General features: G+C 36.6%; 4 protein-coding genes, 3 long non-coding RNA genes and 1 pseudogene across 7 annotated transcripts; 4 read left to right on the top strand and 4 right to left on the bottom strand.

The window, feature by feature from the left end:
- The first annotated feature begins 14826 nt into the window (after window positions 1-14826).
- Window positions 14827-91935, top strand: LOC105226102 (saccharopine dehydrogenase-like oxidoreductase). Its single transcript, XM_049448807.1, has 8 exons — window positions 14827-15011; window positions 53678-53802; window positions 53890-54015; window positions 63211-63445; window positions 89979-90147; window positions 90203-90349; window positions 91298-91651; window positions 91723-91935. The coding sequence occupies exons 1-8, from the start codon at window positions 14933-14935 to the stop codon at window positions 91826-91828; spliced, it is 1341 nt and encodes a 446-aa protein (XP_049304764.1). The 5' UTR covers window positions 14827-14932; the 3' UTR covers window positions 91829-91935.
- On the top strand, window positions 33858-36768 carry LOC125776498 (uncharacterized; annotated as a pseudogene).
- LOC105228843 (nucleotide exchange factor Sil1) lies at window positions 36949-38646 on the bottom strand. Its single transcript, XM_011208832.4, has 2 exons — window positions 38408-38646; window positions 36949-38344 (listed from the first exon to the last, which is right to left on the bottom strand). The coding sequence occupies exons 1-2, from the start codon at window positions 38520-38522 to the stop codon at window positions 37116-37118; spliced, it is 1344 nt and encodes a 447-aa protein (XP_011207134.2). The 5' UTR covers window positions 38523-38646; the 3' UTR covers window positions 36949-37115.
- On the top strand, window positions 38774-40991 carry LOC125776502 (uncharacterized). The gene is made up of 2 exons (XR_007421766.1): window positions 38774-39275; window positions 39326-40991. It is a non-coding gene; the product is annotated as an uncharacterized LOC125776502 (long non-coding RNA).
- On the bottom strand, window positions 52022-52595 carry LOC125776503 (uncharacterized). The gene is made up of 4 exons (XR_007421767.1): window positions 52474-52595; window positions 52341-52408; window positions 52228-52259; window positions 52022-52173 (listed from the first exon to the last, which is right to left on the bottom strand). It is a non-coding gene; the product is annotated as an uncharacterized LOC125776503 (long non-coding RNA).
- Window positions 91936-94676: 2741 nt separating the features above from the next.
- LOC105226087 (iron-sulfur cluster assembly scaffold protein IscU) lies at window positions 94677-96533 on the top strand. Its single transcript, XM_011204856.4, has 3 exons — window positions 94677-94890; window positions 95021-95479; window positions 96289-96533. The coding sequence occupies exons 1-2, from the start codon at window positions 94807-94809 to the stop codon at window positions 95390-95392; spliced, it is 456 nt and encodes a 151-aa protein (XP_011203158.1). The 5' UTR covers window positions 94677-94806; the 3' UTR covers window positions 95393-95479; window positions 96289-96533.
- LOC105226079 (uncharacterized) lies at window positions 96487-113094 on the bottom strand. The gene is made up of 3 exons (XM_011204845.4): window positions 112936-113094; window positions 96702-96884; window positions 96487-96638 (listed from the first exon to the last, which is right to left on the bottom strand). Exons 1-3 carry the CDS (start codon window positions 112961-112963, stop codon window positions 96580-96582), a joined length of 270 nt encoding a protein of 89 aa, XP_011203147.1. The 5' UTR covers window positions 112964-113094; the 3' UTR covers window positions 96487-96579.
- LOC125776506 (uncharacterized) lies at window positions 99716-112633 on the bottom strand. Its single transcript, XR_007421770.1, has 2 exons — window positions 102806-112633; window positions 99716-102741 (listed from the first exon to the last, which is right to left on the bottom strand). It is a non-coding gene; the product is annotated as an uncharacterized LOC125776506 (long non-coding RNA).
- Window positions 113095-114614: the final 1520 nt, after the last annotated feature.

Here is a 114614-nt window from a genome sequence, read left to right as displayed (position 1 = left end):
TTTCTCAACAAGTTTTAACTAATCATTAATTGCTAATTAATAAAGGTATGAGAACTCATGCATTAGTTTGGACGTCAAATTAAGAATAAGAAAAGATCGTTTCATTATGGAAAATTACACACAATTTATAACACAACACCGTATTATCGATTTTAAATATGAAGACGAAGTAGAAGTGCGAGTATTTAAACTCGAATTTAGCTATAAGCTACATAGAAAGTACATTACCAGAATCACTGAAGCAGTGGAGGATCATTTTATCAGTAATATATTTCGCCTATTAGTTTTATATTTCGGGATTTGACAACCCTGGTGTTGCAATTTGGCAACTTACAACTTTTTTGTAATGTTTGGCATTTTTGATGTTATAAATACTCAGAATTTGTGTTGCTTATACATAGTTACTTAAAATGTTCATATTGGCATTAGTGGGACTAGCATACATTCATTTTTTCTAGTGGGATCCCACACAATATCTTTATTGCTCAAAAATGGCTCGTATCGATTGGGAGAGAGAAATGTTAAAAAAATGTTTCAGAATCTGTCTATGGCAACGTACTAATTCAGATTATGGTTAAGAAAACATGACAACTTAATTTCATTAAAATATCGCCTTTATTGACTTTATACCGCATATATGTATCAGCCAATATTTAAGTTATCCCAATGAAAATAAGAGAGCATGTTTTACTCATAACAGTATATCTTTGTGCCAAAAATAGATAAATTCGAGCGAAAATTGGCTGATTAGTTTTTTAGTGAGTGATATGTTAATACTATGTGGTATTGGGAAGAATAAATAAAACCCCAACTTCCACATACTACACATAACGGTTTTCGTTTTTCTAACAAACCCTATGTGTCTGTCAGTACAGGAGTTATATATAACTAGTATATGTATATATAAAATTGCTTGGATTTCGATCCTCAGGTTGACGTTTTACACCATAAAGAATTTCCCTGGCTTTGATTCTTGTAAGTTGCTAGAGTATGAAATGTTCAGTTGCACACGAACTTAGCCATTCCTTACTTGTCTCTTTTGTTATTATGCAGGATTTGTATTTTAATAGTTTTATTCAGGAACTAATGAATATTCATTTAGTTTTTCTAGATATCTCTCATTTTGACCGATATTTTTGTTATAAAGTCAGTTATTGGTAATGAGGGTCATATTAACATTTAGGTACCACTTTTTTGCAAAGTTTAGTGCTTCTGACATTCTTCTTTAAGGAGTTAACGCAGCTTTTGTGTAAAGTTCAAAATAACTTGTATGCAAGGGCTCGATGTGATGTTTTTTTGTTTTATAATACAAAAATACACTCAAGTTTTAGTTATCTGCACTGATTGAAATAGAACACGATTGAGTAAAACAGGTATTCCCCAAAATGTTTTCAGTAACACTGAAAAATGCATAGTATTTTTATTACTGAATGACAATGTGTGATGACATTGCTTGATGTTTAAAATATCATTGTCATTAAGCCGACCAAAATGTCAATATAACAACTTGTGGAGAAATATGAGAACAAATCACTTAACGACAATGGTACACATATAAACGTATATACCGTGTTTAGGCCTTATATAACTGGATACGTGTTTGTATATGTCCATTGTGGTCTGCCGTATCAATTTTCGGCAGTGTATTAAAAACACGGATGCGGTTTAAAGTTTCGGAAACTGTTTTCCTACGAAAAGGAACTTAGCACACGCGAAATACAAGATGTATGGAAAACAATGATCCATTTTGGAAACAGTTATACGCCCATCTTCTAGACAGAGTCATTTGTGTATGCAAAGGTTTGCTGAATTGGGTGTGGTGGCGATGGATTAGGTGCAGATGGATGAGCTATCAAATACCTTGTTTCCATAATGGCATGCGCGTCATTGGTAGTTTAAAGCCTAACAATTTCAATATAGAGGATTAGTGTATTTCTATGACATCATATACAAATATAGCTCTGCATTGTATGGAACCTCAGTTCTGATTCATAAAATCAGCTGCACGATCTAACGTGCTCCTCTTCTACACAGAATTGAAATAATATTTTGGGTAGTGAGTTGCATGACGTTAACTGGAATAAAGAATTAATCCACCCTTAACTTTGTATTCGCTAACTTTGAATGGGTTTGGTAGTACTTCAACACCTCACCATGGCATGCATATTTGAAAAGTCATTGTTTGAAAAGGGTATTCCGTCCGTCATTTTCGCAGGTGCCAAACCACGAAAACAACTGCATTTTCACTCAATTTCGCAAAACTTTTCAGTTTTTCAGTAAATACATAATTGAAACACTTCTAAAAATCATCTATCAATTTTATAACAATTCGCCACGAAATTTTGCAAGATGTTTTATTTTCACTTTCATCCTTTTAAAATCAGTACCATTGTTCATACCCTTGAATTTGTGATACGTGCACATGTATGTGTATGTGTGAAAATGTGTAGGAGCTTCTCTTTACATCTTTTCAGCTGTCAGCGATTCTACTGAATTCATTGAGTTTCATTGATGCATCCATTCATAAAACCAGATACATTATATTATATATGTACATACATATGTATGTAAATATTGTTAATAGTATATACGAATAAAGTTTAAGAGCATGGCACATAGATCACCGTCCGGTGTTACCTGTGACCTCATTCAGCGGTAAATGAAAAAAAATTCTGTTATTCTCTTGGTAAGTGTTTAGCGTTGACCAAATTACAGGCACACGCTATATATCTATCTCACAAGCTGTGATGTATTGGAGCACAATTAAGGACATCTTCGAATCCATACAAAGTTATCGTTTTTTTCTTGTTTTCATTATACTTCTATTGTACATCACTGTTTTTGTCAGCAAATTTAGTTATTGTCTTTTTAATAATAAGCTGAATTCTAAATAAAAGTGATATTTCACAAAAATAAATAAAAATACAAATATTTGCTACAAACATAATACTATTCATTTCAGTTTTTCCTGCAGATGAAGCAACTGATTATAAGCTAAGTACTATACTTTGCAACTAGTAGGTACCACAAGCAAGTGTGGGAGTTGATTAGTGCTAACAAAATAAAAACGTTAGCTTCGGCTACGCCCTTCATAGGAAAATTTTTTATAGCATAAAATTGTATAGATTTCGATTTTGATCGCTGTGTTTATATGGCAGCTATATGCTATGTGATCGCTTTTTGTTGAATTGTTGAAAATTTCGAGCCTACATTTTCCTTACATAACGTTCAAGTGCCAATAAGTCAAAGAACCGCTAGAAGTACAAATAAAAATATTGCTGCCAAGTGTTGCTGAAGACCGCAATTTGTCGATACCAAGACGCTTTCAAGAATTGGGACTGTATCAAACCACAACCTGGCGGATGAAAATCCATATCTCAAAACCTGCCATTTATTACAAAATTGAGAAATCAGACTAAAGCACGCCTTTAACACAACTTGAAAATCTATTTGATTATTTCACTTTCCACAGTGTATCCGGATAAAACTTTGTACAAATAGAGCCCTCACAGTATTTCACCTTAAGCCCAAAAATTGTTTGAAATAGAACTATACATAACTTTTCAATAACCCAGACGGTACATACATATGTGCACCCCAATGCGTTTGGCTGACTTTTTGCCGAAATATCAGTCAATCTGTGAGATACCTTACTGAAATTCAAGGAAAATACAAATTTTCGACCTTCCATTTGATTTTATATCACTCTATATCACAAATATCGGCCAATGCGCTAGGTTAATATAAAGTTTTGATAAAATCTATTTATAAGTATTTCGCCTGCTTTGCTCGCAAGTTACAAGAGTATAAAATGTTCGGTTAGAACTAATTAGTATATGTGAAATACATTTATTATCAAGGTGTTAAAGTGTACCTTGGAGTATGCTCATTTTTTACATTTTTACTCTTTCACAAGTGTAAAGGGTGATTTTTTAAGAGCTTGATAACTTTAAAAAAAAAAAAAAACGCATAAAATTTGCAAAATCTCATCGGTTCTTTATTTGAAACGTTAGATTGGTTCATGACATTTACTTTTTGAAGATAATTTCATTTAAATGTTGACCGCGGCTGCGTCTTAGGTGGTCCATTCGGAAAGTCCAATTTTGGGCAACTTTTTCGAGCATTTCGGCCGGAATAGCCCGAATTTCTTCGGAAATGTTGTCTTCCAAAGCTGGAATAGTTGCTGGCTTATTTCTGTAGACTTTAGACTTGACGTAGCCCCACAAAAAATAGTCTAAAGGCGTTAAATCGCATGATCTTGGTGGCCAACTTACGGGTCCATTTCTTGAGATGAATTGTTGTCCGAAGTTTTCCCTCAAAATGGCCATAGAATCGCGAGCTGTGTGGCATGTAGCGCCATCTTGTTGAAACCACATGTCAACCAAGTTCAGTTCTTCCATTTTTGGCAACAAAAAGTTTGTTAGCATCGAACGATAGCGATCGCCATTCACCGTAACGTTGCGTCCAACAGCATCTGTGAAAAAAATACGGTCCAATGATTCCACCAGCGTACAAACCACACCAAACAGTGCATTTTTCGGGATGCATGGGCAGTTCTTGAACGGCTTCTGGTTGCTCTTCACCCCAAATGCGGCAATTTTGCTTATTTACGTAGCCATTCAACCAGAAATGAGCCTCATCGCTGAACAAAATTTGTCGATAAAAAAGCGGATTTTCACATTTCGAACCGAACACTGATTTTGGTAATAAAATTCAATGATTTGCAAGCGTTGCTCGTTAGTAAGTCTATTCATGATGAAATGTCAAAGCATACTGAGCATCTTTCTCTTTGACACCATGTCTGAAATCCCACGTGATCTGTCAAATACTAATGCATGAAAATCCTAACCTCAAAAAAATCACCCGTTATAATTGGAAGAGCATAACCTCATATTGATAAATAACACATAAAATGCGTACACATGCGTAAATATGTATTGACATATACGTACATATAAACTATTATTGCCTAAAAGATTTAAAATGAAATTAAATCCCATTTCACACCCTTTCATAATCCAATGTTGTTGAGTGGTTGCTTGCGTGTTTATTTATATAAAAATGTCAGCAGTTCATTGGTCGGCTGCTTCATGGATATCCACCGCAACGACTATAGATACAAACATACATATGTATATATACATCTATGAGCATGCAGACTTTCGTACAAATGTGCTACCAGGTATACTTCCCTACGAACAAATTCAGTAATTTTTTACATTTCATCATTATGATTTTTTTGTACACAACCCTTACTTGTTGCGCAACAAACAAAAGAGCATGCGAGGCATTAGAAGCCAACAAAAAGTGGAGAGGGGATTGCCCTCGTCATATCAATTACGCCGAGCAAGCGAGTGTCAAATTAACCACCAATAAAAAGGCGTACAAAATAAAAAATAACAACTTCCGTTTTTTCTAACGCGGGACACACGCATCCGACCTTCCGGACCTATTAAGTACATAAAAAATGGCATGAGGTAAATTAGATTGTAATCATATAAATAATGAAAACAGCCCTTATTTTGATTTTAAGCACCACTTAAACAAATTTTTTTAAGTGGCGCTATCACGAGGCCATTTCACATGTGGTTTTGTCTATTTTTTATACTAATAACATGTGTAAATGTTACAATAATTTGGAGGGGAGTTTTTTATGTACATAACAAATCGAATAAGATTGAGCAAATGTAAATATGATAATTTAATTGCCCACATAACCTCACTTGATCCAGGAGCATGTAACTTTTTGACGTGGGCTCTTAATTATGCATAATGATATATGTATGTATGTACGTAGATCGCCTTTGACATTTCGGGCTCCGAGAACAAAAACAAATTTTAATTATGGAAAATCGCTTTATTGTTTTTCAAAATATTCTCCATTAAGATCGGGTGTCAAAAAAAGTTAACCGCTTAGTTTTTTTCCGTACGGGAATAAAAAGAAGTCATTCGGTGAACAATTTTTTTACAGTTAAATGTTCATGCAATATTGAATGTATGCTAGTCCCATTAATTCAATTTCACGATATGTCACATGACGATCTTGCAAATTCAATTTGCCACAGCATCAATAGTTTCCGGAACAATAACTGATTTTGTACGACCTTCCCAAAATTCGTCTTGGAGTGATCTACGATTTTGATTGAATTCACCGTACCATCGATACACACTGATCCTTGATGGAACTTGAGTAAAATTTAAGATATCTTATTAAAACTTGGTACACGTGCTCCTTGGCAAAACAGTGAGAAACAGTTCGTAGATAAACGTAATCGGACCAATGCTACGCCAACAAAACGTCATTAAGGGGTCAGTAGGGAAATCTTTTTTCGAATTTTTGTTTTTGCATTTTCTGTTCCCTTATACACCCTTAGAATTAATGTAGAAACCCACTTTACTATTGAAAGGTTTCGAAAAAGACCCAAAAATAATAATACCGTTCGACGTTCGGAGCGCTCGGAGTGCACGCCTCAAACTTTAAAAGCGTTTTACTCAAAACACATTTTTTTAAACCGGCGGACATTATTCCGGTCGAACTACTCAACTGATTTGCTTAATTTTTTTTTAATGTTCACAAAACGCCTGTCTATTGTCCCTATATTTATTTATAATTTATTGACAATGTTATGACAAAACTTATGTAAAAAACATGGGGAAAAATTAAAAAAAAAAAACGTTAATTACTTTTTTATTTATCAATAAAGTTCTATTGTAGAATAAAAATTTCTATAAAAAAATGTCAAAAAGCAGGCCAGATTACCCTACCGACCCCTGAAATGAAAATTTATAAAATGACATAACTCTGCCTAATTAAGATATAACACTTTTATTTGACACAGAGAATCATGGAAACAGCGGCCTCTAAGGGGTTTAACGACATACGCATCTCTTAAACCATTTAAGATAAATTATCCATTTGGATATAAAATAAATATTAAAATCCAAAAAATCCTCAGTATACATTCTTTACTTTCCAGTATACATACATATCAAGCACCAATGAATTTGTTAAGATACAACTTTTACTTTATTTTTTAAGAAAAAATATGAATGTAGATGATTTTGACGCTCTATAGTCCCTTATGCTAATAAAGTTAAGAGGTTATATACACTTGTGTGAGTTGTAAAAATCGATAGTTTTTATTGCATTTTCTTAAATTATATCCTTTTAAGATTATTTCTTCCACATTTCATAGAGATCTGAGCACTAGAAACAAAGTTACAGCTGTCAACAGCGCGCTTCTCCCATGCCGACCGTTCGTCACGCTTATCTCAAAATGGTGCTTTTTAAAAATTACCGTTACGTTGAGTAAAGTTTCTCAATAACCATATGACCTATCGAAGTAATTTTTTTACTGGCTACTTGAAAACTACAATATCTCATACTTGAATGAAGGATTTTTTATTTGAAACAAACGTTTTTATTTTAGGGAATGAAAAAACTGAATTTTTAGACCCACAAAAATCGATCGAAAAATGTTTATTTCGCCAAATCCTTCGCTCAAATATGGCGTTATGATATAAACTAAAGAAAACTGTGCTTTTATTTAATTACCATCACCATCAACTACTTATCATGCTCACCTCAAAGCGTGTAAGCAAAAAAGGTATGGTGTAGTGCCAACAAATGGGAACATTTTTCACTGAAAAATGAAATTTTACAACTTTAAACATATGTTAACGTAACAACAGTATTCAATTATTAAAAGTAAAATCCCGTCTTTGTAAAAAAATCTTAAAAAAATGTATTTTTTCAGAAAATAGTTGTATTTAACCCCTTAAACTGGACATTAGACAAACTGAATGGGATTATAAAACCAAAAATAGATTCACTAATGTGGAGTTGATATGTTAGTTATTATGTTAAAAAAGATACAGATGAAAAGGTTCTATATACTACCAGTGGAAAACGGTCATTATTAAGTAGACTTTTGCTCAAAGTCTGATTCTTTTATTATTTTTGAAACATTAAATTACATAAATTTATAATTTTTGCACTTTTTTCACGATTTTCGGTTAAGTTCTTCGAATGAATGGGCGAATCGGTAACACAGGCTTTTTTTGCAATCTTAAAAGTAATAGTCATGCATTACAGTATGTACACACCAAACTCTCTTTTTGCAACAGCCCCTCACAAATATTTACACGTATACATATGTACATACATACATAAATATATACTCGCCATAATACGTGTATTGAAAGTCACTCTCACTGATCAGTCATTGTTGGGCACTGATAAGCGTGACATTTTTCTTTGGTTGGCGATTTTGATTGTCAACATTGGATAGCAATTTGGTTTTTATTGTCTGGTTTCTGTGCACTTTGGATAATATACATATACACAAGAGCCTCAAGAGCCTCCGCTGCAAAGTATTTCCTTCCTTACTAACAAGCGCATACATTTTAAACATTCGCAATGTGGCATATCACCTTGAACTCACGCCAATCACACGCTGACAAGATTAGAAACTAATAATGTTTTTTATATGATCAGTTGTTGGGTCATGAATTACAATACAAGTAGACATTTCTTTTGGGTTTTACAATTCGAGCGTAAGTTTGATCTTTGGTGGATATGAAGTCATATTTCCTTGTGATTTTAATCCTGACAAGCGATAAATAGCATCTGGCAAAAAATTATCCTTATACCTATCTATGTTAATCGAGCGTATAATTATTTTTATTTTGCGGCTAGTCACAATCCGCAGCAAAGCGAAGTTCTTCAACATACCGTTGATTTGAGCCCACGCCGCGATTGAAGAGAAGGGCGATGTGACCAAAGGTACCTTCTATGCCGCCACGTCATGATGTCAAAATTGTGCTAGGCGACTTACACGCCAGGATGGCAAAGAAGGTATTTTTGGCACAAAAATCGGCAAATTTAGTGTCCATGAGGAAACATCCCCAAATGGGTTACGGTTGCTCGAAATCGCCGGGGACCGAAATATGGTTATATGTGGTACTAGATTCCAATAGGAAAAGCAAGCTACCCGGCTGTCTCCGGATCGAAAAGCAACCAACCAGATCGATCATGTTGTCCTACACGGAAGACACGTCTCCAGTGTTTTAGGCGTGCGTATGCTCCGATATCCTAACATCCACTTGGACCACTATCTTGTTGCAGCCCAAAAATCCACGTCAGCAAACAAAAGGAACTACTAGACTTGCACTCCTGCTCTCTGAGAGCACTCATCAGCAACTCGATATATGTAAGGTAACTGTGGGACAGCACTTCAAACTCCTGGATGGGCAGGATGGGTTCGAAACCGAGAATTGAAGACTAACAGAAGGTTAAAGTGTGAAAATGGGCGAAATCGGACTACAACCACGCTTACACAACGTTAAATTCCACTTGAATCGCTTACTTTCCAGTACACAAATCAAGAAGCACTTAAAATATCGGAATACAACTTTGCACGAATAATATCTTAAGTGTATGCCACCTTATGTCTTAATATTGTTCAAATCCAACTGGTCAAGCCCCAAGGTACCGAATATGTGGACCTCAGAATCCGTAGTTGACTTCTGACCGAAAAAACAGTCAATGCGTGTAATGTGCAATTGAAATTCAGAGAGAATCTTTTTCAGACAACAGTAATTCTGTCAATCGGGTCAGTACTTTCCTGAGCCCCCTTTAAATAAATATAAACTTTTTCGAACTTCCAGGTGATTTTATATTGCATATATCGGTCAATATTTGAGATATCTCAATGAAAATAAAAGAACGTGGTATACTCATAACAGTGTATCTTTGTGCTTAAAATAGATAAAATGGGGCGAAAGTTTGACCTATTGCCCATACAACTATTATCAGGATTTTCGAACATCAGTCTGACTATACTTCATATGATTGGTGTTTGTATGTGAGGTACCCTAATAAAACCCTGGGTACATTAGTATTGGGTCGATACTACCCCAACTCCCATGTACATACTACGTATAATGATGTTCGTTTTTATATCCTGAACAGGGTATATTAAGTTTGTCACGAAGTTTGTAACACCCAGAAGGAAGCGTCGGAGACCCTATAATGTATATATATAAATGTTGAGCTGAGTCGATTTAGCCATGTCCGTCTGTCTGTCTGTCCGTCCGAACTAGTCCCTCAGTTTTTAAGATATCATTTTGAAATTTTGCAAACGTAATTTTCTCTTGAAGAAGCTGCTCATTTGTCGGAACTGCCGATATCGGACCACTATAACAAATAGTTGCCATATAAACCGAACGATCGGAATCAAGGGCTTGTATGAAAAACTTTCGCATTTGACGTAGTATCTTCACGAAATTTGACATGGATTACTCCGAAAAAATTGTTCAGATCGGATTACTATAGCATATAGCTTCCATATAAACTGAACACATAGTTACTAAAGGAAATGCATCTGTGAAGGGTATATTAGCTTCGGTGCAGCCGAAGTTAACGTTTTTTCTTTTTCTAACAAATCTTATGCCGAATTTGTCGGTCAGTGTATGAGTTATATATGTATACATAAAATTGCTTAGATTCTGATCCTCTGGTTGACGTTTTCCATCTTTAGCTTTGAGTCTTGCAAATTGTAAGAGTATAAAATGTTCAGTTGCAGCCGAGCTTTGTCCTATCTTACTTGTTTTTTTTTTTGTTGTTAATGAACTTTTTATATACTGCTCATTTCTTCGGTCAAAAATTAAAAAAATTTTAAATAAACATTAAGAATTTACTAACACTTCTGTGGATTAAGAAACGAATTTTTTTCTTAGCACAGGTTCATAAATTCCCTGAATCCCAAGCTCTCCACAAAAAGACGATTCTCAAGATTGGCCCAGCAACCGCCATTTAAACTATATGCTCAATAATGCTAACTACATTTCTGCCAAATACATCGAAGTTGGTAAAGTTCTTGGATAGTCATTTGCTATCATGAAATAATCATTCTCGATGTGTCGGTTAGGTATGCACGAGCTGATATAGCGCATTTTGAGTTCCTGAACCGTTAAATTTTCTTTCCCGATTTTTAAGGAGAGCGGTTTAAAGTTTTCAATTGTCTCTTATTTAGCAATTAAAAAAAACCCTAAGTTTATTGAATAAGCTAATAGCACGTATTATATTAAATAAAATGCTGAGCATAAGTAGAGCATAATGAGAAAACAATTAATTAAAAATTATAACTTCTGTCACAAAACAAAATAATACAACTCACAAAAATATTAGTCTTATCATAGCCCTTCTTCCTGAAAAAGAAAAACAAACTTCACTCTGGTACAACTGAGAGTGTGTAAAAAATAATACGACATAACTAATGGAATGACTCGACTACGCATCAGAATGCAATTTTTACTCAATATGGACAATGACATTGCGCACATTTCTACATACCCAACTTAAAAATCGTGTCTTTTGAGTTATGACACTATTCACGTAAATGAGGGTTAGGATTTATTGGAAAAATAAGATTTCAAATCTTAAGTCTTAAATAATTGTTGCATAAAATTTATTTAACAATTGAATAATTAAATATGAGCAATGATATTAACAATTATCATTAAAAATACATACATATACATACATATGTATTTAATTGCTTTTGTCCATATTTTGTCTAAATTAGGCCTTGAATGTTACTTTGCTAAATTTAAGTTAACGCAACAACACAAAAAACTCGGGGATTTGCATATAACCACCAAATAACAGTTCATTGCCAGCAATGTATGGCATAAAATATCTTTAGACATAAATTCCTAAACATTAACAATGTGCAGTTTTCATTGGCAATATTGTTAGCAATACAGATTTTTAGGAATCTTAACTTGCCTGTCGAGATTCGCCGTTATTTAAGAATAAATTGTCAGTTAGGTCTTTTTGGAGAGTTTTAAATGGTCATAACCGTAGTAATTGTAATTGTTTTAGAAGAAATGTGCTCCCCAACAGGTCAAGTTAATGCCAACAAATCACGTCTTACCTAACAAAACCTATTTAAAAAGTAAGGAAGGCCTAAATTCGGGTGTAACCGAACATTTTATGCTCTTCTTACTTGCAAAAATCAAATACCGGGAAATTCCTTCTGGTGCTGGCAAGACTTCAGTTTAGTTTCAACCAGATTTTATCTATTTTTGGCAATACCACATACTAAAATAATGTTCCCTGGGTTTTTTAAAGTACCTCACTAACAATAACAAATAATATGGAGTAAAGTCACACAAACATACTACAATCAGGAAAGAATTCTCTGTGAATTATAATTATAAATCTGACACATTGACCAATATTTTCGAACAGTTCTTGAACAGCTTTTGTTGGATGTGGATAATTTTTGGCCATAAGGTGGCATATTCTAAAGGCATTATTCGTCCAAGGTTCTATCCCGGTATATTAATTGCTTCTTCATTTGAATCAGATAGAATTCATATTTCCCCAATTTTCATACTGTAACATAAGAATGACAGAGAAATGTCTCAAGATATGTGTTTTCACCTAAAAGTGGGCGAGTCACGCCCGTCGTCCAATTTACACCTCTGTTGTATAAAGTTCTCTCAAACCCCCTTGGAGGTAATGTCTTAGTTATTGATTTATCGCGTTTTTAGTAGCTTTTAACAGTATCGTTATATGGGGAGTGTGCGGGATTACTATCCGATTTCATTTATTTTCACACTGTAGGTAAAAATTCTTATTATATTTGCGCTAGGCGAATTTGGTTATTGTCGCTTAAGTTTACATATATTAACCTTATTAGAACTTTTTACTAAATTTTTTGCCCATAGGTGCCCCTTGCTACTGCGATCCACCGGGCTAAATTAGAGTTTTATATCTGAAGTTAGTGCTTAGTTATGTTACTTTATAGGTTTTCTGTTAATAGCGGTTGCGTGGCAAAGGTCCGATACGCCCATCTACGAACTCGTAATATTTTTTTGCCAAAAAACGCGCATACCAAGATTCATCACTTTTTACTGAAGTCAGCTTGTCGAACAGACAGTCAGTCACCCGGATTTCAACTCATATCGTCATTCTGAACATAACTATACATACATATGTATATCTTCTAACCCTATATCTGTATCGATTAGTTTTAAGTGATACGCATAACCGTAACTATTATACTCTTTAGCAACATGTTACAAGAGTAAAAAAATATAAAATGTTTAATCGCATGCGATACACGCGTCTCAGTTAATATGTCTGTATGTATATGCCATGTGCCGTAATGTGACATAAATGGGATCACAAAAGTTCAACGCAATGTCAGAAGTTATGAACTGTAAACATAAGTGAGAGGAAGTAGACGCACAAAAAGGCAAAAGGCGAAGCAGCCGGCGAAAGGTGCTGAAACCAAAATAGACACCAGTCCTTAATAATACGTGCTCCCGTTCCTAATATTTACACAATCCAACTTAAGTCCACTCAATATACATATGTATGTATAAATGCATACACAAATGTATTTACATATATCTGTGTGTGTGTGAGGTATGCGCGCATGAAAGATGTTGTTTGTCAAGGGTCCTGTAACGATCCGAAAATACGATGCTTCAAATTTCCTAAGAAGCCTGCTTCTTCCTGTCATTATGCACTCCTATGCGGCATTTTCGTACTCGCATATTTGTCATGGAATACATGACTTAGGGGTGAGCGGTTCAGAAGTAAAGATGGGGACAACAAACATTTTTGGAGGTAGCATGGGATACTGATCAATCCGCTGGGATATTGATTTCTAATGAATTGCTTATGCATATTGGCACCCTCCCTCCCTCGTAGCAGTTTAACACTATACATAAAATAATATGTTAATTTTTATTTGTGTATGTGTGTGTGTGCATGTTATTCAAGTGTGCCAGTGGCGCGATCCTTAAAACAGTCTTTTAACGATCTCCGTGATAATATATGTATATGCGTGGACGAATGTAACACGCTTTCGAACTGTGTGCATATGTATCTAAAGTAGTGTGTACTTGCGCAACAAAACACCGGTTGACTACCGCGATCAACCATATCAATTTGTGAAAACTCGTGTCAAACGGCGTGGCCGCACGCGACTACTAAATTATGTAGTTTACATATTTTTTTTTAACTTACTGCGGGGTTGAATTAACATTTTTAAATATGTATGTAAGGATGTGTTTTGTTAATAGGTACAGACTTATCCACCATTAGCAATAGAAGTCTTTTGGTGAATATGGTGTAACGAGAACACTGATTTAAAAACTTTTAAAATTTGTATAATATCTGCTTTCTTTTCTTGGTTGTGTGATGTTTCACAATTCACAATTAAAGTAAGTGAAAGGCAAAAATCAAAGTAATCACCTTCTTTTTTCAATTTCGACAAAAGTCATATAAACTGTGGTAAGACGCGAACCCCGCTGCTTTTAGGACGAATGCAAATTTAAATTAGAGTAAAGTGATATCACGTGCAAAGTATGTTAACCATCTTCTTCAGTACTACCGTGTTTATATTGTCGAACATATAGACTATCTTATGGTCTGTATTCACATTATTATTATTATTATTAGATAATATACAACAAGTACTTCCTTCTATTCTTAACTATACATTGTTAAAACATTGTGGTAACGAACTCTTCGAAATATTCTGCCAAAAAAAAATGAATTAAAAAATTAATAAATGTAATGGAAAATAAAACATTTTTCACAATTTTTTTTTGTGAAATGCATAAAATGTCTTATTTTATGACAGGTTTTTAGGGAGACTTTAACCAAATCGGATTTTGACGATGAAAATGCATTAACCTTGCAATATTTGAAATAATATTACTTATTTATTACTGCTCACTTTGAATATGTGGCAGCGCTAAGAAATATGAATTGTATATGAATAATAAGATACGAATTGTTATTGAATTTTGAAGTTTAAATTTTTTTATTTTGTGTTTAGACTATTTATTCTAATAAAAATATTTTTTCAGAAAAAAACGCAAACAAATATCTTTACTCATACTTTACATGAGTTTCGTATCAGGAGGGTATTGCTCTGGGTCGACAAGTGAGGAGAGCAATATTCAGAAACATCATCGATGGAGAGGTATGTTTCATGTGCAAGAGAATGTTAGTATTTATAATCCAGCTAATATTTTTTTAACTGTAATTCGCGAAAAAGCGGTAAAGGATTCGAATCACAAAAGTCTGCAGGCATCAATAGAAATTAATAAATTATATTAAGCAAAAGTGAATAATTTATAAAATTCCCTTGTGTGTACGCCTATGACCTTGGGTACCAATAAATATTTTCAACTGCAATTAAAAGACCTTAAAGACACCAAACGTGTAGCTACAATAATCACATTTTTAAAAATATCAATGAACAAAGTCCTTAAAAAACCAATTTCTGATATTACGCCGTTTTAACGGTTTTTTAGACGTATGGTTTTCAATGAGGCAATACTTTTTTCGGAGATTATTTTACGGATTGATTTCATAAAAACCAGACTTACTTCGGAACAACGTTTTTAAATCGTGACAATTTATTAACAAAATAACATATACGGTGAATATTTTCCGCGTTGTGTCACATACTTTTCTGTTTTTTTTTATTTTTTTTTTCAATTGTTTAACAAAAAATTAGGGTTAATACTACTATTTAAACATTTTAACCGTGAAAAAATATTTATAATATAGCACGGACATTTTTCTTTGGGTTCACAAATTTCATCGATTTACCTTCAGTAGTTTAAGAGAAAATAATTTTACAATTTTACCGTTTTACCAATTTTTCAAAATTTCAACGTTCAATAACTTTAACAAAAAAAGTAATTTTGACGAAATATTTATATGACGGGGTATGCGTCCAGTCCTCTTCCTAATGAACTGCTAATTTTCAAAATCGGAGATTTTTCGAATTTTTCATGGCCCACTTGACGTGGTTTGACCTTGGAGTTAACAATACAGTAAAGATTTTGCTTACATAGCACTATTACTCATCATACTTAGTGCCTAAACAATTAACATCATAATTTAATATATTATTCTGATTCTAGGAAATATTTTAATATATATCGTGCAGCTATATATTACTTTATCGTGAAAATTTAATGAAGAAATATTTTTAAAATGTAACTTGTTTTCTCCATCTTCTTCTATTTTCGCATCAAATTCTTTTTGATATTTATTTGGTATTAGTACAATTTTTCTTAATTTGACTTGTATAAATTTGTTTGGTATTTTTATTTCAAGTTTAAAAACGTTTTATTAAAAGTTGTTGTGCCTAATTGCAAATATTCAAAGTATCACAATTTATATTATATTTAGTTATTTCATGATTTGGCATAATGCTTGGGTTAACAATCATGTCTTGATACAGTTACAGACAGTAAAATCTTTTTTTTACATAATTTTGAAATAACACGGTTCGTCAAGAAGAAATTTAATTTTTTTACGCGTTATTTTTGATTTAAGACGAATTCCTAACAATTTTTAATTTTTTACATGATTTTCTGAAGTGTTGGATATCATCCAAATGGTAACTCTACTTCACGTCTTGTTTACTTCAAGGGAAATACATTTTTTATTTAACATATCAGTTTCCAGATGACGCATTATATAATTTCAATAAAGTTTTTAAAGTTAAAGTTTAAGCTAGTTATCTATATAAATAAAAATGAATTGTTGTTCGTTAGTCTGAATAAAACTCGAGAACGGCTGAGTCGATTGCGCTGATTTTGGTCTTAAAATGTTTGTCGTAGTTCAGGGTAGGTCTAAACGGTGAGCAAATAAGGAAAAATTGCGAGTAAGATAGAGTAAGACGACAATTCCATTTTCCCATATATTATAAAAGTTGACCAAACTGTATGTACGCTCATAACTTTCATACGACTGAACCAAACTTAGTAATTTTTTAAAAATGTTCGTTGAGGTTCAAGGATGGTTTCTACGGAGAGAAACATTCAAATAATTGCCGGAAAACCACTAAAAACAGCCCTTTTCTTTTTCTCATACAAACGATGAATGTTTGTTCGTTAGTAACGCTAAGAGAACGGCTGAACCAATATTGATGATTATACTTTTCATGAAAAGTCGGAAAATTGGAAAATTCCAAAAAGTAACTTTTTTCCATACAATTTTTTTTTTCATTTTTTATTTGTTTTGTTTTTCAATATTTTGATTTGTAAATTACACCGGTCAACAAAAAAAATATTTTTTTTTGGTTTCTGTTCTCATGTTTGAATTCTGATCTAGACATTGAAAAACACTTAAATATTAATCTTTAGTTCTTTAAGTTTGCTTTGGGCTGATCTACATCGATAAGAATATTTTAATTTATTTCACAAATCAAAGATGGCAGCACTTTGATTAACCCGAAAGTAAACAGTATTATTATTTGTAAGAGGCGCAGTAGTGAATGTTAACCTGTTTATTATAGCTGTACCAACAATATTAGTGTATTACTCAGTTAAAAAATGGCATCAAGTCAATGTAAAAATGATGCTGATTTATTCTGTTTTATTTGCGGTGAATTTATTAAAGCTAGAAGTAAAAAATTTGCTTTACCAACAAATTTGAAACTTTGCGAAGCCTATGAAGCCTATTTTAACCTAAAAGTCAGTAATCAAAATGAAAATTGGGTACCTCACTTCGCCTGCGTTAATTGTAAAAATACTTAGAACGTAAGAAAAAAATCGAAAAATTGCTCTAATTTCTACGAAAGATAACTTTAACCGAAAAAAAAAAAACTTTTTTTTTGTCATAGGAGAAACTAAAATTTAACATGTAGATGTCAGATCGGTGTTATTTGAATAGTTCAATTTCGGTCGCTTGCTATTTTATTCCGGCTATTCAAAAGAAAAATTATTGAAAATTAATTCAGTGAAAACTTTACGTGTGTTTCACACAAAGAGGTCAATTGTAGATTGAAATTTGTTACGAAGCCACCAAGAGGTCGCCCTAATATCGGTCGGTGTTCTTTTTGCCATCAAAGTATGGCAGCCTAAGGCAAGGCAAGCCAAGAAGTATTCCCAAGATGCGGTGACATACGTGCGGAATTATGGATCGCGGTAAATCAGCAAGCGATCGTCACGATGTCACAGCACGACTTTTCAAAAAACAGTTACGATGTTTGATTGACTTTATCTTGAAGCAACGTACATGTGGTGCTGTTGGATGCCAGATGTACTGTTTTGAGTGGCAAAATTGAGGTCTTCCGCACGCACACATTCTTCTTTTGATGATGGTTACACCAGATCAAATTGATGAAATCATTTCTCCGGAAATTCATGATGTAGAGAAATAATATGAAGTGGTGGAAACCAATATGGTTCATGAACCTTGCGGACACCACAATCCTTTTTTGGTTTGTATGTCTGACAATAAATGAACGAAACACTATCCACGTGCTTTTCTTTCGGAAACACAAACTGGAAATGATGGATATCAACTCTATCGGCGTCGCTTACCAGATAACAGAACATTCAGCATTTAACTTAGAAGAGTGAATATCGAAGTTGACAACATATGGATCGTACTATATTCACCACTATTGTCTAATTCATATTCAAAACTCATATCAATTTTTAGTATTGCAGTTTGGTGATATCGATAAAATACGTAAAGGAAGTAACATGGCAATAAAGCGCTTTATTGGATATTTACTTTTGCAATTTATGAACGTTTTCCGACTGTTGTGCGTCTCGTAGTTAATTTGGAGATTGGCCAAAGAGTGTATTTCACCCCAGCGAATACAGTACAGCCAGTAGAATCATCGCCAGCAACAAAATTATGTAACATTGACGAGTTTTTTCTCAACTTTCATCAGTGATCCGTTTGTGAGAACATTGCTCTATTCGGAAATACCTTGATATTAGGGGTGTTGAGACCGAAGCCTGTTAATTTGGTAATTCATTAGTTAATACTTCGTTAAAAGGCTTAACTGTGAACATATTTTTTGCTCTACCTTGGTAATATGGTAAATTTTATTCCGAAACAGCTGATTCGATTTTATTAAAGAGTAAAAATGCCTCAACAAAGTGCAAAATCAAAAATCGTCAGTCTTTTAATTGAAAATTATGTAGAGAAGATCAAATTTATTACTGGTAAGTACTTTAAATTGATGTACAGAGGAACAGGAGAACAGCTGATGTGATATTACCGAGTAACGAAACAATTATCAAGCTTGCCAGATGGATAGTTCGTTACTCGGTAGAACGATAGTCTGTTAATTTTACAAAAACAAAATACATGTAAAAAACTACCGAACAACGACTGACGAATTAACAAGGCTGGTCTGAATACTCGTATTATACATGGAATGCATCGCCGAAGAAATAGTTACGTAGAAAGCAAGGCCAACCAGTATATTGACATCCAGGTGTCTTATCAACTAACGCATTAGGACGAATTTACACAATCCACCCGAAAAACGACGATTGTTTCTACCTTTGGTTGCAATTGATTAATGTACGCGGTTCAACTTTATTTGAGTCATTGCTTACTGTGAATGGTTCGATGTGTGCAAGTTTTGAAGAAGTAAGCCAGCAATTACAATTGCTGGAACACGTTAATCACTGGAATGAAAATGAAGTTCGCATACTTTTCGATATAAACATCGACATTGCCAAAGACATTTTACATCGTCTTCATTTCGGTTGATACTTCCGGTGGTTCGGTATCAATTCCATCTTCCCTTTAACAATTCGCGAAAGATGAACCCATCAGAAATGTTCGGACATTGGCCAAATTATCGTAACTACGATTCCTTAAGTGCAACGTTAGCTGCCAAAAATACCGATGTTGTTGACTTAAACTGGAAGATTCAAAGTCAAATTCCGGGAGATTTGTGCTCATACAAATCGATCGATCGTCTTGACAATGAAGACGACGCCGTGAATTATCCAGTGGTATTTCTAAATTCTTTGGACAGGCTTGGTATGCCACCGCATCATTTGCGTCTCAAAGTAGGATCCGTAGTTATTATGTTTCGCAATCTTCATGCGCCGAAAGTATCTAATGGAACCCGACTGATTGTGACGCACCTATCGAATACAAGGGGGAGAATGCTTGATTCTACGAATTCCTTTGAGGTCTAACGATTTCCCATTTCAGTTCAAACGTATTCCGTTTCCAGCGAAAACTGCATTTGGGATGTCAATCAACAGGACCTAAAGATAGTCGCATAGTGTGATGCATAAATTTGGAAATGCTATGTTTTTCACACGGCCGTGGCGTGCTCACTATTTGGAAAACCATCTTTTGGGTACACCGGAACAGAAACCAAAAAATGTTGTTTATAAAGCTGAGTTACATTGAAAAAAAAATGAAATGATAAATTCAACTTTCTTTTCATTTCAAAATACATAATTTCACACAGGACAACGGGTGCTGGGTCAGCTAGTTTTTAATAAATTGATGAAATCTTCAAATTACATTATCGGAATTGTGAATAACTTTTCAAAAGGTAAAATTGTGTTAGATTGTTTTCTTATAAAATTGCAATAAGGAATTTTACTTTATTTTTAGACTAACAATTTCATTAAAAACGAAAATAAAAATTCTAGGCTATTTTAGAAGTTGTGAAGGTTCAACATCTCTTAGCAGAGCTTTTGTTTTAAACGAAAGTGAGAGTTCCATTCGACTACCAGTAATTTCTGGGTCAGCACTTAGTTAAAAAAACGTCTTATAGTCGAAATTCTTCTTTGGAGAAGACTGAAAAACATATGGCGTTATGGATTGAAGATTTACAGGAAAAAAAATCTGTATATGAGAATATTATTAAAGAGAAAGCACTTAGAATATACTTGTACAAACAACTTCAGGAGTTAGGACCATAAAATTGCTTTCAACGAAAGTCATAAATGGCTGAAAGGTTTTCTGAAAATACACCATTTTTACAATGTAAAAATTCAAGGCGAATTGGCATTATCAGACGAAAATGCTGCAAAAAACTATCCGGATTAACTAGCAAAAAAAAAAAATTCAACAGGGCAGATAAACTCCATATCAAATATTTAATGCCGACGAAACGGCATTGCTTTGGTAGCAAATGCCAAAACGAACATTCATAGCAAAATCGCAAAAGACAGCTGGTGTCTTTAAAGCAGTCAAAGATCGGATGACTCTCTTGATTTGCAGTAACGCATCTGGCGATAAAATGTTGAAAGCACTCTTAGCGTGTGATTCCGTACTGTGATAAGTGTTTAAATTTGAGATTTTAAGTTAGAGACAATTTTTGTGACTTGAGACGATTTTGCTATTCTGTAAGTGTCAGTCACAAAATCTATTAATTTCCTTTAACATAGACAACAAAATATTATTACCAATAAAAATAAAAATATATGTTGACTTTGTTTCATAAGGGGTATTCTCTTGCTCTTGTAAAACCCGGTGCACGGTGCAAGAATTGCAGATTTACAACGGCACAACAACAAACATACGCAGAAAAATATTTGCAAGGGCTGTAAAATATGTCAGACCAAAACCCATGTATATTTGCGTGCAATGTCACGCAAAAATAAAATTGCATATTTGCATATCTATTTAAATTATAAAGATTTGTTACAGTTTTTTTTTTTTTGTTAAAAATGTAAGCAGAAGGTGCGCCAATTCACAATAGCCATGCACAATAGTCATTTACAATAAATTTAACGAATTAGCCGTTCATATATCACTAGATTCTGCAATGGGTGCTCTCGTGCCCTTGTATATTTCGGTATAGTATTTTTGCAATCTGCAATCTTGCAAGAGCAAGAGAATACCCCTATAATCTTTACGAAATTTATGTAAAATTTAATTATTTTTAAACTTTTCGTGTTTGAAGCAACTCAAACAAAATATAAAAAAACGACAATCGATTAATATCTACAATTATCTCTATTCAGTATATTCAAAATGGCAAACAAGAATTCTGTTTAATTTTGTGACCTAATAACTAACAGGCCTCAAATTTGAGTCAATATTTTGAGACTAACGTTAGAGACTGTTTAGTGAATAGTAACTACTTTCAAATTGAGACTTTACCTCAAAATGTCTCAAATAGTGACTGGAGACTGATTACAGAATTTCACTATTAATCAACAAATCCCTTATGCCAAGAGCTTTAAAAGTTAAGGACATTAAACAACTTCCAGTTCATGTTAAAGATTGGTTTAATAACTGTATTTGTTCCTAAAGTCTAGAAATATAAGACACAAAAAGGTTTAGAATTCACAATACTTCTGCTTGTAATGCACCTAGCCACCCAGTGCCGCATACATACATACATATGTATGTAGTTGCTATTTTTGCCGCCAAACACCACTTCTCCGATTAAGCCACTCGATCAGGGTATTATAGCAGAATTTAAAAAGTACCACATCAAGTAAACGTTAAGATATATTTTAGATTCAGTGGAAGAAAACAATTTGAATGTTATGGAAGCATAGAAAAAAATTAATATTTTGGATTGCATTACACATGTTTCCTTTGCCATCCAACAGTTGCGGCAATCAACTTTAAATGTTTGTTGGAAAAACATTTTACAAAGTGGAACTTCAGTGGTGCAAAGATAAAAATTTGTTCTAAGGTTATAAGTCTTTTAAATAATATAGGAGGCGATGGGTTTGAAAACATCCAAACGGCTGACATCGATGAATTAATGCAAGAAGGTCTTATTGATGATGACGACTTAATTGAAATTATGGCTATCAATGAGAATAAAGATGTCGATATCGATGAGGACAAAGGTGAAGGTCAGGTTTTAACGGCTAATTTAGTTCGGGAGGACTTGAAATATTAGGATTTTTCTTCATTCAGTTGAATTATCTGTCTGTCACCATATAGCAGGACGGGAATTATGAGCGACTTATAGAGTTTGGTTTTTGTTCGTTGAGAGAGAACTTTGCTTCTCAATTGTCCGAAGTAGCACCTGTTGGCAAGAGTTATCCTGCGTTCTATTTCCAGGCTGACGTTGTTGGTGGTGTTAATACTGGTTCCTAAATAGACGAAATTATCTACAACTTCAAAGTTATGACTGTCAACAGTGACGTGGGTGCCAAGTCGCGAGTGCGACGACTGTTTGTTTGATGACAGGAGATATTTCGTCTTGCCCTCGTTCACTGCCAGACCCATTTGTTTTGCTTCCTTGTCCAGTCTGGAAAAAGCAGAACTAACGGGTTTGCGGGGATAGCAAATTCAAACATCGCGGCAAAGAGGTAGCTCCTTTTCGTGCTGTCGAAAGCAGCTTTGAAATCGACGAATAGGTAGTGTGTGTCGATTCACCTTTCACGGGTCTTTTCCAAAATTTGGCGCATGGTGAATATCTGGTCGGTTGTTGATTTTCTAGGTCTAAAGCCACACTGATAAGGTCCAATCAGTTTGTTGACGGTGGGCTTAATCTTTCACACAATACGCTCGATAGAACCTTGAACGCGATGTTGAGGAGGCTTATCCCACGGTAGTTGGCGCAGATTCTGGGGTCTCCTTTTTTATGGATATATAAATTCCAATCGTTGGGCATGCTTTCGTCCGACCATATTTTACAAAGATGCTGATGCATGCTCCTTATCAGTTCTTCGCCGCCGTGTTTGAATAGCTCGTCCGGCAATCCATCTCCTGGCATTGTGCCATTCAGCAGGCTGGAGAAGTGTTCCCTCCATAATTTAAGTATGCTCTGGGCATCGGTGACTAGATCACCTGTGAGGGTTCTACAAGAGTATGCTCCGGCCTTGAAACCTTCTGTAAGTCGCCGCATCTTTTCGTAGAATTTTCGAGCATTACCCCTGTCGGCCAGCTTATCAAGCTCTTCGTACTCACGCATTTCGGCCTCTTTCTTTTTCTGTCTACAAATGCGTCTCGCTTCCCTCTTCAACTCTCGGTATCTATCCCATCCCGCACGTGTTGTGGTCGATCGTAACGTTGCGAGGTAGGCAGCCTGTTTTCTCTCCGCTGCGACACGGCACTCCTCGTCGTACCAGCTGTTCTTTTGCACCTTCCGAAAACCAATGGTTTCGGTTGCAGCTGTACGTAAGGAGTTTGAAATGCCGTCCCACAGTTCCCTTATACCGAGTTGTTGACGAGTGCTCTCAGAGAGCAGGAATGCAAGCCGAGTAGAAAATCGTTAGGCTGTCTGTTGTGATTGCAGCTTCTCGACGTCGAACCTTCCTTGTGTTTGTTGGCGTGCGTTTTTTGCTGCAAAGAGGCGGGTGCAAATCTTGGCTGCAACAAGATAGTGGTCCGAGTCGATGGTAGGACCTCGGAGCGCACCCACATCTAAAACACTGGAGACGTGTCTTCCGTCTGTCACAACATGATCGATCTGGTTGGTAGTTTTTCGATAACCATATTTCGGGCCCCGGCGAAGTCGATCAGTCTCAACCCATTTGGGGATGTTTCCTCGTGGAGGCTGAATTTACCGACCGTAGTGCCAAAGATACCTTCTTTGCCCATCCTGGCGTTGAAGTCGCCAAGCACGATTTTGACATCGTGGCGGGGGCATCTCTCATAAGTGCGCTCCAAGCACTCATAAAAGGCATCTTTGGTCACATCGTCCTTCTCTTCCGTCGGGGCGTGGGCGCAAATTAGAGATATGTTGAAGGACCTCGATGAATATTTAATGCGAATTGTGGCTAGACGTTCATTCACCGGAGTGAATGATAGTACTCGGCGACGGAGTCTCTCCCCCATCACGAATCCCACTCCAAACTTGCGCTCCTTTATATGGCCACTGTAGTAAATGCCACAAGGACCTACTCGTATCTGTCCTTATCCCGTCCATCGCATTTCTTGAAAGGCGGTAATGTCAGTCTTTAATTTCACGATGACATTCAACCACCTGGGCAGCGGCACCTTCCCAATTAAGGGACCGAACATTCCTGGTGAATGCCCTCAAATCATAGTCCTTAATTCGTTTGCTATGGTCGTCATCAAAAGGGGGGTCTCTCATCCGAGGCTGTTGTTGCGTTTTCATTGGAGTGTTTTTTACGTGGCGGGTCCCTAACACAGCGCACAACCCTATGCAGGGGATGTTTCGCCTTCTCACTTTAGCTCGCCTTCAAACGGGTGTTCTTAGGCTACCCAGAGGATACTTGATCAAAGACCGGCTGACTCCATCCTTTTTTGGGAAATTGCAAGAAATTGCGATATTGGAACACTATATTATTTCCCTATGGCCTAAGTTTGGTAAATTTGTGCTAAGAAGAAGTCCTTACCGGTCCTGACGGAGCTTTTGGTATTGCTCAACGTCAGTTTACACAGTCGTATTAGTTTTGCGAGGATACCAAATTCAGACATCGCTGTATAGAGGCAGCTCCTTTTCGTGTCGTCAAAAGCAGCTATAAAATCGACGAAGAGATGGTGTGTGTCAATCCTCTTTTATGGGTATTTTCGAAGATTTGGCGCATGGTTAATATTTGGTCAGTTGTTGATTTTTCAGGCCTAAAGCCACACTAATAAGGTCCAATCAGTTTGTTGACGGTGGGTTTTAATCGTTTATACAATACGCTCGATAGAACCTTATATGCGATGTTGAGGAGACTTTTCCCACGGTAGTTGGCGCAGATTGTGGGGTCTGCCTTTTTGTGGATTGTGAAGAGTACACTTAAACTCCCATTGTTGGGCATGCTTTCGACCAACCATATTTTACAAAGAAGCTGATGCATACTCCTTATTTGTTTTCAGCCGGCGTGTTTGAATAGCTCGGCCGGCAATCCCTCGGCCTCCGCTTTGTTGTCCTTCAGACGGGTATTTGCTTTATGAAATTCACCTCATTGTATCAGCTGTTCTTTTGCATTTTCCAAAAACCAATGGTTTCGCTTGCAGCTGTACGTAAGGAGCTTGAAATGCCGTCCCAACTGATTTATGCGGTTTATTTAAAAACACAAAACACTCACCACATGAGGTGAAAAGCACTTTGCTGTGAACTAGCTATTAAAAAAAAAAGAATAAATAAGGAAATAGACAACCAATAAAAGTGAGTAATTCTGCAAATCTATTAAATTTGGTGCATATATAATAATTTCCTTTCTCTTTAGGCTTTCAAAATGTGAAAGAACATCTCAGGAGCAGCTGCAGCATTACAGGATTTTATTCAGGATATTATTTTAACATAAATATCTTTTTATCTGTAAATGTATTAAATATATACATACATATTTACAAATAAAATTTTGTCTGAATTATTTAAACATAAATATTTATATGTCTTTTTATTCATACTTCAACTGTAAGTTACATATTTATTGTAATAGACAATGACTTACTCTTTATAATAGATAACGCTTTTGGAAGAATAGTTCCTAGATTTTTTTTGAGGGCATGAGAATAGGGTTGAAGAAATTGTTTTAGTTTAGCGACAGCGTTAACTGCAAGTCTGCTGCCGTGAAGTCGTGTTGTCGACTAAATAACTGTTCTAATAAGAATGTGTGCCTTTTATTTTTTGACAGATGCTGGCTGGCGCTTCTCACTATCTGTGTGTTCCATGCATTACGTAGCTCGAACGCACCAAATCCCTCTCCTAATATCTGTGGAATATTCGAAAGGCAAATTTCTCCAACTTTGATCACAAATTGTAGTCGAATTCAAATGTGGACTCCCAAGCAGCCAACAGCCGCATCTATGAAACTAGGGATTTTGCTTTTAAGCCGCTGTAGTTTTGATTGTTATATTAATGTATAATATTTGAAAAACTTATAAGATTCTCTTGAGTTTTTTGTTTTATAATAGAAAATAATGTACCTTTTTCTGCGAATTTGTGTTCGCTTAAACATTTCAAACTTTGTAACAAAATTTATGGCAAGACTATGTATGTATTATATATAAAAATGATCAGACGTCTGTTCGGCCATGCGGCAAAATCGGACCGCTAATATGGCATACTCTTGCAACTTGCAAGGATTGAAGCCAGGGCAGTATCATCAGATTTATAATGCTTGTTAGTTGTGTGGGGTCTAGGGCGAGTTTTCGCCCGATTTTATTCATTCTAGGCATAAAAATGCACCGTTATTAGTAAAACACGCTCTATCAATTGTATTAAACTTATAAACCCATTTGTAGCACGCTCAACAGATATACTACTATACGGAAAGACTTTTTTCTGAATTTTAATTAGACATACGAGTATCACTGCAGGAGTCCACATATTCGGTATCCGGGACCTGAACAGTTTTTGTTTGATTTGGACAATTTTTGGTCATAAGGTTCAAAGGCTTGATTTATACATACATAGGAAAGTGCAAGAATCAAATTTAAAATTGCGTTATATGGGAAGTAGGCGTGGTTGTAGTCCGATTTAACTCATATTCACACTGTAACATTAGAATATTAATGTCTCTGAAATATTTTATTATTAATTTATTGCACTTTTAGTAGTCCTTAACACTTTTAGTAGTTTGGAACCCGCCACTTAAAAAAACATCCCCAATGAAAAGAAGCAATCAGCCTCGGATAAGAAACCCCCCCTTTGATGACGACCATGGCAAACGAAATAAGGAGTATGATTTGAGGGCATGCACCTGGAATGTCAGGTCCCTTAATTGGGAAGGTGCCGCTGCCCAGCTGATTGATGTCCTCGTGAAAATAAAGACTGACATCACCGCCTTTCAAGAAATGCGATGGACGGGACAAGGACACAGACGAGTAGGTCCTTGTGGCATTTACTACAGTGGCCATATAAAGGAGCGCAAGTTTGGTGTTGGATTCGTGGTGGGAGAGAGACTCCGCCGCCGAGTACTATCATTCACTCCTATGAATGAACGTCCGCGTCAAAGCGAGGCTATTGAACATATCGCTGATTTGCGCCCACGCCCCGATGGAAGAGAAGGACAATGTGATGCCTTCTATGAGTGCTTGGAGCGCACTTATGAGAGATGCCCCCGCCACGATGTCAAAATGTATGTGAAGGTATCTTTGGCACTACGGTCGGTAAATTCAGCCTCCACGAGGAAACATCCCCAAATGGGTTGAGGCTGATCGACTTCGCCGGGGCCCGAAATATGGTTATCTGTAGTACAAGATTCCAGCATAAGAAAATTCAGCAAGCTATCTGCCTGTCTCCGGATCGAAAAACTACCAACCAGATCGATCATGTTGTGACAGACGGAAGACACGTCTCCAGTGTTTTAGATGTGCGTGCGCTCCGAGGTCCTAACATCGACTCGGACCACTATCTTGTTGCAGCCAAGATTCGCACCCGCCTCTGTGCAGCAAAAAACGCACGCCAACAAACACAAGGAAGGTTCGACGTCGAGAAGCTGCAATCACAACAGACAGCCTAACGATTTTCTACTCGGCTTGCACTCCTGCTCTCTGAGAGCACTCGTCAACAACTCGGTATAAGGGAACTGTGGGACGGCATTTCAAACTCCTTACGTACAGCTGCAATAGAAACCATTGGTTTTCGGAAGGTGCAAAAGACCAGCTGGTACGACGAGGAGTGCCGTGTCGCAGCGGAGAGAAAACAGGCTGCGTACAAAGTTCTATTGTGTGAAAGATTAAAGCCCACCGTCAACAAACTGGTTGGACCTTATCAGTGTGGCTTTAGACCTAGAAAATCAACAACCGACCAGATATTCACCATGCACAAAATCTTGGAAAAGACCCGTGAAAGGTGAATCGACACACACTACCTATTCGTCGATTTCAAAGCTGCTTTCGACAGCACGAAAAGAAGCTACCTCTATGCCACGATGTTTGAATTTTCTATCCCCGCAAAACTAATACGGCTGTGTAAACTGACGTTGAGCAGCACCAAAATCTCCGTCAGGATCGGGAAGGACCTCTCCGAGCCGTTCGGTACCAAACGAGGTTTCAGACAAAGCGACTCCCTATGGTGCGACTTCTTCAATCTGCTGCTGGAGAAAATAGTTCGAGCTGCAGGACTTAATCGAGCAGGTACAATCTTTTATAAGAGTGTACAGCTGCTGGCGTATGCCGATGATATTGGAAAAGACCCGTGAAAGGAGAATCGACACACACCACCTATTCGTCGATTTCAAAGCTGCTTTCGACAGCACGAAAAGGAGCTACCTCTATGCCGCGATGTTTGAATTTGCTATCCCCGCAAAACTAATACGGCTGTGTAAACTGACGTTGGGCAGCACCAAAAGCTCCGTCAGGATCGGGAAGGACCTCAACACCCGCCGTTAGTTCTGCTTTCTTCAGACTGGACAAGGAAGCAAAACAAATGGGTCTGGCAGTGAACGAGGGCAAGACGAAATATCCCCTGTCATCAAACAAACAGTCGTCGCACTCGCGACTTGGCACCCACGTCACTGTTGACAGTCATAACTTTGAAGTTGTAGATAATTTTGTCTATTTAGGAACCAGCATTAACACCACCAACAATGTCAGCCTGGAAATCCAACGCAGGATTACTCTTGCCAACAGGTGCTACTTCGGACTGAGTAGGCAATTGAAAAGTAAAATCCTCTCTCGACGAACAAAAGCCAAACTCTATAAGTCGCTCATAATTATCGTCCTGCTATATGGTGCAGAGGCTTGGACGATGACAACAACCGATGAGTCGACGTTGCGAGTTTTCGAGAGAAAGGTTCTGCGAAAGATTTATGGTCCTTTGCGCATTGGCCACGGCGAATATCGCATTCGATGGAACGATGAGCTGTACGAGATATACGACGACATTGACATAGTTCAGCGAATTAAAAGACAGCGGCTACGCTGGCTAGGTCATGTTGTCCGGATGGATGAAAACACTCCAGCTCTGAAAGTATTCGACGCAGTACCCGTCGCGGGAAGCAGAGGAAGAGGAAGACCTCCACTCCGTTGGAAGGACCAAGTGGAGAAGGACCTGGCCTCGCTTGGAATATCCAATTAGCGCCACGTAGCGAAGAGAAGAAACGACTGGCGCGCTGTTGTTGACTCGGCTATAATCGCGTAAGCGGTGTCTACGCCAGTAAAGAAGAAGAAGAAGAACAGTAACGTTACTGTCAGCATTGTCAGTAGTTCTTATAAAATTTGCGATGGGTGAATTTTGTGATTGTAACTTAAGTAGCTTAAGAAACACGAGGTATGACAATTAAGTAATGAGGTGAGACTGATTCCATAAAAACCGTAGATTTGAAAATTATTCTACAACTCTGCCATCCCCTTCAAAGTAGTCCCCTTGGGCAGCTATACAGCGCGTTTTCCATGCTTCGTAACATTTCTGGAACGCTTCGACTGGGATGTCCGCGAGTACCCTCGTCGCGGCCGCCTGGATGTCTATAATCGACTCAAAATGGGTTCCTTTGACCACCGATTTTGTTATAGGAAAAAAAAAAGTCACAGGGTGACATGTCGGGCGAATAAGGCGTGTGTTGCAACATGGCGATCCCTTTAGGGGCCAAATACTGGGACACGCTGAGGGCGGTGGGGCACGGCGCGTTGTCGTGATGAAGACTCCAGTTACGAGCAATGTCTGACTCGTTTGCAGCAATCTTTCGAGTACTTGGCAATAATAGACTTGATTCCACGGCTATCAAAAAAGGCAATAATCATCGTTTTCACCTTCGACTTACTCATGCGAGCTTTTTTCGGGCGGGGGGTGCGCGGAGACAACCATTGTGAGCTTTGGCACGACCAAGAGCACTATCACCATAAACTTTTACAATTTTAGCGTACGTTTCCGAAGCTGTTTCGCACAATCTGGCGCAAAATTTTATCGCGACGCGTTGCTCTTGATTTCGTTTTTCCCATTTTCGTGACGAGCACTACAAACACACGTCTACTCAACTTAACGCAGCAGGCGAACTAAACAAGCTAGAGCGATTGTCATATATCAATGGAGAGGGGAGGGATGCCGGCAAAAGAGAAAGGGAATTTCAAGGTCACAGGTTTACTAAACATAAACTAGTTATTTTTCAAAATTTTGTGTCCACAGATGCCCTTGCTACTGTGATCTCTTATACCAAATTACTGTTCTACACATATCATAATTTAGTGGTCCGATTACGCACAAAGGTGCATCTCTCCTCCATTTCTAGTCTAAACGGCACTTTATGCACAATCGACATTGGCATTATCAGTCAAAATAGTAGTGCGTACAAATGCAGAAAATAAAGAACATGTCGATTTGTTTTTTTGTTAAATGTTTGCTTTGCTTCCTATTTTAGCAAACAATTTTATATACATATTATTTTTAAGAGAAGTCTTAAAAAATGAATTCATTTTAATATTACTTAAACTTAATTTCGAAAGGATTTGCATAAATGGCCGTCAAAACAATAGTAGTTATAACCAATTCAGTTGAGCAAAAAATTTATGGTAATAATTTAATTCTTAAAGATTTTAATTGCAAAATTAACTTTAGCTTATAAGAAATAATTAACACTTAGTAGTGTGCCCTTTGTTGGCTATAACTGTGGCACATAGCCGATGCATTGAATCAATGAGTTTTTTACATCGTTCGTTTGGTATACAATAGATTTCCATGCACGCTCAGTTTCCCAGAGTTGATTATTATTATTTGAATTAGCATCGGCAACTACCTCCTTTACGTCGCACTAAAATTTTTTTATAAGATTGAGGTTTAGACTATGTAGACGTTGTGATGTTAACCTTATTATTTTGAAACCACTGCCGAGCTAACTTGCTTTGGATCATTGTCCTGTTGAAAGACCCAAAGTAGAGGCATTTCTTCGCGAGCGTAGGGTAACATTACTTCCTACATAATTCGAACATACACACTACGATCCATGTTTTCCTTATTCGAGTATATCGGTCTAACTCCATAAAATAAAAAAATGCCCAAATAATAATACTGGACACTCATGTTTAATTGGGTGGTCGTCTTACGTATTGCAAATGTTTCTCCATTTTGCTAGGGCCAAAGGAAATGGGCATTTTGATAATTCAGCCGTTGTTTTTTATAACAATGGCGCTTTTCTTGGGCTATGAGCTTCTAAATCACAATCTCACAAACGTCTACGAATTCTTTCTACACTTGCCTGAGTTCTTTTATAATTTTCGTTTCAGGTGCAAGATCCTGCTTTGAGAATCAATAGAAGGATTCTCTTGCTCTTGCAAAACCCTTGCACCGTACACGAATTACAGAATTTTTCATTTGGAGCAACGGCACAACAACAAGCACACGCATAAAATTATTTGCAATGACTGTAAAATATGTCAGACCAAAACACATGTTTATTTTCGTGCAATGAGACGTAAAAAAATAATTGCAACCCTGTGCCGCCTGTCATTTAACATAAAGACATATTTGACCGTTAAATTGTTGAGAAAGGCAAGTTTTAAATAAATTTTATAATTTCTACTTAAATTATAAAGATTTGTTGCAGTTTTTTGTTAAGAATGAATGCAGAAGGTGCGCTAATTCTCAATAGTCATGCTCAATAAATTGACCGAATCAGCCGTTCATCATTAGATTCTGCAATGGGTGCTCTCTTGGCCGCGCATATTTGGTTATAGGATTTTTGCATTTTGTGTCATCGTGCAATATTTCAAGAGCAAGAGTATCCCCCTAATGAGTTTTTCACATCGTTCACGTCTTTTAGAACTCGGTTTGTATTTAAAAGCATTTCGAATCTCGGTCGGGGAAAAAACAATTAAATTTTCAACTTCTTTATTCGGTTTGCCTTTTGAAGTGCAAGGAAATTTGTTTTATAAGATCACATTGATAAGCTGTGCAGTGCTTACATCGTACCATTGCTGACAAAATTTCAATCAGATTTTTACATAATGAAACAAAGTAAATCAAATACTCAATACTTACTTTAAATCTCTTCGTAGTAGAATAAATTAACCCGAATAGACCGGGAATTGTTTTGATGTTTATTTCTTATATCTAAAATTTGTGTCCTGTTCCTAGATCGGTCTGCAAATGCTGCTACCATATGGGTGCACCAGGCGCTACCCCCATTTTTAATTAATTTTTACTATGTTTATATATTCATATGAAAAAGTTTATAATTCTTCGTTATTGTTTTTGTGGAAGTCTGCAAAACAATTAACACAGAGGAAAACATCGCACTTGTAGTAAACAGCACGACCAATTGTTTTACAATACCCACGACAGCTGGTTCTCAGCACCGGAATTGACCCGGATTTTATCTGGCTGTTTTTTCGGCGATCTAACCCCTTTTGGATCCGTGAGTATTAATTTAAGTTTGTCGTCACTAAGCAACGCCTTGCAACAGGGTTGCTCCGTTACTCGTGCTGGCATTGAGTACAACCCGGGCCCGAAGGAAGACATGCTGAGGCCTTAAGATACATAGGGAGTGGACCACAAGTTATGTGCCCCCATGTTGCCAACGCACTACTGCAACCTTAGCCTCTAAGACTCTGCAATCTGCACCCAGTTCGCGCTGCGCCGCCATTGCCCCCGAGCGGCCAACGGAGGACCTCCACGGTCCTCAGGAGCTCACACAGGCAACATAACCCCCATTCTCCCAAACTTCATTCCGCTCCAATCCTCGTGGGAGAACCATTCAGCAACTCCTGGTTCATCCCACAGTCTCTTTTGTGTGTCAAACCGTCTTACGCCGGAACGTCGCATTAGTTAAGTGCAATTCCTGCACTGGTTGCCCCATTCTGCAGGAGTCTGCCTCCGCAACACAAAACAGTGGCGTCGCCAACCAACACCCCAGTGCGACAACCACCCCTGCAGGTTCTGCAGCTGCAACAAACACTACCTACACGTCACTCCCTCACCCCTAGGATCACCCACGGACACCCGCGACAAACTCGCCTTCTTCAATTTAACTGCAACGGACTCCAGAGGCAGATCGAGGAGATAGTTGCACTTATGAATCGGGAACGCGTATCAAGAAACCAAACTAAATAGCCATTCATATCTTCCGAGTTGTGCCGGTTTTAATGTTTTGCGTAAAAATCGCTAGCGAGATAATGGTGAAGGCCTAGCCTAGAATATAGGTGCTCTAAATCGTGGTGAAAACTAGGCGACTTTAACGCGCACCATGAACTTTGGCATTCCTGCCTGTCAAACGAACGCAGGGGAATGGAGCTGGCGGAACAGATTTACGATTCAACATTCTGCACAATGAATGACGAAGCCCCACCAGAGTTATGGGCACCTGTAATAGTTCGCCCGATATTACCATCGTAGTGGTTATCTGATAAATAGGATAACCTGGCGACCTATGCTAACTCTCGCATCAGACCATCTGCCCAACCGCACCTTCGTTAACTATAAAAAAGCTAACTTGGCCGGCTTCACAGAATTTACTGAGAGCACCTTCAACGCTCTACCCATTACTACTGACGTATCCGTTGGTGAATGCCGATTCCGCAAGGTGATCGCCGCAGCTACCGCTCGCTTCATCCCGGTTGGAAGAATAGCGAAACTCCCTAATTTTCCAGACGAAGCAGCCGTTTTAGCTAATTAGCGCGACAGTTTACGACATACCGATCCCGGGGATTCCCGAATAAGGGATTTCAATATGGAGATTCGGCGATTGTTAAACCAGCATAAACGGACGAAATGGATACAGTACCTGAAGTCCTGTAACTTCTCCACCGATGGAGTTGGGCTACTGTCAAAGCTTTATCTAACCCGAAGAGACATGATGACTTAATTGAAGTTCAATTCAATAGCCATGCCTCTTCGGACCTGAAGAAGGGCGCGGGCTATTTTAGCCGGCAATTTACACTGCACCCTTCGGTAGACAAGCCATGTGTTACCCGACGGCTGCGCAAAATGCCAAAAGACTGCGCGCCACTTACTTTCACCGACGAGGAGGTTCAGAAAGTCATCAACGAAGCGAAATCGTCCAAACCCATTCTATGGAGTCAACATGCTTATGCTAAAGCATCTAGACTCGACGAGAGTAAGTTACCTAACCAAAGTCCTCAACCTTTCGCTGACCACTCTTCAAATACCCGATGTATGGAAAGTCGGAAGAGTGGTCCCACTTCTGAAACCTGGGAAACCTGCCAACAAAGTAGTGAAGACATTTGAGGCCTTGCTACTCCCGACCTTCACTCATCACCTGAGCCTAGCCAACCACCACCACCAGCATGGTTTCCGAAAAGTGCTCAGCACCACCACCCTGTGAAAGAACGATCCTCGTAGCATTGAACTTGTCAAAAGCTTTTGACACTGTCAATCACACAATGCTACTGCAGGACATCGAAAAAACTATGCTCCCTCCAGGACTGAAGAGGTGGGCCATGAACTACCTGGGCGACCGTCAATCATCCGTATTATTTCGAGGAGAAACATCTAAACTGAGAAGAATTAAATAGGGGGCTCCTCAGGGTGGTATCCTCTCCCCGCTACTGTTTAACTTCTTCATCTTCGCACAGCCACCACAGGGAGTTTCCATAACCTCGTACGCTGATAATTGCACGATATTGACGTCGGGCAATGGAATCAATGGCATGTGTTCAAAAGTAAACAGCTATTTCTCCGACTTTTCTCGTTTCTTCTCTGCACAGAACCTAACATATTTCCCCACTAAATCCACAGCGACCATATTTACGAACTGAACGAAGGAGTATAGACTTAATCTTCAATCCTAAGATTTTAGGTGTAACTTTTGATAGTCTATGGTCCTTCACTCCCCATACGACCGCGATTATCGCCAAGGTACAGAGCCGCAACAAAATTCTCAAGTCGCTAGTCGGCAGCACATAGGAAAAAGACAATGAAACGTTGTTGGCAACTAACAAGGCAATGGGCCGGGCGGTCCTCTATTACGCCGCACCAATGTGTGCAGATGAAGAAACTCCACACCTGCTAGAACACTGCACTCCAGACCACGACAGGATGCCTCTTGATGTTTCTCATCGAACATATACATAGTGAGACACTTATGCTCCCAGTTAAGGAGCATTATGAAGTCCTCTCCAAGCAGTTCACCGAAACCACTACTGCAGCCATCTGCTTGAAGTGGAACCGCCTTTCCTCAACAACGTCGACGATATCGAACAGTACGCCGACCGGACTTCGAACGCATCTAGCTTCCGACAGGTACTGACCGTTAATTATAGTGGAGTTATCAACACCTTCACCGACTCTTTTCCAGTGAATGGCGTTCTTGGAGTCAAATCCCCACCCATTGCAGACGAAGAGCTCGAGTTGTTCTTCGTTCTGGATACTGTAGCAGGTTAAACTCCTACTTGTCCAGAATAGACTCCTACATATTGAACCTATGTCCTGCGTGCAATGAGTCTCCGCATGACACTGGCTACCTCTTTGCATGCTCCGCCAACCCCTCTCATCTAACACCCTCCTCCCTATGGTCCGACCCCGTCGAAACAGCACGTTTCCTGAGCCTCCCGTTAGATGACGTCGACGACAACACAAGTGACCCTTACCATCCTAACGGGAATTAGATATTCCGCTAAAACCTAGATAACCCTTATTTTCCTAACGTGGATTAGTTATCTATTAGAACAACAACGATTTTCAGCGCTTTTGATCTTATGTGGTTTTCCACTATCTTTTCCATCCCTTCTAGCAAGAAGGATGTGTGACTAATCGGCTATCTAGAAACTAATTAACTATCAAGACAGATGCCGCTTTGATCCAGACCAAAGACTTTTTTCGCTGTTTCAGTTAATGAATTGTTTGAAATAAAATTTCTTTTTATAGAAAATTTACATATTCGAACTTAATTAATGTCAGCACTTTCACATTTTCGCACATTATGCACTAATAACAACATCTCTGGTTCGAAGGAACTCTTCTTTCTACGATACCGGTAACAATAACTTTGAAGAAATATTAAAATTTTTAGTAGTGTCTAAATTTTCTTTTCTCTGTTTATTACTATATATTTCTTTATTAATAAAGTAATAACTTAAAACTATTAAATAAATTAAAGGTTTATATGGACAATCAATAAATATTATTTTTAATGATACATACATATGTATATTATATCAGATTTACAATTCGTCTTTTGTGAACAAAATAAAGCAAATATTTATTATGTATGTTTATATTATATATATACTATATAACGAAGAAATAATCAAAAAGCATCTGAATTTAAGATTTTTTTAACGAATCATAAAACCCAAATTCATCCGTGAAATAAATGATTTAAAAGAAACTATAATATTACCAAAATTTAAAAATTCAATGAAATTTTAATCATAAAAAAGTACTGTCCTCTTTATTTAGGTCGCCCTTATACAATACAATAAATTTGAAATTCTTTAATTTAAGCAACACACTTATGTACACATGTTAAAGTTAATATTTTAATTTAGTTTATCACAAAAGTTTTTATTAATAGGTGTGTAAACTTTAAAGTTCATCACGATTGTTTAGACTGTAAAGAATTTTAACTAGCTTTTCAATTTGCTGTGCAACTTCCCCATGGTACTCTTCTTTAGTGTGCATATAACGGTTTTTTATGGTTAATAAAGTATGCCTTAGTTGTACGCTTTTTGACCAAACAGATTCACAAATTTCTACCGCATTTTCCAAGCCTATTATAAAATACTCGGTTATATCTGGTTGATCCAATAGTTCATAAAGTTGTGTAGAAACTAAACTATCGACAGTTTCGCAAAAACCACTCAAATGCAGCCATTCTTGTAGATTTAAATCAGCATACTGTGCAGCAGCTAATGGGCTATCCGAGTCAGCGTATTTCGAAAGAACAAGTCTTTTTTCGACAATTATATCGCTTATAAGTGTTATAGATTTCGCTTTCACTTTTAGTTCACATTTTTTTGCAAGCACGGCTACCAACGCTTGTGTTCCCGATGTTGAGAGTATTCTTTGTAATGCCAAAGGAAATTTTCTTAAAAGGCTACCGAAAGCGTATAATGCCGATGATAACTCTTCCGAGTGTTCCGACGATATAAGAATTTGAGCTAAATAACCTCCGATATTTTTTTCAAAAACTTTTATTTGAGCTTTAGGATTATTAAGTGTTAAAGCACCTAACACACGGACGGCTTTTGTTCGTAAATTTATATTTGTTTCGTTTACTATTAGTGGTAGAAGAATTTTATCTAAGCCTCCTTTATCAATAAACCACAATGCATTGTCAATTTGGTGAACAAGATAGTCGAAATCTTCAAGTATTCGTAGTTGTGTATTTATTTTCGTATTTAACGTTGTCGGTAGTTCCTCATTTTCTTTACTAAGGTTTTTATACTCATCAATTAGTTTTGTAATTAGTTCACCATCTGAACGAAATTCTTTTTGCAACTTTTTAAAAGATTCCTTTAATTCATTATATGTTTTAAAATCGCGTTTTATTTGCTCTAATTTTTTTGGTGAATACGCAATACCTAAACTGTCTTTGGGAAGATTTTTGAAAGCTTCAGAAAGTGTTTTACTGGATTTAGCTTTATTTTTCGCTTGGGATTCCTTCGCACTAGCTTCGTAAATATTTTGTTCTACATTTACCAATGCCCCGTTATTATTATTCCCATCTACTTCTTTACTATTTAAAAGTTTTGCTTCCTTCCTACCAGTTTGTAAATTAACACGTATATGCAGACCCGACGGAAGGATTTGACCTACAAAAGAAGATAAATTATAGAAAGTGTTTATCAAATATTGTAATAAATGTGTGTACTAACCTTCTTCTACTTCTTGCCAATTGGTTGTTGCTACGAAGGTTTTGTTTTTATCATTGGCACCAGATATAGCAAACTTAATAACTAATAATAATATCACCAAAAATTTTAATCTCATTTTATGTGAATAACTAAGTTAAATAATATTTTTTTATCATTTATGAATCGCGAAATACAATTTCTACTGAGTTTTGTGTATTTGTTTACAACGTGTTCTTGATCAGTTGTTCTAAATGGTGTTACCAGACTTCTCGTATACTTATTGCAGAGACATTTCGGAAATTTAAAAAATACGAAAGTAATTCTTACGTCATATGTTTTAATACATAATTTGAGGTTTATATCATTCATTAATTACTTAAGAGCGCTACCAGAGATTTGTTAAAGTTTACATGAGTGCTTTCACCCTTTTATTTACTTTATCCCTCTTTATAAGAGGGAATATTAATAAATAGATAAGGCGCAAATATAAATCAATCTTTTTGAATACAAATTTGTAATACGTATCACTCGTCACATAAAAGTCTGGGGTCGAATCGTTACATCCGTGCACGGATTGGCAAACATACGAGAGAAAATTACGTGATACGTCAAACGTATGCGGTGATTGGCATTATGACTTACGATAGCAAACGGATCGTAATATATTTTCAATTCACAATAGTTTTTAAATTCCACATTGCTTTGGATAGTATTTATAGGTCACAATAGATGAGGAACTGTCAAAACTGTTGCGAAATTTTCAATAAACTAGCAAAAGCTAATTAAATATCAAAATGAATCAAATTTTGTTTTGTTTTATTTGAGCTCCAGTGAAAGTGATGGACATAAAAAAATAGTGCGAAGATAGCTAGGAGATCCTAGAAATAGCGTAGGTATAAAAAAAATTATGAATCCTCATTAATAAAATTTTCTTTGTAGATGTATCGTTGAACAAAGCATTGGAATCTTAAAAGGACGGTGGAGTATTTTAGGATATGGCAAGAGAGGAAGGTAACACCGTGGAAGATTTGCTAACGTTTGTGAGGCATTACATAAGCAATAAGTTGCGACCCTCAAAATTGCGATACTTATCACACATAAGAAATGGACACCGGGGTAGCGAACCGCCTCACCGCAATCGACCAAACGTTAAGAGACCAAATAAATAATTTACATTCAAAAATGTAAACCTTGTAAATAATTTTATTTTTATTGTCAAGTAAAATACAAAAATCCAAATACCGTGGAAATCTACGGTATCCTACGGTAAAGCGAGCGGTAGAAGCGGTTTTGGTTAATCATTTACATTGCACTCTCATAAGATAGGTTGTATTAGCTGATTCCGGCTGCGGTTTTGCGAAATTCGCTAGTCAAGCTATAAGTCGGCAGCGACATATCAAATATTGGGTAGTCGAAAAAGTCTTTTCGTATTTTGTCAATAGGTGTCGTACATCTCCAGTGCTACCAATCACATTACGGGTATTCTCTTGCTCTTGCAAGATTGCAGATTGCAAAAATACTACACCGAAATATACAAGGGCACGAGAGCACCCATTGCAGAATCTAGTGATATATGAACGACTGATTCAGTCAATTTATTGTAAATGACTATTGTGCATGGCTATTGTGAATTGGCGCACCTTCTGTATACATTTTTAACAAAAAAAAACTGTAACAAAACTTTATAATTTAAATAGAAATTATAAAATCTAATTAAAATTTAACAATTAACAATTTAACGACGTAATATGTCTTTATGTAAAATGGCAACTACAACAGGGTTGTAATTTTATTTTTGCGTGACATTGCACGCAAATATACATGGGTTTTGGTCTGACATATTTTACAGCTCTTGCAAATATTTTTCTGCGTGTGTTTGTTGTTGTGCCGTTGTAAATCTGCAATCCTTGCACCGTGCACTGGGTTTCGCAAGAGCAAGAGAATACCCCTATTGTGTCTCACCATATCGCTGAAAAGGAATTAAATGCGGGAAAGATGAAAGACAGTTACAGCTGTTCAAAAATGAGTGAAAATAATGAAGAACTTCGCTATATTTTGAAATTTTGTGAAGTTTACGGAGAGATTTGTGAAGTTTACGGAGACAATGATGTATGAGTTCGTGTAGCACAATAATGGTTCAATTGCTACCGATCTGGAAATTTCGATTTACACTGATGAAATAATGACTCTAGCGGAAAAATGACAAAAAGTGGTCTACCAAAATGGTATACATATATGTATTTCTTTATTTATTAGTAAAAATATAAAAAAAATAAGTTGAAGTTTGATTCATTGTATAACATTGGTTTATACAATGGTTTGATTAGACAACGGAAAGACTTTTTCGACTACTCATTATTATTTTAGCAACACAATGGTCGGCATGTACACAAAACAACACAGCTGTCCACTTTGTATGCACACAATTTACGTAAATATTATTATCTTAAGAAAATAGCCCCCTAATATTTCATTAAGCATTCCTCTATACAAATAAATCACTATTATTAATAATATGCTCTCAGATGAAATGTCTCTGGCGCCATGCCGTGGAAATAACGGCAAAAATTAAAACAAAAAACCAACAGACAACTTTACCGACAAACATACATGCCATACATTCGTACGAGCTCCCATGCAAGTTGAGTTTTAGTTTAATAATCTTGATGTGTTGACAATAATATCTTAAAAATACCATAAGCTAGCTGTGGTTCTACGGCAGCGATGTCGAAATAATGTTCCATGGTCAACAGCAGGGATAATGGGATGCCCAACTTATTCCAGTGTGACAGCGCCTCAAAATAAGCGTTTTTTATAACAATTTCCACTATGGCCAGATCGAACAAAATAAGAATTTTTGGGCATTTGATTAAAACACCAAACATTTATTACGATTGCTAATTATTATATATTTGACTTTTAATATATGGCGAAACTACTTGAATCCTTTTCTATGATTTTATGGTATATTAAAATAACTAACTTTTGTTCTTTTCCAATGCTTTGTGATGCGATTACCGATTTCGTTTTCATAGCGTCGTGTTCAGAAAATGAACTAAGTCGAAAAACTATGAAATAATGTTAATAAATGAACATATAAAAGCACTATATGGAGTGTGTTTAGAACATATAGAAGTAATAAATGAGTTCATACAAACGTCATTTTCATAAAAACTTAATGGCATATACATACATACATATGTATGTGTGTTGTGTGGCGAACACGAATGCAAGTATAGCGTTTAGTAGTTGGAATTAGAAATAAAAATAAGTGTAGAGTCATTAAATTGGGACTTATATATATGTACATACAGTGAGTGTCAGCTTATTTGATGCAGTCACAAAAATAATCTTTAGATACTAATAACATTTGAATTAAAAAAGATATTCAAAAAAATCAAAAGCCAAAATAAAGAGCATTATTTCCTCTTAAAAACAAACATTTCATTTATTTGGAATTCAAATTTTGGTTTTCACAAACTTAAAAATAATGAAAAAATAATATTATTGGAATGAGCAGCTTATTTGATGCGGCAATAAAAGGTATAAAAAATTAAATTTTTTTCGATTTTTCAGTATTTTGTTTGGTAACCATTTTGAGATATAACCGCTCTGAGACGACTTTGCATTGAATTTACTAGTTTTTTGGTTTCCTCCGGTGAAATTTTGGACCATTCTTCGAGTAGTGCTGTTTTTAGGGTTTCTTTGCTAGAGATGTTGTGTTTTCTGATATTTCTTTCCAGTAAAGCCCATAAATTCTCTATAACATTTAAGTCAGGAGATTGTGCTGGTGGTTGCATTAGGTGAGGGCAATTCCATATTAGCCACGTCTGAACAATTCCCGACTTATGTTTAGGATCGTTGTCTTGATAAAAACTAAAGTTTCCACGCAGACCCAGTTTTTCAGCACTTTGCAGCAAGTTATCTTTTAAAATGCCAAGATACATGTTTTTGTCCATATTTCCGTCTATGAAGACGAGGTTACCAACGCCCGTTGCTGCCATGCAGGCCCAAACCATAACACTTCCTCCACCGTGTTTCACCGTCGCCCGTAGATTCTTCACATCCAGTTGTTTGTTGGGTTTCCGCCACACCATCGACCTTCCGTCAGAGCCAAATACATTAAATTTGGACTCGTCTGAAAAGATGACGGTGTCCCAAAATGTTGCGTCCTTCAAAACATGATTTTTGGCAAATGTCAGACGATTAACTCTGTTCTTCTGATTAATGAATGGCTTCTTGAGAGCAACGCGACCATGAAAATCATGTGATCGTAAGATGCGGCGAATTGTTGATGCACTGCAATCTTTCCCAAAGAAGTTTTTTACTTCATCAGCCAATTTTTGCGCCGACAATTTGGGATTTTCACTAATTTTTCTAATGATCCATCTTTCATCACTTTGCGTAAATATCTTATTAGGGGCATTCCGGCCCTTATTATGCATTCGATTCTCATTCAAAAACCGCTCTATTATGTGCTGGACTGTAGAAGATGGAATATTTACCATCTCAGCTATAGAACGCAGGCTTTTCCCAAGCTTAAAGTGATGAATAACTAATTCCCGTTGCTCTAGGCTAGTGCGCCGGCCCATGATTTAAAATTAATTTTTCCTCGGAACGCTGCTTACACATTCACACCAAAAACTGTAATAATTCTGCGAACTAAGCTAATACAACACACACCAGCAAGTATTGTTGGAAATTTTTAATATAACGGGAATAGTACTGTTAGAAGTTGGCTGCATCAAATAAGCTGCTCATTTCAAAAATAATATTTTCTTATTATTTTCAGTTTTGTAAAATCAATGCTGAAAAATCCAAATAAATAAAATATCTGTTTTTAAGAGGAAGTAATGCTCTTTATTTTGGCTTTTAATTTTTTGGAATATCTTTTTTAATTCAAATGTTATTAGTATCTAAAGATTATTTTTGTGACTGCATCAATTAAGCTGACACTCACTGTATATGTATAATATATGAAGAATAAAATTAATTTTTAATTTTTAACTTCTAATTTCTGAAGTGAACATTAGAAAACTCTTCAATTTCTGACTTTAAGCATCGCCGAGAAAAAACAGCTTGTTGGTAGCATCCAAATGCGGGGAGATTTCCAACGGTAAATTGTAAAATTGAATAAATTTTTTCAATTTTACTAAATTCATTTATTCTTCATCCTTTATCTTATTCCTCCTCGCGCATTTGGAATGAGGAATTCTACATGGACACCAATTGTGGTTGACCAGACGCACAGAAAAAAGAACGCGACAAAGAATCATGAACGAGCGCACTTTGCTATATAGCAGGCGCGCTTACCTTTTGAATGAATTTGCTGTCGTTGTAATATGAAATACAGGTAAATCTCCTACAACGCGGTGTCCTAAAACGCGTTTTCGCTCCAACGCGGTTCCCAAAATGCGGGCATTTTCTTACGACGCGATTTTTACGAAAATTTTTTCAAATATTTACTATTTTAATTTAAAAAAGGTTTTCTTGCCCAAATAAAATTCTTTCCATTTTGTCTATACTTTGATTCCGTTGAAATTGTTCATGCCTCACTTAAAGAAATTCGTCTTTAAACACTAAAAGCTTGCTGGAAAGTACTAATACCAGAAATATACGTTGAGAGCACTGTTTCTACACCAATAGAATATGAATATAGCAACATAGTGAGATTGGCGCATGCAGTACAAGGTGATGGATTTGATAAAATAACAATGGTTGATACTCAAGAATTAATTGCGGACGACGAAATAAACGAAGCAGATTTAGTGACAATGACAAATGAGGATTCAGTTGGAGGTAGCTCTGGCGATCGTTCGGATGTTGAAAATAAAAACTTGTCACTAAAAAAATATCGAGAAACTTTTAAATATGGCAAAGCAGTTGGAAACGACCCTTTAAGTGACAGAGCAGAAATACTTAAACGAAATCTTCAAAACAATTTAGCCCCCTTTCAAGAAATTTATAAAGATTTGTGAAATAAGAGCAAACATACTTCAATGCACGATTTTTTCAAACCCATAATCGTCGAAAGTATGCCCGAATCTGATGGTGGTTCAAGGTCAGATTTTGAACTAGTACGAACAAAACGTTTGAAACAAATCATACTAAGTGATGAGAAGGAGTAGAAAGTTATCGTTCTATTTTGGCTTTAATTTATTAAATCTTTTATCTTGAGTATTTTACGTAGAATTGGAATTTTATTTTATTTTATTTTGTTTTGTTTTTGTTTAAATAAATGGAATGTTATTAAATTACATAATATATATGTTCTTAGGACTCAACAAATAAATACACAAAATTATATTAAGCACATATTTTTATTATACAAATTCCAATATTTTATTGAAAATTTTTTTCCTTTGGAACCAAACTCTGATTTTTGTATGGAGTTAGAGTCTCCTATTTCGCGATTTCCTATAACGCGGAGTTTTTCAGGAACCTATTCACCGCGTTGTAGGAGGTTTACCTGTACTAATAAAATTTCATTCCAATCGAATAAGATGGAGGTGGCTCACGGCGATAGAAATCTTGAAAAACATTTTTATCTGCTTCATTCAACTTTTAGCAGTCAATATTACATATTCTAACGTTTCTTACCATTCCAAAATGACTGAAGCCCTATAAGTTCGTCAATTGATAACGGAGTTACAGAGCCAAAGTTATCACAGCGAATAAATTATGTAAATCGGGACGTAGCCTACCGTACAAAGGGGCGATCAGAATACCTAAGTGAAATTGACTCCAAAACTTTGCAAAATTCGTAACTAGCATGGAAATGGATGTATACAACACACAGGATATGTATTTGTATGACACCTTCGTAAAAGAATTACAGGTGCAAATTTTTTTTTAGTGTTTCTCGTGAATTAATAACGGTAAATTTTTTCCAATATGCAGTATTCGTCGTTCACATATTTTGTTTCATTTGAATTACCGTTAATTGAAAATGTCATTGCGATTTGTATTTTTCATAGAAAATAATTATATGTGCAAATTCATCTATTTGTGCTCTGGCAGCTGAACAGACAACATATAAAGTTAGTTTTTTAACTAAAGTGAAAAATTGGAAAATAAGTAAGTTATAGGTATTAAATATAGTGCGTAGAAAAATTATTTATTATTTTGGAATAGTTATAAAGTTGAAATGCCACTTGGTACAGAACTATCGGATGAGGAGCGGGGAAGAATAATTGGAATTCACAAAGCCGGCATAAGTATTGGACGAATTGCTATGTCAACCGACAATGTAATAGAGTTTCAAATTATTTGAAAAATCCTCAAAATTATGGTGTCATAAAACGTACTGGTCGGTTACCAGCAGTTGATAAGCGGAAAAAGAGACGCATTCCTCACTTAGCAATTAGCGAAGGTATGAGTTGCAGGCAGCAATCACTAGGCAGCGTGTTCAGTTAATTATGTAGCATGAATTGGGCCTTAAGTTTGAATCAAAACTAGCTCAGCCGCGAATGAAAAAAGCAACATACAGATGTTCGTATTTTATTTTGCGACAAATATCGGTTTTGGGAGAAGGAATTTGAAAATGTAATTTTTAGTGACGAAAGTTTAATTTGGATGGTTCAGAGGGTCATCACAAATATTGGAGAGATACACGGCATCCTATCGCTATAAGCGTAACCATAAAGGGGGATCTTTAATGGTATGGGCTGCCTTTAGTTCTAAAGACAAATCACATATGTGTTTTTTACCTACTAAAGTGAATTCCGAAGTATTCATTGATCTACTGGATAGTGAGCTCATTCCTTTTGCTGAGTATTTTCATGATGACAATTGGATATTGGATTATTGGATATAATTGGAACAACGCCCCCATTCATGTGTCTCGCGCTACGAAAGCATTTTTTTAGTCCCGGAATATCCAATTATTGGATTGGCCAGCTTTGAGTCCTGACCTCAACCCCATAGAGGACCTTTGGGGTATACTTACTGCTAAAGTACATAGTATATACACATGCAAGGCAGTATGATATTAACGGGTGGGCCATCTAACGTTTTAAATTTGAATTATGTATCTATATTTCGTCATTGGAAACGTCAAATACCATTCGGAAATTGACAGATATTCAGTAAAAAGTCTAAAATTTACGAAATGGGTCGCTATTCACTATTCTACAGCTCGCAGATTGGGCAGAAGATCGTTTGACCGAGGATGGCAAATTTTACCGAAAAATCATCTTTTCGGACGAGGCTCATTTCCACCTCGATGGTTACGTTAACAAGCAGAATTGTCGCATTTGGGGCACAGAAAACCCGCACGTAATCGTCGAGAAGCCAATGCACCCAGCACGAATCACTGTATGGTGCGGATTTTGGTCTGGTGGAATCATCGGCCCATTTTTCTTCGAAAATGAAGAAGGAACCGTAAACATCAATGGTGAGCGATATCGCGCAATGTTAACCGAGTTTTTCTTCAAGCAAATTGAAGAGGAAGACTTGGACAGCATTTGGTTCCAGCAGGATGGCGTTACGTGCCATACAGCAAACGTTACACTCAATCTTTTATGCCCTATCTTCGAAATTTAAAATTTTATATGGTCCACTCTATATTAAGCCAAAATGCCATTCTATCAGAGTGGGAGCAAATTGAGCTAACTACTTTGCAAAACTTAGTAGGGTCCATGCCACGAAGACTGTGCATGGTAAAACTGCAAAAGGGTAATACTATTACATATTGCAAATATTTAAAACATCAATTACTTAAAGTTTTTTTTATTACATACGTGTTAAAATAACATTGGATATGAATTTTAAGAAGTTTTTTATTTTGCACGTATATTTATATTCCATGGAATTAAAGTAATATACTTGTTTTTAATTAAAAAATAATAATATATAATTAGAATTTTGTTTTTGTTTAATACATCAGACAGACGACAGCGCTGATTTGCATCAGCGGGCTTAATTTACAATTACTTGCGCATTTGACCCATGTTAATGTAATAGCCCTGACAGACGACAGCGCTAATATGCATTAGCGGGCTTAATTTACATTTATTTGCGCATTTGACCCATGTTAATGCAAGTTTGTAATGCACAAAAATTCCGTGCATTTGGTTGATTTGACTAAATTTGAGTAGGCAACACTGCTCAAAAATGGCCGATTTTTGCTATTTATTGACAGATGTCGCACTTTTGCTATCTATTTTTCCAATATTCCTAACTTTTTTGCACACTTTTTCCACATTACAATCAATTATTGCTATTAATTTCACTCTATTTTCTTTTAACGTAGATAATAATAAACGATTTTTTTCGTTAAATTTATATTGATTTTCCAAAATTACCAAAATTTCTTTTAATACTTTATCTTATTCATTTTTGTTTCACTTTTTTTTTTAATAAAGAAACAAATTTCACTATCAGCTGTCTAAATGCACAAGCCTGCCGTCTGTCACCATAAAATTTCAATTCGCATTAGCGTTGCTTAAGGCGCATTAATTTTGCTCGTCTGTCAGGGCTATAAATTTGTAATGCACAAGAATTTCGTGCATTTAGCTGAATTTACCAAATTTGAGAAGGCAACACTGCTCAAAAATGGGCGATTTTTGCTATTTTTTGACAGATGTCGCTTGAAGTCTACCGCCTCCTTTTCGTTTACAGTATCAGAGGTAAGCAGTTTTATAGCCCTGACAGACGAGCAAAATTAATGCGCCTTAAGCAACGCTAATGCGAATTAAAATTTTATGGTGACAGACGGCAGGCTTGTGCATTTAGACAGCTGATAGTGAAATTTGTTTCTTTATTAAAAAAAAAAAAGTGAAGTAAAAATGAATAAGATAAATTATTAAAAGAAATTTTGGTAGTTTTGGAAAATCAATATAAATTTAACGAAAAAATTCGTTTATTATTATCTACGTTAAAAGATAATAGAGCGAAATTAATAGCAATAATTGATTGTAATGCGGAAAAAGTGTGCAAAAAAGTTAAGAATATTGGAAAAATGGATAGCAAAAGTGCGACATCTGTCAATAAATAGCAAAAATCGGCCATTTTTGAGCAGTGTTGCCTACTAAAATTTAGTAAATTCAACCAAATGCACGGAATTCTTGTGGATTACAAACTTGCATTGACATGGGTCAAATGCGCAAATAAATGTAAATTAAGCCCGCTAATGCATATTAGCGCTGTCGTCTGTCAGGGCTATTATATTGCTAATTAAATTATGTGCAAGTAACTATATTAACAAAAACAAATTTTAATATTTTTAGATGGCAGAAAATAAACAACGCACAGTTTGCTATCCATTTTTTCCAATATTCTTAACTTTTTTTCAATTATTACTTTTAATTTCACTCTATTATCTTTGAACGTAGTCAATAATAAAAGAATATTTTCGTTAAATTTATATTGATTTTCCAAAAATACCAAAATTTCTATTAATAATTTCTCTTATTTATTTTTATTTCACTTTTTTTAAAATAAATAAACAAATTTCACAATGAGCTGTCTAAATGCACAAGTCTGCCGTCTGTCACCATAAAATTTCAATGCGCATTAACGTTGCTTAATGCGTATTAATTTTGCTCGCCTGTCAGGGCTATAAGGATTGTAACTGCTGTTATTGAATCGCTGGGTATAATGCAATTGAAATGATAATAAATATGAAGTTTATATGGTAAGTTTTCTATAAATAGATGAACTGCGGTACTTTGCATTGGGATGGAAAATTATTATCGCAAATAACAGGCAGATTTCCAGTTATTATTACTTTTAAGAACGGTGAACAAATAGTAGGAGCTCCGAAATCATCTGCTACAACTGGTTCCGAAATCGCTGATGCATTGTATGAACTTTTATTTGAATGGAATTAAGACAAACGCATTGTAGCCTGTTGCTTTGGTACAACTTCGACAAACACGGGCAAAATTGATGGGGTTCCAACATTGTTAGAAAAAAACTCTAACGAAAACTACTGTATTTACCTTGGCGACATCATATGGAAGAACTTTTATTGAGTGCAATGCTCGAACGTTATTTTCTAGTGAATACCAGTAACGATGTTCACTCCTACAAAATTATGATCTTGAAACAGTTTTAAATGGAGGTAAAGGTATCATTATACATTTTTGCAAATAAGAATTTTTGTTAATAAGAATTAAATAAAATAATTAGGGACGACTACAGTGAATAACTGGAATTGATCACTATATGCTTAGGAACAAGCGACAATTTCGTGGACTTAGTCCTTATATTGTTTCAAAATGTAGCTATTTCATGAAGGATTTAATATAGCAGAATATGTCAATACTGTAGTATGTGTAGAAGTTCACGCTAGCGAGAAAAGTTCTTTGAGCGTCATTCACTTTGGATTGGCCAGAAACCATTCTCTTACTTATGGCTCAAGCAGCTCACGACTTCCGGTCTTGGACCAATTATCCTCTGGGTAGCCAAAGTACATCTGTTTGAAGGCGAGCTAAAGTAAAAAAGTGAACCGTCTCTCCCTAGGGCTATGTGCGGGGTTTGTGACCCGCCACGAAAAGCCGCCCCAATGAAAACGAACCTGTCTGTCTCCGGATTGAAAAGCAACGAACCAGATCGATCGTGTTGTGATAAACGGAAGACACGTCTCCATTATTCTAGAAGTGCGTAGGCTCCGAGGTCCTAACATCGACTCGGAGCAGAAAACAAAACGTCAACAAACACAAGGAAAATTTGATGCCGAGAAGTTGCAATCACAATAGACAGCCGAACGATTTTCTACTCGGCTTCACTCCTGCTTTCTGAGAGCACTCGTCGGCAACTCGGTATAAGGGAACTGTGGGACGACATTTCAAGCTCCTTACGTACAGCTGCAAATGAAACCAAAGAAAAAGAATAACTGATACGATAATGAGTGCCTTGTCGCAGTGGAGAGAAATCACACTGTCTTCCTCGCAACATTGTAGAACTGATGGGTACAGCACACTAAAATTATGAATGGAACACTTCTACATCCTACTGAATGGCAGTGACAGCTGAACACCAGGTTCACCGTCTCCTGGTAGCATATTTTGGTATCCATGCAAAACTAATACTGCTGTGTATACTGACGTTGAGCAATACCAAAAGCTCCTTAAGGATCGGGAAGGAACTCTCTCAGCCGTTCGATACCAAACGAGGTTTCAGACAAGGCGACTCCCTATGGGTCTGGTGGTAGGCTCCCACGTCACTGTTGAGAGTTATAACTTTGAAGTCGTAGAAAATTTCGTCTATCTTGGAACCAGGATTAAAACCAAAAACAACGTTGATCTCAAAATCCAACGCAGAATAGGTGGTACTTCGGACTGAGTAGGCAATTGAGATATAAAGTCCTCTCTCAACGAGCAAAGACCAAACTCTATAAGTCTCTCATTACTTCCGTCTTGCTATTTGGTGCAGAGGCATGGAAGATGACAGCATCTGATAAGTCAACGTTACGAGTTTTCAAGAGATAGATCCTTTGTGGATTGGCAACGGCGAGACATAGTTCAGCGAATTTAGAGAGAGCGGCTACGCTAGCTAGGTCATGTCGTTCGAATGGGTGAAAACAATCCAGCTCTGAAAGTATTCGTCGCAGTACTCGCCGGGGGAAGCAGAGAAAGAGTAAGACCTCCACTCCCTTGGCAAGACCAAGTGGAAAAGGATCTGCCTACGCTTGGCGTAAGCGTCAATAAACACTTTTTTGATATTCTTGTAATTGTCGAAACGTTTTAATTGGGCCAAGGCAAACCAAAGAAATCAAAATATGCAGATCTCTAATCTATTTGTATATACTTAACATATGCACATAATCCTTGGTTGAGGAACAATGTTAACAACAGAAGATCAAAAATGTTGATTGCGCATAGATATGAAAATGCCGACGACAAAACGCAATTCTATTGCATAAAATATCTAAAAAAATATGTATGTATTTATATCAAATTGTTTTTCAATGCTGTTATTCTACAGATCCCTTTCTGCTAAAATCAAAATATTTGACGGAGCGAATTTCATCGCTGTCGAACCTGGACCTCCTCATTGTTTTATCTTCTCTGGTTCTAATTAGAGTGGTGCCGTGTTACGATTAAATAAGATATAAATAAGTTGTTATTTAGGATAATGAGTGGTAAAGCGTTTAGTTGTTTGGAATTAGAAAGACTTTAATTTGGGACTTTTTTTTTTAATATTCCAGTGATATGGTGAGTTATTAGGTAGACGCCCTGCAAGACGGGTAGCTGTTAGCAAACGTGTAAGCGAATTGTTATTGTTCACTTTTGCATTCGTTAAAATATTTGTTACTTTTGTTCAGAGAGTGGGAAAAAAGTAACACATAGCTATTTGATGTTCAATGGTTATCTCGCTCTAACCAATGGCAAATATCGCATGCTGCCTTGTTCTAACAGAATACACACATTTGTTAGCAAATCTCTTCACAGTATGTTACGGGTAACAAATTATTTTGTTAGCGCTTAGCTTAGCCATGTGTTATGGATAACAAAAAGTATTTGTTACCCGAATATCTGTTAGTGTTATTATTTTGGTTATCAGTTTGTTACCTTTAACATATAAGCATGTTAGGAAGAACAAGCAGTAACAAGATTATCTGTTACCCATTTGTTACTGCTAGCAAATTAAATTCTTTTAAATAAAACTCAGTTTTTTTATTATTTCTCTTTATTTAATAATAAAATCAAAATAAAATGCACAATCTATAACAAATATTTGAAATAAATATACACTATTTAACTTTAATAATTTAAAACATACTCCATTATTTGGTTGCTGCACGCAATAGATTTGAATTTTACCAATGGTCCAAATGATTTCTGTAATATTAAAATTTTTAATTATACACACAACATTAAATTCACAATGCTTACCTTTTTCTCCTTGTTAACCTCTTTCGTTTTCTCTATATAAAAGAAATTAATAATATATATATATAAATTAGAAATTAATTATAAAATATCATATTATCAAATAGCGAACTTACCTCTTTAAAATCCAAAATAAACTGCGCTTTTCGTTTATTCTTCTTGAAATATTGGGTATTCGCCTCTCCTATTCTAACAAGTTAACATTACAATATGTTTATAATGTCGATAGTTTTTCTCTATCTTACTTACGTATTCTCCCATTCCATTGAAAATTCCAGAAAATGTAACAGTGTTAGTGAACAGCTGAAAATGTTTCAATGTGTTTGTGCAATCTGTTACCTCCGTCTTGCAGGGCGGTTTATCAAGAAATCTGTTAGAGTTTTATGTTTATTAGCAGAACCAGTCATCGAGCAAAATGTCAGCAATCTTTGTTTGTTTTCATTTGAACAATGTTGCCATTGCTCAATACGCATATTGTATAGTTTTGTGCACATCTATGTTTTCAATTACAATTTTTTACAATATTAAATATCAAAACTGAAAACAAACTATTAAAAATAGTTTATATATTTATAAATAATAGCATTCGACTCTGATTTTGACTTATTTTGAAAATTTCAAACATATTGAACAGATTGAATTGACAACCCTGCGTTGTGAGAGAGCAATCAGCTGTCACGTTTCTGCGGCAAAAATCCAAATGTCGTGAATTCTCACGTCATCCCACGTCAAAGAAAGAAGACAGTAGCGTTTTTCACTGTTCAGTTACCTTGCACGCCCATAAGATGTAGGTCGTGTCAGCTGACAGGGGCCACGATTCTACGTTACCCACTGTTTCTGCTATATCAGTCAATATGTAAGACAACTTTCAAAATTAAAAGTATAATATTTGATATTCCATGCCGAAAATGTATCGATATTTTCCCAGCACCATGTTTAATGACTTTCGTTCTGTCAGTCCGAGAGTTATCTTAATATGAATGCGTGGAAATTTGATTTATACTAACTGTAAGTATTGCCAAAAGTTAATGCAATCAGTCAAAATCTTCCTCTAGCTCCATCATTCCCTGACACTGGTAAATAAACTAATTTCTGACTTTCTATCTGACTATAGGTGGCTTATGTTTGTCAATATGTGTGACATTTGCTAAAAGTAAGGCGCTGAAATTGAATAAGATTGGTTTAGATCCTAATTCATTCATATTAAGCGCTACACTTCATTATATTTACTTTGGAGTTACATTAAATAATTAAAAAAATATATTTACATACCATTCTTGAATATAACTAACATATAAACCAACATATATACATACTTACATATGTAGATTGTATAAAGTCAATTGTAATAAAAAACCAATTACATTGTTTGGGCGAGAGCAATTTTACTCGCGTTCTGCACCAATATGCATACAAAATAAAATATTTATGTATTTATATTTACTTGTTTCAGATATTATCGGAAGAAGACTGGATATAATAATTTTTGGGGCAACTGGATGCGCTGGACGTTTCACAGTTCTAGAAGCAGTGAAAGTTTTGAGATCCTACTCATGGGGCATTGCGGGGAGAAATAAAGTAAGTCTATACATACATACATATGTATGTATATCTTGATATTTAGTAATTAAAACTTTAGTAATATGTAAATACATCTTTTAATAGCAAAAAATGGAGCTACTTCTACAAGAAATTGGTATTCGATGCAGAAAAAATTTAAAGGATACTCCAATCGTTACAGCAAACTTAAAACATAAAAGATCGCTTTATAGTTTGGCAAGAAAGTGCAGGGCAAGTATTTCATATGTACAATATCAATACATATTTGTTCATCAACGGACCAAGGCTCACTCTATTTCTGAATGCAATATTATCATATAACCTCACCCAGGAATAAAGGGATGTCCAACTTATTCCAGTGTGAGAGTGCTTCAAAATTAGCGTTTTTTATAAAATTTTCCATTATGGCCAGATTGAACAAAATAATAATTTTTGGGCATTTAAATTAAAATACCCAACATTTAGTACGAATAAAAATTACTATATAGTGGTTCTTTATTATATGAAGAAACTATTTAAATCTTTTTAAAGTATATTAGAACAACTGTTTTTTAACCTTTCAATGCCCAATAAAAGGATCTAAGATTGTTAGCTCTCATTCATTCAATGTTTTTAATCATTTTCCATTGAAAATAATACTATGATGCTTCAAATTACAAAACGTTTCTTCAAATACCTTTAAATTTCACAAATTTATTTAATTTTTATTAACATTAACATTCTTTATAAGTGGTCTTGAACGATGCAACAAATCCCTCCGTTTTCATATTTTTTTGGTAAGATTTCAATCTGGTCATCGCTCGTTTCCAATTGTTAAACGTCAAAACCTCCTGAACTCGATCAACTGTCAAAGCTCAGGAGGTTTTGACGTTTAGCAATTGTTCTCTCACTTCCAGTGTGAGAGGAGTTGGACATCTCTTTATTTCTGACCTCCCCTATGAAGTCGTTATATAATATTCTACATTAGATATTTGTACCTGGTTTGAGTAAGTTCCCACTTGAGCTCTTTTCTCATGTCATCATTCATAGGGGTAGGGTTGCTCCGAATGTCCTCTTATTATTTTTTTGAAAATTTTCCGTTTTAATGAAGTTGAGAATACTCTCTAACATTATTCAACTATGCTTTTTTTTATTCAACAGTGTTTAGTGGCGTTGGTATCTACAGTAGCCAGTAACTTATTCACGGACGCCTAATAAGGCTTGGTTAACGTGGTGATTGACAGGTTAGTGATGTCGATTGGAGATTTAAAAATAATGAAGTGGAGCCAAAAATTCAGAGCTACCGAAACTTTGACATATGAAGATCAACCATATGCACATATATATACAGGTGCAGTTGTGGCAGTAACGTCAAAATTGTTCCCTGAGTAGGGAAAGCAAACAGGGCTTATATTTTTAAGTTTTAGTTCTAATTTGGATTTTAATAAAAACGCATAGCGCCTCCTCCACACATAGTAAAGGTGAAAAATAAATTTTATTACCTAAGGTTACTCTTGTGAACCTTCCTATTCTTCTTCTTCTTCTTCTTTACTGGCGTAGACACCGCTTACGCGATTATAGCCGAGTCAACAATAGCGCGCCAGTCGTTTCTTCTCTTCGCTACGTGGCGCCAATTGGATATTCCAAGCGAAGCCAGGTCCTTCTCCACTTGGTCCTTCCAACGGAGTGGAGGTCTTCCTCTTCCCCTGCTTCCCGCGACGGGTACTGCGTCGAATACTTTCAGAGCTGGAGTGTTTTCATCCATCCGGACAACATGACCTAGCCAGCGTAGCCGCTGTCTTTTAATTCGCTGAACTATGTTAATGTCGTCGTATATCTCGTACAGCTCATCGTTCCATCGAATGCGATATTCGCCGTGGCCAACGCGCAAAGGACCATAAATCTTTCGCAGAACTTTTCTCTCGAAAACTCGCAACGTCGACTCATCGGTTGTTGTCATCGTCCAAGCCTCTGCACCATACACCAGGACGGGAATTATGAGCGACTTATAGAGTTTGGCTTTTGTTCGTCGAGAGAGGACTTTACTTTTCAATTGCCTACTCAGTGCGAAGTAGCACCTATTGGCAAAAGTAATCCTGCGTTGGATTTCCAGGCTGACATTGTTGGTGGTATTAATGTGGGTTCCTAAATAGACGAAATTATCTACAACTTCAAAGTTATGACTGTCAACAGTGACGTGGGAGCCAAGTCGCGAGTGCGACGACTGTTTGTTTGATGACAGGAGATATTTCGTCTTGCCCTCGTTCACTGCCAGACCCATTTGCATTGCTTCCTTGTTCAGTCTGGAGAAAGCAGAACTAACGGCACGGGTGTTGTGGCCGATGATATTAATATCATCGGCATACGCCAGCAGCTGTACACTCTTATAATAGATTGTACCTGCTCGATTAAGTTCTGCAGCTCGAATAATTTGCTCCAGCAGCAGATTGAAGAAGTCGCCCTGTCTGAAACCTCGTTTGGTATCGAACGGCTCGGAGAGGTCCTTTCCGATCCTGACGGAGCTTTTGGTGCTGCTCAACGTCAGCTTACACAGCCGTATTAGCTTTGATGGGATACCAAATTCAGACATCGCGGCATAAAGGCAGCCCCTTTTCGTGCTGTCGAAAGCAGCTTTGAAATCGACGAAGAGGTGGTGTGTGTCGATTCTCCTTTCACGGGTCTTTTCCAAGATTTTGTGCATGGTGAATATCTGGTCGGTTGTTGATTTACCAGGTCTAAATCCACACTGATATGGTCCAATCAGTTTGTTGACGGTGGGCTTTAATCTTTCACACAATACGCTCGATAGAACCTTGTACGCAATGTTGAGGAGGCTTATCCCACGGTAGTTGGCGCAGATTGTGTGGTCTCCTTTTTTATGGATTGGGCATAGCACACTTAAATTCCAATCGTTGGGCATACTTTCGTCCGACCATATTTTGAAAAGAAGCTGATGCATGCACCTTATCAGCTCTTCACCGCCGTGTTTGAATAGCTCGGCCGGCAATCCATCGGCCCCTGCCGCTTTGTTGTTCTTCAGGCGGGCAATTGCTATTCGATCTCCTTCATGGTCGGGCAATGGAACGTCTGCTCCATCGTCATCGATTGGGGTATCGGGTTCGCCTTCTCCTGGAGTTGTGCCATTCAGCAGGCTCGAGAAGTGTTCCCTCCATAATTTAAGTATGCTCTGGGAATCGGTGGCTAGATCACCTTGAGGGGTTCTACAAGAGTATGCTTCGGTCTTGAAACCTTCTGTAAGCCGCCGCATCTTTTCGTAGAATTTTCGAGCATTACCCCTGTCGGCCAGCTTATCAAGCTCTTCGTACTCACGCATTTCGGCCTCTTTCTTTTACTCTCTACAAATGCGCTATTACCCCTTGCCAACTTATTTTCCTAGGCTTTAAGTAATTTGCCATTTATTTCGGTCTTAAGATCCAAAGGCATAGAAAAATTCAGCTCGATATGTTTAAGAAGGGACGTTATTGTTTGTGAGTTCAGTGACTTTTCATTATCTTCCGTCACATTCCTCATATTTTCAAAAGAATTAAGGATTTGTAACAAAGCTTGTTTTTTTCAACAATTGCCCTCGATGCAATTGGAATAACTGCGGCGAATTTTGAAAATTTGTCTGTGCAGGTTTAAAAGTTATGTTTATCAGTGGAATAAATATCTATATGTAACATTTCCCCAGGACGAAATAGTATATGTATCGGAATCTGCATATTTGGAAAAATAGTAGTCGTTCAATATTTTCTCCGATAGATTGATGTGCCCTACTGTGCTCCATTGCCAGTATTTCGTTTTCATCGTCCTCTTTAAAAATATCATTAATTTTTTTCATTGTGTGGCGAAATTTTATTGACGGAAATTTCCTAACAATCTCATCCTGAATTTTGCCCAAAATAGGCAAACTGCAACGAACAGCGTTATCTACTGCAGTATTAACGCATTCACTTATCCTTATCCTTGATTTGAAAATAGTTCTTATCTTCTTGGTTGTAATATTTCCTTCTTCAAGAATTATCTGATTTCGAAATAAATTAACACGGTTTTCCACTTTTGGAATAGCTTCTTCTTGAAATTCTTTACTATGAATGGTAGCAGATGAGGAGTCCTGCTCTATTATTAATGTGCTGTCGTGACAATGCATAGGCAACAATATTGTCATTAGCAGGTTTATAATGAAATTGCGAAGGCCAAAGGCTGATGATCGATATAAATATTATATTCCGTACAAATAGTTTCGCAGCTTCTGAAGTGCCTACACTATCGCTAAATCATTGGTAGCATAATTCTCTTCGGCTGTCGATAGCGTTCTGGAAGTCATGGTTATCGGCCTATTTCCTTGGGATAGTACCGCCCCAATAGCGCGTGCTGAAGCGTCAGTTGATAAGTGCAATAGTTTATTATTATCAGGATATAGTAGAAGTACGTCCTCAGAAGACAAAATTCTTTTAACTTTTTTCAAAGTCATCAACGCGTCGTTGTTCAACTCAATTCTATCATTTTCTGATTGATTTGTTCTCCCATGACCATTTTCTCCTCTAAAGTATCTAGTGAGAGGCTTTACTATAGATGCTTAATCTTTAATAAACTTCGTATAGTAACCAGACATGTTTTTAGCCCTTCCTTCGAAACAATAAATCCAAGAAACTCTACTTGTTTCCGGTTGGCTTGATAAAGTTTTGTTAAAATTTTTTCGATGTCTCTGTAATGGTCCTCCTCATTGCTTGAGAATACGAGTATAATTATATCATCGATGTAAACGTCTTATGCATTTATTTATTTTATGCTGTCTTAGCATTTCCGGGCGCATTTTTCAGTCCGAAAGGAAGTCTACAAATTTCGTACTTCCCATTGTTTACAGAGAAGGCAGTATTTTCCTTCGTCCTTCCCGTCAACTTAATTTGGTGAAACCTTGAAAAATGCTGATTTCGCCCCATGTTAGTTAAAATAACCGATGTATCTGGAATAGGATATCTGTCAAAAACTGTTTTGACATTCAGTTTCCTATAGCGGCTAATTGGTAAGGGTATGACTTTGAATAAATCTGTTCGTTATCAATTGTCCCAATGCTGGCTACCACATTAGTGTTAAACGGCAAGTACTCATCTAGATTTGAGAAAACTTTTGATATTTTTAATTTTTTTCATTAGGAGAATCCCCATTTGCAACTATTTTATTGACATTTTTACAGTCATAATAAGACAATAGGGCGATTCCCTTGTTCTTGCAAGATTGAACGATGAGCACCAATTACAAAATCTAGTAATATATGAACGGCTGATTCGGTGATTTTTTTGAGAATTACTATTGTCAATTGGCGCACCTTCTTCGTTTATTCTTAACAAAAAAAAACTGTAACAAATCTTCATAATGTAAGTACTATAAAATCTATTTAAAACTTACCTTCCTCAACAATTTAACGTCGAAATATGTCTTTATGTAAAATGACAGGTGTCACAGGGTTGCAATTATTTGTTTACGTGTCATTGCACGAAAATAAACATGGGCTGTGGTCTGACATATTTTACAGCCTTGAATATAATTTTCTGCGAGTGTTTGTTGTCGTTCCGTTGCACCAAGTGGAAAATTCTGCAAATCGTGCACCGTGCAAGGGGTTTGCTTTATTTGTTTATTATTATAAATATAAAAAATAAGTTAAAATGCGATTAGAAATACGAAAATACTTTTTCGACTAGGCAAAATTTTTGCGTCAACTTCCTTCAAAAAGACAAACGCAATAATACCAACAAAGGTTTTAAGTTCGAAAAGAAGGTAAAAAGGAGCAGTCTATCCGAGCACCTTAATTAAGCACCTCTAATTTTCATGGCGGTACCGTGGATGGATCTAACTTTAAATGAGTTTTCTATATTCCTTCTCCCTTTTAAATTCTCGTTGGGTTTGATAATTTTTTTTTTTCCGCCCTGATCAACAATTTCATTGGTTAGTGTCTGTTTACATTTTTTCCACTTGTTTATAATGAGGTGAGTGGTAGGAAGCAATTGTACTTCCACCATTTTTTCCCACTTGAAATGCATCCAATCTACTTTAGGAAGAGTTGGCAAAAGAATATCGAGCGTGATTTCTTTCCAATTCTTATACTATGTCTGGACCGACAACGAAAACATGTTTTCGGGGGAAAAACTGGTTTTCGCACGAAAACTTGTGTTTTCGTCCATGTAAAATCTGTCAAACGAAAACACAGTTTTTGCTGAAAACTACCTGAATACTTACTGCACAATCGCCACATTTGCAGATGACACCTGCATAATTACTACTGGCAATAATCAATCCGAGTCGTCGAACAGAATGCAGTCTTAAATCAACCAAATTGTAGAATGGACACAAAAATGGAACATTGCTCTAAACAAGTTGAAGTCTATACATATAAACTTCACTAACAAAACTGCTACGTATATCCCTTTACATATTGGAAATGAAATACCTCATGGAAATAAGTATATGTATGTGCATCAACTTAATTTCAAATTAAACTACTGCAAATGAATTGAAACTTATCAATACAATTTATTTTAATAGTAGTACTAAAAATTAACAAAAAAAAGCTTCTCAATTTCAATATGCTTTTTATAAAGCAAATAAAAATTAAATATTAAAAGCTCTTAGGAAATAAGTATATGTGCATAAGGATTTATTTTAAATTAATGTTAAATAACTAATTTATTTTTGTGTTTTTAATAATTAATATGCTTGCCTTTTTTTTTAAATACTTGATTAATTCTATTTGGCATGGAGTCCACTAATTGTTTTAATGTTGAATAGCTTATTTCATCCCACTTAATGAGCAAAGCATCTTTGAGGTGTTTAATGGTTTCAAACTGGCAGCCATTCCTATAAACTTTATTCGAAAGTATTCCCCACAAGTCTTCAATTGGGTTTAAGTCCGGGCTGATCGCTGGCCACTCCAAAACAGTTATGCTTTTTGATGAAAAAAACTAATTTGTAATGCGGGCATTGTGAATTGGGGCGTTGTCCTGTTGGAAGATCCAGGAATCTCCGTAGAGTTTCTCACCAAATTCTATCAGCACTTCATCCAACAGCTTCACGTATATTTCCGCATTTGTTTTGGTGGGAATGAAGCAAAGCGGAGACTTTCCAGCATATCCGAAAGCTGCCCAAATCATTAGCGATCTTCCACCGTGATTTCGCTTGTGTCGAGTTTGGCGGGGTTGACGTACATCGCGCCAATACTTATGGCCACCATCAGGACCGTCCAAATTAAATTTTTTCTTGTCAGAAAAAATAGCATTTTGGAACTCATCGGTCCAAAATTTCATTTTATAGGCAAATGCCAAGCGTGCGCTTATGTGGCGTGACAATAGTTTAGGCACAAGTTCTCGGGACTCATACCTTATCAATTTATTTTGCGTCAAGACTTGATGGACTCTTCTCCTAGTTACATTGAGATCTAAATGCGTCTTGATTTCCAGGCATGACATGTTTTTTTGACTTGCTAGTCGCCGAATTTCTCGCTTGCACCATTCATCAATATTAGTCGGTCTGCCGCAGCGCCTATTTGTGCCATAACTATCGGGGTTTTTAAGAAAATTACTGGTGGTATTTCTATGACGATTCACTCTTGCGGCTATGTCAGTAATTTTGGTACCCGCTGCACTTAAGCCCCTTATTAATCCGCGTTCCTCTTCCGATAAATGGGTAGCGCGTGGCATTCTAACCTTAAATCACATTTGGCGTAAGTATTATGTGTAACAAAAATGCTCAGTAATTTTACTTACTAGTTTTCAACTAAAAATATCACGACTTCATTTAACTTCTCTTGTTTACAGTCCAAAGTGCACTAATATGTCTTACTGCACTTATACTTATTTCCTAAGGAAAACATGAGACTGACAACAAATTGATTCTAACGGTACTAAGGATTTATATTAAAGCAGAATTATGCACACGGAAATGAAACAAAAAATACAACAAAAACCATTTGCATACCTAAGAGATTGATACCGTTATTGAGAGAAAAGAAATCGCTCAATACAATAATGCACATACATATACTTCTTTCCCTGAGGTATCTTGATTTGACGTTGGATGCAAAATTAAAGTAGAGGGAGCATATACAAAGGAAAGTTGCAAAACTAAAACTAAAATATAACAAAATAAACAGGTTAATCGGCATGAAATCACCATTAACTACCTCAAATAAAATCCTAGTCTACAGCCAAACGTTAAAGCCCACTTGGACATACGGAATTCAACTGTTGGGATGCGCTGCACGGATTCCAAAACAAAGTCCGGCGAAAAATTGTAAATTGGTTCGGGAAGTCATTCACGAAACGGCATCGAAACATGCTACAAGCTTACAAAATCACGTAAACGCTGAAGTCCGACAACTGGGAGAAACTAGAAATAGCAGGCGCAGACTGAAAGGAAAAACGTTTCATGACCTTTTAAGCAAATAGCAAATATAACATTTCGTTTTTAAAACAAAGTTTAGTTTTTGAATAAAGCTTTTAATAGAGCTTTTATTTTTGTACTTTATAAATTATGACAATATGACTATAAATTAGTCACTAGTTGCAATTTGAATGAAATGTAAAACGATATCCTTGTTACGTCTCAATAAAAAAAAAACAAAAAAAGGCTATGTGCTGAACACAATGAGCGCGACAGACTGCAGCAGCACGACAGTAAATTGAAAATGGCGTTGTGAATCCTTCTGCATGAACATTTATGACAAGACAACAACATAACAATGACCGACATGCACACAAGACAACACAGCTCTCCATTTTGCATGTACACAATTTCGTTGTGGCCATACTAATAACTTGCACTTCAATGAAATGTTTATATTTTGTTCAAAGTAAAATTTTTTATGCAAAAAATAAGTAAATAGGTAAATTTATTTGTTTTAAATTATCAATTGTTATTACAAATGATATAATACTTACATCTACGAGTATTTTATGCTTTTATTTGTAAAATAACGTCAGGTTTGTTAGAGCTTTAAATAATTTTAAATTTTACACATTAGTCATCTCTCTGCTGTCAACTCTACTGTCGTTGGCAATAATAAAAATATATTGAAGTTAGCGAGAACGACAACTGTCGGCCTGCAGTCGTGTAGTCGTGCAGCTGTCAAAATAACTGTGTCCATAAGAGCGTGTGCATTTTAATATTGGACAGTTATCGTTTGCAGTCTGTCGCGCTCTTTGTGTTCAGCACATTAACCGTAAGAAATGAACGATGCCACGTACACAAGAGTTTGAATTAGAATTGTCAATTAGGCTTTACCTTAATATAGCTTCTGTCTAATGTAAAACTAAAATTTATTACTTTTGGTGTAAATTTTGAAGTCTTATACTTTAATGTTGAGGTCCAGTAAATGTTATCAGAAAAATTTGGGGTTTACTTATTTTTAAGCCCTTCCTTACCCAAATTCCTTAATATTTTATGTTTTAATAGGTTTTAATCAATTGCTGTGGACCCTATGAAGCTTATGGTCAAAACGTTATCAAAGCCTGTATATTGGCTAAAACGCATTATGTTGATCTCTGTACTGAATCTCATTTTATGGACACCATACACTACAAATTCGATGAACTAGCTAAAAGGAAAGGGGTATATCTTGTGATGGGTTGCGGATTACAAAGTTTACCAGCAGAAATTGGAATCAATTTCATGAAAAATAACTTTAAGGGTGAGAATAAGAAACCCAACTCCTAATTTACTATATACTTGTATTTATGAATATATAATATATATGTATATACATGTATACATTTTTTTGTCATACATTTTTTACTGTAAACAAGAAACAAATATTTTCCACAATCCTTTCTTAATATAAGAAACACAAGTTTAGTTAGGATTACTCAATTCATTACGTAGATATAATATATGATTCTAGAGGGTTCTTACTCTAATTGAGAAATTAGTAACGAACCAGGACTTATAAACTTCTTCTCGCAGTTTGACACCAACTGGAAGTATCAATTGAAACCACGTAGATATCTTGAGACGACAATAGTTTGCAAAGAAGTTGGTGCATGACCCTCATCAATGTTTCGCCGAATATTAGGCCATGAGTTCTGGCCGTTTTTTTATTTTTTAAACGGCAATGGCTATTTGTACTTCGCCAAAGTCGGACATTGGAATGTTTATTCGATCACCTTCAGTTGCCGGGTGTTGCACTTTCACTGCCATTTCGGTGCTCAGATTATCTTCATGCACAGCACTTACGAATTTCTTCCTGTTTCTTTTTTCGTCTGCAAATGAGAGACAGGACTCCTCACCTCTAGGTATCTATTCCACCATAGTACCAGCTCTTTTTTTGGTCTTGTCTCAATTGTTCCTGAAACAGCGGTACATGTAGTAGTAAGCTTAAGTTGTCGCTTCACGGTTTTTTCATATCAAGCCGCTGATTAGTGCTCACAGAGACTAGGAGTGATTGCAGCTTTTCACCGTTGAACTTTCCTTCAGTTCATTGACGGACGTATTTTTCTACACTGAATTGGGTGCCTATCTTCGCTGCAAAACACCCTCTAAACAGACGCACGTCCAGAACACTGGTTGGGTCTACCGTCTATCACAACATATCAGTCATGCAGTTTGACAGATTTTCTAGTTCTAATACTACAGAGGATGGATGAATGTGTAAAAGTTCACGCAAGTGAGGAAAGTTTTCTCAGCGCCATTTATTTGAGTGGCCAGAAACGATTTCTTTACATACAGATCAAGCATCTCACGACTTCTAATCTTAGCCAAAAAACATTCCTTTGTAGGTAAGCCCATACAGTCAAACGATTTTTCCTCGACTTGTACTTCTGCTCTCTGAGAGCTCTCAGCAGCTACTCGGTACAACGTTCCAATTGACCACAAAATATGCGGGATGGGATATATATCGAGAGCTGAAGAGGGAAGCGATACGCATTTGCGGACAAAAAAAGAGAGAAATGCGTGAGTATGAAGAGCTTGACAAGCTGGCCAACAGGAGTTATGGTCGAAAATTCTACGAAAAGATGCGGCGACTAACAGAAGGTTTTAAGATCTAAGCATACTTTTGTAGACCACCTAGTGTCTGATGCCCTGAGCATACTAAAATTATGGAGGGATCAGTTCTCCAGCCTGCTGAATGGCAGTGAACGCACAACGCCGGGAGAAGGCGAACCCGATTCCCCAATCGATGATGATGGAGCAGACGTTCCATTGCCCGACCATGAAGGAGTTCGAATAGCAATTGCCCGCCTGAAAAACAACAAAGCGGCAGGGGCCGATGGATTGCCGGCCGAGCTATTCAAACACGGCGGTGAAGAGCTGATAAGGTGCATGCATCAGCTTCTTTTCAAAATATGGTCGGACGAAAGTATGCCCAACGATTGGAATTTAAGTGTGCTTTGGCCAATACACAAAAAGTGTGACCCCACAATCTGCGCCCATTACCGTGGGATAAGCCTTATCAGTGTGGTCTTAGGCCTGGAAAATCAACAACTGACCATTCACCATGCGCCAAGTCTTGGACTTGTGAAAAGAGAATCTACACACACCACCTCTTCGTCGATTTCAAAGCTGCTTTCGACAGCACAAAAAGGAGTTGCCTTTATGCCGCTTTGTCTGAATTTAGTATCCTCAAAAAAGTAATGCAAGCTGACGTGAAGCAATACCAAAAGCTCCGTCAGGATGGGGAAAGACCTCTCCGAGCTGTTCGATACCAAAGGAGGGTTCAGACAAGGCGACTCCCTTTCGTGCGACTTCTTCAAATAGTTCGAGCTGCAGAGCTAAATATAGCAGGTACCACCTTCTACAAGAGTGTACAGCTGCAGGCGTATTCTAACATTAAACAAACAGTCATTGCACTCGCGACTTGGCTCCCACGTCACTATTGACAGTCATAACTTCGAAGTTGTAGATTTGTCTATATTGGAAGTAGTATTAACAGTAACAACAATGTCAGCCTGAAAATTTAACGCAGAATAATTCTTGCCAACAGGTGCTACTTCGGACTGAGTAAGCAATTGAGAAGTAAGTGCAACGAATTAATAGCCCTGACAGACGACAGCGCTAATATGCATTAGCGGGCTTAATTTACATTTACTTGCGCATTTGGCCCATGTTAATGTAAATTTGTAATGCACAAGAATTTCGAGCATTTAGCTGAATTTACCTAATTTGATAGGCAACACTCCTCAAAAATGGGCATTTTTACTATTTTTTGACAGATGTCACTTGAAGTCTGCCGCCTCCTTTGCGTTTACAGCATCAGAGATAAGCAGTTTTATGTTGCTAATTAAATTATGTGCAAGTATATTAACAAAAACAAATTTTAATATTTTTAGATGGCAGAAAATAAACAACGCACAGTTTGCTATCCATTTTCCCAATACTCTTAACTTTTTCGAACACTTTTTCCGCATTACAATCAATTATTGCTTTTAATTTCACTCTATTATCTTTTAACGTAGTTAATAATAAACGAATTTTTTCGTTAAATTTATATTGATTTTCCAAAAATACCAAGATTTCTATTAATAATTTATCTTATTCATTTTTATTTCACTTTTGTTTAAAATAAATAAACAAATTTCACTATCGGCTGTCTAAATGCACAAGTCTGCCGTCTGTCACCATAAAATTTCAATGCGAATTAGCGTTGCTTAAGGGGCATTAATTTTGCTCATCTGTCAGAGCTATAAGGGACTGCGCTGACTAGGTCATGGATAAAGTCACTACAGCTCTCGAACTATAATATCTCCGTTTAATTAACAGAAGACCGTTTTTAGAGACAAGACTTTGTTTTTACGTTTAAATTTTATACTTACTTGGATTGAGGACAAATTGTACAGATCATTATCTTAATAAAACAGGCTAAGATTTCACCAATATCTTGCTTTGGGGTTTTCACTGTTTAGCTGCTTCTACGATGTAAAATAGTATCATAATTAGTCCTTGGTTTTTTTTTTTTATAAGGAATCATAAGATTAGTTGTTTGCAAATTTTTAATGAGACCATGTAAAATCTGCCGAAAAAGTTTTTTTAGTCTGAAGATTAGAGCTGTAAATTTAAATTAGCTTTTAAATTAAAACTCTAAACTTAGCCTAGAAAACAAAGTGCATGCAGTCAAAAAGGCGATTTGGATGTTTAGCATTCAACTGTGCGGTACGACCTGTGCAACTAATATTGATATAATACAAAGGCTCTAATCGAAAATGCTTAGAACAATTACATGTTCACCATGCTCTGCATGCGTAACGAAAATATCAATAAAGACCTTGGTATTCCTATGGTAAAGAAAAAAGTAGAAGATATCAGAATTAAATATATATCTAAACTCCGAGATCACCCAAACCCTTTGTCTAGTTTTTAAATAGATTTAAGATTTTATAACTTATTGTTAGGCTTTAAAAAAAGCACATTCAATAAATAAAATAATATTGAAAAAAGCCTAGATATAGATTTCTTTGAAGTATTCCACCAAATCCATGAAAAGTACATACATACATATATTTGCCATCAATCGTGCACATTTCAGCATCCGCATTGTCATGAATAAATGTATGAATCGGGAGAAACCCTATGATTAACAGGATTCATGATAATCTATGCTTCAAAGCACAAAGCTATGATAAAACAAGTAAGGAAGGGCTAAGTTCGGGTGTCACCGAACATTTTATACTCTCGCACGATAAAGTGATAATCGAGATTTCATTATCCGTCATTTACATATTTTTTTATTTTGCTGTAAAATTAATTAGAATTAAATTCTGAGAGATTTACCGATATTTTCGGTGAAAAATTAGGTTAGGTTAGGTTGGGCACTGAGTTCTTCGTGTTCGATATCAGGGACCTTGAAAAGTTATAGTCCGATCACAACAATTTTTCCACAAGGGATATCTCAGCTCACATACCGTATTTGAGTAAAGTTTTATTCCGCTATGATCATTGGTTTCTAATGTATATATTATACAGAGAAGGCATCAGATGGAATTCAAAATAGCGTTATATTGGAAGAAGGCGTGGTTGAGAACCGATTTCGCCCATATTTAGTATATGTCTTCAATTTGTTAAAAAAATATTATATGCCGAATTTCATTGAAATCGGTCGAGTAGTTCCTGAGTTATGGTTTTTGGTCCATAAGTGGGCGACGCCACGCCCATTTTTAAATTTAAAAAAAAGCCTGGGTACAACTTCTTTCTGCCATTTCTTCCGTAAAATTTTGTGTTTCTGACGTTTTTTGTTAATCGGTTAACGCACTTTTAGTGATTTTCAACATAACCTTTGTATGGGAGGTGGGCGTGGTTATTATCCGATTTCTTCCATTTTTGAACTGTATATGGAAATGCCTGAAGGAAACGGCTCTATAGAGTTTGGTTGACATAGCTATAGTAGTTTCCGAGATATGTACAAAAAACTTAGTAGGGGCGGGGCCACGCCCACTTTTCCAAAAAAATTACTTCCAAATATGCTCCTCCCTAATGCGATCCTTTGTGCCAAATTTCACTTTAATATCTTCATTTATGGCTTAGTTATGACACTTTATAGGTTTTCGGTTTCCGCCATTTTGTGGGCGTGGCAGTGGACCGATTTTGCCCATCTTCGAACTTGACCTTCTTATGGAGCCAAGAAATACGTGTACCAAGTTTCATCATGATATCTCAATTTTTACTCAAGTTACAGCTTGCACAGACGGACGGACAGACAGACATCCGGATTTCACCTCTACTCGTCACCCTGATCACTTTGGTATATATAACCCTATATCTGACTCTTTTAGTTTTAGGACTTACAAACAACCGTTATGTGAACAAAACTATAATACTCTCTTTAGCAACTTTGTTGCGAGAGTATAAAAATACCTAATGTGTTTGATAACGAGATTAGAAGCATAGTTTTTGTGAAACAATGACGAAGAACCAAGTAAAATTGGAGATAAAGAAATACGTGGATAGCGCATTGAGAGTACTTATTGGTACACTTTTCTTTGAATAGACACCCAATATTAAAAAAAAAACTTTCAAATATTCATATTGAAAATAGTGTTTTTGTTTAAGTAGGAACTGCGTAGGAATTAATATCATATACATATGTATGTACTTTAGAACGTACATAGGTATATCTCCTAAAACAATTTCAGCAGCCATTTGCACAATTTTAGTTCGTTTGTATCCTTTACTCTTCAACCTTTTTTTTTTTGATGTACCATTTTTGTATAAAATTATCAAGTCTTTTTTAATTAATTAACGATAGGTATCGTTTTGAAAAAAAAACTCTTTAAAATTTTCCTTAAGCACCTATGAAGGATTGTTCAGCGACCGTTTTCTTTCTTTTCAACATTTTTTAAGCTATAATTGAGTATGAAAAGTATTCCTTTTAGTAGCAACGTAAGTATTTTATAACGTAAAGAGTTCGATATTTTATTTATTTTTTTTTTGCACGTGCGTTAACAAGTACACGCGTGGTGGCGCGTTTTCATATTATTTCTCCGTTGCGCGTCAAGCTTAACACAGTCGCATACAGAAGTACATTTCGTCGTTGTTCTGTATAAGTTGCAAATATGTACATGTTTATATGTATATATTTATTTATTTTTATACTCTCGCAACAAAGTTGCTAAAGAGAGTATTATAGTTTTGTTCACATAACGGTTGTTTGTAAGTCCTAAAACTAAAAGAGTCAGATATAGGGTTATATATACCAAAGTGATCAGGGTGACGAGTAGAGTTGAAATCCGGATGTCTGTCTGTCCGTCCGTCCGTCCGTCCGTCCGTCTGTCCGTCCGTCCGTGCAAGCCGTAACTTGAGTAAAAATTGAGATATCGCGATGAAACTTGGTACACGTATTTCTTGGCTCCATAAGAAGGTTAAGTTCGAAGATGGGCAAAATCGGCCCACTGCCACGCCCACAAAATGGCGGAAACCGAAAACCTATAAAGTGTCATAACTAAGCCATAAATAAAGATATTAAAGTGAAATTTTGCACAATGTATCGCATTAGGGAGGGGCATATTTGGACGGAATTTTTTTGGAAAAGTGGGCGTGGCCCCGCCCCCTAAACAGTTTTTTGTACATATCTCAGAAACTACTATAGCTATGTCAACCAAACTCTACAGAATCGTTTCCTTCAGGCATTTCCATATACAGTTCAAAAATGAAAGAAATCGGATAATAACCACGCCCACCTCCCATACAAAGGTTATGTTGAAAATCTCTAAAAGTGCGTTAACCGACTAACAAAAAACGTCAGAAACACAAAATTTTACGGAAGAAATGGCAGAAGGAAGCTGCACCCAGGCTTTTTTTAAAAATTGAAAATGGGCGTGGCGTCGCCCACTTATGGACCAAAAACCATATCTCAGGAACTACTCTACCGATTTCAATGAAATTCGGTATATAATATTTTCTTAACATCCTGATGACATGTACGAAATATGGGTGAAATCGGTTCACAACCACGCCTTCTTCCAATATGACGCTATTTTGAATTCCATCTGATGCCTTCTCTGTATAATATATACATTAGGAACAAATGATGATAGCGGAATAAAACTTTACACATATATATAGCTTTCCAAGGTCCCTTATATCGAACACGAAGAACTCAGTGCCTAACCTAACCTAACCTAATTTTTCACCGAAAATATCGGTAAATTTCTCAGAATTTAATTCTAATTAATTTTACAGCAAAATAAAAAAATATGTAAATGACGGATAATGAAATCTCGATTATCACTTTATCATGCGAGAGTATAAAATGTTCGGTGACACCCGAACTTAGCTCTTCCTTACTTGTTTTTTTTATACTCTCGCAACAAAGTTGCTAAGGAGAGTATTATAGTTTTGTTCACATAACGGTTGTTTGTACATAAGTCCTAAAACTAAAAGAGTCAGATATAGGGTTATATATACCAAAGTGATCAGGGTGACGAGAAGAGTTGAAATCCGGATGTCTGTCTGTCCGTCCGTCCGTCCGTGCAAGCTGTAACTTGAGTAAAAATTGAGATATCATGATGAAACTTGGTACACGTATTTCTTGGCTCCATAAGAAGGTTAAGTTTGAAGATGGGCAAAATCGGTCCACTGCCACGCCCACAAAATGGCGGAAACCGAAAACCTATAAAGTGTCATAACTAAGCCATAAATAAAGATATAAAATTGAAATTTGGCACAAAGGATCGAATTAGGAAGGGGCATATTTCGACGAAATTTTTTTGGAAAAGTGGGCGTGGCCCCGCCCCCTAATAAGTTTTTTGTACATATCTCGGAAACTACTATAGCTATGTCAACCAAACTCTATAGAGTCGTTTCCTTCAGGCCTTTCCATATACAGTTCAAAAATGGAAGAAATCGGATAATAACCACGCCCACCTCCCATACAAAGGTTATGTTGAAAATCACTAAAAGTGCGTTAACCGACTAACAAAAAACGTCAGAAGCATTAAATTTTCCGGAAAAAATGGCAGAAGGAAGCTGCACTCAGGTTTTTTTTAAATTAAAAATGGGCGTGGCGTCGCCCACTTATGGACCAAAAACCATAACTCAGGAACTACTCGACCGATTTCAATGAAATTCGGTATATAATATTTTCTTAACACCCTGATGATATGTACGAAATATGGGCGAAATCGGTTCACAATCACGCCTTCTTCCAATATAACGCTATTTTGAATTCCATCTGATGCCTTCTCTGTATAATATATACATTAGGAACCAATGATGATAGGTAAATGACGGATAATGAAATCTAGATTATCACTTTATCATGCGAGAGTATAAAATGTTCGGTGACAGCCGAACTTAGCCCTTCCTTACTTGTTTATTTTATAAAAGTTTACATAGCAATAAAATTATTACATAAACTAAAGATAACGCAGCGCTAGCATCGGAGGCTTTCGACTGGCATGTTGACTAGGGCGGTATCAAATGCGTCGGAGTAGGTTGGTATCTCTGAGGAAATTACTATCCTGCTAATATTATTGTCCATCGGGTTTTTTTAACAGCTGTGTAGGATTAATACCATTGAAATAGTGTAGTCTTTGGGCATCAAGTTTCGGGCAGCAATCCAAGAGGTGGATAATGCTGAGTGAAAAGTTGCAGAACGGGCAGCAACTAGGAGTAGCGCCTTGAAGCGAATGAGAGGTTGTAATAATCGTGTGGCCAAGCCGGAGACGGGTATATGGAGTTATGTAGTTTGTCGGCATGGTCGGAATGAAGCAGGGTTTTGTACGACTGGGATTGATTGAGGAGTAGTGATGGCTATATCGGCTCCACTCGGATAGCAATTTTTTTTGCCTCTCATTATTTATAATCCAGTAGATATCCCTTTTAAAAAGAACGTTGGAAGTTATGGTAGGTGTAACAACCATATCTTTAGAGCCTTTTATCGAGCAGAAATTAAACAAAATACCATAAGTAATTACTTCCCCATGTTCTTTCACGACAGCAAATGAAGTCTGTGATGATTTTGAACCGTCGGTAAAAATCAGATCCCATCCAGTGGATTTGTATTTAGCTGCCACTTCGAGGAAATTTGCCTTGTATACATCGTTGACAGTATTCGCCTTCCGCAGATGGACAAGTTCATTGATAAAAGAATAACTTTTAAACAGTCACGGCGGATGAACGCTTTTGCGAATATGAGGCCTTTGGAGTGGAAGGCCGATATCCTTTGCGAATTGGCACTTTGGGTGGCCGTTTGCGCGAAATCGCTAATTGTAGGTCCTTTCTAAGAAGAGCGTTCGGTGAAAACATCAGCTTAGCGTAGAGTTTGCAAACTGAATCTTCGGCGTCATCGAATATTGTATTTAGCCCAGATTCTGCCAATAAATTATTTAAGGGAGTCGTTGGAAACGCGCGCAGCGATCTTCGAATTGCAGCGTGGTAAGGGGCAGTCAGCATTTTCAACTTATTTTTTGCGTGCTGTCCATAACCTTCCAAACCGTATTGTATAGTTGAGACAATAAGTGCCATGGTTACGTTAATCAACAATGCCGGACCGAAAAATGAGCGCTTTGCGGAGAGGTACTTAACTAATAATAGTTTGGACATTACTCTATCTCTTACATATTGACAATGTTGAGCGAAAGAGTACTTAGAGTCTAGTATTATACTACCTATAAACTTAAGGCTATTTGTACAATTTATATTTACATCGGAAAAAGTTATGGTATGGGTGCTACAGTTTCTTTTTCTACAAATGTGCAACAATTTAGATTTGCTAGGGGAAATTGAAGCGCCGGAAGTTTGCGACCAGGAGAAGATTTTGGAGAGGATATCGGAGAAGGTTCTTAGAACTGCTGCTTGATCAGTGTTTTTGGAATACACCAGAACATCGTCAGCATACAGTTGGTGCTCAATAGTGGTAAATTTAGACAGTAATTCGCTAAGTTCATCAAACGCTATAATGAAGCGAATCACCGATAAGGGTGATCCTTGAGGAGTGCCATTATCTAGGGGAAGGATAGAGGAGCGGGTGTTCGAGATAAGGACGATTATTTTACGATGGGATAAAAAAGATTTTATAAAATTTAAGATTCGCGGACCCACTTTCCATTTGGTTAGTTGCCTTAGTACGATATGAATACCTATTCGATCGAAGGCTTTTAGAAAATCGAGAGACATCAGCGAGATGTGATTTTTATTTGACAAAGCATTAGAAATGTAGTGGTCAAGATGAACAAGTGAGTCAATAGTACCATGCCCTCTTTTGAATGCAACTTGGTTATGATGAATGAAATCATTTTTGTGGGCATACCAGGAGAGTCTGGTAGCAATCATTTTTTCTAGCAGTTTGCCTAAACACGGGAGAAGGGAGATTGGGCGGTAACTGCAGACATCAAGGGGAGATTTACCAGGTTTGAGGATGGGAACTATCAAGCTGGTTTTCCAAGCTTGGGGGTAAATGCCTGTATAAAAAATATTATTGTAGAGGTTAAGAAGGTGGGATAGGATAGGAAGGGGAAGGTTCTTGATAATGGGGTAAGAAATTCCATCGTGGCCAGGTGTTTTGGCTTTTACTGAAGAAATGGCAGAGGCCAGTTCAAAATTCGTTAAGTCTTTTTCTAAGTACTTGGCAGAGATCGAAAGATTGCTGGGTGGAAACCGGGATGAGGTTGTTTGGTACTTATTTGAAATAAATTCAGGGGGAAAGTTGCAATCGGAGGAGGCCGTAGAAAAGTAGTTGGCGAACTCTTGAGCTATATCTAGAGGATATAGAAGAGTGCCGCGAGCGGAACTTAAGGCAGATATTGTAGAAAAAGAAGCCATCCCAGATAGTCTTTTGATGTCGGCTCAGATCTTGGGTTGGATGACGAGTTAATGTTGCTGGTAAATTTTTCAAAGCAGGCAGCTTTCGCAAGTTTGGCTTTGCGGCGAAAATTAGCATTAGCCTTTTTGTACTGAAGCAGATTGGAGGAAGTCCTTTCACGCTTATATTCATGCCATGTACTTTGTTTGGCTTGCCTTAAAGTTGAAAGTTTAGCGCTCCATCACAATGGAGCCGGCCTACGAGTTTTGCTATCTGATTGTGGGATAGATAGATTAGCTGCACTTCTGATGATTTTTTGCTTCTTCGTTGACATTGAGGGAAATGGGATAGGAGCTGCAACCATGTAGACACGCATCTTGGAACTTTAACCAATCAGCAGAGTCAGTCTGGTATTTCAGCCTCGGGCGAAATGTTGAAGGAAGACGGTTTGAAGGGAGTCTGGTAACAATGGGGAAATGATCACTGCCATGGAGGTCATCAATTACTAACCAAGTACGAAAGGATATCGAACATATGGTGAGGTCAAGGTGGGTGAAGGATTTGTGAGTAGAGAAGTGAGTCGGGGAGCCGTTATTAAGACAAAGGAGTTGGAGGCAAGGATTGAATCTTCAATTACACGGCCCTTAGCATTAAGCGAAGTGGAACCCCACATAGGGCTCCAGGCGTTAAAATCGCTTGCCAAAATAAAAGGAGTATCAGTTGACGGAAAAATACTATTAAAGTCAGTGGTTGAAAATGCTTGATCAGGAGGGGAGTAGGCGCAGACAATGGATATTTTATTGGGCGTTTGAATTTCTAATACCAAGGAAGAGATGCGGGACTGGAGAGGATAACATTTGTGCGGGACATTTTTCTTCACTAAGATACCAATTCCTTGCTTACTAGATAAAATATGTGGCAAATTATGAAAGTATCCAACATAGGCCAAAGGGGTACGAGCGTTGACCATGTAGGGGAGGTGGGTTTCATTTAAAAGAATTACAGAGGGATTGTGTGATTCAATTAATATTTCAAGATCGATGAAATTATTGTAATATCCGTTTATGTTCCACTGTAAAGCTACAAACATATGCACAAAAAAGAAAAGAAAACTGGTATTTGCTAAAAATATTATGAGTTAGAAATGTCCATATTATTAGTTTCTGCTGGATGCGAAGGTGGGGAAAGCGTAATTGAGTCATCGTGTTGGAGATTGAGAGGAAAGAGGGATAGGAAGGGGAGAGGAAAGTGACGTGCAATAGCGCGAGAGTATGTCTGTTAAGTTGGGAGAGTCAGATAGATACATATTGCAATTATTTTGAGAGTGGATTATCAACGATTGCGTTGGTTGCTGTTGGGTTTTTGTTAAATGATTGCGGATAAAGGTCAGCAGTGTGAGAGTTAAGTGGAGACAAGATGTTCTTTGTGGAAGATGATGGTTTGGCTGAGTATGTATGTAATGAGTTGTTATTGATGGTTTGTGAGGAGTTTGCGGGGTTGGAAGGGAAATTATTTTCGTTTGAGTCTGCAGTTGATTGTGGTTTTTCGTTTTTGTTGAATTCGGGAGGCTTTAACACATTGGCAAATGATGATGGGTTAAGGGGAGCCGGGATTGTCTTTTTGTATTTTTTTATTGCTTCGTGCATGCTGCATTTTTCTAATGTTTTAATACGTAGTATTTCTTTAGTTTGTAGGAATTTTGGACAAGCGTTTGAGAAGGACGGATGCTCTCCAGAGAAGTTGTGAGCAGAGTGGGGAGGGAGGTAGCAATTGTTATACATTAGGAAATTTTTGCAGTATTTTGTTGTATGGCTAAGTTTTTGACACGACTTGCATCTCATGGGATTTGGGATGTATGGACGGACAGAAAGGATTCTCCATGCGACTTCAATTTTTTCGGGAAGATGATATTTATCAAATGATAAGAGAATTGAGTCAGTAGGCTTAGATACATCATCAATTATTCTATTAAACTTATATATAGAAGTTACGCCGTGCGTCTTAAGACCCTCTATAATGTCACTTTCAGGCAAATGAGTCAGGAATTCCTTTTACGCTGTTCAAGTTATCGAGAAGTTTAGCGTTGATATCGCACACTCCCGGAAGAGATTTAGCTGACAAAAACTTTTCTGCAATTTTCTTATTTTTGAGAAGCAGAAGTAAACTGCCGTCGCGAAGCTCGGATATAGGGTTGACATCTTTGCTAATGGCTAGTATACCTTTATGTACGGCAAAACACGATAAGCTCGTTAGTGGTTTGTTACCTTCCAATGCTTTTATTATGATTTTTCTTCTTTTTTTGTAATTGGTAGTTCTGGGAATAAATCCAGTGGAGTCGTTTCTGCTTTTTTTCGTTTAGGTCTGGAGCTCGGAGAAAGCAGGGCGAACCTGTTATCTCCGAGGTTAGAAGCCACGGGGGGCATATTGGCAAATTGTTGATTTGTGTCACTGACTTTTTAAGTGCGGCTTAGTTAAGTAAACAACAAATGCACGTGTTTTAATACGAATAGCGCTGATAAACAGAATTGAAAACAAACGCACTGTAATAGAAACGCAACTGTTCACGCTGAGTGATAGTCGGAGACTGTATTAGGCTGGTTCTGGAATCCGAGTGGAAGTGGAAATCAAAATGAATGCAAAAACGAATGAATTTGCTTTTGGTGTTCTGAAATCCGAGTTTTTTTTTTCATTTTAGAACTCGTTTTGTATTCACCCTATAAATGAACTTTACATCTGTCAAATGTAAAAATGAACTTGATAGCTGTCAAATTATTTTTCAACAAGAAAAATTAAAACGGGGCGAAATAAAAATGAGTGCTTTTGTGATATTTTCCTCAATTATTTTAGAAAGGGAATTCCATGCAGAGGAAGCTGTTAGCAGGAGGATTTTACGTGACCATTCAAATCCATTAGATGTGCCGGATTTCAAGTAAGAATGTAACATTTAAAAATTATTAAAGAGCGCATGCAAAAAATCTCTTTTGAAAGTTTGGGGCAAGCTACCGGGTAAACAAAAGTGCTTTTGAAATGCTGGTAAGCGTCGTAGCTCCGCATTTCAAGGAAAGTGGCATCCCGGCACGACTGCAGTTGGCGGCCACACTAAGATTTTTAGCTGAAGGTGGCTTTCAAAAATCAGTAGGGAAAGATGTTGTTGTTGCAATGGGTCGCAGTACAATTGCGAAAGTTCTTAAGCGGCTGCTTAATGTTTTAGAAAAATACATTTGTCCACAATGGATTAAACTTACCATGACGGAGGCCGAAATAGCCGCATCAAAACAACATTTTTTACAAAACTTCGGCATACCTGGCGTGGTTGGATGTGTAGACGGAACACATATTCGGATAACAAAGCCACATAAAGATCCAAGCCTTTTCTACAACCGAAAATCAAAGCAATGTAACTACATACTTGTAACTTTATTGTTGGTAACCAATTTTTTCAAATTTTCTTTTAGATTTGTGACTACAATATGACAATAAGAGCAATAGATGCCCGTCGCCCTGGTTCAAGCCATGACGCTTTAATATGGAGTGTGAGCAGAGCTCAAGAGTATTTCCAACGCAACTACGAAGGCGGTGAACGTGGCTGTTGGCTTTTGGGTGATGCTGGCTACGCGTTGCAGATCCAAGTGTTGCAACACCACAACATACTTTTAATCAAAGACACTCTTCTGCAAGGAATATTATAGAAAGAACTATAGGTGTTTTAAAAAGCCGATTTAGATGTCTTTCTCGTCTCCCACAGTACCAACCTCAAAAAGTGGTGCAGATGACAAATGTTTGCTGCGCTTTGCATAATATTTGCAAATACTATAAAATGCAAGAATTGGTAGAGTTTGCCTCAGGAGATGATGAAAACGAACACAGTATTAATGTAGAAATAACAAACGAAACAACGCTTGATGGAGAGGCTGCAATAATGCGAGATACTATAGCCAACCTACTTCATACGAATTCCTGAAAATAAAGTGCGCGTTGAAATAATGCAAATAGATAATGGATTTCAAGTTCATATGTAAATATATTTCATTTATTTAAAATTAAAATATCACATTAAGTGTAGTTCAGTTTGAATAAAAAAAGTGAATTTAGTTCACTAAACAAAATAAAAATCACATAAATTCATTGACAAAAAAAATTAATTGTTGTTGCCGCGATTGTAATCTAAGCACATTTTGAGCTCTTGCAGCTCAAACTCCTTCATTTTCATCTCATTCTCCTCTTGTTTAAGCCTTTCCAGTTGTAGGTGGTGACGCATGTTCTCGGCCGTGCTTTCTTTAATGGCGATGGTCAATTCTTTCACGGCATCGCACACGCTTTTAAGGCCCGCGCTAACTTCCCTCGTGGCGTCAACATTTTCCTCTAGCCCATGCACAAGGGTTTTCATGGCCACAGTCTGCTCATTAACATTTGCCCTAAGGCAGTCAGACACCCCAAGCTGGCGTCTGCGAGATGGCGTTGAGAGGACGGCACTGCTTGTGCATGGCAATTTTGCGTCTTCATCCTCGCTTGAATTGCCTGTAATCTCCTCAGAATTTTGAGGAGCACCAAAGTCAGCCGTTTTTTCGATGCCGCCCACAATGGTATATATGCCACACAACTGGGCAATTTTATCTTCTGTTGCTGTTAACATGTGCTTGTTAAACGGCCCTCCCCCAGTTGCTCTAGCTTCAGAATTATTGTGTGCAACTTTTTTCCTGATTAAGGACTTCCAATCCATCCAAACCTAATGAAATATTAGATTTAGAAAAGTTCTTAAGAATTAGAAAATGTATTGTGTCACCTTTTTCCAGCCGGAAATATCTTTTTCTGGTGGGCCATGTTTGTTAAGCTCCGCTGCAAACTGCTTCCAAAGCGCATCGCTTTTGACTTTATCGCCTTTTACAAAGCCACGGGCGATGTCTTTATGGGCTTCCATGAATTGGATAATTATTGCATCCTGCTCTGCATTCTTATGTTTTCCCCTTTAAAAATATCACATTTCAATTAACAATTTTTTTTATAATCAAAATTAACTATTTTTAATCCTTTTTTGTGCAAAATTTAAACATTTAATTACACTTACATGTTCGCGTAACAAATTCCCAAGTTTGAATTGAAGTGAACGCAAACCGACAAATTTCTTGTGAATTCGTTTTCCAGAACACGCATATTCACTCGAAATTCATTTTTGAAAAAAATGTGGAAATGAATCGGGGGAAGTGGAACATAGAACACCAAATGTCGGATTGAAAGTGAATTTGCTTGATATTCACTCGGAAGTGAATCACAGAACGTGCCTGTATATGTATATAAAAAGCAGGTGCCACGTTGTTTGTCCGCGATGGACTCCTAAACTACTGAACCGATTTTAGTAAAATTTAGCTGACTGTGTTCAGTTCGAAACAACTTAGAAGACAGGGTAGTAAAAACAATTCATAAATAATAAATACAGTGAAAGCTCTATTAAGCGGATAATTCTATTAACTGGACCAAACGGCTGGTACCCAGACGTTGAGAAAGCAGCCTTAAATTCGTTATGTTTCCCAAATAAATTTATTTGTATGAACAAATTCAATATCAAGTACAATCTTTTGGACTCTTATACCGACAAAAATTTTCCGCCTTTATTCGTAAATAAAATTTTCACTGTGTTGAATGTATAGTATACCACAGCAACGCGTGGCCGGATCGCCTAGTATATATACATATATAATTACACTATAAAAAGTTTTGTGTTGTGACAATGTTTTTGTAAATTGTGTCTACAACTTTCTTCAGATGTTGTTCAAAATTAACATTGCTAATAAATTGTGTTTTCTATTGGTCGAATTGCGACCACTGGCTACCTTGGTTTTATTAAGTTGACGTTTAATGTTTATTTTTACAAAATAGTTCGATATTTTATTTAGTTTAACAAAAGTTGGAATTTAATTGACTGGGTTTTCCCAATAATCTTTCCTACACGTTGTGTTTCGCTACTCGTTGTCATTCTTTGTCCACTTGTTGTCTTTTTGAAATGAGTGTTGCATGTCACTCTTCGTACGTACGTCCACTTCTGGTTTGTCGCTTCTTCGTTTCCATACACGGACGTCTCCGAACGGCGTGCACTATTTATTCATGAAGTCGGGCACTGTTACCGTTCGATTGGGTTATTCATGTTCACCTATGTACATTTTCAACATTATACCGAACGTGATTCAACTTCTTAACAATTTTGTACGACCCTAATAACATTTTCTTAATCCTTAATGCGGGACCAAATTGTCTACACTTGATAGCTACTAAGTAGTTCCCTTCATACGTTTGTTCAGCTTTGTATAGCCTAGCCATCCCTCTAAACTGCTCACAATCTGTTTCTACCTTTCGGCACACCCGCCGCTATACAGAGCTTACCACAATAGCCTTTAAAAACTTCGGAGGTAAAAGTTGTTCCTCTGTCCATGGTTATTCTTCATGGATTTCCAAACATAGCAGCTTGTTTACATAACCTTTCAACCACTGCTGATTTACCTTTTGTTGATGATGTATTTTTTGTTCCGGCTACAACTGATAAAATATAGTTATAATCACTGCCGGATCCAGAGGCGTTAGCCCTCAAGGCCAAATGGCTTATTAGTAATTTTACTACTCTGAAAAAAGTAAGCAAAATATAATGGAGAAACTCACCATCTGTGATATGTTCGACTGATTCTATGCGGTTAGTTTTCCTACATAGAAAAATTAGTAACTGGAAAAATAAGGAAACAGCGGGAAAAGCAACGATACTCATCGCAGCCGTGTGCAAATTTCAATTTATAATTGGGATTTTTTGCCTATGTGATATTCTATCTCTGATTTATTCACAAAGCGTGATTCTTCAGAAAGAATCGATCGATCTGACAAAGGTATCAAATATGATAGATACGTTGCGAAATCGAAGACAAAAAAGCTGATGAAAATTTTCGATCCATTTATTCAGACACGAAAAAATGGCGATAGAACTGAAAGTTGAGGAAGAAAAGCCAAGAATTTGCGGTCGACAAACAAAACGTAAAAATTTCTGCCTGAGAACTTTTGAAGAATACTACAGGGTGTCAGTGTACATTATTCTGTTGGATACAATCGGCGAAGATTTGAAGACGCGCTTTTTTAGAGAAGTATTGGGTACATTTCAACTGAGTTTGCTGCTGTATATGCTTTGAGAACCAAAGAAATGGAAAATATTATTGACTTCTTCATAGATAGATTCAAAGCCCTTTTGGATAATGACAATGTCGTGCGACGTTTGAAGCTCAAAGGTAAACTTGATCACCGGCCACACACTGCCAATGGGGACGGAAGCAAAAGTCAAAAAACAACAAGCTACCGACTACTGCATTGGAAGCGTTGAAGGACTGTGATGTAGACCTATACCCCATAATTCATGTTTTCTTCACATATTCTGCACTCCTCCTGTGACGAATGCGAGTTCTGAATGCTCTTCTTCGTCACTTCGCTGCATAAAAACGTGGCTGAGGACGAACATGCTTTAAGATAGATTGATCGGCCTGACGTTGCTGCACACGCATCATGACATTGAAGTCTCTGCAGAAGAAGTCCTCGAAATATTCTCAAAACTTGGCCTACGTCGTTTTGTTTTGTTAAATTTCTCTATTCAATACACGAACTGACTACAGTATTATACATTGAAGTAAAGTAAGCCACCCGCACGTGTACGATTTATATGGTGTTTTTTAATTTAGTAGGATTTGATATTAGAAGGTCGATTTGAAAGAAGATTGCATATTTCCTTAAGTACATATACATAAGTATTGTGAGAACTAAATGTCCATATGGAATTTAGCTCATGCAATGAATGAAGACGCATCCTGTTTAACAAATACAATACAGCAATTATACAAGAAGAAGGATAAAAAAGACATGCAGATGGGAACACAGCAAGCATAAGCGACGGTAAAACTACGCCACGGCTTCTTCATTTTTATTGACACTGCGGTTATAGCCGAGTTTACAACAGCGCGCCAGTCGTTCTTCCTTTTCGCTGCTTGGTCTTTCCAACGGAGTGGAGGTCTTCCTCTTCCACTATTTCCCCTGGCGAGTAATGCGTCGAATACTTCTAGAGCTGAAGTGCTTTCATTCATTCGGACTATATGACATAGCCCGGGTAGCCGCTCTCCTTTAATTCGCTGGACTATGTAATTTCGTCGTATATGTTATACGCATCGCTCAATCGAATGCGCTATTTGTCGTGGTCAATGTGCAAAATATCATAAATCTTTCGCAGAACCTTTCTCTCGAAAACTCGTAACGTCCACTCATCACATGTTGTCATCGTCCAGGTCTCTGCAGCATACGGCAGGACGGGAATAATAAGTGTCTTATAGAGTTTGATTTTTGTCGAGAGAGGACTTTACTTCTCAATTGCCTACTCAGTCCAAAGTGGAATCTATTCGCGCGCAAGAGTTATTCTGTTTTGGATTCCGAGACTGACATTGTTGTTGCTTTAATACTGGTTCCAAAATAGATGAAATTATCTACGACTTCAAAGTTATGGCTGTCAACAGTGACGTGAGAGCCAAGTCGCGAGCGCTATGACTGTTTTATGACAGGCGATATTTCGTCTTGCCCTCATTCATCACCAGACCCAATTACTTTGCTTGCTTATCCATTCTGGAGCAGAACTAATGGGTGGTTGTTGAAGACTCTTTTCCCGGGTCTTTTTCAAGATTTGGCGCATTGTAAATATCTGGTCAGTTGTCGATTTTCCAGGCGTAGAGCCACAGTTCTTCGCCGCCGTATTTGAATAGCTCGGCCGGTAATCCATCGGCTTCGGCCGCTTGGGTTTTCTTCAGACGGGTAACTGCTATACGAACTTCTTCAAGGTCGGGCAATGGAACGTCTGCCTCATCGTCATCGATTGGGGAGTCGGGTTCACCATCTCCTTCTATTCTGCTTTCACGGTCATTCAGCAAGCTGGGGAAGTGTTCCCTCCATAATTTTAGTATGCTCTGAGCAGCAGACACTAGATCACCTCTGGGGGAGTATGCTCCGGACTTGAATTGAAAGGCTTCGTTTGCCGGTATACGTAAGGTGCTTGAAATGACGTCCCACAGTTCCCTTATACCGAGTTGCTGACGAGTGCTCTCAGAGAGCTGGAGTGCAAATCGAGTATAAAATCGTTCGGCTGTCTGCTGTGATTGCAGCTTATCGTCGTCCATCCTTCCTTGAGTCTGTTGACGTGCGTTTTTTGCTGTACAGAGGCGAGTGTGTGCCTTGGCTGCAAAAAGATATGTATAGTAATCCGGGTCAATGTTAGAACCTCGCGTACGTGCATCTAAAACAGTGGAGACTTGTCTTTCGTCTATCACAACATGATCGATCTAGTTGGTGGCTTTTCGATACGGAGACAGCCAGGTAGCTTGGAGAATTTTTCTTTGCTGGAATCTAGTACTACATATAACCATCTTTCGAGCTCCGGCGAAGTCGGAGTCTCAACCCATTGGGGATGTGTCATCATGTTGGTTGAATTTACGACCGTTATGCCAAAGATACCTTTTTTGCCCACCCTGGCGTTAAAGTCGCAAAGTCAATATTAGTGCTCAGTGCAAAAGTCATACCCCAGAGTTGAATGCCATACATACATCCAAATCGGCATTGTATAAATGTTGTCTGGATTAAGTTTAGAGTTTTTATTTAAAAGCTAATTTCAATTTTCAGCTCTTATGTTCATGCAAGTTATTTTACTAAGTATAGGTTTCCTCCACGTAAGTGAATACCAAGTTAAGTTACCTCATTTGCTTGGGGTACTAAAATATTGTTCGTTTTTACTGCCGAGCACATTTTTGGTCGTAGCGAAAATGTAAGATGCTTCAACTTTTGTTCATTCACATTTATTCCCTAGTTGGCTAGCCACTTTTCGACTGAACTTAAGTGCTCCGCTAATATTCTCGATGCTATTATATGGCATTTGTTACGGCTCACTAAAAATGTGTCATCCGGATAAGTTAATGGCAATACATTATTAGCTGTTGGAAGATTTGCTGTTATATGATGTATAGAGATGGGCCTAAAACACTACCCGGTGGTACATCAGCCCTTATCTGTCGTTCATCAGATATGAAATCTCCCACTTTTACCATAAATTTTCTATTTTTTAAATAAGACTTCAATGTTATATATAATTCTAAAGTTTGATTTTTTTTAATCTTAAATTAGACCTTCATGCCACCTTATCAAACGCCTGAGCTACATATAGAAATATTGCTGAACAGTACTCCCTATGCTCATATGTTTTTCTTATTTCGTTAGGAAATTTATTTACTTGTTCTGTCGTGCTATGTTTTGCACGAAAGCCGAATTGATGCGTTGTTATTGTAATATTTTCGTGGAGGAAAGGAGACATCTTCGATAGTAACACTTTTTCAAATATTTTAGAAAGACCTAAGACCTTAGAAAGACTACCTTAGACTGATTGGTATGTATGAAGACGGAATTGCATTGAAGAGGAAAGAGAGCTACAGCAATATTGGTAACTCAATTAGCATTTTTGGGGTAATATTATCATGTCCTGTCGATGTTTTTGGGTTAAGTTTTTCATGATTCCAATAATTTCAGAAACTGAAATTAGGTTGAAATACCTCTTCTATGTGATTTCCAAATCTATTAGCCTTTTCCTCGTCACTTCGAGCCCATTGACTTTTGGACTTTCCAAAGAGAATTTCACTTGCTTGAATTTGAACACAGCTTCTTTATATACCTTTTGGTGCTTTTTGAATTTACGTGCAGCTGAGTGGGAGAGAAGCGATTAATCTGCCATTCCCGCTTTTGGAGCAACGAATATGGGTTGCTAACATAGGTTTATTAGTACAGTAGGATGGTCAGAAGATAGGTCAGGATAGGACATGTATCAACTGTTATGTGCGATTTATCTACTTGTATATTTTGGATTACAGCAAAATCAAATAAATCTGGCATTTTGTTTCGATCACTAGGACAATGTGTCGGTTTATCAGAAGATATTATGCGAAGGTTATTATGCCTATTTATAATAGTGTAATATACATACTTAGCTGCCGTCTTTTCGGATTAATTAGTCGTGAGCCCCAATACATGTGTTTTGTATTGTAATTACCACCTGCTATGACCTAGAGTTTCCAAAAAATCTTTAAATTGTATGTCTGTAATTTTAAACCGAGGTGGACTGAATATAGCCGTCAGGTTTAAGTCCCCGCAGCGGTATTTTTATAGATATTGTTGTAGCTTGTAACTGCGCTGTAGCATGAAATTCTAATGGTTGGTTGTGTAATCACTTTCTAACTTTTTATGTTGATTAATACCATTAGTGTTAGACCAACTACACGTTCTTCGAAAGGAGTGCCTCGCCAACTTCTTCTTTACTGACGTAGACACCGCTTACGCGATTATATCCGAGTTCACTACGTGTCGGCAATTGAAAATTCCAAGCGAAGCTAGGTACTTCTCCATCTATTCTTTCCAACGGTGTGGAGGTCTTCCTCTTCCTTTGCATACCCCGGCAGTACTGCGTCGAATTTTCGGACAACATGACATAGCCAGCGTAGCCGATGTCTTTTAATTCGCTGAACTATGTCAATGTCGTCGTACAAGGTGCGATCCAAATTAAACAGGACTTAAAAAAAAACAGAACAAATGGTTTTTTTCGGCAACATCACTTTATTTTATTCAAAGTAGTCTCTTCTGCTTCAATATAGCTTTTTGAATGGTCCAAAAACATGTCGAACGAGTGTTCTAGCTCGTTGGCATTCTTCCGAAAAGGAGGAAATCGCACGTTACCAAATCAGGTGAATACGGGGAGTTGTTAATGGTTAAAATGTGATTTTTGGTGAAATAATCGTCCTTCGAATGTTGGATTCTGAGCAATTTTTGGTCGTCAGTCAATTTGTGCGGAACAAACCGTGCGCACACCTTTCGTAAGCTCAAATGTTCGGTCAAAATGCGATAAATCGATGTTTTGGAGATGTTCAATTCCATTTACATGAATTTCAATGATGATTTCGGCTGATTTTTTATGAACTCTCGTACAGTTTCGATAGAATTTCCGATGATCATAACGCCATAAACTGATTTCATCAAATGAAACGTTTCGGTAAAAGTTTTACCAATTTTAAAGCAAAGTTTAAGGTTTGCTCTTTGCTCTTTGCTCGAGGCTTATTTTTGTACCGATAACACAAACTGACACGATAAACAAACTGACACTTAAAACGCAATAACTTCACATCCAATCGAAGAAATGTCATGAAACCAGGGGGCGCTATATTCAAAAGTCCTGTTTACTTTGGAACGCACCTTGTATATCTCATGCAGCTGACCGTTCCATGGAATTGTTCTTCTTCGATTAAGTTCTGCCTCTCGAATTGTTTTCTTCAGCTGTTGATCTGCTCCATCGTCATCGATTGGGGAATCGGATTCACCTTCTCATTCCGTTATGCTTTCACTGTCATTCAGCAGGCTGGAGAAGTGATCCTTCCATAATTTAAGTGTGCTTTGATCATCGGTTACTAGATCACCTCCTTGGGTTCTATAAGAGTAGGCTCCGGTCTTGAAACCTTCTGTTAGTTGTCGCATTTTTTCGTAGAATTTTCGTGCATTACCCTTGTCGGCAGATTGTTAAGCTCTTCATACCCACGCATTTCGACCTCTCTCTGTTTTTGTCTGAAAATCTCCAAACGTGTTGTGGTCGATTATAACGTTGCGAGGTAAGAAGTCTGTTTTCTCTCCGCTGCGACACGCACTCCACGTCGTACCAGCTGTTCTTTTGCTTTCCCCGTCCCATTGTTTCCCTTATACCGAGTTGTTGACAATTGCTCTCGGAGAACAGGAGTGTAAGTCGAGTAGAAAATCGTTCTGCTGTCTGTTGTGATTTCAGCTTCCCGATGTCGAACCTTCCTTGTGTTTGTTGACGTGCGTTTTTTGCTGCACAGAGGCGGGTGCGAACCGTGGCTGCAGCAAGATAATGGTCCGATTCGATGTTAGTGCCTCGCCGTAGTCTGGGGAGTTTAGAAAATGAGATCCTACCTAGAGCGATATACTAAAGTGACTGAATTCCATAAAAAACCCTTCCGGTCGTATAGCACGATGGGATTTACAGCAACATTTCTTTTAACAGGGAGTATCTTAAAGGGATACTCAACCTAGTAGTGGACGCAGTGTCCCGATAGCCACTAGAGTCCACAAGACAAGCGACGACGATTGCGACACAATGCAGTTGGTGACGAAAGCGAGTACATGGAAAAGGCTAACTCTCACGCCACATGCCATGTCACAGGATGAAGAGACTGCACTCTGGAAGCTATACGTGCCTAAACACCAACACCACCACCCAGTTAATCGATCACAACGCCAACATGAAACAACCTACAGGAGTCCGACCAGTAGAAGAGCATCATAAAACAACAGCCCGACCAGTAACGATGCGTCTATATCAGACGATTCCACAGTACAACGATAACAAATTAAGCCTACCCACGCTGGCTACATGAACTCATGAAAAGTAACAGAGTTCTTAAGTGGAATAAAAAGCAGGAAGTGGGTTTCCAAATTCTTTAGAAACGGTTAAGTACTGCGGGAATGTTAGCATACCCGGTCTCAGAATCGTCGTTTATTTTGAATACGGATGCTAGTAGGAGGTGTTCCTTCTCAAGTCATAGACGTGCATGAGAAAGTGGTGACGTGTTATAGCCAGACAGTAAGCAAGCCAGAGAGAAAGTATTGTGTAACTCAGTGGGAACTACTGACATCGGTGAATTGCATTAAACATTTTTGTCCCTGTAGTTTGAAATGTAGACATTATTCAAAAGCTGATGCCACATAAGATATTTTAAATGTGCGATTAACGACAATAACGTTAGACTGGGATTCCGAGGAACAACGAAAATATCACCAAGGCAATCAAGATTTGAAATATGTAATACATGGAATGGAGATGAACAAACGTCTAATTAGAGAAGAAAAAGCACCAGAAAGCCTAGTCACAAAGGCATATTGGGCACAATGGAATATTTTAATGTTGGTGTCTAAGAATATTCCGAAGTTGAAGTGGGGACACATAGGAATCACTAAACCTTGGAGAAATTAAAACAATGATTTTATTGGGTTGGTTCCCACCAATCAGTTATGGTGGGGATCGCCAATTGTGCCGAGTGCATTGTAGCTTAAGGGCCGAGATCCAGGAGTCACGGTCATATGAAATAGTAAAATTCGGGTGCGGCTTTTGAACGAATTTCCGTGGACGTATTTGGTTCATTTCCTACCAGTAAATTAGGAAACAAATATGTTTTGGTAGTCATGGACTATGTCAGAAAATGGCCAGAAATGAAAAAGCACCAGAAAGCCTAGTCACAAAGGCATATTGGGAACAATGGAATAGTTTAATGTTGGTGTCTGAGAATATTCCGAAGTTTAAGTGGAGGACACATATGAATCACTAAAATCTTGGAGAAATTAAAACAAAGATTTTGTTGGGTTGATTTACGCTAATTGTGCCCAGATCCAGGAGTCACGGTTATATGAAATAGTAAAATTCGGTTACGACGTATGAGCGAATTTCTTTGGACATAGCTGGTTCATTTCCTACCAGTAATTAGGAAACAAATAGGTTTTGGTAGTCATGGACTATGTTAGCAAATGGCCAGAGGTATACGCAATTCCTAACCAAGAAGCAGAAACAGTAGCGGATGTATTTATCAACGATTGGGTTTCGAGATATGGTTTTCCAATATAATTACAATTAGATCAAGAGAGTAATTTTGAATCAGCTCTAATTCAGAAGATGTGCCAGGAACTGGGTATCCGGAAAACCCGTAAAACTGCACTTCATCCGGGGCCCCATGGCATGGAAGAACGATTCAACCGCATTTTGGAAGAACATTTAAAGATAGTTGTGTTTAAGTTTCAAAAAACTTGGGATATCCATATATACTTGTTCCTGATGGCTTATTGGTATGCTATACATGAAACGACAGGACAGACTGTAACAAGGGTAAATTTTGGTAATGATTATCAGTTACCAATTAATTTGAAATTTGGAATCAACGCCCCCGGAGGAAGGAATGGTAAGGAAGTCAACAACATTCTAGAAGACGAGATGTGGGATATACAATACACAAAATTTAAAGTAAAATATGATGAAATGAAAACAAAATACGACGAGGCAATGCACTCGAAGGACCTTAAAGAAAGTGATGGGTATTGTTATATATCCTAAAACGAGTGAACAGATGTCTCTCAAATGTCATTGTAGTAGGGAAGAACCGTACCAGGTAATTAAATGACGCAACGATGTAATGAATCGTATAAAGACCATTGGAAGACCTAGGAATAAAATGAAGACAGTTCATCTGGAATGGCATTCGGTACCGCAAATATGTCTAATCGGGAGGGTAGCGTGGCGAAGACGAACCTGAATAATCGATTGGCGATGTTGTAATAATGTAATAATGTACTATATAAAGACTTCCGGAGCAGCAGCGGCAAAGTTCTAATGAGAGTGTTGCTTAGTAAAGAACTGTAAATAAGAATAAACTCGAATAACGAGTAATTAGCGTTAAGTTTGAATTAGCAATAAAAATAAGTGTATAGCCATTAAATTGGGACTTTTTCTTAACAATCCAGTGAGTGAACTCTAGAATGAGTTACAAGATATATTATCGAGAAATACGGTAAACAAAATGTTGGTCAACCACAGTGGCACACTGTTGTAAAGGATTCGATTATAATTCAACTGATTTTTTTTATTACTTATTGAGTTAATATCGATAATACCGGATTTCAAAACATCCAAATCGTAAAAGCGACTTTACTTTTGATTACTTTAGTATTCCTCTTTAGTAAATTACGACTTAAAAGGTATATGTATTTTTGAATTAATGTATGATATAACTACAAATATTGCATATAGTTACAGATTTTATGATAGCATTTTTTTAATATTTTAATATTAATGTTTGGTATATACATACTTACTTATGTATTTATTATTTGACCTTGAGTCCCACAGGAACTATAAATAGCATTGACGCTTATGTTGAATTTTGGACGAAAAATCCGTGGGTGTTGGGCTCGGTTGCGAACAACAACGTTTGGACGAGCTTCATATTAGCTAATCGAAATATGAGACGATTTCGACGAAAACTACTTCCAAAAATGTATCCACAAGCTCCACGAATGTAATTAAAAAGGAATAAATTTACCTTAATATCTTACCAATTGGTCTTTACATAGGAATATTTTAAGTGAGTCAGATGTTATTAAAGGCTTTTGTGTTCCAGCACCAACCGTGGATCAAGATATCATCGATCGTAGTCAGTTGTACTACTGGGAGGAGAAGAACGAGAGACCCATTCAATATAACAGTTATTTGACGTTTTCGTAAAGCAACCCTTACAATATATTTGAAACAAATTTTACTTTAAGGAATAATTTTCCCATGGTATAACTCTTAGAAACGATCTGAATTATTCCTTAAAATAAAGTTCAAGATATTTTTGCTTTCTCAAAGTCTAATTGTGACGAAAGCGATCTAGATGAGAGAAAAATAGTTTCCATTTGAATGCAAATATAACTTTTGATGTTTTATCAAGAATAGTAGAATACAAAAACTTTCTGATGAGTATTTCATGCTATCCTTTAGATATACTTACATATGTATGTATGTTTATTTACTTTATATCTTCCAGCGAGCTTAAAATAACTGTGTAAATTGGATCCTTTTTTTCAAAATAAAAAGGCAGTAATCGAAATTTTTAAAGTTCACTTTAATAAATAACTTTTTTTAGTGGGTAACAACTATAAATTTTGAGTTTGCTTAACGTTTCTTCGCATAGTGAACTTCATTTCTTTTGTTCGTGACGTCATGACAGTTTACACAAAAAAAAGGTTACCTAAAATGGGGTGATAATTGCCCTGGGAAACCGCAATCTTGTGGTCGTAATTCAATGAGATAAAAACCGGGCTTATTCTTGAGAAGCTGCTTTTGTAAAAATAAATTTCATTATACTTTACCCACTTTTTCTTATTTGATTTTTTTGCAACTATGCATTATTGAAAACTTAATTCATTCCATAACATACATTAATTTTAATTGTGGTTATTTATTATCGAACCCTGTCTTGTATACTATAATTCTTGATATTTAATGGCTATAGCAAATTTTTACAAATTTCATATAAAACGTTATTCATACCGAAAATTGATTTTGATATTAGTTGCAGAATTTTGAATTAACGGAGGAAATTAAAGGAACTATTGAGAAAGCAAATTTTGTGTAAGACGTTTAATTCATTTTTTAACTTGGTTTATATCTCTTAAATATTTCAGAAACCCCGCCATCGCTTTTTTGCTTTTGTGTTGGTATTTTTTGATTTTAATACTTACTCAGTTTGCATGTACTCGTCGTTTATTACTAAATTGGCCCCGTTTATTCTCATTTGGTATATTTTCTTCCGATGGTCCTATGGAGGAAAATGTAGATGAGACTTTTTTTCGAATAACATTCAAAGCAAAAGGTTGGGACAAAAACATGAAGTCTATTCAGCACATATTTCCCGCTAGCCCTGATAAAATTTTGGTGGGGCGAGTAAGTGGCGCATGCCCCTTTTATGGAATAGCATGTGTCTGTCTTCTAGTGTCTGCTGTAACTATATTTAATGAACATTCAAAACTTCCTCATCGGTTCGTTGAAGTTCACATTTATTAAAAAGATAAGTATCTAAAAAATTAAAAATTAACTATTCTTTCCTTAGTGGTGGAGTTTATACACCAGGAGCAGCGTTTGGCCACACTAAAATTATAAATGAACTTAAAAAGTATGAGCACGGTTTATTCTTTGAAATAATTGGCACGAATTGAATTCAATAAAATTTAAATGATTGTATTTTATAATTGTTAAATAAATTGAAAATACAAATTATTAATGTATTAAAAGAAATAAATAAAAGAACATGCTATAAAGAATATAAATATACTAATAATTATCTTAGTATCTTTTAGCAAATAAATAATTTCAGTTTCCAATATATCACAAAAATGGATAACAAGAAATAAGATAAGTGTATCAGAGAACTTAAAGCATAGAGAAGGTGCAGGTTCGACAGGAACATTCGTTAGATTTATAGCAGGGAATTCACCTCACAAGCACAGAATTCGCGCTGTGAAATGTTAACATTTTTAACAGTTCTCCACATACTCAACAGAGAAGATGTGATGTATGTACATATATATTGTTGTGATAAATTTAATTTCTATTAGTAGGAAATATAATACAAAAATATTTATTAGTATAGTAAATCATGTAAAAATCAAAGAAAATTATTAAATATGCAACTCCAAATTGACTATAAATATTACTATGCATGCATTCATACAAAATTATACTTACCTTTATCATAATTATGTTTACATCTCAATATTCAATTGCCGACGGCAAAACGCAAAAGCATATGTATATATTTGCATACATTGCGATCCGCAAGTTGAAAAATTGAAGCATGAAAATCACAATGGTGTTGTTGGGAGATCGTAAGGAGCATGCATGCATATGTTTATGTCTTCATTTTCATATTCATGCATACATATGTATATTTATGTCTCTTCATATTCTTGGGTATGTGAGATAGAGAACGTAATGTGTTTTGTACACATTTTTCGGTGTCAAAAATGAAACAAAATATAAACAAGCAAAACCAAATTCTTCGTTGGTAATCTCTTCATACTCTCTGCTTCGGCATACATATATGTATGCCTTGTCATCATATGCCGTAAATACATATCAAATGGTGATCCCACGTTGTACTGTTGTAGCCTACCGCGACTTTTGGCTTTAGGACCTTTAGCTGCCATGCACTCTACGCAATTACTTATCCATTCTGCTATGGAATCTCGACAACCGATCCAGTAGAACCGTTGTTTAATCTTCTCTATAGTTTTTGTAATTCCAAGGTGCCCTCCACTAGGTCCATTGTGATATTCTTTCAACACTTTCGGGATCATGGACTTCGGTACTATGATCAGCAAACGAGACTGTTTGCCATCTTCGCTTTCCCAGGTACGATGAAGGTATCCATTAACGAGGTGTATGCTGTTCCATTGGGCCCAATATGCTTTTGCAGTTGGACTCTCGCTACTTATTTGTTCCTTTGGTGGTCGTACCCCATCTTCTTTGGCCATTATCAGCTTTGCAAGATCAGGGTCCTCCAGCTGATTAATTCTGATGCGGTGAGGAGTCCAATCATCTTCAGGTTCTATATTCAGTGATCGCACGTCGATTATACCTTCTTTTCCTTCTGATTTGGAGCAATGTTTAAATTCCAGTGGACAAGGGCGATGTGATAATGCATCCGCATTTTTGTGGTGAATCCTCTTTCGGTGTTCTGTTGGTTGTTTCCATTTTGATGGGTTTACTTTTATCTTGCAATTTCGGGCAAAGTGACCCGCTTTTCTACAGTTGAAACATCTGCCTGTTGTATTTACTCGCTGTGCAGCAATTGTCTTCAGAGTCTTCAATATTTCTTCCATCAGCGCCGGTTGTTCCATTTCAACCCTTTGTACCTTGTGTGCTGGTTTACTTAGTAGGGAAGCTGTTTCCTGTGTGAGGGCGTGCGAAACCGTTTCAGCAAACGTTCTTTTTGGCAATGCATATGCGGCGCGTTTGGTGTCCACATCACGAATTCCATTTATGAAACATTGAATTTTTACCCTCTCAATGTAATCCACAGGTGCATCTGCATTTGCCAAATGAGCCAGTCGTTCTATTTCAGTTGCGAACTCTTGCAATGACTCGTTCATTTTCTGACCCCTATTTTGCAGTTCGATCTGGTATATTAGTTTCCGGTGCTCACTACCATATCGTCTTTCTATCGCACTCATCAATGCCTCATAGTTGTCCCGTTCATAGTCTGGAATAGTCTGAAGGATTTCTGCCGCAGGTCCTTTCAATGATACAAACAAGGACGCTACTTTGTCCGCTGCATTCCAGTTATTGGCCATTGCTGTCTTTTCAAACTGAAGTTTGAAAATTTGAAATGGAATACTTCCATCGAATGTGGGTGCCTTCAATCTTGGATTATTTGTTGATGGTGCAGGGCCCTGCAGTTGCAGTTCTCGCATCCGATTACTCAAATGAAGAACTTCTGATTTCAAATTTTCTTCGTCATTTTTTAACGTGCTTAATTCGTCTTCCAATTTTGAAACTTTCTCTTGCACTTGTGTATTACTTTCTGTAATCTGTTGTACCAAACGCTTTTCTAACTGCGTATTATTTTCAGTTATTTGTTGTGTAAGGCGAGACTCTAACTGTGATGTATTTTCAGCTATTTGCGTCATTTGCTGTGCCAGACGATTTTCTGTTTGCACTGCCTGTTACGAATTTACTGCTTGCTAGTTTACTTTGTTAGGTTCGTATCTCTGGATTGACAAATAAAATCAACACTGTTTAATTCAATTCAACAATATATTTCTGTCTCTTCATATTCTCGGTTAGAATATGTGAGAGAATTGTAAACAATGTTAAAATTGTGAAGCGAATTCCGACCTACAATGTTAACAAATGAGGCGAATTCCTTGATCTGAATCTATCAAATGTTCCCAGTCGAACCTACGCTTTCTCTATACTTACATTCTCTGCTCTGGTCATATTATTATTCTTGGGCTCAATATTGTTACGTTTATTTTTATCTTGGCAGCACTATTGGAAACTGTGTCCAAGGAGTTGGCAACGCGTTGACTGTCAAAATATTCTTGTTTTTGTTTGCAAATCGCAGCAAAATATTAAAGGCGTAGAATTTCACAACTCTATATCATATAAACAGTAATTTTGATATATCAAAATAATGTCTTTAACTCGTGCATCTAAATTGCTCCAATCTAGATTGACACGTATTCAAAGTGTCCCAACAGTATTTTATCATGAAAACGTAAGTATCTATTATATTAAGATCTTTCATAACAATGAAATGTGTTGAAATCATTTTTAGGTTAATACTTGCGTATGTTATTTATAAAAAACTTACAATATTAAGAAGAACTATATATTATATTTTTCAGGTTGTGGAACATTATGAGAACCCAAGAAATGTAGGCTCACTTGACAAGAAAGATCAAAGGGTGGGTACAGGTTTAGTTGGTGCGCCAGCTTGCGGCGATGTCATGAAGCTTCAAATCAAAGTTGATGAAAATGGTAAAATTATCGATGCAAAATTTAAAACCTTTGGTTGTGGTTCAGCAATTGCTAGTAGTTCTTTAGCAACAGAATGGGTAAAAGGCAAAACTATTGATGAAGCCGGAAAATTAAAGAATACCGACATAGCTAAAGAGTTATGTCTTCCCCCAGTAAAATTGCATTGTTCTATGCTTGCTGAGGACGCTATAAAAGCAGCACTTGCCGATTATAAAATAAAACAACAAAAGAATGATTAAAAATTTAATCAAAAATGTTATTAACGAATTAGTTGTAGTTTACGAGCGTTAAATGGAAGATAAACATTTAAGGGCTGAGATTATCAGGTGAGTAACATTAAACACTTAAATCTTTCAATGTGTCGAATTAATCAATGTTTAATAAATGTTAATAATTCAATAATTGATAACTGGATTCAATGTTAAAGTGATCTGTCGATTTGGTATGACAGATATAGTTTTTCAAATTAAAAAAACCATATATACTTAAACCTGGCTCAAAAGCCCAAAAATTGCTAAACTAATGCGATATATGTAACTATGCGCACATGGATTTATTGTCTACTTTTTAAATAAAAAAGTATATTTTAAAAACTTCTTTCCACACTCAGATTCATGAGAATAGTGTATTTACATTTATGTCAAATATATCTGATGTCACTAGTTGTGTCGCTAGTGCAGTAAGGAGTTCGACACGGAAGAACTATGGACACCCTGGCTTAGGACCCACCAGGATTATATATTTAAGCGTAGTCGAAGGCCGCCAATGCAGAAAGTTCTTGACCGGATGTATGGCAATATGTGCAGTCTACTTACAAATATATTAAATGTGGAAAACGTGTATTAACATATTTAAATAGTTCTACAATATTTGGACTTCAAATACAATTAAATTTCGAAACTAAAACCTGTGGTGGTTATATGTATACATATTTTTTAATCTGAAAAACGTTTTATATCCGTCCATACGATCTTAGCGCCAAAGAAATTGGAATCGTACAAGACCATTGAAAACTTTTTTTATTGTTTTGCTAATCACTTTTTCTACTAAGAATTGGAAATAATTAATGACTATTTGATACGATATTGTTATTGCCCAGGCTTTATGTTAAAATATTTATTGTTTTTGTTTTCAGAACTGCATCTTCCGGCTTTTGTTATGCTTTAAATACTTATAACAATGCATAAAATTGTATCCTTATGAAATGTTGCACCATGGAAGTCAGCTTTAATTTGGGAACTGTAATAGAGTATAATCGTATGCAAGTTGAAATAGAAATATGTCTATGTTGAAAATATGTGATGGAATGAGAAACTATATTTAAATACTAAGATTATTACACAATAAACGTATCGAAATAAATTTATTTCTTCAATTTAATTGCACATTTCAATAAAAGCATATAGGCCATATCATAAGGCTTGTTTTAGGAGAGGCGCACGCTAACATTGCCGGCACATTCCCCTACGCTATCTATGTTATATTCTGCAAATAAAAACAATATATGCGTAAGTAATTACTAAGTAAGTTTCATATATTGTCACTTACGTCCATCGGGATGTTCGCAATTAAAACGCAATAATACGCATTCATTTCCAAATGTAAGCAACTTGCTGCCATTTTTCTCTTTGCCGCATAGTGGTGAATATTTTTCACCGCAATCACGTGCACATGCTGGGGCCTGCTTTTTGCCGGCTGGAGATGCAAAAGTAAGAGCCACAAGGCAGAGTGCTGAAAGGCAAAAAATAATAAAGAAATATTAAAGCTTTTCATTGAACTTTGTAGTAGCGGACAACAGGTCAGTTTGTATTTTTTCAGCAGCTTCAAAGTTTGTTTCGTGCTCGTGCTTCATTAAAACTTAAATATGCCAAATTAAAAAAAAAAAAAGATTTCCGAATTGCAAAAAAGTAATATTTTGATTTTGCGAAAAGAAAATCAGACCTTTTAGGAAATTAGTGATAGAGTTGGCTTCAACAAGTCTTCCATCGGAGAATTTCTAAAAAATTTCGATAAAACCAAGTCTCTTAAGAGAAAAACTGGCTCTGGAGCAAAGAAGAAGACACTTTCTAGAAAAGATCAGGTTATAGAACGTATTAGTATTGAAGCGATATACTGCTTAGGACATTAAATTGGAGTTATTTGAAGATGTCGGTACGGAAGTTAGTGGAACTGTTCGCCGAAGGCTTCGAGAGTTTGGTTTGAATGCTCGCCGGGCCGCCAAAAAACCACTTTTAACCTCAGAAATGCGTCAAAACCGTTTACGATTGGCAAAAGAACATCAAAATTGGACTCAATTTGATTGACGAAATGTAATCTTTTCAAATGAGTCTAAATTTAATCTTTATTCCGCGACGGTATGTCCTACTTGAGAAGGGAACTGGTGAGCGGTTCAAGGACAAATGTTTTCAAAATCTGTTAAGCAGGGAAGCAGCCGAATGGTCTGGGGTCGCTTTTCCTCCTATGGCCTTGGACAACTAGCCCTAACAGAAGGAACCGTCAATGGGAATAAGTATCAGGAGATACTTGAAACAAATTTAATACCTTCAATAGAAAACCACTTTTCACTATCGGATGTCCTTATTTTTCAGGATGACTCTGCGACCTGCCATCGTGCCAAAACAGTAAGTATAATTTTTTTTGTACAACTAGAGTTTATTGCTATAATTTTAATTATACATTTTATACTTATTCTTTTTTATTTCTTTAAGGTGAAGAATTATTTATCCAAATTTGCGTTCTCGACTTTGGAGTGGCCAGGTAAGAATCCGGAACTCAATCCCATAGAGAACCTTTGGTTTATAATGAAGGCTTAGGTAGCACTGAAGAGAGCAAAGAATTTAGGAGAGTTGAATGGAATTCTCGAAGAAGTATAAAAGACGTTATAAAAAGCACAGGAAGTTTAACAAAATACTAAAAAGAGTGTATTTGTATAGATGAATATTTCCTTTAAGTAAAACTATAAAAGCATTTCTCTAATGTAAATAAAACAAAATTATCACTGTTTACATTGCTAGTTACCAAAATGATTCAATATCTAAAATGAATTAAAAAAAAAAAATTATAAGTGCAATCCACTATACTGACTTTTTTACGCTTAATACTAATGTATTAAATATATATATATCGCTCATTTGCTGCAAGACCGGCATAAGTCAAAAAAATCGATTCTCCAGAAAACGCGTTTAAAGTTTTCAACTGACTACAACCTTACACGGTGACTCCAACCTTACACCTCTTCTCAAGCGGAGCATATAAGAGGTATTCATATGAATTTTTCACTCAACATGAAGTATGATATAACGAACAATTCTGCAGCATTAACTCAAAAATCACGTTTTTTGATTTATGCCGGTCTTGCAGCAAATGAGCGATATATATTTTAAAATTTAAACATTCCACTAAAATAATAAGAAAAAACTATGATTTTTTAGCTGTCCGGATTTCACTATTCGCTACTGTATGTATTAAAATCGGAGACTCTTTGCACGAAGGACATATATTACATAGATATGTCGGGGTCTATATTAGATAAGTAAGAGTTTAACCTGCTGCGGTATCCAAATCGAAGCTGCACAAAGGGTACTCTCGTTTCTCGCGGCAACTCGAAATCTTCGTTTGCAATGGGTGGTGGTTTGATTACAAATACGCCATTCACTGAAAGAGAGTCGGTGAAGGTGTTGTTGGCTTCACTGTGAATGGCGGTCAATGCTTGTCGGAAGTTAAAAGCGTTCGAAGTCTGGACGACGTATTTTTTGATGCCGTCGACGTTGTTTAGGAATGACCTCTTGATCTGTTTGGAGACGAGTTCATTATACTCCTTAACTGGGAGCATAAGCGTCTCACTATGTAGGTGTTCGATGGGAGATATCAAGAAGCATCCTGTCGTGGTCCGGAGTGCAGTGTTCTGGCAGATCTGAAGTTTCCTCATTTGCATGCAGCGACCATATTGGTGCGTCGTAATTGAAGACCGGCCGGCCCATTGCCTTGTATGTTGCCAACAACGTTTCTTTGTCTTTTCCCCATGTGCTGCCGGCAAGCGACTTTAAGATTTTATTGCGGCTCTGTACCTTGGCGATAATCGCGGTCGTATGGGGAGTGAAGGACCATAGACTATCAAAAGTTACTACCTAAAATCTTAGGATTGAAGATCAAGTCTATACTCCTTTGTTCAGTTCGTAAATATGGTCGCTGTGGATTTAGTGGGGAAATATGTTAGGTTCCGTGCAGTGAGGAAACGAGAAAGATCGGAAGATAGCCGTTTACTTTTGAACACATGCCATCGATTCCATTGCCCGACGTCAATACCGTGCAATCACCAGCGTACGAGGTTATGGGGACTCCCTCTGGTGGCTGTGGGAGTTTCGAGATGTAGAAGCTAAACAGTAGCGGGTAGAGGACACCACCCTGCGGAACCCCCTGTTTAATTCTTCTCAGTTTAGATGTTTTACCTCGAAATAGTACGGATGATTGTTGAACGCTCCGGTAGTTCATGGTCCACCTCTTCAGTCCTAGAAGAAGTGTTTTTTCGATGTCCTGCAGTAGCATTGTGTGGTTGACCGTGTCAAAAGCTTTTGACAAGTCCAACGCTATGAGGATCGTTCTCTCACCGGGTGATTTCTGGTTGAGGCCACGAACTATCTGAGCGTTTATGACGCTACGGGCTGTGATGGTGCTGTGCACTTTTTGGAATCCATGCTCGTGGTAGGCTAGACTCAGGTGGTGAATGAAGGTCAGGAGTAGCAAGACCTCAACTGTCTTCACTACTGAGGAGAGGAGAGTTATCAGACTATAGGACACCCCTTTGTTGGCGGGTTTCCCAGGTTTCAGTAGTGGGACCACTCTTCCGACTTTCCACACATCGTGTATTTGAATAATGGTCAGCGACAGGTTGAGGACCTTGGTAAGATAGCTTACTCCCGTCGAGCCTAGATGCTTTAGCATAAGGATGTATGGGCAGATGGTCTGATTCGAGAGTTAGCATAGGTCGCCAGGTTATGCTATTTATCAGACCACCACTAGCAATGGTAATATCGGGCGAGCTATTACAGGTGCGCATAACTTTGGTGGGGCTTCGTCATTCATTGTGCAGAATGTCGAATCGTCAATCTGTTCCGCCAGCTCCATTCCCTTACGATCATTTGACAGACAGGATTGCCAAAGATCGTGAGGCGCGTTAAATTAGCCTAGTAGTAAACTGCTTTCCCCAAAAGTAGCGCAAGCTATGTGTACACTGTCATCCCAACCAGACACCATACAACAAAATATTGTAAATTGGATAAAATAAAAGATTAAAGAAAAATAAGTAAACATTACAAAAAATAAGGTAACAAGTAGAGATAAAGAACATAATGCAAATACATACAAACATGTTTTGGTCCTTATGTTTGACTGTAATGATAACCCAGACATTATCGGGTAAACCACACAATCATGTTTGTTTGCATTCAATAGAAAATAAGATTACATTTAACAAATATTGTATTTTATAAGAAAATAAAAAAAAAAACAAAGGAATAGGTTAAGAAAATTGTAATCACTTTAGTAGTTATATAAGCAGAACATAATTTGAAAAAGGATCAGAATAAAGTATAATGTCACAGAAGTAACATCGTCGGCATTTTTATTCCTCCGCTCGAACAACTAAAACTGGCGCAGTCGGTAAAAACAAACTGCAAAGTTGAGCGATACTAAAAACTGAAGTTTTTTAAGTTTCGTAAGATTTAGCAACGGGAAGCAAATCCTAAGATTAGCTCCCATTTTAAAGATCTCTTATATATATATAAATATATAAGTCGGTCGGCACAGATAGCCAAGTTTAAGAAACTTAAGTTTCTACACAAGTTATCTGGAACGTCGGAGAGCGACTCCGAGGATTACAATTTGTGAAGGCGAAGAATAGCTTCATTCCGCCCATCAACATTACCAGGAAAAGTGGGATTAAAGATTAATGCCCCACACACAGAAGACGCAGAGAGAGCGAAGTGCACCATACAAAGCAACAACAACAAGTTCAGTTGTATTAAAAGAGGATATATTAGCAATGAATCCAGGCGAGCAGCAACCACTTCAGATGACAGGATCGCAAATTTTGAAGGAAGCTTCAAGAATCATGGACTTTGACGGCAGAGATTTATCATCGTTCATCAGGGAAGTTGACATGATCCTTCCTTTATTCAACCCCAACCCATCAATGTTGGAATTTGCAACGCAGCGACACGTCAAAACAAAAATTAAAGGAGAAGCAGCAAGTGTCATCCGGCCTTTGGGACCTACACCAACATGGCAGCAAATGAGAGAAGAACTCATAAAGAATTTTGGAGTAAAGGAGTCGTACCACACCCTATACAATCAGGCGATTGTACTACGAAACTATAACGTAAGTCAATATTTTCAAAATTTAAAAGATATTTTAGATAAACTAAATTTAAAACATGTATTCGATAGGATAAAGCCTATAGAATTTTCTCCAATTAACAACGAAAGTTTAATTCTAAAAACATTTTTAAATGGGATACACCCCAACTTAAGCAATGAGTGATTAGTAGAAATATAAGCACCATTAGAGAGGCTTTTAGCGTTCTTCAAGAGACAGGTTTGCTAATACAATTTGATAAAAGACAAAACAATTATCATTCTTTGGCTCAAAATTTTGGCAATTTCAATAATAAACAGTATATGCAAAATTCCAATAATTTTCAATTTGGACAAAATCAGCGGAGATAATTTCGTAACAATTCTAACCAAAATGACTATTATCAACAATTTAGCTTTGGACAAAATAGGCAAAATAATTCTCAACAATCTAGAAGATATAATTCAGTCCAAAGGAGACAAAACCCCCCGAACCGATGGAAATAGATCACGTTCAAGAACAAGCAAATTTTCGGTTGCCAGCCCAAAACAATCGTTACCGATAATAGAAGTGACCATAAAAAATTCAAAAATTAAATGTCTTATTGACACAGGGTCTACAACATCATTATTGAAATATAGGCCCTATTATGAGTTGCATTCGATCTTCGCTATTCGCTGGCTATCGAAAATCGAATGTCAAATTCGTATTATGAGCTATGCAACCCTGTCGAAATTTTCGTTGAGCATCGAAATGGCTGTCGAACAGAATTTACCTATCGACAGCGTAGCGTAGTGAATGGAAATTTGTGAAAATGTAGGTTTTTTGCGTTTATTTATTGCTTTATGGTAACAAATAATTAATTTATACTATTTTTGTTAATTTTATGCAGGCCGAAAGTCCCCAGAAAATCTGGTATTACTATAAAAATGTGATTTTGCTTCTTGCATTTCAGCCTCGGTATAATTGAATTTTATCCATCTTTGGCAAATGAAATTCTCCAGGGCATCGAGTACCTCAGATAGTACCACAGACACCGTGGGCTGTGCAAGTCCAAGCATGTTTTCATTCCCTATACTAAGTTGATACGATCCCTGAGCACAAAATCGTAAAGCTGTTGCCAATTTTAGTATATTGGGAATAGATTTCGCTCGTGTGCATCGCTGCAGCATCTCCTCTGTAGCGGACAGCAAATCAACAAACGCCTTTTTCGACAAACGGAAGTTTTTTATAAATCTACAAATAAAATTTCCTAAATGTTGAACATGTAGAAACCTCTAACAAATAGCATTGTACTTACGTAGCGGAATCCAATTCCAAAGGATTGGAAGCGTCCCTTAGCTTCTTTCTATTTCTAGCCAATTCCAGTAAGCTTTCATCCTCCTCTGAAGAATCGGCAAACCACAACTCAGACCTAGTCATATTTTATTTTAACTTATATTTATATTTTCTTTATTTATAAAATATTTGTTAGTTTTATCTGACAGATGTATGCTATCGTGAACATTCAAAATGATTGCAATTCACAATAACGCTAATCTTCAACGAATGAGCGTCGTAATACCAAATGCAAATTCGTTCGACCAGCATTTTCGATCGTTGTCGAAGATCGAATGCAACTCATAATAGGGCCCATAATGTGTTAAAAGATTATGAATGCATTGAGCTTGATAAACCAATACACTTTAGCACCATTAAGGAAAATGTTTCCCTAAATAAAGAGTTAGTCACCCCAACCCCAAACGAATTCAATGAAAAAAGTTATATACATTGGAAACTAACCAACATAAAAAATAATAACTTTTATGCTATAATAGGACAGAATATTTTAAAACCTTATGTTTATTAATTTAGAAAAGGAGTATGTAGAAATAAACGGTAACAAAATTAAATTTATAAACTCATGCCCTTACAGTTACGAAGATATTAATATACTTACAGAATGTAAAGAGCATTTGCTAGATATTTTATCAAATAGTGACATGAATGAAGAAGAAAAGCAACAATTAGAATACATTCTAAAAGCAAATAGCTATTAATTTTTCCAAGAAGGTAAAAACCTTTCTCATACTCATGAAATTCAGCATGAAATTGTTACAAAAACAAGTAGACCAACTTATAATAAAATTTATAGATATCCCCAAATTCATGAAGAAGAAATTAGTAGACAGATGAACGAGATGTTGCGCCAAGGTATAATTAAAGAAACTGATTCCCCGTAAACTCGCCTCTTTGGATTGTACCGAAAAAGCAAGACAATTCAATTAAGAAAAAATGGAGAATAGTTATTGACCACAGGAAGCTAAACGAAGTCACTATAGATGACAAATTTCCAATACCCCATATAGAAACAATACTCAGCAAACTTGGAAGAGCTCAGTATTTTACAACATTAGATCTTGCAATCTTTAATAAAAGAAGATAGACCAAAAACAGCTTTCTCTACACCCCAAGGACACTTTGAATTTATAAGAATGCATTTCTGACTAAAGAATGCACCAGCAACTTTCCAACGTTTAATTAATTCAGTTCTTAGGGAATATATCAACAAGATATGTATAGTTTATTTAGACGACATCTTAATTTTCAAGTAGTTCAAGTATTGAAGAGCATGCCCAAAATATCAACAAAATATTTTCAGCATTAAGAAAACATAATTTAAAGATTCAGGTAGATAAATGCAAATTTTTGGCGAAAACAACTGAATTTCTTGGTCACACTTTAACAACAGAAGGGATACAACCAAATTTAAGCAAAATCGAAAACATACAAAAACTAAAGTTGCCTACTACATCAAAGCAAATTAAATCATTCCTAGGTATAACAGGTTATTATAGAAAATTTGTAAGAGATTACGCTAAAGTAGCACATGGTTTAACAAAATATTTAAAAAAGGATATTAAAATAAACACTCGCGATCCTCAGTACATATCATCCTTTGAACCCAGTACATATCCACCAATACTGAAATATCCAGACTTTAACAAAAAATTTGGCATTTCAACTGATGCAAGTGACTTTGCAATTGGCGCAGTATTAACCCAGGACAGTCATCCTATAAGCTATGCTAATCGAACACTTAACAAACACGAAAGAAGTTATTCCACTACAGAAAAAGAACTACTAGCTATTGTCTGGGCAGTGACATATTATAGACCATACATTTACGGCAGAGCATTTGATCTCTTAACCGATCACCAACCACTTAAGTGGCTCCAAATAAAAAACAAGGGAAAAGACATTAACCCAAGATGGCAAAGATGGTTAATTAAACTAGGTGAATACAATATTAATATAAAATACGTGAAAGGAAAGGAAAATGACGTAGCCGATTTTCTAAGTCGAATAGATACATAGTAACACAGGCGAGATTCATTCATTGGAAGAAGACAACATAAGCACAAATGCTACAATCCACTCTCAAGAGGAGGAACTAAATGATTATTTTCCAATTTTACATACTATTGTAAATCGCTTCAATACACAAATCATTTTAACAAAAAAAGAAAATTATGGAATCTGAAGAACTAGGCAACACGAAGAAAATTTTTATTAGCGCAAAAGATATAAAAAATAATAATTTCATAGATCTTTGTCGTAGGCACATAAATAGGGGAAAAGTAGGTATTTTTTCTTATTTAACCGATAATCAGTACAATATAGTTCAGCAAAAGCTCATTCAAATATTTAATAGACAGGTAAACTTTTTTAGATGTGAATTCCATGCTAAAGATATGAAAAATGAAGAACAAGTTTATAAACAAATTGCTCAATATCATAAAAATGAAACAGGCCATGCAGGTATTAATGAAAATTATGAAAAATTGAAAAAACTAATATACTGGAAAAATTTGAAAGTTTTGATTCAAAAATATATAAATAATTGCGATGCAATAGAGCAAAATATGATTTAAAACCAAAATTTCAATTAACGAAAACACCATCAGATATAAATGAAATAGTTCACGCAGATATATACGGGTACATAAATAAAAAATGTTACTTCGTTACTTTTATAGACAAATTTGCGAAATTTGCTATGGCATTTCAGCTAGAAGATAGAAACAGTATAACTATTATAGAAAAGCTTAGATTATTCTTTTCTATCAAAGGAAGACCCAGAAAGTTAATATTAGATAATGAATTCAACTCAATTAACATAAAGATTTTTTTAGGAAAGAATAAATAGAAGTTCATTTTATAAAACCAAACAGTCATACTGGGAATTCAGATATCGAAAGATTTCATAATACTCTCTCCGAAAGAATTAGAGTCCTAGAAATTGAAAAACCAAGCCTTTCGACAGCGGATAAAGTATTTCAAAGCATAGAATGGTATAACAAATCTTATCATTCTACAATTAAAACCACACCTCTTGAGGTTATAAATGGAAAAAACTGATAAAAATTTGATTAAAGACACTATTCAGAAGACTAAAGAAAAATGCATAAGAAAACTAAATAGAAATAGAGAAGAGTTTAATAACACTCAAAAAGAAGGTTACGTAAAAAATTATAAAGCGGTTCGGCACAAATACGAACCAAGGTATAGAAAATCGCCATTAGATAATATTCACCTGACAAATATTAAACGTCCAAACAAATTTTTTAGGTCAAATACATCTTCAAAATATCATTGATGATAGCAATTGTAATAATTAATAATGCAGCCAAACTGGAAGTACATCAAATACATACCGACAATGGATACGCAGAAATTATCACCAACACTAAACAGATTGTTACATCATCTGACCTCGTAATTCACAGAATTGACCCTCGTGAAATTCTTTACATACTAAATAATATAACAAAAATCTCGCAAACATATTCACATCTACATTACTACACCCTATCTAATGAAATAGAAAACTTGAGAGGTAAAACCAAAACATTAATCCCAAGAAAAGAAGTTAGTAGAAAAAAGAGAGGTTTAATTAACGGTATAGGTTCTGTACATAAATTTCTATTTGGAACGATGAATGATGGAGATAGAATAGATATTGAAAATCACATTAAGAAAGTAGATGAAAATTTACATAATTCAATTACAGCTCTCAACCACCAAAAAAAAAAAATAATAATTTCTTTTCGAACACGTTCACAAAATTAAAACAAATTATTGAAGACGAAAGAAAGAATTCTTTAATGTATCAAGAGAGAACAGACAAAATATTGATTCTTCATGAACAAACAATAAAGATAAACATTCTCAAAGACCCAGTAAACCAGATTCAGGAAAACATTATTCAATATATTAAATTATGCGCCTTGGAATATAAAGAAAATTTGTTAATGTTCGTGGTCAAAACCCCAAAAGAATTTCAATCGGTACAATTAAAAACTATTATTCCTATACCAAATAGAAAAAAGAAGAAATGACAGCAGAAATTGAAAATGTTTTTGAATACAAAAATGTCACTTATAAATTCGAAGAAGCTAAAAACACTCAATGAACTACAAATTTCTAAACATTGCATCTACTTGTTAAATTGTGAACTTATCAAAAATAGCATTACAGAAATTTTTCAAATTGATGAAGAAACTATTTTAATAAAAAATGCAATTGACTGTAATGATAACCCAGACATTATCGGGTAAACCACACAATCATGTTTGTTTGCATTCAATAGAAAATAAGATTACATTTAACAAATATTGTATTTCATAAGAAAATAAAAAAACAAAGAAACAGATTAAGAAAATTGCAATCACTTTAGTAGTTATATAAGCAGAAAAAAAGGATCAGAATAAAGTATAATGTCACAGAAGTAACATCGTCGGCATTTTTATTCCTCCGCTCGAACAAACTAAAACTCGCACGTATATTTCGCTACTGTATGGCAACATGTAACTTAGGGATGTTTCTGTATATTGAATATCTCGACAACGCCTGGCCGGATAGCTATACCCTGACATTCTAGGATAGTATCTCCGCGGCCGATATCGCCATCGATAAGACGATATGGAACGGTGTTGTGTAGTATGAAGACTTGGCCTCCACCGTTATCTCGCTCGCGATCTTTACGTACAACGTTGAAACCTTCACACCTCAGAAGATCTGAGAAGCTGTTTAGCTTGGTTTTTTAGACCGCAGCTATCGATACGCGTTTCCGGATCATAAATGCAACTATATCTTCGATCTTGCTCTGGAGTTCGTTGCAATTAAATTGTAAGATCCGAGTTTGACGTGGGTGTCTGTAGGTGATCCTGGAAGTAAGGGAATGGCATGTAGGTGGTGGGGCGGTTGCCGCGCTGTTATGTTAGTGGGCGATGCCACTCTTGGGATTTGTTGGACAGACCCCTGCAGCATGGGGCAACATACGACACTCTCCACTCACGCCGGAACATGAATTGCACTTGAAAGATGTAACATTTCGACGTATGATGGTCTGACACACGAAACAGACTGTGCGAGGAACAAGGAGATGCAGAGTGGTTCTCGCATGAGGATTGCAGCGGGATGAAGGTTAGAGGTGTGGGACTGATCAGAATGGGAGTCATGTTGCCTATCTGAGCTCCTATGAATCGTGGAGGTGCTTTGTTTGCCACTCGGGTGGAGGTGGTGTAGGTTGCACAGCCGTAGATGTTAAGGTCGCAGTAGTGCGACATGGGACCATGTAACTCGTGGTCCACTCCCTGTGTGTCTTAAGGCCTGATCACTGAGCAAGTCTTCAGATGGCTGCATATATTGCATCTATTACACCTGACCGAGTTGGAGTTTGGATGGAGCCTTTTGGCGCAAACATCACAGATGAATTTCTCCAAACCCGGGTTGAAATCAATGCCAACACGAGTGAGGAGGATACGAATGCAAGGCATTGCTCCAGTGACGATACGATCTAAACGGGCTTAGATTTCCGGAGCAATTCTTCTCGGATACAGTTATATACATATATACTCGTATAAATGATCAGAATGACATTCCGAGTAACTGTCTGTCTATAGCTTGAGTAAAAATTAAGGTATCGTATTGAAACTTAGTACACGTGTTCCTCGACACCCAAGCAGATTGGTATTACAGATGGGTGGAATCGGTCTATTCTATATATTATAATATTATAGCTAGGTTTAGCTCAAAACTATTAAAAGTGCAAGAAATCAATAACTAAAACGTTCTCCTTCTTCTTTACTGGCGTAGACACCGCTTACGCGATTATAGCCGAGTTAACAACAACCCGCGACTATGTCAATGTCGTCGTCAAAAAACGACAAATCTTTCGCAAAACCTTTCTCTCGAAAACTTATAACGTCGACTCATCAGATGTTGTCATCGTCCACGCCTCTGCACCATATAGCAGGATGGGAATAATGAGTGATTTATAGACTTTGGTTTTTGTTCGTCGGGACTTTAGCACCTGTTGGCAAGAGATATTCTGCGTTGGATTTCGAGGCTGACATTATTGTTGGTGTTAATGCTGGTCCGAAGAGAGATGAAATTATCTACAACTTCGAAGTTATGGATGTCAACGCGACGTAGGAGCCTAGATAAATCGGAACTAACTGCGAGGCTCTTGAGGCCAATGATATCAATATCATTGGCATACGCCAGAAGCTGCACACTCTTATAGACGGTTGTACCTGCTCAATTAAATTCTGTAGCTCGAATTATTTTCTCTAGCAGCAGAATGACGAGGTCGCACGATAGGGAGTTGGCTTTTCTGAAATCTCATTTTGTATCAAATGGCTTGAAGAGTCCTTCCCGATTCTAACGGAGCTTTTGGTAATGCTTAACTTCAGTTTACATATCAGTATTAGTTTTGCAGGGATACCAAATTCAGACATAGCGGCATAAAGGCAGCTCCTTTTCGTAAGTCAACAGCAGCTTTGAAGAGGTGGTGAGTGTCGATCCTTTTTTCTCGGATCGTTTCCAAGATTTGGCGCGCGGTGAATATCTGGTCAGTTTTTGATTTTTCATGTCGGTCTAAAGCCACACTCATAAAGACCAATCAGTTTGTTGACGGTGAACTTTAATCTTTCACGTAGTACCCTCGATAAAACTTTAAATGCGATGTTGAGGAGGCTTATCCTACGGAAGTTCGTGCAGATTGTGGGGTCCTTCGTTTTGTGGATCGGGCAGAGAACACTCTTCTCTTGGAGAAAATAATTCGCGCTGCAGAACTAAATAGGGAAGGTATTATCTTCTATAAGACTATGCAACTGCTGGCGTACGCCGATGATATCGATATCATTAGCCTCAACAACCGCGCCGTTAGTTATGTTTTCTCCAGAATGGATCAGGAATCGAGGCCAATGGGTCTGGTAGTGAACGAGGGCAAGACGAAATTTCTCCTGTCACAAAACAAGCAGTCGTCGCACTCGCGACTAGGCTCCCACGTCACTGTTGACAACAACGTCTCGTGTTTTACGTGGGATCCTACCTGCGAAGGTTTAAATCCACGGTGCTCAGAAGCACAACGGATCAATACAATGCGTTGATCAGCGCCCTGAAAACTGGGACAGGTTTCCAGTACCAATCGGCGTGTGGCATGGACACACTAACCACCTTGGTAGGGCTCGAGGTCCATCTAAAATCTCTGCCGTACTTTGGGTCCGATACCCGGTTGCAATGCAACTCCACATTTGAACTGACAAAGTCAGATCTTCCCGCGATTTGGGTTTTAACCACAGCCACCACGAATCTCCACAAAGGGCCAAACCCAATGAGCAGATTGGAGTTTTACCTCCAAGGGCATTACTGCTCCCCGTGGTACCAGGTTTAAGTCTCTGGTAAGACCTCATAACCGAAGTTACTGCCAGTTGAGTCTCCACACAACTCTGGACTGGCGGCCAGGATCTTAGTCGCCTCTTACGACAGGCATTCCTTACCACGGGTATATTCGGTTCCCCCCCTACCCGTAGGGGGAGTCACTGTTGACAGTCATAACTTCGAAGTAGTAGATAATTTCGTGTATCTTGGAACCAGAATCAACAACAACAATAATGTCAGCTTCGAAATCCGACGCAGGATATCTCTTGTCAACAGGTGCTTCTTCGAACTGAGTAGGCAATTGAGAAGTAAAGTTCTTTCTGGAAGAACAAAAACCAAACTCTATAAGTCACTCATTATTCCCGTCATGTTGTATGGTACAGAGGCCTGGACGATGACAACATCTGATAAGTCGACGTTGCGAGTTTTCGAGAGAAAGGTTCTGCGGCAGATTTATGGTGCATTGGTTAACTGTTTTGTCAAATAATTAATGTTGAAAATGTTCCTAAAATGTGTATATTCATGCAAAATGTTGCTACATGGTATAATAGTGTGTGCACTTAACGACTGTTTGTATCAACTAGAACTAATCGACATAGATATATATAATATATAGTATATATGTATGTAAATAATCAGGATGAATCGATTAGAAGTCCGACTGACTGTCTGTCCGTCGGATTGTCTATCTGTGCATCCACGTGTACCTTAGCAAGAAAATGAGAACAAGTTCGTAGATGAGCGTAATTGCCATTAAATGAAAGTCTATAAAGTACCATAACTGAACTTCAAATTAAGATATAAAACTGTAATTTGGCGCAGGGGATTACAGTAGCAAAACTTTGAAAGAATGGGGTTGACCACGCACCCTAAAAGGTTTAATGTACATCAAGAATGATAGAATATAAGATTACGACACTAGTTTACCGTTAGTTTTTTTTTTCGGTTTAGCTCGTGACAATTCTTACAAAAACAAATACATTGTGCAATAATTTCGTGACGTAACAGTTTTGCGTTGAGAAGAACAAGCATAGAAATGCAAACAAATTGTAAACAGAAAAGTAAACACTTTTGGAAATTCCCAAAATAATATTAATTCATTCGTCTTAGCAGGAAAAATTTCAGTGGAATGTTTAGAATATTGTTGCGAGAAAAGATATATGTATGTAAGTAGTTTTAGGCACATCCACAATAAATAGAGTAGCATGTGTGGAAATTGTTCAAATGAAGAAAACCAGTGAAAGTGTACTGCTGTATTTATTTAAATTTCTAAGCATAAATATATTAATTTTTTAAAATGAAATGTGCAGTGCCTTGTTGTAATAATTATTATGCAATTAAAGGATCGAAAACTATTTTTTCAGTTTTCCGGCCGATTTAAAAGTTGCCAAAAAATGGGTGTTATTTTGCAAAAGAAATGATATATTTAATACTAAATCCTCTTTAATATGCAGAGATCACTTTAGAGATGAAGATATTATGAACCTCTTTTATCATAATTTCATACATCTGATACATCTGAACTTATAATATACATATTTATATATTTATATACAACACAAGAAACGTCTTCTCCATTTGAATCACAACTTAATAGACAATTTTATTATCAATAGCCCGATATATTTCTTTAGAAATTATTCAAATCTTTTCACTCAACAATATTCAATCGCTTCACTAAAACTTTTCATTAAAATCGAAAGAATTAATAATATTTTGCGAATTTACAAAAGTGTTTACTTTTCTGTTTGCAAGCCATTTGACAGTTTTTCACTCTTGTTCTTCTCAACACGGAACTATGACGTTTCGTAATGGCGGTCGTCGTAATCTTATATTCTATCATTCTTGAATGTATATTTCTCCTAAATCACTTAAAATACAATAAGCGAATAAGTTAGAAAATTAAAATTATACGTCCAAGATCATAAGATAAGGCTTAATGGGAGCCGTTGTTAAACTTAGCGTGCCACCGACCTATATCTCGAGACCTGCTCGACCGATTTGAAACACATTCGGTAGATAGCATTATCTACGACAACGCCTACTTCTCATTTAACACAATTTTAAAAACCATCGAATTCTTTCACTTTCCAGTATGCAAATTAAACACCAATCAATGTATCCGGAAAAAACTTTGCACGAATAGAGCTGTGAGGTGTGTCACATAATGGCCAAAAATGGACTAAGTCAGACCAAAACTATTCAAGCCCCCAGATGACGAAAATGTGAATTAAAATGGCGGTGAACCAGTCAGATTTATTATCAAAATTCAAAAAGAATTTTTTCCCCGGCTTTGATTGTTGAAAGTTGCAAGAGTATAAAATATTAGGTTGCTTCGAACTTAACTTCTCCATACTTGTTTAAGATATAGTTTTGCCAACACTTGAAAGTATTTTCCCAGCTTTGATTCTTGCAAGAGTATTACCTTCGCTTATTATTGAAGCCTTTCTTCCGCTTATAAATGAATTACAGTGTGCACTGCCTGATGCCACTCCCGTCCTTACAATATTGGGATGTATGTAATCGGAGCCGACCTGAATCTTCAAAGACTGCGAAATTAGCAGCAGTCTTCACAGTCATTTGCTGCTACAACAACAACAAATTCATTCAACAACAGGTAGAAAAAATATTCAATATTGGCTTTTTTCACATTAAATTAACTTCCATTAGTCCTTGTTTCTTAAGCTAAATATTACAAATATAATTTTTTAGAATATTTACCGACAAAAATCACAATAGTAACTCGCATACTGTTAATTATAATATTCTAATCTCAAATGAGTAAATGATCGAGGGAGTTGTAACACTCTTATTGATTCAAATTCAACTAATTCGCGAATTTAAATTGACGCAGTCTAGCATGTTGGTTGACTTCTATATAAATTCATATATGTTTGTACATAAACAACTGTGTTCGAAATAATAGTAGTGGCTTGTGAGAATTAAAATAAACTTATTAGTTTTGAAGCAAGTGTCACTCATGGAGTACCGTTTTTTTGTGCTAAAATTACTAATTTTTTTTCGTGATTTAAAATAGCAGTGTAGACGAAATAGTCGACGATGAGTCGACTGAAATGAGAAAAGTTTAATTAATGTGAGTAGATTAAACAGTTTTTTAGTCAATATATCGCTCTTTAAATTTTAAAACCAATCTTATTTGTAAAATATCGTCCGTGCCAGGCACTGTTCTAAAGAAGAATTTCTTCCAAGAAGCTTTGCTAGATCTTTTGCCAAATGATTGCGAATACAAAAAAAAGGAATCTACATCCCGAAAGTCATTTTATACTTCAAAAAAGTTAAAGTTGAGTTAAATCTTTTTTAATTTAAGCTTGAGAAAACGAAGAGTTGTAATTGCTTGTTGCGCGATGTTTAATGCTTGTACAAATGCCTATAAGTATTATTATCAAATTATTTTTGCAAATTCTTTCTTTTTTATTTTTACAATTAACATGAAAATTTGACGCAAAGTTGTCAAGTCGCCGTTAACGCTTAGCGGTAAAAATCGCACCGCCCAACGCTCTTATTTAGGTACGCCAGTAAAATGTGTATATCAAGAAGACTACTACCGATTTATTTCAAAAGGAGTTAGGGTTATGAGCTAGCTGGCCCAGTCACTTGACTTTAATTCTATTGGAAATTTTTGGGCAGAAGTCAAGGAAGCTGTAGGGAAGAAGAATCTGTCAACTAAGAGAAAGCCAAGTAGGCGTTTAGTGGACCCCATACCTAAAGATACGTAGCGAACGTTCAATGAAGTAGTATGTAATTGTATTTGGTGGAAAATTATCTACACTGATGTCAGATATTTAAGGAAACATCTATAATATACTTCTTGGAAGCTTGAATATGAGCAAAAGAAATAAAATAAGCATAAAATACATTATTATTTTCTTCGATTGAATTCCTAATAATGACACTGCTATTATTTCGAACACAGATGTATATACCGCAAAATACATTCGCAAATATTAAACTACTAATAAAATATATACATAGTATGTATAATATACATATTTAACACACCCTGTCGGAAAATTTTTAGTATACAAATAGTGACTAAATTGCAGAAGGGTCTACATATATGTATGTATCTATACTTAGATATGTATATCTGCATGTACTGCATGTATGTATATACGTACATATGTATATTAATTTCTGATAGAATTTGCTTACTGTTTATTAAATATTTCTGCTGCTATTGTATACCCACAGTAAGCTTGTTAAATTACTTTTGCTTTTGAATCCTAAAGATATTGATTCTACAGTTTCTGTTCCAATTCTCGACGCGCACATGCGCACACATACTTACTTATAATGTACATGCATTATATATTATATATACCTACGTAGTATACTAAATGATTTAGAACAAAATATATAACTACATACATATGTATGTG

This window comes from Bactrocera dorsalis, chromosome 2 (assembly GCF_023373825.1).
Source record: "Bactrocera dorsalis isolate Fly_Bdor chromosome 2, ASM2337382v1, whole genome shotgun sequence".
Lineage (NCBI taxonomy): Eukaryota > Metazoa > Arthropoda > Insecta > Diptera > Tephritidae > Bactrocera > Bactrocera dorsalis.
Note: the sequence above shows the minus strand (reverse complement) of the source record. Positions and strands in the feature narration are given on the sequence as shown.

What these genes read in the sequence shown, in the direction of transcription:
- LOC105226102 (XM_049448807.1), top strand. Translation starts at nt 14,933, where the DNA reads ATGAGTTTCGTATCAGGAGGGTATTGCTCTGGGTCGACAAGTGAGGAG. An exon ending in GAAACATCATCGATGGAGAG is followed by an intron (nt 15,012 to 53,677) that starts GTATGTTTCATG and finishes TACTTGTTTCAG; the next exon opens with ATATTATCGGAAGAAGACTG. An exon ending in AACAGTTATTTGACGTTTTC is followed by an intron (nt 90,350 to 91,297) that starts GTAAAGCAACCC and finishes TAAATATTTCAG; the next exon opens with AAACCCCGCCATCGCTTTTT.
- LOC105226079 (XM_011204845.4), bottom strand. Translation starts at nt 112,963, where the DNA reads ATGCGAGTTACTATTGTGATTTTTGTCG. An exon ending in TACTATTGTGATTTTTGTCG is followed by an intron (nt 96,885 to 112,935) that starts GTAAATATTCTA and finishes TTTGCCTTTCAG; the next exon opens with CACTCTGCCTTGTGGCTCTT. An exon ending in TTGCGAACATCCCGATGGAC is followed by an intron (nt 96,639 to 96,701) that starts GTAAGTGACAAT and finishes TTTTATTTGCAG; the next exon opens with AATATAACATAGATAGCGTA.
- LOC105228843 (XM_011208832.4), bottom strand. Translation starts at nt 38,522, where the DNA reads ATGAGATTAAAATTTTTGGTGATATTATTATTAGTTATTAAGTTTGCT. An exon ending in TTGGCAAGAAGTAGAAGAAG is followed by an intron (nt 38,345 to 38,407) that starts GTTAGTACACAC and finishes CTTCTTTTGTAG; the next exon opens with GTCAAATCCTTCCGTCGGGT.
- LOC105226087 (XM_011204856.4), top strand. Translation starts at nt 94,807, where the DNA reads ATGTCTTTAACTCGTGCATCTAAATTGCTCCAATCTAGATTGACACGT. An exon ending in CAGTATTTTATCATGAAAAC is followed by an intron (nt 94,891 to 95,020) that starts GTAAGTATCTAT and finishes TATATTTTTCAG; the next exon opens with GTTGTGGAACATTATGAGAA.